The 144179-nt window shown below is 27.4% G+C and overlaps 1 protein-coding gene and 1 non-coding gene across 4 annotated transcripts; both read left to right on the top strand.

The window, feature by feature from the left end:
• The first annotated feature begins 28366 nt into the window (after positions 1 to 28366).
• Positions 28367 to 28439, top strand: Trnat-ugu (transfer RNA threonine (anticodon UGU)). The gene has a single exon. It is a non-coding gene; the product is annotated as a tRNA-Thr (tRNA).
• Positions 28440 to 29595: 1156 nt separating this feature from the next.
• LOC129984478 (uncharacterized) lies at positions 29596 to 119712 on the top strand. Of its 3 annotated transcripts, none has more exons than XM_056094364.1 (5): positions 29596 to 29742; positions 94026 to 94173; positions 102646 to 102921; positions 106834 to 107141; positions 119270 to 119712. In XM_056094364.1, exons 2-5 carry the CDS (start codon positions 94045 to 94047, stop codon positions 119454 to 119456), a joined length of 900 nt encoding a protein of 299 aa, XP_055950339.1. In that variant the 5' UTR covers positions 29596 to 29742; positions 94026 to 94044; the 3' UTR covers positions 119457 to 119712. The 3 variants fall into 3 exon arrangements, with proteins under 3 accessions (XP_055950339.1, XP_055950340.1, XP_055950341.1); XM_056094365.1 differs by lacking the exon at positions 29596 to 29742 and adding an exon at positions 65163 to 65244; XM_056094366.1 differs by lacking the exon at positions 29596 to 29742 and adding an exon at positions 83205 to 83229.
• Positions 119713 to 144179: the final 24467 nt, after the last annotated feature.

The following is a 144179-nucleotide window of genomic DNA, read 5'->3' as shown; positions in this document are numbered from 1 at the left end:
ATTTTGGACTGTGATTTTAGTACTAGTTACATGCACATTTACAAGGAATTTGAAATAGCAGGGAATTATTTTGACAGAAGAATTGTCCGGCAATATATTAATTACAAGTTGAATTTGTTGACCACCTGGCAGAAACATTTTAAGCATAATTTTACTTTCAAGGTTCCTTTATCAAAATACTTTTAAGCTTCAAATTAAAATTAAAATTAAAATTAGTTTAGTTCTCTTGCATCTTTTATTTCTTTGTCAGCATGAAAGTCTGTTAATGGAGTTAAATGGAGTTATTTTTGATTACCTAACATATAATTGCACACTATCTTTTGCGGTGTTACCACTTCACTTACTTATTTCTTATGGGCTGTAGAATTCAGCACTGAATTTATGCGGTGGAAATGAAATAATTATGCGAAAGTATACATTAGCGTTTTAGCTGGATTGAAACATATTGGTGAAAATTTAAAGACTATCCAATCCTTCAACGTACCTGTTTGATTTTCAAGTATACATATCTTAGTGGGCAGCATTTTATAGATTCTACAAAAATCGGAACAAAAATTATAAACAAAATTTAATAAAGATTAAAAAGAAAAAGACTAAAATATGAACTGCATATTCATGATTAGTTTATCGTATACAAAGTTGTATACATGAAGTATTGTCAGGTCAAACATATTTGGACGAATCACCAAGTTTCAGACCTTTCTCTATCCCCCCCCCCCGCACATACACCCTCAAAAGAAGAATTCTTTGGAATTATATTTGCATATCTGCTTGTGAACAAGATAACTCAAAAGATCTTTGAGCCAGACTGATGAAATTTGGTATATAGATTTAAGACCAAATTTGTAAATTTTTTTTATCAAAATTTGAACGAAATATATTCACAGGAAATCTGTTTATTTATATAAAATTTGGTGCACAAGTTTAGCATCTAAAATATAGATTCTAATTAAGTTTTTGAGCCATCTCTGTCAAATAGTTTACCATCTGTCGGTATATAATTTCGAATACATACAAACCGAAATGAGTTAAGGAAATTCGGTACGTTATCTTGTGTCTAGAATTGAGGTTTTGTGTCAAAATTTAGTAATTAAAAGTAATAAACATGACAAAAAATTTTAGTAACATAAAATTTTATATATTTTATAGATTGCGTGTGACATAATGACTCTTTATTTTCAAAGGTTAATAAACTCCTAAAATAAAAATTTTATTATGATTCTAAAATGAATTCATTCATTTAATATTTTGATCCCGCATGGCTTCTGTCTATGTCTGGGTAATGGTTGCAGTTAATTTTGATATACAAGGTGGCCATAAAATAACTTTCCCTGTGTGGCGGCTTCTATAGCTAAAACGAATGAACGAAATCAAACCACTTTACATATACAGACTGTATAAAACATGGGAAAATAAATTCACAGAAAAAAAATTAGTACCTAAAGTTGCCGATAGGGGAAATACTGGCGCTGTGAGTGTACAGTTATAAATGAATTCCTGAAACTCACAGAAAATAATTTTTATTCATTCATTCCTGGACGTCATGCAACATTTTCTATATTCTGACCTTTCCTATGTACATCATATTGCATACTGTGTGTAATGTTGTCCACTGCTGCATGTAAACTGTCAGTTTCGATGTTCCTAACAGCCCGTCTTATGTTCTGTTCAAGACAAGGCTTGCTTAAGAGGAGCTACGACATTACACTGTCTAGTGTAGAACAATCTTACCAGTGAAGCACGCAGAGATAAGGCAAGGCCCATATTAAGCAAAGATCAACAGTCAATCACTAACAACAATCAAGAACACATCAATAGTCAACGAACTACTAACAGGCCGTTTGCTCTTCACTTTTTACAAGGAACGCATGGTCACGCACTAGTGCTATTTTCACGCACACACTAGGGATTCTACATAATCCATATTGTAATGTCTTAATCTAGACTGATCAAATAACGAAGCAGTATTTCCAGACAATTATTCTTCATTTTACAGACCTATATATACAAAGAACAACTTGTTCTAATCTTGGTTAAATAAATAGTTATTTACACCTGTAGTAGGAGATACAACAGTCAAAATCGAAGGTTTTTCTTGAAACTCAGTTCTTCATCTCGTCAAAAAAACCATTCCAGGAGTAGTTTCTCAGACTCCGAACTCGTGGGCGTAGTTCAAAAGTTCCTGTAATTCATTTCTTCTCTTCCCTTTAAAAAAATCTCCGCGCTTTATTTCGGTGACAATCTCTGTCTCTTAATTTACATTGGTCATTTGAGCTCTCTTTCGGCCAATCGGGGTTCAGCCATATGCTCTCTCAGTGGCGCCAGTGGGTTGTGGGAAGGTCCTTTCACAAAGAGAAACATCTAGCATTCAGTCGTTTGGACACCCCTTTCTCGTTGAAGGTACTATCAATACCTCTGGGATGAGGAATTCCATATGTGGTTTTTCATTGTAGTCGCTAATGAACAGATGCGAGACCACCCAGGTGAAAAGATCTACCATCTGGCTATCTCGAGGAGTTTAGTAAGTAACAGCGACGACACAATGAATCAGAATAACACAATGTCTTATCAGTACTGGGAAACGGGGAATGTTACAATCTCGAAATGCAAATCTCCTCATTCATACGTGACAGCAGTGCCAATATTTCTCCCATCGAACAACTTTTAGTGCTATTTTTTTCTACGGAATTCATTTTCCCAAGTCTTTCACAGTCTGTATATGAAAAGTGGTTTTATTTCGTTCATTCTTTTTAGTAGTAGATGCTGCCAAATAGGAAAAATTATTTTATGGGCACCCTGTACATTTAATTTATAGATTCATTTCCATATTTTGGAAGTATTATTTACATAGAATTATTCACAGCTGCATTATGATATTGCATTGTATAAAGGTTTATGTAATTTTTATACTACCTAATGCTTTCTGAATCCTAAAATGAAAATCCGTGGAAAAATTGATATAATGAATTCTGTATTTAAGTCAGGAAATGTTTTTGTGCTAATGCATGCCGCAGTGATGAGGTTAAAATATTTCTTCTTTGTACATTTGCGAATATAACATACTTTTAGGAAGTAAAAATTCCATTATTTCAATAGATTTCTTAAATTTGAATAAAAATGTAATAAGTGAAAAAGTGAAATTCCAGTTCATCAGATTAACTAACGCTGTTATTAGACAAAGTGAAATAATTTATGCACATCCAAATGATATCGATTTCTAAATGACCTCCATAATGGAATTATGTCTGGTTAACTACGCTTAATCGAATTTAACTATGCTTAATCTAAAATTGTCTCCGTGGACAAAAATGACTCTTCTGCCAGGAAACACAAGAAGCAGACCTAAATTTGTATCCGATAGTATAAATTCTCCATTAACCCAAATAATCAGATCAGAGGTTAATTTCTTTGGTTAATAGATGTTTTGTCATAATAAGTTGAACTTCCAATGGATTTATTCCACATGATGCCATAGACACATTAGGGAAGAAATTTTTCTACTGGTATCATCAGCCTCATTTTGATTAATGTCTGTCCTTCCATAACTTTGTACAATTCTTAAGATTGTAGGTATTTGTCATATCTTAAGGTTAAACATAGTTTCAATGTAAGATATATTTTTCCTAATATTCGTTGAGACACCATGATTCCGCCAATTTATCTGGCATTAAAGCCATCTCATTTTAACTGTCTTGTTTAACTTTTGTTTATTGTGTAAATGAACCTTTCTAATGGAAATCAGTCCCATGCCATCATGGCACTATTACAAACGGAAATATGCCAGACCACTGTTTTATAAATTCCGTGATATTGTAAGTTCATTTTTTCATTTTTTTTATATATAATTTTCGTTAACTGCACAAGCATTATACAGAATTATTCTTAGCTTTTATCAATGGAAGAAAATCACGTGATTAAGTATTTTATGAAAGAATGAAAGCTGTTTGATCGTTTGGCCACCAATATAGTCTACTTTTGAATATATATATATATATATATATATATATATATATATATATATATATATATATATATATATATATATATATATATATTAAAAATTCCCACGATTATTAAATTGATATAATTAAAGAGGTAACTTTTGAAATTATGGACAATTCATTAATATTTGCTTAGTTTCACTTAATTTTTAATTAATTAAAATTTAAAAAAAACCGACCCGAGGTGAATATTATTTACCTCTAAGGAATATACAAATTTGGTAACTCTAGGTCAAACACACACACACACACACACACACACACACACACACACACACACACACACACACACACACGCACACACACACACACTGTTTCATGAAAATTTATGTTTTATAAATGGTACCAACAGCTGAAACCACATAAAACGATATGCTGTATCTAAAAAAATGTAAACTATCTTAATATCTTATATCTCTTGGTTTATTAATTAATTACAATTTTAAACATTAATTAAGAAAAAAATGCATTTTTGTGTTTAAACACATTTTTTATTCTGATAGGTAGAATTAAATTTAATAGATGTATTCAAAAATGCACGTGAAAGAGGATGAGCTCTTTATATCAAAAAAACTTTTAATGGACACTCCGCTATGTCTTTACTAACAAAATGTGATAAAGATAATGATAAGATTCGGATGCAGATTTGTAACGTCATTTTGATATTTAAATAAAGAATATTTATTCATGAAATTCATCGTTACACAGGAACTAAACAGGGATTACGTAATCATTGCATTGATTGGTAAAGCCGGAGATGAATTATAATTGTTCCTTGAAGCTCAAGATATGATTTAATTCAAAAATTAAGTCAATAATTTTGTTCAGCTGTTTTAAATTCCTTATCTCTTGCAATCATAATAACAATTACCTGATATCCAAAGGATTATTTGTCATTGAATTGGTAGCAGTAATTAAATTAAAATTCTAATAGATCAGGAATCTTATCTGTAGAAATTCAGCGACGTGAAGTGGATTCTCAAAAATAACGACTTTAATTGCTTTACTTTACATGAAACTTACTTTAAAACTAAACTTTAAACTTACTTAATTGGTCTTATAACTTTTTTAATTGTTTTACCTTAATTGCTTCTTAAGTAAGATAAATCTGATTCTGATTGCTGATTGTTTTGATTTTTTTCTTTTGATAAGTGTTTACAGAATAGTTTTGTGATATTAAGAAAAAAGACAATAATTTTAGAAATTCTTAAATCATTTCAATCAATCAATTTTTCTTAAATCAATGATTTAATTGTTGGCATTATTTTTTTTTTATAATAATGGCATTATTTTTTGTTGTTTATATCTGTAAAAAGAAATATTAACAGAGGTGAGGTTATCAGTAAACATTGCATTTTTCTATATAATTGTATAATATTTATTTTATTTCAGTATTATTAAGAATCCGTGATACAACATTAAGTTAATGCTATGGTGAAAAAGACAGCTTTATGGCGAGTCTTAATGGATGCCAGATCAATGACCCCAAATCATGGTGACCGTTTGGTGAGGAAAAGTTTCTGGAAAATACAATGAATTTGGTTTTTTCCCTCTATTTGGGACCGAGATCACAAAATTCTTCCGGGAAATTTCATCCCTTGTCGGGAGACTATAAAAGCGAAGTTCTCACCTGAAAGCTAATTTTCTTTTTGGAGCGTCGACAGCATTGTGAGTGAGTGACGAAGAACGTTATTGAATATGTTATGATTTCACCAGCGATTTATTGTTTGATCTCACGTTGTTAATTTATATAAGTTCTGCTCTTGGCGTGTACTTTGGCTTAATTTTTGTTACATAAATTTTATGTTTTTTGGGGAATAAAGCACTTTTCATATAATGTGTGGATTTTTTTTCACCTTATACCCATCGTAGGATTTCGGCAACTATATACCGTCTGTTAACAGTTAAGATAATTTCATTCTGTTTTTTTAAAGCGATATTTCCTTAAGTATTGTTAATCTGTGCAATATTATCAAAAGCACTTATAGAGACTTTATAATTTTTCTCATATTTAAAAATTGCTTATCTTCGAGATATCCTTGAATTTCCTTTCTTGCTTTACGGAATATAATCATATCATGATGCTATATAATTATCGGTAAAGTACTTATAATTTATAAAACATTATTATTGCTATGAAAATCTTCCGTTGGTTGTACAGTGAATGAAATTCGACATGTGCTGGAACGGCTAATGATGTTTTATTCCAGAAATCAGAAACATAAATTGCAAAACACGTTCGAAGTGTTGGCGAAAATTAACAGCACAATAGCAGACAGTAAGTCGCTATTCAAATAGCGAGCAGCTTTCGCGATGAACATTCCTAAAAAACAACCGGAGAGATCTGCGACCAACTCTTCAATGATATAATTATCTTGATTGATTCGCTCTAGCTCTTACTCTTTACTTAAATTTCAGTAGCAGAGTACAGAATTTTCTAGGAGAATCGGCGGATCTTCAGAGAGATACTGAAATAATTCTTGTATTTTCTAAAACTTTCAGCCTCATTCACAAATTTTTCAGTTTATTTCGAAAGCAAGGGATCATTGACCTGGCATCCATCACAGTGCTTGTAAAACTCTCTTACTTTCTATGATTCTTATTGGGAAGGAAAGCGGTATTTCATATTTGTAGCACTATATAAATTTCTTTACACCGAAAATTGGAAATTTTACTTAGTGGAAATAAATAAATGCGACATTGCATAAAAATTTTTATATTTTAATACTAATTTCAATTTCTACTTTGTCGCCATTAATAGAAATTCTACTTTTGTACTGTGGTTTGTGTGTACAAATGTGTTAAATATTTATAGGTCAGAAAAGAATTGCAGCTTTTTTTTATTTCTAATACAAATGTTTTAAAACAAATATTGTTAAAATTCGTACCGACCACTAAAGAAATTGTACTTTTTGAATGGCTATTGATAATTCTATAGTAATGTATTCTCTTTTACAAAAAAAATGGTTTAAATTTTTGATCGATGTGTTTATAAAAAAAAACTTATGTTCACTTACAGAATAATTAGCGTATATTCTGAATTAAAATCATGAGATTAATACTATCTATCAATCAAGTATTTAAACAGCGCTATTTTTAGCCTTCGCCCGTCTCGTTTTGTAAGGAAAACTATTCCATCTTTACTTTTTTTCCTAGCTATCTCGGAAAAGAAATTCCCTCAAGGGACATTTGATATCACATTGATACCAGCCCTTTATAATACACCACGCCAAACTGTAGATATTTTTACTTCCTCTTTCGGAAGGTAGGTGTAACAAGTTGTGTAATAGAATGTCTATCATTTTTTAGACGATGTAAAAGAGAAGACCTCGGAGACGGCAATATCCCTTAGAGCCTTCAAAACTCATGTCAGTATTTTTTGTAACATTTTTCAATATCTACTATTACTTATAGGATTAACGTATTTTTTTCGCTATACAACATTGACATTTTTTGACATTGACAACCAACATTCTTTTACATATTTTTATTTTTTATAGGTAAAAAAATTGTAAAAAAAAAAAAAAAAAATGTAGATTTTCTAAAATATTATTTGTTCCCATCAATAAATTTCTTTCTTCATTTCAAATAATAAACACACACACGCACGCACACACACTACATGACTTTCTCCTTTTTAAATAATATTTAGGATTAACTTGATATGTTGTGACAATTTTTGTAAATAATAATAAAATCGCTGTTATGCACGAATGAAATGTAGCAAAATATACAGTCATTTTTTGATACCAAATATATCGAAGGAAATAGCATACACTTTTAAGAAGCATAATCCATTTTTTTATTTCAGATATGGATAATCTTTTGTAAAAGTCTTTCATGTAAACCAAAAAGCGTTTTCATTTTTGCCAGTGGAAAACAAGAATTAAAAAAAAATCACAAAAAATTTAATTTAATAAAGTTATTAGGCCTTTATTGTTGTTTTAAATTAAGTTTGCCTTTTTTGATAAAATAATTGATCTTTTCCTTTTGTTATCGAGGACATAATCCATTAAAATTGATTTCTAACATTTTTTTTTCAGAACAAATTCAAATTTTTTAATTTTTTAACTGCCGATAAAAATTACGAAATTTTAAAAACATGAAACAACTAATTGCTTTCTTAATATGTTTTAAATGTAGTTTACGTCTTTTGATAAAATAACTTCTTTTCCTCTTTTGTCGGCGATGACCTAATCCATTACAACCGATTTTTATCATGTTTTTTTTTCAGATAAAAATGAAATTTATAGTAAAGAGTTTTCCGAGTTGCTCATTCTCATTTCAGTTCCTTTCTAGCAGTTTTTTTTATGGAATTTGAAAATGTGTTTACTACCATCATAGGAGTTCTGAACTGAATGGCGTTAAAATAAATTCACGGTATACTGGTTACATCGGGTAGTTCAGAGCACCTTAGAGAATATTCTATCTGTTATAAAATCATCAAATATTGGTGGGATATATTTCAGAAGAATAGGAAACGAAACAATGAAATAGTTATAAAAATGTATATTTAAAGAGAAAAATAAAATTACCAAGTTATATTATTAATATATTGCAAACGTAGTGTGTTATGATACAGTCAGTATCTTAATATTTAAGAATTAAGAATTTTTTAAAATTTAAGCATTTTTAAAAACATAATAGAGCAATTATTTTAAAATCATAAAATCTCAAATATCTTCTTAAGGAATGTATAGGAAGTGAAGGGTTGTATGGTAAATATGAATTTCTTAAAGAAAAAAAAGTTTTTAAAACAAACTTTGTTTCAGCTAGCGTAAAATATTTTATTTAATTATTTGCTATTTTTTAAAATCTAATTTATATTTCAATATTGCAAATTTTACCATATCCTAAAAGTAATAATTTTTCGAATCTATTCCATGTGGCACCGTTGACATAGAAACAAAATTTAATTAAATTGTTTGATTAATTAATAATTAAGCTAAAAATATAGAGATAATTTAATATAATCGAAAATACAGAAATTTCTATGATCAATAAAGATAAGGTAACAAGCATAAAATATTTCAAAATTCTTATACATCAGAATGCGTTAAAAATCAATTGCAAATTGCTTTACCTTCTTTTGCGATTTTTTTTTTCATAAAAGTTGCATGGAATATATAATTAATTGACCGGTAAGTGATTTTTTGGCATATTTATTTCGTGCAATTATCTTACATATACTAGCATGGCAATAATTGATCATTTTTCTTTTACGTATTTTAGATAGTATGTTAACATTTATTTTCGTTAAAATTACTTATTTTTCTGTGTCAAAATATTTTGTGAATAAATACTCTTTTTTATATCAGCAAAATGAATAAATATAGTGGCAGGAAATATGACATAAATTGGAATTGAAAGCGTGGGTAGGCGAAAGCATTTTAAAGAACTTCCTTTTCTCTGAAATGTTCCAGTTGACAGTTTTTATGGAATTATAGTCTTTTTTTCTGCATCAAATGTAGTAAGGAACGAATGCATTTGAAGATTTTGTTTTGTATTTAATTCGTTTTGTTCACTTCAAAATTCACTGAAGAAATTTTAATATTCGAAATGCTGTCTTATTTATGAAGTTAAATATCTTTCTTTTAGAGTGATTTATTCGACAAATGCTTTCTATACTAAAGGATTTTCGTTTTTAAAAGAAGAAGTTTTAAAGAAGGCAATAGTTTCTGAGAGAGGTTTTATTTTGCATCAATAAAAATGACATATTTTTGAGCATGCCGTTATTTGTTGATAAATATCATTTTATTTATAATGCTAAAAGTATTTTCGTTTGAAGTACATGCTTAATAATACATCTTTAAAAAATATTTCCCTTTTTTTACTTTGATAAAGTGCTTTTTAAACTTCCATCGCTGTTTCTAGCATGATAAGAAAACACTGCCATGTATGTTTATATGAATAAAAAATTCAACGTTGCATAATATGATAACAACAAGAATCTCCCAAATGTATGCGCATTTTCGGAAAAAAATATATATAAAAAAAGAGTATTTCAGCGGTTTGCGGAAATCGCATTGGAAATTCTGAATTCGCATTTGTTTTACTCGGAACACAGTGGAAATAATACTGTGACAAACTAAAACCCTCATGTATCATAGAGCGGAAAACAGAGTTGCAGTTTTTCGAAAACAAGTCTTACTGATAAAAAAAAATTGAAAAGAACACTGAATTTTCTTGGCAAAAACAATTCTTTTTCACTCGGATATTGATTTTGATTTACGTGTTAGAAAAATCTAAGAATTTCGATACCAAAAAATTCAAATTTTCTGAAACTGAGATATAGATAGCATTCAGAAATATATACTTTAATTAAAGCAAGTACTTTAATTTCTTTTGAAAAGATAAATTCCAAATTTTTCAAAAAAACCCTTGTTTGGAAATTTTAATATTGAAGAAGATTTATAAACAATTAGGTAGTTTATGTAATGAATCAGATAATGGAGGTAAAGCATGGGACATCAAAATGCAAGACAAGTAGTTAATTAGATTGCATGTTGCTTTATATTATATTTCGATGTAACGTGTTTCGTCTTCCTCCTAAACTGCCAGATTTAAATTCAGTTAGGTAATATAGATAATGAATCAGGTAATGCAAGTAAAGCATGGAACGTCAAGATGCATGACAAGTAGTTCATTTGGTTACATGCTATTTTATACTATACTTCGATGTAACGTGTTTTATATCCCTCTTAAACTTCCACATTTAAATTCAGTTAGGTAGTATAATTAATGAATCAGAAAATGCAGGTTTAGTGTGGGACGTCAAGATGCATGACAAGTAGTTCATTTGATTGCATGTTGCTTTATATTATATTTCGATGTAACGTGTTTTATCTCCCTCTTAAAATTCCAGATTCAGTTATGCAGTATAATTAATGAATCAGAAAATGCAGGTTTAGTGTGGGACGGCAAGATGCATGACAACTAGTTCATTTGATTGCATGTTGCTTTATATTATACTTCGATGTAACGTGTTTTATCTCCCTCCTAAACTTCCAGATTTAAATTCAGTTAGGTAGTATAATTAATGAATCAGAAAATGCAGGTTTAGTGTGGGACGTCACGATGCATGACAAGTAGTTCAATTGATTGCATGTTGCTTTATATTATATTTCGATGTAACGTGTTTTATCTCCATCTTAAAATTCCAGATTCAGTTATGTAGTATAATTAATGAATCAGAAAATGCAGGTTTAGTGTGGGACGTCAAGATGCATGACAAGTAGTTCATTTGATTGTATGTTGCTTTATATTATATTTCGATGTAACGTGTTTTATCTCCCTCCTAAACTTCCAGATTTAAATTCAGTTATGTAGTATAATTAATGAATCAGAAAATGCAGGTTTAGTGTGGGACGTCACGATGCATGACAAGTTGTTCATTTGATTGCATGTTGCTTTATATTATATTTCGATGTAACATGTTTTATCTCCCTCTTAAACTTCCAGATTTAAATTCAGTTAGGTAGTATAATTAATGAATCAGAAAATGCAGGTTTAGTGTGGGACGTCACGATGCATGACAAGTAGTTCATTTGATTGCATGTTGCTTTATATTATATTTCGATGTAACGTGTTTTATCTCCCTCTTAAACTTCCAGATTTAAATTCAGTTATGTAGTATAATTAATGAATCAGAAAATGCAGGTTTAGTGTGGGACGTCAAGATGCATGACAAGTAGTTCATTTGATTGTATGTTGCTTTATATTATATTTCGATGTAACGTGTTTTATCTCCCTCCTAAACTTCCAGATTTAAATTCAGTTATGTAGTATAATTAATGAATCTGAAAATGCAGGTTTAGTGTGGGACGTCACGATGCATGACAAGTAGTTCATTTGATTGCATGTTGCTTTATATTATACTTTGATGTAACGTGTTTTATCTCCCTCTTAAAATTCCAGATTCAGTTATGTAGTATAATTAATGAATCAGAAAATGCAGGTTTAGTGTGGGACGTCAAGATGCATGACAAGTAGTTCATTTGATTGCATGTTGCTTTATATTATACTTCGATGTAACGTGTTTTATCTCCCTCTTAAAATTCCAGATTTAAATTCAGTTAGGTAATATAAGTGTTGAATCAGATAATGCAAGAAAAGCATGGGACGTCATGATGTATGACAAGTAGTCATTTTGATTGCATGTTGCTTTATATCATATTTTGATGTAACGTGTTTTGTTTTCCTCCTAAACTGCCAGGATTTTTTATTTAAATTTTAAGAGTGATGGCGTACAGAACCACGAACATATGCAAACATGAAGGTAGCTGTTCTCAAACTGGAGAGCTTAATCCTTAAAGTGGTCTAGAATGTATGAAAAACAAGCTATTACTAAATTAAGTACGGGCCAAAATAGGTAGAACAAGATTAAAATAAAACGCATTTCTGAAATTAAGGAAGAAATTTAGATACCTCAAATATCCTTCGATGGCAGGAATTTGTAATTTCAAAAATTACCAAAAAGACAGTGGAAGCCAAAATTCAAATACCTTTTTTTAATACTGAACATGTTTAAAATGAATATGAAAATCTGGGTCTGTAGGTTAGAATATTAATGATTTATAAAAGATTAGATAAAAAGTAATCACTTCATTCCTAAGTGATTAGTTTGAGAGACTTTGCGTATTACATCTGAATTTGTTAACATCGTATTCATGAATTAAATTTATTTTTTCAGAAAAAAGAATGATTGTAATATTTAATACTAGCCGCCTTTGGCGACCAGCCGGTTCACCAATCTTAATGTTCGTTAAAATTTTAATAATTAAATATTTTATGCAATTTCTACTTTAATAGCTTCTTCGTCAAAATATTTTAAAACTTCAAATTTTGATTATCATATAATTCATTCATAATATTATAAAGGCCTTCAGTCATAACGTAATATGTATCTCTCTCATTTTCTGTTAGCACTCGTAGAATTTATGCTTTAAATTAAAGTGGAAAGAATTTATCTTCAATTAATATAATAATATTTTTTACTGAAACAAAGCATTTTTTTATAATCTGATTACTGAAAATAAAGTCACTCAGCGTTTGAACTTTATGGGCACTAAAGAATATCTTTTTAAATTTATGTAATATCTCAAGAGTAGGTCAACAAAATTTTTTTAGATTCATTATGAGCAGATCCATTCATTAACAATGTTTAAATTTAAATGCATCAAACACTAAGAAAATAAAACGAATCGTTTAAAATAAACGATTGAAAACGGTAGAATTTATGGTTTAAATTAAAGTGGAAAGAATTTATCTTCAATTAATATAATAATATTTTTTACTGAAACAAAGCATTTTTTTATAATCTGATTACTGAAAATAGAGTCACTCAGCGTTTGAACTTTATGGGCACTAAAGAATATCTTTTTAAATTTATGTAATATCTCAAGAGTTGGTCAACAAAATTTTCTTAGATTCATTATGAGCAGATCGATTAATTAACAATGTTTAAATTTAAATGCATCAAACATTAAGAAAATAAAACGAATCGTTTAAAATAAACGATTGAAAACGGTAGAATTTATGGTTTAAATTAAAGTGGAAAGAATTTATCTTCAATTAATATAATAATATTTTTTACTGAAACAAAGCATTTTTTTATAATCTGATTACTGAAAATAGAGTCACTCAGCGTTTGAACTTTATGGGCACTAAAGAATATCTTTTTAAATTTATGTAATATCTCAAGAGTTGGTCAACAAAATTTTCTTAGATTCATTATGAGCAGATCGATTAATTAACAATGTTTAAATTTAAATGCATCAAACATTAAGAAAATAAAACGAATCGTTTAAAATAAACGATTGAAAACGGTAGAATTTATGGTTTAAATTAAAGTGGAAAGAATTTATCTTCAATTAATATAATAATATTTTTTACTGAAACAAAGCATTTTTTTATAATCTGATTACTGAAAATAGAGTCACTCAGCGTTTGAACTTTATGGGCACTAAAGAATATCTTTTTAAATTTATGTAATATCTCAAGAGTTGGTCAACAAAATTTTTTTAGATTCATTATGAGCAGATCCATTCATTAACAATGTTTAAATTTAAATGCATCAAACACTAAGAAAATAAAACGAATGGTTTAAAATAAACGGTTGAAAACGGTAGAATTTATGCTTTAAATTAAAGTGGAAAGAATTTATCTTCAATTAATATAATAATATTTTTTACTGAAACAAAGCATTTTTTTATAATCTGATTACTGAAAATAGAGTCACTCAGCGTTTGAACTTTATGGGCACTAAAGAATATCTTTTTAAATTTATGTAATATCTCAAGAGTAGGTCAACAAAATTTTTTTAGATTCATTATGAGCAGATCCATTCATTAACAATGTTTAAATTTAAATGCATCAAACACTAAGAAAATAAAACGAATCGTTTAAAATAAACGGTTGAAAACGGTAGAATTTATTCTTTAAATTAAAGCGGAAAGAATTTATCTTCAATTAATATAATAATATTTTTTACTGAAACAAAGCATTTTTTTATAATCTGATTACTGAAAATAGAGTCACTCAGCGTTTGAACTTTATGGGCACTAAAGAATATCTTTTTAAATTTATGTAATATCTCAAGAGTTGGTCAACAAAATTTTTTTAGATTCATTATGAGCAGATCCATTCATTAACAATGTTTAAATTTAAATGCATCAAACACTAAGAAAATAAAACGAATCGTTTAAAATAAACGGTTGAAAACGGTAGAATTTATGCTTTAAATTAAAGTGGAAAGAATTTATCTTCAATTAATATAATAATATTTTTTACTGAAACAAAGCATTTTTTTATAATCTGATTACTGAAAATAGAGTCACTCAGCGTTTGAACTTTATGGGCACTAAAGAATATCTTTTTAAATTTATGTAATATCTCAAGAGTTGGTCAACAAAATTTTCTTAGATTCATTATGAGCAAATCGATTAATTAACAATGTTTAAATTTAAATGCATCAAACACTAAGAAAATAAAACGAATCGTTTAAAATAAACGGTTGAAAACAGGTTTTAAAAAAACTACTTAAAAAACGATGTACTTAAAACTATAAGCATATACAAAAAATATATAACTAACATAAATACAATTTACTTACAAAAGCATGCAACTAACCCAAAAATAATTTAAATCATCCATTGATAACGTTGTCATAGCAACAATCAGAACAGAATGCGCATGCGTGAATTTTCTTCGCCGGTTACGTAACGCAAATACGTGATTTTTTCTACGCCAGTTGGGGTAACGCTATGCGGATTAGAAATTTTTAATTTCCTTTATTCTCTTTTATTTTAATTTAAAAGTACTTCAGAATGAATCTGAAACATGGATTAATTAACAATGTTTAATTTTAAATCCATCAAACATTAAGAAAATAAACAGAATCGTTTGAAATAATCCGCCGTAAAATGTTAACCCTAGCCTTATTACTGTTGGGAGAAAAATAAAATAAAGCCTTTCTCGTTTGGCGCTGGGGATTATGGAAGATTTTTTTGGCGGAAAAGTTGGCGGTGGAGAAAATGGAAGATTTTTTTGGCGGGAAAGTTAGTTTTTAATTAATAATTAAAATTCTAATTAAAAATTCGAAAAAAGAAACCCCAGGTGCACATTCCCAACCTCCAAGGTATACATGTACCAAATTTGGTAGCTGCATGTCAAACGGTCTGGCCTGTAGAGCGCCAACACACACACACACACACACACACACACACACACACATTGAGCTTTATTATAAGTATAGATTTATGCTGATACCATACATATAAAAACACCATGTTTCAAATTACATTACTCAATTTTTCTTTGATTTGAAGCAATCTTTATTCACAATATACTTTAATAATACAAAAAAAAAAGCAAATTAAAAAATTGTCTGCGTTTAAAGAAATTTTTTTTCGTTATCTTTTTGATTCTGAGAAATGGTAAAACTTATTGAGTATTGTTTTTATTAAACCAATTAGTAACTCTTTCTTCTATAGCAATTAATTGGTTAAAATAATTAGATCTACTGTAAACAGAACAATTAAGCTGAAAAAATAATTTAGGAGTTAATGCGATTAGAGCCAATTAAGTCTTAAAAATGTAGATATTCGGCCATTATTTTTTTCGAAAATTAATTTTGAGAAAAACATTAGAGAACCATTTTAGTTTCATTAACAAAACAATTCAAAAATACCTTGAAGGTCACAGTTATTTTCATGAACAAAGAGATCTGCTGCTAAATTTATTTATTTTAAAAACACATTCTTGAAAGCTTAAGCTTGCAAATTTATAACTAATTGTATTTTAAAATCATTCAGCCGGCGTTAATCGGTTTAAAAGCAATGTATAATAAAAAAAAACAATAATTTATCTATTGTTTAAGTAAAACATCAGAATATTAATGACTTCAATTCACTTCTGAAGTTAAGAAAGGTACTGGTTTTTAAATCACCCAATATGGACTAATTAAAAATTTACTTAAATAATGTTCATGGACCATTTTTGTTTATTCTTAAAAGTGACTAATCTTATAGCATCGTCATTTATTTTGGAGCGCAGGGAATAGAGTAAAATCGTTTGGAAAGTCTTAAGGTAGTTTGGAAGGAAAATAATAAGTAAATAAAGAAAGCTTTAGAAATAAAGTTTTCGAAAAGAATTAATTGGAATCAGTAATTTAGAGGAAGTTACAGAAACTGGAGGGGGTATAAATGGGACTTTAATTATGCTGTGAATTAAAGTCCCATTTATGTAGTCATTTTTATTTATAATTAATTAAATTTTTATAATACTTGTAGATAGAAAAAAGTTTTCGATGGTAGTTTGTAGAATGAATACTAAGAATAAGAAATAATTTGTTAGGTATGGTTTAAAACCACCAATTATTTATGTTACATTAATATAAAAATTGATTTGTAACCACATGTCTAATATTGGTTTTTATAAAAAAAAATTTACTTTAGAAAACTTAACACAGATTCAGAAATGAGGCTTTATCTTACACTGCAATGAAGAAATTACACAGTTGCAATATTATTTTATTTATGTACTTTAATTATGACTGGATATTTCAAGTCCAAAATTCTTTATATAATAAAGAATATTATTTTATATTTGTTATTATTTTATATATTTTAAGAATATTATTTTTTGTTGAGTTCTTAGATGATGCATTGAATAATTTTTTTCTGAAATATTTAGTATATTATAAGTTACAGATTTTTAATTCCACTTGTCATAGAAGGTTATGCTTCTAAAAAAACGTTAATTGCTCATTATTTTTTTTGTTTCAGTTTTATTGATTTGTTTTTCATTTTGCGATAATTGCATGTATGCTTGATGCATAGAAATAAGTAATTGCTTCACGAATTATGGATGAGTAATTGCTTCACGATACTTATTTTATAGAATAAAATAATTCATGTTAAATGCTTAAATTTTATTTCATGTCAGCAGACAAAATTCTTATGTACATTTTTTTTCTATAAACGATTAATATAATTTCTAGGACAAAAATATATTTTACAAATAACTCCTTTTTTTTATCTACAAAAGTGTCTTCTCTTGTTTCATAAAATAGTTTAACATATCTGAATATATTAAATTTGAAAAATCTTCAAATATTCAGCAAGATATTTTTTCCACGTTTCTTCTACGATTTCCTAAAGTTTTTCTTATATGTTTTCATTTATGTAGTATAAATTTACTAAAAAAGTTTGGTATTAAAAAAATTCGTAAACCATACATGGTTTATCTTTGAAAATAACCATAACTGTCTACTCCGATTGGGCCGAAGGCACTAGGAAAAATCTCAATGACTTGACCACCGATACAGCAACACTGGCGGGAACTATGGTTGAGTCTTAAAGGCCATCACCGGCCACAGTACAACCCCTCCCGTGGGAAGTAAGTCCCTTCATTGATAGGAGGTAGCCCCACCCCTTCATTTTTATATCCACCATAGTGGCGAGTACCTAACCGGAAGTTTCAAACCTTCATTTATGAGAGGCCCTTAGGTCGATAGGAGGTAAACTACTCCCGCCATTTTTATATAAACCAGGATGACGCGAACCAACCCCAACAACCTTAGCTTCTCATCCTCATTTCTTAGGTGTCCACCAAGTAGGAGCTTTTGGAAAAAAAATTGGTAGATTTTTAAAAGTGAAATAATTAATATGTGTTTTGATCTTATATAAAACTTATGTATTGAATTTAAGCTTCACAATTTTGGGTCAATTTGGCTAGATATTTTTTTTGATATATTATTTCGGTCTTTAAAAAAAATGTTTAAAGTCCAGTTTTACTTTTTTGTTCCTAATCACAAAGTATTCGATCTATCTGGGATCGAAATAGAATAAATGAGATCAAAATTAGATGGAATAAAACTTTTCTCATATATACTTCTATTAATAAAATAATTAATTTAATAAACACTTCTGCTTCTCACAAAAGAAATCACACCATGTTCATGTTCTTTCAAGATCTTTGGACATACAAAATTGCAGAAAATGTTGCATTTTCACCGTTGCTAATAAAATTTTGAATGAATCTATATGAAACTGGAAGCCAACATTGTAAATGAATGAAAAGAATATTGATTGAAACTGATTAATTTGGAATTTTAACTTGACACTCTTATTCCGAAATATTTTAAATTGCACTTTTTTGATTTAACGCAAGATAAAAAAGAAATTAAAGTTTTTGTAATTGGGATTTCTGTACATTCATATTAAAATTGGCATTAAAACCTCCCCGTTCTTCATTTTCGAACTATAAAATTATTGCAAGAACTCATCTTTACACGAATGATATTCGTTGAGTAAAGAGACGTGATTACTTTCGATATTCATTCGTCAAACAAAAAAAAAATTCAAATTCAAATACTAGATATTTATTAACGGCTGGGTATGTAATATCATTTGATAACTATTATTCTTAAAGATACCGTTTACATTCATGAGATCAATTTTGTAATTTTACTTTACAAAATTTTTATGTTGCAAATTTTTATATGTATACATTCTGATTACTATCAGAAAATGCAATTTATTTTAGCTGCTCGAAAATAAATAAATAAATTTCATTCTTATACATAAACTTTAAATAACTAAATAAAAATAATATATCGATAAGTTAAAAAGGATCTTCAAAAAAATAACTGAAAGAAATAACATAAGAAATTTTAAACACAGGAAGAATATTTATGCATGATTTAATAAAATAAATAATGAATATTTTTTATATAATCACTTGTATTCATTTTTTTTATTTTATAAAAACATGAGACTGAACAAAGGATTTAAGAAATGTTAATATTAAAATTTTTTCAGACTAAAAAATAGTAAACCGACATTATGGATTTTCTAATGGAAAAAAAGTTTCTTAGCTTTCAAAGCAATTTCGGAAATGTTTTTCAGAATAAAATAATGATAAAGAAACAAAAAAAAATCTTCTGAGGTTTGAGAAAAATTGTAAGTAAATTAAAAAAATATTACAATGTTACATTGTAATATTTAATGTGTTTTTTTTTATCTTCTCAGAAAAATGGTCGAATACGAAGAAATAAATATTAGTATGTTAAACTGAACTTAGTAAACCCATTGAGAAAAAAGGTCAATTTTCTTAAGTTGACAAATAGAAGCCAACTATTATCGTTTGCAAGAAAAGTAATCAATTTTATAAACAATTTTAGAGCAGATGGCAATGATTTTAGCATAACAAGTAAAATCAGTTGCCAGCAATATTAGCTCAGAAACTCAACGAGTTTATGATACTTAATTTCTTTGTTGTAGTTAGAAATTTGCTTTTTATTATTAGGAAACTATTTTAATAATCTGGGCATTCTTAGGAATGTACTAAGTATTTAATTTGGTCTTTTGTTGCTGCTTTTTAAATAATTCGTTTCATTAGATTCTTTTTTAATAACTAGAGAAATAATAGCATTTTTTTTTTTTTTTTTTTTTTTTAAGTTGATTGGATTGCAACGTTGATAATGAGACTCAAACTTGGAAAGTCAATGGCATGAATCTGGAAATTTTGGGGCATAATAACTGAGTATATAATAAGTTTTTTTTTTTTCTTTTTTTCTCAAATCCGCTTACAATTTTTTTTTTCTTTTTTGGAAGAGAAAAAAAAAGGTGGAGTTACAAGGCAAAGCTTTTGCTAATATTTTTCAGCCGAATTCTAAAATGAGTTTTTTCTTGGTCTATTTTATGTTGAACATTCTTTCAAAAACATTACCCATAATCATATTTTTTGGGTTTTTTTATTTAATTGCGAGAATTTTATTGAGCTATTAGGAAGATGACTGTCAAAAAAAATGAAATTGTGTAAAGATTATCCGTTTGATTTTTTTTTTTTGTTAATAATAATGAGTTTTAAAACAGCAGATTTTCTTACATTTTTTTACAGATAGAAACACTGAGCTAAAACCAGTTTTTGTTAAGCTGAAAGTCTTATGTGAAATGTTTTTTAGAATATTATCTTTCTGTTCTTTAGAATATTATCGTAGAGCTTGCTATTGTGACTCTAATCTGCTTCGTTTTTTTGCATCCTTTTTAATCGCTATTGCTTGTATGTTTCTTGTTTCAATGAATAACTTTGTTAGAAGAGAAACAGAGTATATATGCTATTCATTAAAAATGATATCGATGGCATAGAAACTACACAATGAATGTTGTAATCGAGTTCGGTTTTAGATATTTGGACTTTTAAACATTCGATGAATATTATTTATTTATTTTTATAATTATATTATTTTTATAATAATTATTTTTCTGTCTTACATTATGAAACATATATATTCAAGTAGCAATTAAACAGTCAGGTTTATTATATTAAGATTATTTTGCATCTATTCATTCGCTCATTTATAATCAGCTGTTTATGCTCATTTTATGATGATATATTTTATTTATTATTAATGATTCTGCTTAGTATGTTCTGAACTCTATTCTTTGATGTCTATATTTTTTTTATCATTAATTTTTTTAAAATCTATTTTGAATAGGATTATTATATAAGATTATTTCAATTATAATTCACTAAATTTTATTTATTATATTAAATGCATTTCTTTGTTTTCAAAGTGTCATTTAAGCAGTTAGTAAATATTTTCCACGGAATTTTCAAGTAAATATATGTTTAAGGTATCATTTTAATAACAAATTGAATACAAATTCGAAACATACTGGGATTTTTTTAAACAATAAAATAAAAAAAAATATTTAATTTTTAAAATATATGTTTCTAAAATTAAATTGCAAGGAGTTATTTAAATCGACTTATGATTGCAGTTTATATCTATAATGAAAAAGATTTTGAATGAAATGCCATGCTCAACTACTTTTTTTGAACAAAACTAAAAAGGAACATTAATAAATTATTTTTATTAATTTCGAGGTCTTCCATTGAATAAGTTCGAAAACAATTTATTTGATTTAATTTGATTAAAAATCTACTTTACTTAAAGCCTAAAAAGAAAATAACTTTTCTGATGGAAAACTTTTACAAAACTTAACTTAAAAGATTTTGTTAATAATATTTATTTCCGAAAGCTTTATCATTCCCATTATATTCAAGTTTGAGCTGAGACATATTTTCACTAGATTATTTAAAGTGAAATCTCATTCTCGCCTAGGCATATGATAACATGTACTTTTTGATAATCGGCTTTCATATGGGAAAATTTCTGACGGTAAATTCAAATTAGATAATAAAGTGCGAAGATTGGTTTATTAGAATTAGTTTAGGAGTTAGGAATTAGTGAACATGGAAGAATACTTAAATAAATTTATCTAAAATTCATTCCTCAACGTTTTTATTGAGATTATTTCGAGCTTGCATATGCGTTGATTTATAGTTAGTAAGTTTTAATGCTCAAATGAGCTAAGTCGCGTCTCACGCTTCCTTTACTCAACCTGACGAATTACAGTGACGTATAGATTAACGTTTCATAGTGACGTAGGAAGATTCTTGAACTTTAAAATTTTTTCTATATTTTAAGGTATCCTGCTGGGTTCTTAGAAAATTTTTCAAGAAAAAAAAGTTTTTTTTTCTGTTAATATAAGTATAAAATGATGAATAAAAATGAAAGTATTTAAATATATATATATGTAGCTTTTGAAAAAAATAAATACTTTGATGTAAAAGTTAGCATTTATTTACAAAAGTTAGGATTGTTCTAGAGAAAAAAAAAATGTTGCAATTTCTCATTTTTCTTTGTAACATTATATGAGTGACATATCTGAGAGTGTAACTAGCTATTATTTAAGAATGATATTTGAAAATAAAATTTTTGCGTATAATATGTGAAATTATCTATGAAATTTTGAAATTTTTTCAACAATATTTACATTATAATAATCATAAATCCACTTCTAGAGCATTCAACATCGAATCCATAGTTCATCACATTCAGCATAACATAACGAGCACTAATTATAAATTCCATTAAGCTATCTGAATAATTTTTTTGTGATTTGACAATATTCGTACAGTAAAATTTTTTTTAAAAAATGTCGTTCTTCAGAAAATAACTTAAATGCTTATAAATATGAATCCCTTATATGTAAATAGTTTTCTGTAACTTGAATTCTAATTGACACAAGGACAAAATAAGGATATCACTTGAAACAGAAGCGTACTTATTTTTTGAAATTGCAAACAAAAAAATAAAAATGCGAGATTTAATCAAAATTCATGTTTTCAACTGGTCGGGTACTTTAATAGTAATTTTTCAGATAATTTTCATAAATTCTTTTGATAGTCATGGCATATTACTATTATATTGAACATTCTGATTAGAACCTTGAAGAAAGTATAAAATATATTTTATTTTATCTGACAAAAATAATTCAAATTAGCATTTTTGTGTTATTGCTTGTGCGGGAAGCTAGTTGGGGAATAAGATGCCTCGTTGTTACTCACGTTTTCTGACAACGACTCAATATTACGAAATTCATACCAAAATAGATCCTGCCTCGCTACTACTTTAATACATTGTATTAACTGAACTCAGTTCGAGTCCAGCTATAACATAGCATAAGAGTGTTTTCATTCAAATTTAACGTATTGTATGAAATGGCGAAATATATCGACAAATTAACTGTCACCATATTACATTTATATGCAAAATTTTGGAACTAAATAAAGCATTATTTCACTAAAGGTATAAAAATATTGTAGAGACTTTAAAAGCTAAATTCTTTTTAAAATTTAGTTTTTGTTCAAAAGTTTACACGTTCAAGTCAGCAAGCATGAATTTATAAATTAAACATAGAAGCTTAATTAATAGAACCAGAATAGAAATATAATACCCAGAAATAAAAATAAATTGAAGAAATATAATAATTTTAATTAAAACCTTTTGGAAAGTTAATATTTTGCTCTGAATGAAAAAAATTTTTTACTACTGTGTTTCTAATATATATGCAAATTTGAACGAATGCTTCAATAACTTATACGTAATTAAACTGATTACAATGTATTATTAGAAAACTCATAATAGACCTTTCTGCCATAAATATTCCCATTTTTTTGCATTCAGGCTAGCAAGCACTATTAAAGTATTCGATATAATTAATACTTTAATAGAGCTTGAGTTAAGACAAATTTTACAGTTTATTAAAATCGAAACAATTTTCTTAATGAAAATCATGACAAAAGATAATGCATAATTACCATTAATACATATTAGTAACGGAAGAATAAAAAGAAGGTAATTGAATATAATGAGAACTAATCTGCAATCTATTAATTATCTTTGCATTCCAAATTATTAAGTATTCGATTAAAAAAAACTGAACGCAAACACATTACAAAATTTTAATTCACTTAGACAAATGAGAAATCGTTTGCTAAAAATATAGTAAACATTTCTCTTTTATTCTAAAGTAATGATTATAGAAAGATATTACCGTTGCTGCATCTAGAATTCTTGAGATAAATCTGATGATTTTCTGGCGTGGACAATGTTTTAAAATGGAAAAATTATTTATTGTACGCTTTTGTAGTTACTGAGTCAGAGAAAATATTCTGTTATTTCAAGAGCCTAAATTAAAATGAAAATGAAAAAGCCATCCTTGAGTTGAACGTAAATTATAAATTTGCAACAAATTTATTACAATAAATTATCTTATTAGACTTTTCCAATACTAATATTAGTTTTCTGTGAAAATATTCTAATTAGTGATAATTTGAGGGAATTTTAGCGTGGATATTAATTGTAATTAATTTAAAGAATATGTTTTTGCGAAAGATATCATTTCAGATATATATTTCCAATATTCATATAATTAGATTATTTTAAATTCAGTTATTTAAAGATTTGATTTATGATACTAATAAACCGAGACTCATTTTGCTAAGAAAGAAAGTGAAATGTATAAAATCGATAGAATGTATTGTTTTCAGTGAGATCTTGAGTGTTATAACTATTCGAAAAAAGAACAAATTCGTAATTACAAAGCTTTGATCAAATATTCCTTGAAAATATATTGTGTTGCAATACGCTTAAAATGATCTGAAACAAATATTTCAAAGATTCCTTAATAAATCGAATATATATATATATATTTGAATTCGCATCTGATTCGATATAAGGAGAAAATCATCGAAAAAGAATCTCCAATTTTTTAAAAACAAAACTCAGAAGGCACATGACATCTTACGGTCTTCATTTTTTTATTTTTAATTGATTGAATTTCAACTTTAATAATTGGTTTCAATCTTCTTCTAGAAATCTATTAGAATTTTATTTTTCTTCCAATACGTTTTTTATTGTAACACAATACATTTTCGTCAATTGTTAGAGTATACAGTTCAACTACAAGTTTCAAAATAACGAAAGAATGAAACTACGCATTCAACGAATTTTCAAATTTTGCAATGCAAAAATATTTTGATTCAAATTTAGTAATTGTCTTATTTTTCTAACATTATTTTATCTGATTGTAATAGTTAGATAATATGAATTTTTAAAATAATCAACTGTTTTGGAGAAAATGTATTTGAAAGTAGATAATGTTTTTGTCGTGTTGCATTTAACACGCCAAAAACATTATCTACAACTTTCCTGGTTGTTTTCTGGTGACATGATCAATACTATTATTTAGCAAGAGAAGATCATTTGAAGTATTTATACTACTTGATGGTGATATAGTTATATGTTTTCAGGATTTATATGCAATTTAGAGAAAGCCTTTTAATTTTTTAAAGATAAGTTTAAGTGTCAGTGTCAATTTTTTATATCTATACTTATAATAAAGCTCAATGTGTGTGTGTGTGTTGGCGCTCTACAGGCCAGACCGTTCGGCCTACAGCTATCAAATTTGGTACGTGTATACCTTAGAGGTCGGGAATGTGCACCTGGGGTCTCTTTTTTTGAAATTTTAATTAGAATTTTAATTATTAATTAAAAACTAACTTTCCCGCCAAAAAAATCTTCCATTTTCTCCACCGCCAACTTTTCCGCCAAAAAAATCTTCCATTTTCCCCACCGCCAAATGAGTAAGGCTTCAATTTTTTTTCTCCGAACAGTAATGAGGCTAGGGTTAACATTTTTCGGCGGATTATTTCAAACGATTCTGTTTATTTTCTTAATGTTTGATGCATTTAAAATGGAACATTGTTAATTAATCTATGTTTCAGATTCATTCTGAAGTACTTTTGAATTAAAATAACACAGAATAAAGGAAATTAAAAATGTATAATCTGCATAGCGTTACCCCAACTGGCGTAGAAAAATTCACGCATTTGCGTTACCGGAGCTGGTGAAGAAAATTCACGCATGCGCATTCTGATTGTTGCCATGACAACCGTTATCAACGGATGATTTAAATTATTTTTAGGTTAGTTGCATGCTTTTGTAATTAAATTGTATTTATGTTAGTTATATATTTTTTTTGTATATGCTTATAGTTTTAAGTACATCGTTTTTTTAAGTAGTTTTTTAAACCTGTTTTCGACCGATTATTTTAAACGATTCATTTTATTTTCTTAAAGTTTGATGCATTTAAAATTAAACATTGTTAATGAATCGATCTGTTCATGATGAATCTGAGAAAATTTTGTTGACAAATTCTTGAGATATTACATAACTTAAGAAAGATATTCTTTAGTGCCCATAAAGTTTAAACGCTCAGTGACTCTATTATCAGTAATCATATTATTAAAAAAAATTCTTTGTTTCAGTAAAAAATATTATTATATTAATTGCAGTTTAGTCATTTCCATTTTAATGTTAAGCATAAATTCTACCGGAACTAACAGAAAATTAGAGAGATACATATTATGTTATGGCTGAAGGACTTTATATTATTATGAGTGAATTACATGACTATCAAAATTTGAAGCTTTAAAATATTTGATGAAGAAGCTATTAAAGTAGGAATTACATAAAATATTTAATTATTAAAATTTTAACGAGCATTAAGATTGGCGAACCGGCTGGTCGCCAAAGGCGGCTAGTATTTAATATTTACCTATTATTTCCCCTCTTTAATTGAAACCTCTACAGGCATTTTGAGTTGTGAATTGTCAATATAATAGAATGATCTCATAGATGTTCCCTTTTTACTTTCTCGTATACATAGTAAGTATAAAGAAAGTAGAGTAATCGTCAAAAAATTCAAACAATATTTTGTCGAATCTCCTCGTTTTAGATCTTCCCGAGTTCGAAAAACGTATTTTTGGAAAATGTCTATCTGCCTGTCTGTCTGAGACAAAGTTAACTCAAAAACTCTTTGAGCTAGATGGTTGAAATTTGGTATATGATCTTTATACCAAATCTGTAGATTTCTATCAAATTTTGAGTAAAATTCGCTCTAAAGAAATCTGTCTGTCAGGCTGTTGGATTATAATTTAACGCGATAACTACAGAACTAAGAGAGCTAGATAGATAAAACAGAATTAATATCAATAGTCTAGACACTATGGTGAATAGCATATAAGCTAGTTAACAACTAGGCTACACGATCATATGCTGTTGTATCCTGGTCATGTTACTGGCCTGCGAACCACAAGGTCCCAGGTTCTATCCTCGCGCATCTCGATCCGCTAAATTGGTGACCTCGGACGATGAACCTTCAACCTCCGTACAGCTGTTGTGGTGCCATTTACTCGCAACCAAAGTCGTCAGACTCGCTTGATGCAGCAATTACACACGTTCGCCATAATGCTTGGCGCTACTCAAATGGGTACAGGCGCATTAGAATCAACAGCTAATATCACTCAACAGTCACATCGTTCGTCTCATGTCCAACTCACTGGAGGGAGAGTCTGTGGTGAATAGCATATAAGCTAGTTAACAACTACGCTACACGAGCATATGCTTTTGTATCCTAGTCATGTTACTGGACTATGAACACATGGTCCCAGGTTCTATCCTCGCGCAACTCAGACCCTAAAACACCAATCAAATTTTGAGCCATATCCAACAAGGGATTGACCGTCTGTCTATCTGTACCTTTGAAACTTGTAAACGTGATGACACAAGGATGCAATGACTTAAATACATATAATTTGGTATGGGATTTTCTGACTACGTTTGTAATTCTAATTTTTGTTTGATTCAGTTGGAACGCTTTTAAAATTCGATTTTCGGATAGTATTAATCGAATGTCAGGGATTCATCACCAAATAACTCAACACGGGAGACATTATAGATAAAATAAAAATGCTATATTCAAAGCAAAGGTTAATAGTTCGTGACTATTGCTCGTCAAAGTCATACAAAGCCTTTTGTGGGATAACACTTTCATTACAGAGTATGCGAGAAAGTTTGGGGAAGACCAATCTCTCTGATTTCTCCTCTAATTTGTTTTATATTCTCACTAGAAATAAATTTTAATAAACAAACATTATACCATAACAGTATAATTTAAAACATAATAAGGTAAATTTTGATTAAAAAATTATTGACTTTTTATTTATGTATTAATAACTAATAATCAAATATAAGAATGTTGTAAATATCCTTGTATTATTGCAATATAATACAAAAAATAGAGATGGATATATTTAAAATTCTAGAAAATGATTTCATTTAAACAACTTGCTCTGTTAAATTACAGTATCTTTTTCCATTCATTAAAAAAAATTTAACTACCAGAACAATAATATTTATAAGATTAAATATTGGAAAAGTCGAGAACGAAATATATTAAATTTTCCCCTATTCTTATCTGTAGGATGTCATAAAAGCCAGATGACAGCAAGTATTTATAAAGATTACTTCAGAATCAAAGATCTAGCAATAAAATTTTACGAGTATCGCCTGAGCAAAGAAAGATGCAGTTGTAAAAGTTCCAGATTTACTGTCATAACGTTTTTTTATGTTACAACAGGTTATAAAAGAAGCCGCGTCGTTGTGAGCCACCATAGCTCAGTGGTTAGAGCACTGGTCTTGTAAACCAGGGGTCGTGAGTTCAATCCTCACTGGTGGCTGCGTTTCATTTTTGCTAAGAAAAAATAATGAATTATGTTACGGATGAATAGATTAGGAACAAATATCCGCAAAGCTTAATTTCTTTGCCTTTTTTCCACTGCACGTTTTTCAGTTGAAAATGTTAAGCAAATTTCATTCTCTCTTCAAATATTTTGTTACAATATTTAAAAAAAAACTTTGAAAGAATAATTAATGTAATAAAATAAAATAATTATTTAGAAAAATTCAATAGCGTGTTTTAAAATAAAAACATAAATCCTCTAATTTTTAATTTAAAATAAAATATAACTTAAATGGGATAATTCCTCTGCTTACAAATATTGATGGGCATGAAAAAAAGTATTTTCCAAGATTTCACGATTTTAAAATTTTCTCTGTTATTACATTTGGTTTTTTGTATTCAAATCTTAAGAAATCCTGAAAATAAAAAAAACTAAGTACATACTAAGCTGATCGTAAAAAAAAAAAATGCTTTTGATTGAAATTAAGAAAAGCAGTGCATTTTGATTGTGATAATTGTAAGTTTGCACACAGACTATTGTAACTATAAGAAATTTCCTGAAACAGTTTATAAATAGGACGAATGTGTGAGAAAATTTAACTAAACAGATAGAAAAAGCTATTAAGGCAACCTAACTTATCTGTTTAGAAATATAAATTTTAATATTCTTTATGTCTCCGAAAAATAAATAAAATACTTAACACCATATATTATTATAATTTAAAAATTTCGCACCTAAATTTATCAACGCTATGGGAAAGAACCTTTCAACATAGAAATAAATAGAATTTGTCTAAAACTTCTGATGATAAATGAAATTATTTATAATGATAGGTGAATAAAACACAATCGATGACTTCAATTGCATTTTTATCATAGCCGATAAAAAAATTAGAGATATGTATTGAGAAATATTAAGAGAGATTAAAAGATTGGAAAAATTGAGGTATCATTTTTTGAAATAACTGAATGATTTAAAATAACTGACAAATGAACGACTGGCAAATGAAATAAAATGACAACAGAAAGTTTTCTGATTATACAAACAATAAAAAAAAAAAATTCTCACAAATGCTGATTTTTCTTGTTATCAGATTACTTTGCAATCCGGTTTTATTTATCTATTTCTATTTCCTTATGCTGGTGATGGATAGGGAAGTGGAAGGGCATGAAATGATCGCCAAGTAATTGCAAATTTAACAGAACGAAGCAATATTACATTACTTCAGTATTTCAATATAGCTTAACGATCCTGGCTGCAAACTTCAGCAATTTTCAAGTGGCCAGAAAATGCTGCGACGGTAATGATATTTCTGAACATCTTATATTAAATTTTAATATTATTATGTGAGAACATGATGTTGTTTTGGCTTGAGGTTTTTGAAGCCTCAAAATGTGAAGGCAACAAATGGTTGAAGCTTCAAAATGCGTGGGCAACAAATTGGCTATTTATCCCTTTTTTATTTTGGAGTCGGCTTTCACAGTATAGCTTTTGAAATATCTATCGTCTGCTAATGTAGTTTTATTTTGGAGTCGGCTTTCACAGTATAGTTTTTCCATTATTTATCGTCTGCTAATGCAGTTTTTTAAAACTGTTTTCTTCCAATAATTTTATGTTTAGCAAATGAATAATTTTATGTTTTATGTATGGCAGATGAATATCTACTTGCTTAAAAATTTAGTAAGTAAATATTTATTTGGAATAGCTTTTAAAAATAACTCATAAAATATTTTTTCAAAAGAAATAAATAATATATACACGATACTATATAAAAAGATCAAAGTGTTTTTTTATAAGAATATTTGCTAGCTGTGGTAGATGTTTTCTTCCATTCAACTTTTCTTTATTTTTTTTTTTGCCAAATGAATAATATAGTTATTGATTGTAGAGACACTATTTTTAAATCAGTTGATTAGAAAAACTACAAAGGAAAGAAAATGCAGTAAAATTTTACTTCACTTGTAAATGTCTTTGAAATACGAAAAGAGTTCTATTAATGCTTCGAATTCTAAAGTTTGATTAACAGTTCTTTGAAAAGAGTTACAACAATAATTAAAGTTATGCTTTTGTAGTAACCTCTGGTAAAATAAAATTCTTCTTTAATGTATTTTTCATTGCGTCTACTCCCTGGGAGGTTAAAAATATTTCTTTATAGATCCCAAATTCTACTATTATTTTGGCATTTCAACTCCATTATATTGACAATTTCTTTAAAAATTGTGGCCTGTCTGAACAATTGAAACTCATACTTTGTTTTCTCATTCATCAAATGTTTTCTATCGTCCAATTCATTTATAAAATGTATACTCTAGTACTGAATATTATTGTTAGAAATAATTCTTTTCTAAAAAAGGAAAATATGAACATTGAAAGATATTATTCTTTTACTTTATTTCAAAAATTAAAAATTTATAACTAAATATTGGCTAAGCTTAGAATATGAAAAGTGAAGGGATGAACTATATATAAGAGAACATTACTTTATTCATAGACAATAAATTGAGTTTCTCTTAGAAACAGTGTTAAAGGATTAAAGGAATAAAAAAGTAATTGAAAACATCTTATCCAATTATTTAAAAAAACCTAAAACCAAATAATATTTAGAGAAAATAGCCTGTTTCTAAAAGATGCTTTTAATGTTTAAAAAAATCCTTGATAAACGATCTACATTAATCTTTTTCTGACGCTTTTCGTTTTTTCTGCTTTTTTATGAGAAAATCCTCCTTATAATGCCTTTATTAACTCTCCTTAATTACTTGAAAAATAAAAAATAAAAACAATAATTATTTAATCTGTTATATAATGTTCAAGTATCATTTTATAAAATAACTTTCATCATAAAAATTGCTCGAAAAAATTAAAGATTAGAAATAAATAAAAAAGATCTAATTTGATTTGAAAAAAAATTTAAATATATTAAAAAAATGAGAGAGAGGCTAAAAATGTCCAACAAAAATAACTTCATAAACAGAAAATTTAATACCGCATATATTCCTTATTATTGCAACATATTCCTTACAGAAAATTTAATAATCCTTCCTTATTTTGAAATCATCGCTTGTATACACTTTTGTTTTTAATAGAATATTAGAAAGAAAAGCAACATAGTAACACGTTTAATTGAAATATCGAGGTCATTTTATAACATGCCGATTTTTTAAATATCTGGTGTTTTAGCGTGAGCCATTAAAAATGAATAATTGAAGTAATTACAAATTTTTTTTGATATTTAATAATAAGCCAATAATGTTTGCATGTTGAGGAGGAGGTGCTTTTTTTTATAAATTTAGAAAGAAAAATCTGTCGGAAGTAAAATTATTTCCTAAATTTTCAACTCTTGATTTTCTTGTTGATTGAAGTCATTACCATCTGTTTGTGAAAGTGCCAGTACAGTTTATTATTTTTTCGTAAAAGAAGAATCTTTTTTTAAAAAAACTTTTTCTTATGTATGTTTAAAAAAAAGTTTGTATTAGCATACTGGGAAATTGTTTTTCCTTTGAATTTTATTTCTTTCTTTATTTTTTTTTTTGGAAAGTAAAAGTTTCAAATAATGATTTAGCTTCATGACACTTTTCGTCTCTAAGAAGATGTGCACAAAGAAAGAGAGGAAGAAAGAAAGAAAAAGAATAGAAAGAAAAAAAAAGTTTCAATGATATTTCAACTTTTTTTTTCTGTAGAGTATATCTATACTTATAATAAAGCTCAATGTGTGTGTCTGTGTGTATGTATTGGCGCTCTACAGGCCAGACCGTTTGACTTGCAGTTACCAAATTTGGTACATGCGCACCTTGGAGAGCGGGAATGTGCATTTGGGGTCCCTTTTTTGAATTTTGAATTATGATTTTAATTATTAATTAAAAACTAACGTTCCCGCCAAAAAAAATCTTAATTTCCCCACTGCCAAATGTGTAAGGTTTCAGTTTTCTCCCCATGCTAATGAGGTTAGGCTTAACATGTTTTCGACCGATTATTTCAAACGTTTCTGTTTATTTTCTTAATGTTTGATGCATTTAAAAACATTGTTGATTAATCGATCTTTCAAATTCATTCTGAAGTACTTTTGAATTAAAATAAAATAGAATAAAGGAAATTAAAAATTTTTAATCTGCATAGCGTTACCCCAACTCGCGTAGAAAAATTCACGCATTTGCGTTACCAGAACTGGCTTTGAAAATTCACACATGTGCATTTTGTTCTGATTGTTGACAACTATTTTCAACGGATTCGGACTTGATTTAAATTATTTTTAAATTAGTTGTGTGCTTTTGTAATTAAATTGTATTTATGTTAGTTATATATTCTTTGTATATACTCATAGTTTTAACTACATCGTTTTTTAACTAGTTTTTTTAACCTGTTTTCGATCGATTATTTTAAACGATTCTCTTTATTTTCTTAGTATTTGGTGCATTTAAAATTAAACATTTTTAATTAATCGATCTTCTTATGATGATTCTGAGGAAATTTTGTTGAAAAACTCTTGAGATATTGCATAAATTAAGAAAGATATTCTTTAGTGCCAATAAAGTTTAAATGCTCAGTGATTCTGTTTTCAGTAATCATATTATAAAAAAAATGCTTTGTTTCAGTAAAAAATAGTATTATATTAATTGTAGTTTAATCATTCCCACTTTAATTTAAAGCATAAATTCTACAGGAGCTAACAGAAAATTAGAGATATACATATACGGCTGAAGGCCTTTATAATATTATGAGTAAATTATATGACTATCAAAAGATAGAAAATATTTTGATGACGAAGTTATTAAAATAGGAGTTACATAAAATAATTCATTATTAAAACTTTAACTGACATTAAGATTGGCGAACCTGCTGGTCGTCAAATGCGGCTATCTCATTTCTTAAAATCTTTGCAAGAGCTGTATAAAATTTGCAAATTTATATGAAGAAGATAATCCGCCTTTGGAAATTATTTTTAATTCTTTATCTGTCATTGCTTATTTTCTTTTCATTCATAATTTTTAAATTATGATTTGATGATTTGCTTTAAATTTATTTCTATCCTTTACTTTTATTTTTTACATATCTTTATGTCGGTGGAATTTTGACGTTCTTGATTTTTCCAAATTTTAATTTATTAATAAATTTACAATCGAAAAGATAGAAAATATATAAAATAAATATGTTATTTTAAAAAAAATATATAATTTTAAAATACGATGTATAAATAAAATATTAATTATTAAATTACCATATAATTACAGTACTCTGATTCCCATCAAATCATATTTATGTATTGAAAATTAAAGAAAAATTATGTTTTCAATTTCAAGCAACAACTTTGATTTATAATGTTACACAACTCATGACATCGAATTGATATGCTTTTCTTTAAATCATGGCTTTTCTTCAAAGCCACTATAATTCATTTATTTCGAGCCAAAAACAGGTCAACAACTTTAATTTGTGCTGCATAAATATTGCAAGGTCAAGAATTTTAAAGTCAGAAAAAAATTTCCACAAGTGTTATTGATTATGGAATCGCCACTAAGGAAAAATTTTAGATATAGTTTTTAAATAAATTTAACAAAGCACAAACGTGACACATATAATCTCTTCTTATCAGACATGTCGAATGACTTCTAAGATTTTGAAGAAAGACAATAAAGGCACGCGTGGAATTCAGAGGCTAAATCTAGACTGATATCGAGTATGCATTGCTCAACAATGATTTACTGTATTGGACTTTAGCATTTAAAACGTGGTAGAAAAAAATGAAGTATTAAACGTGGTTTAATCGTCTAAAAACGTAGTAGAGTCAAATGAAATTTGTGAAGTAAAGAATTGAAAATAAATTCAGTTTTGAAACTAGCGTTCAAGTTTCTGAAAATAAAAAATTATTCATAAAGAAAATAAAAACCATATTATAATTCAAGTACATGAAAGAGCACATCTATCACAACATTTCAGGCTATCAATCAATATATAAATTTGCATAGGTAAAAAGGATGAACAACGTAATAAAATTACATAGATGACAACATCAAAAAATTAAAGAAAGAGAGAGAGAGATATAAAGAAGGAGAAAATATGGGAGGGGGGCATCTAGTCTTTTTAGATTCATTTCATTTTCGTGGAAAAAAAAACAATTTTTAACAACTGCCATATTTTTGTAACCAAACTTGAAACTTCCTTATATGGAAGATTTGATGACTAAAATGTGTTAAATGTTTTAAATATAGCTGCATTATGAGAAGAACAATCAAAAGCGTTGGCAGCGAGAAAATATATACACCGAAATTGTTTTACAATGATAATATTTAATTCAAATACAAATAGAATTCTCAAACAAGTTATGCCATTCAGTAATGATCGCCACGAGCTTTCCACTTTGGAATTAAATCAAAATCGAAAGGGTTTGAATGTAAGTAAACCAACTCCCATTTCCAAAGAAGAAACAAATCAGATACGATAGTTATCCACTGTTACAAAGATTTCTAAAGCGATTAGAGTACTCCAGGCGATTGATCAACAGAACTGATACTAATTCAAATATTCATCGATTTTCACAGCTTTTAAAACAGTTAATACATTTTATTTTTGATTGTGATAGGGGACTAAAATGTCTCAAGTTGGTGTTGAATCAATTGTAATTATTTAGTTGTTTGTATTTAGTTTTCAATCCATAGAATTATATGAGCAAAAATTTTTTAAATAAATTCGAATTCCTCTTTAAAATATATTGGGGGAAAAGTTATAAAATAGTTCTGGGAAATAGTTCTTCTTTGGTTTTTCGAAAACTAATTTAAATATGAAATAAAAAAAAATTACCAATGGTATAAGCATTTATAAGTTAAAAAATATATTATGAAAATGTTTTATATTCACTTCAAACTCTCTCTCCTTAAAAGAAAAATGAAATAACATAGCAAAGGAGAATTCATATAAAAATATGGTATAGAAAACTGAAAATTCTCCGAAGAATTGAACAAACTTATTATCAAAGAAAACTATCCTAAGCCCCTTTTGTTAAAAATTAATTGGTTTCTCATTTCTTCATGCTATCTTCCCCCCCCCCTTGCCAGTACTTTGATTTATGGAATACTCAATCAATAAAGAGTTATACTCGCTTTTATTCCCATTTCTGTTTTCGTGACTGGTTTTACAGTTGCAACGCAGCAAATAAAATTCTGAGGACTTAAGCATTTCCGTATTCTTCTTCTGAATTATTTCCATTTCAATAATTCAAAAGTGACATATTTTATAAGGCTTCCACTTTGTAAAAAGAATATGAATTCATTAAAGTTTTATTACATATTTGAATTCCTTTTTTGCACTCGAAGAGAATTCCAATAAGCAAGTACTTAATTACTTTTAAAATTTGAATAGAAGTTTTTCTAAACATTGATAGTAAAGATCCTTTATATTATGCATTTCAAACGAACAAAATTTGTTTAGTAATAATTTATGAATTTATGTATGTATATTAAATATTTTTTATTCTAGAATTTTAAAGGCAGTTATCACCATTTTTTATTCATTTATATTTGCTTTGAAAATAAATTAATCTTATACAACTCATAGTCACTTTGAAAATATGGAAATTATCTATAATTTACGAATAGGTGATGATTATCCATTGGAATGATTTGTTTTACATTTCAAGAATGGTATAGAATTTCTATTGGGCATTATAAGCTAAACCTATTGTCTTCACCGCTTTTGCCGGATATTTGATTCGTATTATAATTATATTTGATTCGTTTGAGTAATTTTTGTGATAAGAGTATTTGCCAAATTTCATTCAGCTAGCTTGCTGTGTCTTTAAATGATTACCGTGTTATTTCAATACCTAGGCGATTTAAAACTCAGAAATGCACCAAAATCTCATGCACAAATTATAAGAAAAAAATCCACGTTCTTTGACTTATTTGCGACTAGGGAACAATGGAAAGGGATATTTTGTTTTTGGTCATTCGATATACACTATCATAAATAATTATCAACCATAGAATTCATAAATCTTAATTAGATTACGATCTTCAAGCTTAATTATAGATGCTGTAATTAATATTTAAAAAATAATTTACAAAAATAATAATCGATGGATCTCCTAAAACAAATCCTATCCATCATATTTTTGATAATAACAGATAATACAAAAAATTTCATCTGAGATGACATTATCCATATTAATCATTATCCACATACAGAATTACGTAGCTACAAACATTCCTTCATATAAAAAAAAATATGAATTCTTCTTTTAAATCAAATTTTTCTGTGACGAATTTAGAAGTATTTGAACAGTGGTTCTATCACATTAATTAAACAAGATGTCTCTGCGCCCTCTGCTTTTTATTATGTTAAAAGCATTGAGTCCTTACCTAGATAAAGCTTAAAAGAAGAATTGCTTTCAGTACATTTATTTTATAATGAAAGTTTTCTAATCTGAAAGATATACTTTGTTTAATATTTATAAAATGTACGAAATTATAAGAGCATTTTGGAAACTAATCTTAACTAAAAACTTTTGTTGCATTAGGAAAATAACATAGATCGTACTATTGTTTAATTTTTTTGTGGGTGAAAAGCTATTACATAATTCATTTTCTTAGAAAATGTATACACAATATCTTAATTACCGTCTAAGCGTTATTCTATTTAAAGTCATTTTGTCAGTGCATATTTTTAAAAATACTGAATTAATAGAGAATTCCCGCTTAATCTACATTGTAAAATTAATTGTATATTTATAATCTTTGTTATCTGAAATTTAGAAAGACAATTTCTTTAATGCCTTAAATTTCTTTTACTTCAACGGTAATTTCATTAATAACGACTCAATAGTTGCCAGTGAATGAATATTGTACACTTTATTTTTAGATATAACTAATATTTTACTATTTTTTCTGAAAGCAAGATATGGAAAAAAGTTTAAAGCTTTTGTGAATTTTAAAGAAAACAATTTATGACTAAAGTTTTAAATTAAACTCAGAATGAATTAAGTAGCGTTAAGTATTTTAATGGATACAGCGTATCAAAAATGAAAATTCATTGATGTTGCTTTACTGTTATTTTAAGTGAAACAAATCTATGTTTAACAATTTTAATTATGCCCTGCAGAATATAAAGTTTGAATTATTATTTTTGCCATGTGATTGTCATGGACGTGGACGATATTTTTAAACTTGCGAATATTGCAATATATCTTGCAAGAATATCTTGATTCCTTTTTTTTATATAAATTTCGCATCAAGAATACAACCTCATATCAAGTATATATCTTTTTAGTATTAGATAATTATTGTTTTATTCGCATGTAACATTATTTCGCATTTATTCACATTCGAATATCTTAAATACAATAGCTAAAGTATTACAGCTTGAAGCTGACGCACGTAAATTAAACCAATTATATAAATAAAAGTAAAAATATTATTAAAAAATGCCTCCAGGGAAAATTATTTAAACTATTATCAACATTTTTACCTTTATTGCTCTAAAATGACTGTCTTTTCGAACAAAAATGTTATTATTCATTAGAGATTACTTTTTCTAGGCAATTAAAAGACATTAGAAACTTCCAATGAAGTAATTCAGTGAAATAAGTTTTCTACATAATATTGCAATATATGATGGATTTTATGTTTTCCTTTTTAATCTTATATTCTGTGACAAAAAATTTACATCATATAAATTAAAAAAGAACTTACCAGTGAATATTTCAGCCATACAATATTAAAAATATTTCAGGAAGAAAAATATTTTCATGTCGGGAATTCTAAACACTTTCAACTCAATAATTTTTAATTATAACAGTAGAATTAAAAAAATCTTTTTATTACTTTTTGCAGACGATTTCTCGTTTCCCAACAAAATTACATTTTTTTCAATAAGTGAGAATCCAATGTTTTATGAAATGAATAGTAGAAAAGAAATTCAAAATTAATTTTTAAATTAAATTATAGTTTTCATAACATATAACTACAAACCTTTATTTTTTTCCTCACATATTTAATTAAAAAAGATAATTCCTCTTTAGTAAGCTAAGCAGAATTTATTAAAACAACTCAAACAGTTTTCAAGCATGTTTTAATTTATTGTGGGAGTAGTGCTTCAAAGTAAAGAGGTAAAAACAAAATGAACAACTCAGGAAAAAAAAAGTATTTTCAATTACCTTACGTAATAAAACTAATTCCGTATAAGCTTCTAAATTGTAAATTTAATTTTAATACTTGGTGTTATAGAAATAATTGGATTTTTTCTTATTACATATTATATAAAGTAATATAAATTATTTCGTTATTGACTTTCCTAATTATGGAATTATTTTAAGCTAATTAAAAAGTTTTATAATTATTAAGATTTGTTATTATATTTATAAAAGTAAGCTCTTGAATTAATAGTTTTATTTCTAAAAGCGAGGATCTCCCTTTTTTAAAAAATGTATTTATACACATAATTAGCATATAGAATGTGTTTATACACATAATTAGTATATAGAATTATTATTATTTCCATATTTTAAATTTTATTACTTGAGTACATTTTACACTTGTTAATTGCTAGATATACTTTTTCATTTATTATAAATGTCTGAATTATAATTTTAAAAAATCTTGTTCAAAAATTCTTAAAACTTTCATAATTATAAAACTTTTATGACTTTTTTTAGTAGGAATAAAATTGTTCTTTTTAGAGAGTATTTTAGGTAAATGAAGATAAAAAGAATCATAGGAACATATTTTTCGTTGTGATGGAAATTACTTTACAAAACAATAAAATCGCATCCGTAAAGCAATAAAATTTTAAGAATTTGAAGATTCAAAATTGCATTGTTGAATAATTCAGTTTTATATTCATAAAAGCCTTGATATGATTTTGATAGTATGGATATGCTATTATTTGTAAGTAATAGGTTCATTTTACAAATCAAGTGGAAAAATTCTCCCTTCGACTTTTTCATATATGTACGCATAATTCCCAATGTAACGAATTTCACAATATAATGAATAGAAATAATTTATTTTTTGGATTCTTTACATTTGATTGATCGAGAAAATATTGAAAATACAGGGTTGTTAAAATCGTCAATTCAGAATATTATATTACCGATTCTATTGTTAATATCTTACTATAAGCCGGAACCAAAAAAATCCTGGGTAACCCTTCAAAAAAGGAAACGATTATCAAAAAATAATTATCCAATAAGATGAAATGTAAAAAAAATAATCGCACAATAATCGATGAAAAGTAAAAAATATAATCGCACTTGGAAAAATTATGAATTATAATTTCAAAAGCATGTCTTCTATGAAAACCGGAATTAAAAATAGTTCAATAATTTTGTCAATAGATGGTGTTGCGCCAATATCTAATGCTATTTTTGATAACTGATTGCAATATCCTGATTTTTTTATTATTGAAGCAAAATTAAGCAGAGCATGTGAATGTTTAGTTGCACTAAAAGCACTATAGAAGATACTTCATTTTTTTCAAGTAATTGACAAACAAACGTAGCCTAAAATTTTCATAACCATAACTTCTAAACCCTTAAAAGCTTCATGTCATTTTAAAGGCGTCTCATTTGACACTGGACAAGTTTATGTTGCAGCAAGGCTCTAAACATTGTGAAAAATGTCAACTTTAAAATAAAACGCTCTTCTCGTAAAATTATTTTTATCGAAATAATAGCAACGCAGTTGCAGCAATTCGTAAAGTCCGGGGATAGAAAAATGTTTGACGTGGCACAAAATTTGATCATGGACGTAGACAAAATTATTAAAAGATTTGAGCCAACGGGAAGACTCTAAACTCATTTTAGCAGAGGACGAAAACATGCAAACGATTTTAGCGTTGAAAATGTTGCTATCGTTGTAATAAATTTATGTAGGTAATCGAAATATGAAAGTACAAGTAAGTCACTGTTGCAAATGGAATCGACATGCCGATTTTCATGATGTGGAAAGTGAAGCGTGACATATTGAACATCTATCCATACAAGATTCAAAAGTGCAACAATTGCTACCGAGTGATACAGAAATTCCATTAATATTTGCACTTCAATTTATCACTTGAATAAATGTTTATAGTTCTTGTTTTTTTCTGGAATAGTCTGTGGAGTGACGGAACACATTATTATTTAAATAGATATAAGAAACTATCGGATTTAAGCCAAAATTGATATTAAGTTGTTGTTCAACAAATTTATTTGCTTGAAAAAAACTGACTATTTTTGTCGTTTTTTTTTTTTTTTTTTTTTTTTTTTTTTTTAAATCTTAGAGTTGCATTAATGGCACCTACAGAATACAGTTTTTATGCAAGATCGTGCACCGATTCGCATTATTTGCACAATTCAAATGATTTTAAAACGACATTCCATACATGACGGTGTAATAAGGCGTTATTTTCAAACAATATGACCTCCACGATTGACTGATCTCACTTCATGCGATTTTTGTCTGCAGGTTATTTTGGAAGATAAAGACAGATGTCAGACAATCTCCTGTCTGGGGAACAGTAGTCAGCGCAATCGTCTAAGTACTTTATGCTATATAGTAGAAAAAGGGAAATATAAGGGAAATTGTGATTGAAAGTAATGGTAGGTTTACTGAGCATGCATGATGTAATTTTTGTTTGTTTGACATTTTGAATATCGTAATTTGACATTTAGAACATTGAAAAATCTAGGTGACATGTCGTATATCTTGTAATAACGAGGAACTGCCTTTAAAATTACCAACACCATTTGAGAGCAAAAGATAAATTTATTTCCAAATGCAAAGTGAATTTTATTATCATATCACAATTTTCATATTCAACCAACCTTTTTAATAGCGACGTGGTAGAACAGTTGCACTGCTTTTATCAACAATATTTGGAAAAATTCATCCCAATGAACAAATTTTCGAATCAAACGGGTATACATATTGACAAAATTTTATTTTTTGAGATGTTATTTTAAATTAAAAACATTATTGTAGCAATAAACTTTCATAGAATGAATTTTTATCTAAAAGTCCCTGATGATCATAGTAATATAATAACGATATTTTTCTCTGTATATATAATATATGAAAAGTGCTTCAAATTAACGCAAGATTTGAATTAAATAAAAAACACAGTTTCTTCTTTAAACAGTTATATTTTCATTGAATCGTAAAACACACAGGGTAGGATTATGTATGGAATAACACATAGAGCAAATGGCCTTCATGGCTTTGCTGCCACATACGCAAATTTTCCATGGCCATTTCACATAAATGGGGCTGAATTTCATTGATGCAGTGTTACATTTCCTGCTTCAATGCACGTATGCTTGTTTCTTGTTGGCATAGACCTTTGATTTAAGATAACCCCATAAAAAGAAATCCAATAGTATTAATACACACGATCTAGGTGGCCAATTCTCAAATTTTTTATCTGTGGCCTCCAGAATTTTTTAAATATTGTTCAACAATGAAAACACGTTGTTCTATCATATAGTGCTACATTTTTACCAACCATAAGCTATCAATTGTGAAATGTTTTTTAATAGGGTTGCCAGCACTTAACTACATGAATAGTGGCAAATTCAAATCTTGAGTTAATTTTGATTAATTTTCGGAGATCCTTTATTTTTTCACAGTTTTGCTGATGGAAAGTACTTTTGTTAAATATCAATAGGGTAATTTCTTTTGCATATATTCTTTCCACATTTTCTTGTGTGTGTGTTTTCGCATTTCCTTTTAATGTTTTACACAAACAGAAAATAAATCCTAACAAAAAAAGTAGTTTCCTTCCAAATTTCTATAATTAATCAATTAGTTATACTCAATTAGTTACACGCAAAAGTAGTTGGTAAAATTTTCCGAATGGATTCTATAAAGGATTTGCTTTACAGACTTGAAGTTGATACCATGTCGAAGCGAAAATAACAATATCACTTATTTAATGCTATAAAGATCTCACATTTTTTAACAACAAAAAAAAATGGTATTTTTTTTTCATTAAATAAAATGAATTTGATAAAGTATATTTTTATTACTTTGGTGACAATGACTACTTTAATTATAATAATCACGACCTTTCAAATGTATCAAAATAATTTTTCATTATCTTTCACATTATGGTCTTTTTTATAATAATATCGATTATATTTTGTTCTACTGACAACCACTTGCACGTGTGTGTGCATCTGCTTGACTTAGAAATCCTCCTACACACTAATTTACGATAATGAGTTTCCGAAATGTAAAACATGATTAGGTTCCGTTAAAATTTAATAATGGTCAAATCACGGGTGTATTCCATGGAAGGCATTCAGCTCTAACTACCCTCGCTTGATAACCACGACTGCAAGAGATTATTAACTAATTCCTTGCCGTCCATCCGCTAACCTTGAGATTTAGAGTAAATCTAACTTCACACCTTATTAACTAGCTTGCATTCATCACTAGATAATAACGTGTTCGTTGAGGCTGATTAGCAACCCGCACTAATTACTCAATGTTAAGTTAATACTGAAACTCTACCCTCACAAATTTAGAGGGAATTGTGTTTTAAATTAATGTATAGTAAAATGTTAGAACTTTGCTAATGGATACAAAGTGAAATTTTGTTTAGGAAAAAAGAAGCTTCAAGTTGCATTAGAAATCTTTTCTCGTGTCTTTCATATGTTACATGCACTTTTCGTAGTATGTTATTTATGAAGGATGGAAGGAAGAATATGATGAAGGAAGGATTGAACATGCCGGCGTCCTGACATAGGGGAAATGCATTTTCCCGTAATCTGAGAGTCCTGGCTTCGAGTCGCGGTTTGGCCATGGTTGTTCTACAACTGTTCTATCTGTGAGGTGGGTGCATGCACCCTTCTGTAAAAAGGGGTTGTGCAATCGAATATGGCGCACGAGTAACTAAGATTTACTCTTGGCCCTAGATGGGTCTACTGAAAATAAGAGATGCTCTCCCGACTTAAAATCTATGACAAGTGCCATAAGAAACAACAACAGCAGAAAATTTTCTGATTATACAAACGTTAAAAAGCCCCTTAACAATTGCTATAAAATAATAAAGTGTTTTGCTATATGGAGTGAAATTTCAAGTCAGAACAAAAGTTTTTTTTTTTTGTTAAGTCTATGACCTGAAACTTCTTCTTCATACAATAGAGAAAAAAACTATTAAGATATGCTTGTTATTTTAATTATATATATGTTCTTGTAATAGAAATTTTTCGTTATTTTTCTGTAACTATAATGAATTTCCTGAAAAGACTTATAAAAAGGAGGTATGTGTGAGAAAATTTAATTTATCAGAAAGAAAAAACTTGGATAAAGCTATTAAGGCAAGATATATTTTCAGTTTAGAAATAGAAATTTTAATATTCTTTATGTCTGCAAAAAATAACAAAATTACTTAAAACCATATATCATTATAATTTAAAAATTTTCGCATCTAAATTTATCTGTACATATAAATGTGAGAAAGAACCTTTCAGCATAGAACGATGTGTTGGAGTTTTTCTAAAAGTTCTGATGATATAGGAAAATTATTTAGAATGACAGACGAATAAAAAACAATCGATGACTTCAATTTTCTTTTATCATAATAGATGAGAGGAAAACAAAAAATGGAAAGAAAGATATATCTATTGGGGTATGTTAAAGGAGATAAAAAGGTTAGAAAAATAGAGGCATCATTTTAAAAGTTAAATATGGCTGATAAATAAACACTTACAAATGAAATAAAACGATTCTAGAAAATTTTCTGCCATCCTCCTGTCATAGGGGTAAAGCGTCTTCCCTATGATCTGGCTACGCGTCTGGCTATGAGTCTCGGCTACGCGTCCCGGTTCGGGCATGGTAGTTCTTTATCTGTGTTCTATCTGTGAGGTGGGTGAATGTGTCCCCCTGTAAAAAGGGGCTGTGCAAGCGAATATGATGCGTGAGTAGCAAAATCGTACTCTTGGCCGTGCTAAAACGAGAGACGCACTCTCTCGGCTTAAAATCGCTGACTTCGTCCAGCGGGTTTGTCCACGGTAAGTGTCATTAGAAACAACAACAGAATTTAATATGGAATTCAGCAGCATATATCTACTTAATATTACAAAATGATTAAATTTGTCATTTTGAAGACAATTGATCTTAAATTTTTCGTGGTGAATTATTAAAAAAATAATCATATTTACAATTATTTTTTAAATTTTCTATGGCTTTCAGAGTAGATGAAAGTAAGATATTAGTTTTAAAAACACGAACCTCCTGTATTTTGTTCAATGTAGCTGTTATTTGAAGTAATAAGTAAGTTCTTCTGTTACATCTAATGGTAACAGTTAACGAATGAATTCGCGGTGAGTGTATATCATATAAAGCTCAATGTGTGTGTGTGTGTGTGTTGGCGCTCTACAGAAAAGACTATTTGACCTACATCTAACAAATTTGGTACCTGTATATCTTAGAGGTCGGGAATGTGCACCTGGGGTCCCTTTTTTTGAATCTTTAATTAGAATTTTAATTATTAATTAAAAACTAACTTTCCCACCAAAAAATCTTTTCATTTTCCCCAACGAAAAAATGAGTAAGGCTTCAGTTTTTTTTCCCAACAGCAATGAGGCTAGGGTTAACATTTTTCGGCCGATTATTTCAAACGATTCTGTTTATTTTCTTAATATTTGATGCATTTAAAATTAAACATTGTTAATTAATAGATCTTTCAGATTCATTCTGAAGTACTTTTGAATTAAATAAAACAGTATAAAGGAAATTAAAAATTTCTAATCCGCATAGCGTTACCAGAACTGGCGTTGAAAAGTCACGTATGCGCATTGTGTTCTGATTTTTGACAATATTATCAACGGATGATTCTTGATTTAAATTATTTTTAGGTTTGTTGCATGCTTTTGTAATTAAATTGTTAGTTATATATATTTTTGTATATGCTTATAGTTTTAAGTACATCGTTTTTTAAGTAGTTTTTTTAAAACCTGTTTTCGACCGATTATTTTAAACGATTCATTTTATTTTCTTAGTGTTTGATGCATTTAAAATTAAACATTGTTAATGAATCGATCTGTTCATGATGAATCTGAGAAATTTTTGTTGACAAATTCTTGAGATATTACATAAATTAAGAAAGATATTCTTTAGTGCCCATAAAGTTTAAACGCTCAGTGACTCTTTTATCAGTAATCATATTATAAAGAAAATGCTTTGTTTCAGTAAAAAATATTATTATATTAATTGCAGATTAATTCTTTCCACTTTAATTTAAAGCACAAATTCTACGGGAGCTAACAGATAATTAGAGAGATACATATTACGTTATGATGATTGAAGGCCTTTATAATAATATGAGTGAATTATATGATTATCAAAATTTCAAGACTTAAAATATTTTGATGAAGAAGCTATTAAAGTAGGAGTTGCATAAAATATTTAATTATTAAAATTTTAACGAACATTAAGATTGGCGAACCGGCTGGTCGCCAAAGGCGGCTAGTTGGAAATAAATCTCAAAACTCATATTTTGAGATATAGTTGTTATTGCAAAACAGTATTAAAGAATTTTAAATATTGCACAAAATATCAAAAATTAATTATTTTATTTAATAGACAGTTCTTCAATGGTCTAGTCATTTAAAAGTACAAAAACAAGATAGACACTCTTTATAATAATGATATTTAGATAAAATTGCAATATCATTATATAGGTAAAGTTCGCAATGGTTAATTCGAAATATTGTTGTCTATTCCTGATTAAATAATTTTATGCAGAGCTTACAGAAAAATTAAATTCTTCTATTATGAGAATAAATATGAGGAATGAAAACGCGATGCTTCAATGCAATTTTAGTTTATACTTTCTAAATTTTTAAAACCTGCATTAATCTTCTTTTTCTTTTTTTTTGAATATGATTTCAACTAATCAACAAAGGTCTGTTGAGCCCATACGGGCTAGAATTTCCATTTGGCGTCCTAAATATTTGCTAGTATCATAGCGGCAGATTCAGAAACAAAATTAGAACGTTATAGGTAAAAATTAAGCACATAATTGCTCTTAATTGTATTGTTCTATTTCTGCTCATATGGCGGTAACCTTGATGAAACGGCATTACATTTGTTCATTACAATGAGTGACACTGCACCCGCAACAACCCGCAATGGAAAGTGAAGCGTGACATATTGAACATCTATCCATACAAGATTCAAAAGTGCAACAATTGCTACCGAGTGATACAGAAATTCCATTAATATTTGCACTTCAATTTATCACTTGAATAAATGTTTATAGTTCTTGTTTTTTTCTGGAATAGTCTGTGGAGTGACGGAACACATTATTATTTAAATAGATATAAGAAACTATCGGATTTAAGCCAAAATTGATATTAAGTTGTTGTTCAACAAATTTATTTGCTTGAAAAAAACTGACTATTTTTGTCGTTTTTTTTTTTTTTTTTTTTTTTTTTTTTTTTTTTTAAATCTTAGAGTTGCATTAATGGCACCTACAGAATACAGTTTTTATGCAAGATCGTGCACCGATTCGCATTATTTGCACAATTCAAATGATTTTAAAACGACATTCCATACATGACGGTGTAATAAGGCGTTATTTTCAAACAATATGACCTCCACGATTGACTGATCTCACTTCATGCGATTTTTGTCTGCAGGTTATTTTGGAAGATAAAGACAGATGTCAGACAATCTCCTGTCTGGGGAACAGTAGTCAGCGCAATCGTCTAAGTACTTTATGCTATATAGTAGAAAAAGGGAAATATAAGGGAAATTGTGATTGAAAGTAATGGTAGGTTTACTGAGCATGCATGATGTAATTTTTGTTTGTTTGACATTTTGAATATCGTAATTTGACATTTAGAACATTGAAAAATCTAGGTGACATGTCGTATATCTTGTAATAACGAGGAACTGCCTTTAAAATTACCAACACCATTTGAGAGCAAAAGATAAATTTATTTCCAAATGCAAAGTGAATTTTATTATCATATCACAATTTTCATATTCAACCAACCTTTTTAATAGCGACGTGGTAGAACAGTTGCACTGCTTTTATCAACAATATTTGGAAAAATTCATCCCAATGAACAAATTTTCGAATCAAACGGGTATACATATTGACAAAATTTTATTTTTTGAGATGTTATTTTAAATTAAAAACATTATTGTAGCAATAAACTTTCATAGAATGAATTTTTATCTAAAAGTCCCTGATGATCATAGTAATATAATAACGATATTTTTCTCTGTATATATAATATATGAAAAGTGCTTCAAATTAACGCAAGATTTGAATTAAATAAAAAACACAGTTTCTTCTTTAAACAGTTATATTTTCATTGAATCGTAAAACACACAGGGTAGGATTATGTATGGAATAACACATAGAGCAAATGGCCTTCATGGCTTTGCTGCCACATACGCAAATTTTCCATGGCCATTTCACATAAATGGGGCTGAATTTCATTGATGCAGTGTTACATTTCCTGCTTCAATGCACGTATGCTTGTTTCTTGTTGGCATAGACCTTTGATTTAAGATAACCCCATAAAAAGAAATCCAATAGTATTAATACACACGATCTAGGTGGCCAATTCTCAAATTTTTTATCTGTGGCCTCCAGAATTTTTTAAATATTGTTCAACAATGAAAACACGTTGTTCTATCATATAGTGCTACATTTTTACCAACCATAAGCTATCAATTGTGAAATGTTTTTTAATAGGGTTGCCAGCACTTAACTACATGAATAGTGGCAAATTCAAATCTTGAGTTAATTTTGATTAATTTTCGGAGATCCTTTATTTTTTCACAGTTTTGCTGATGGAAAGTACTTTTGTTAAATATCAATAGGGTAATTTCTTTTGCATATATTCTTTCCACATTTTCTTGTGTGTGTGTTTTCGCATTTCCTTTTAATGTTTTACACAAACAGAAAATAAATCCTAACAAAAAAAGTAGTTTCCTTCCAAATTTCTATAATTAATCAATTAGTTATACTCAATTAGTTACACGCAAAAGTAGTTGGTAAAATTTTCCGAATGGATTCTATAAAGGATTTGCTTTACAGACTTGAAGTTGATACCATGTCGAAGCGAAAATAACAATATCACTTATTTAATGCTATAAAGATCTCACATTTTTTAACAACAAAAAAAAATGGTATTTTTTTTTCATTAAATAAAATGAATTTGATAAAGTATATTTTTATTACTTTGGTGACAATGACTACTTTAATTATAATAATCACGACCTTTCAAATGTATCAAAATAATTTTTCATTATCTTTCACATTATGGTCTTTTTTATAATAATATCGATTATATTTTGTTCTACTGACAACCACTTGCACGTGTGTGTGCATCTGCTTGACTTAGAAATCCTCCTACACACTAATTTACGATAATGAGTTTCCGAAATGTAAAACATGATTAGGTTCCGTTAAAATTTAATAATGGTCAAATCACGGGTGTATTCCATGGAAGGCATTCAGCTCTAACTACCCTCGCTTGATAACCACGACTGCAAGAGATTATTAACTAATTCCTTGCCGTCCATCCGCTAACCTTGAGATTTAGAGTAAATCTAACTTCACACCTTATTAACTAGCTTGCATTCATCACTAGATAATAACGTGTTCGTTGAGGCTGATTAGCAACCCGCACTAATTACTCAATGTTAAGTTAATACTGAAACTCTACCCTCACAAATTTAGAGGGAATTGTGTTTTAAATTAATGTATAGTAAAATGTTAGAACTTTGCTAATGGATACAAAGTGAAATTTTGTTTAGGAAAAAAGAAGCTTCAAGTTGCATTAGAAATCTTTTCTCGTGTCTTTCATATGTTACATGCACTTTTCGTAGTATGTTATTTATGAAGGATGGAAGGAAGAATATGATGAAGGAAGGATTGAACATGCCGGCGTCCTGACATAGGGGAAATGCATTTTCCCGTAATCTGAGAGTCCTGGCTTCGAGTCGCGGTTTGGCCATGGTTGTTCTACAACTGTTCTATCTGTGAGGTGGGTGCATGCACCCTTCTGTAAAAAGGGGTTGTGCAATCGAATATGGCGCACGAGTAACTAAGATTTACTCTTGGCCCTAGATGGGTCTACTGAAAATAAGAGATGCTCTCCCGACTTAAAATCTATGACAAGTGCCATAAGAAACAACAACAGCAGAAAATTTTCTGATTATACAAACGTTAAAAAGCCCCTTAACAATTGCTATAAAATAATAAAGTGTTTTGCTATATGGAGTGAAATTTCAAGTCAGAACAAAAGTTTTTTTTTTTTGTTAAGTCTATGACCTGAAACTTCTTCTTCATACAATAGAGAAAAAAACTATTAAGATATGCTTGTTATTTTAATTATATATATGTTCTTGTAATAGAAATTTTTCGTGATTTTTCTGTAACTATAATGAATTTCCTGAAAAGACTTATAAAAAGGAGGTATGTGTGAGAAAATTTAATTTATCAGAAAGAAAAAACTTGGATAAAGCTATTAAGGCAAGATATATTTTCAGTTTAGAAATAGAAATTTTAATATTCTTTATGTCTGCAAAAAATAACAAAATTACTTAAAACCATATATCATTATAATTTAAAAATTTTCGCATCTAAATTTATCTGTACATATAAATGTGAGAAAGAACCTTTCAGCATAGAACGATGTGTTGGAGTTTTTCTAAAAGTTCTGATGATATAGGAAAATTATTTAGAATGACAGACGAATAAAAAACAATCGATGACTTCAATTTTCTTTTATCATAATAGATGAGAGGAAAACAAAAAATGGAAAGAAAGATATATCTATTGGGGTATGTTAAAGGAGATAAAAAGGTTAGAAAAATAGAGGCATCATTTTAAAAGTTAAATATGGCTGATAAATAAACACTTACAAATGAAATAAAACGATTCTAGAAAATTTTCTGCCATCCTCCTGTCATAGGGGTAAAGCGTCTTCCCTATGATCTGGCTACGCGTCTGGCTATGAGTCTCGGCTACGCGTCCCGGTTCGGGCATGGTAGTTCTTTATCTGTGTTCTATCTGTGAGGTGGGTGAATGTGTCCCCCTGTAAAAAGGGGCTGTGCAAGCGAATATGATGCGTGAGTAGCAAAATCGTACTCTTGGCCGTGCTAAAACGAGAGACGCACTCTCTCGGCTTAAAATCGCTGACTTCGTCCAGCGGGTTTGTCCACGGTAAGTGTCATTAGAAACAACAACAGAATTTAATATGGAATTCAGCAGCATATATCTACTTAATATTACAAAATGATTAAATTTGTCATTTTGAAGACAATTGATCTTAAATTTTTCGTGGTGAATTATTAAAAAAATAATCATATTTACAATTATTTTTTAAATTTTCTATGGCTTTCAGAGTAGATGAAAGTAAGATATTAGTTTTAAAAACACGAACCTCCTGTATTTTGTTCAATGTAGCTGTTATTTGAAGTAATAAGTAAGTTCTTCTGTTACATCTAATGGTAACAGTTAACGAATGAATTCGCGGTGAGTGTATATCATATAAAGCTCAATGTGTGTGTGTGTGTGTGTTGGCGCTCTACAGAAAAGACTATTTGACCTACATCTAACAAATTTGGTACCTGTATATCTTAGAGGTCGGGAATGTGCACCTGGGGTCCCTTTTTTTGAATCTTTAATTAGAATTTTAATTATTAATTAAAAACTAACTTTCCCACCAAAAAATCTTTTCATTTTCCCCAACGAAAAAATGAGTAAGGCTTCAGTTTTTTTTCCCAACAGCAATGAGGCTAGGGTTAACATTTTTCGGCCGATTATTTCAAACGATTCTGTTTATTTTCTTAATATTTGATGCATTTAAAATTAAACATTGTTAATTAATAGATCTTTCAGATTCATTCTGAAGTACTTTTGAATTAAATAAAACAGTATAAAGGAAATTAAAAATTTCTAATCCGCATAGCGTTACCAGAACTGGCGTTGAAAAGTCACGTATGCGCATTGTGTTCTGATTTTTGACAATATTATCAACGGATGATTCTTGATTTAAATTATTTTTAGGTTTGTTGCATGCTTTTGTAATTAAATTGTTAGTTATATATATTTTTGTATATGCTTATAGTTTTAAGTACATCGTTTTTTAAGTAGTTTTTTTAAAACCTGTTTTCGACCGATTATTTTAAACGATTCATTTTATTTTCTTAGTGTTTGATGCATTTAAAATTAAACATTGTTAATGAATCGATCTGTTCATGATGAATCTGAGAAATTTTTGTTGACAAATTCTTGAGATATTACATAAATTAAGAAAGATATTCTTTAGTGCCCATAAAGTTTAAACGCTCAGTGACTCTTTTATCAGTAATCATATTATAAAGAAAATGCTTTGTTTCAGTAAAAAATATTATTATATTAATTGCAGATTAATTCTTTCCACTTTAATTTAAAGCACAAATTCTACGGGAGCTAACAGATAATTAGAGAGATACATATTACGTTATGATGATTGAAGGCCTTTATAATAATATGAGTGAATTATATGATTATCAAAATTTCAAGACTTAAAATATTTTGATGAAGAAGCTATTAAAGTAGGAGTTGCATAAAATATTTAATTATTAAAATTTTAACGAACATTAAGATTGGCGAACCGGCTGGTCGCCAAAGGCGGCTAGTTGGAAATAAATCTCAAAACTCATATTTTGAGATATAGTTGTTATTGCAAAACAGTATTAAAGAATTTTAAATATTGCACAAAATATCAAAAATTAATTATTTTATTTAATAGACAGTTCTTCAATGGTCTAGTCATTTAAAAGTACAAAAACAAAATAGACACTCTTTATAATAATGATATTTAGATAAAATTGCAATATCATTATATAGGTAAAGTTCGCAATGGTTAATTCGAAATATTGTTGTCTATTCCTGATTAAATAATTTTATGCAGAGCTTACAGAAAAATTAAATTCTTCTATTATGAGAATAAATATGAGGAATGAAAACGCGATGCTTCAATGCAATTTTAGTTTATACTTTCTAAATTTTTAAAACCTGCATTAATCTTCTTTTTCTTTTTTTTTGAATATGATTTCAACTAATCAACAAAGGTCTGTTGAGCCCATACGGGCTAGAATTTCCATTTGGCGTCCTAAATATTTGCTAGTATCATAGCGGCAGATTCAGAAACAAAATTAGAACGTTATAGGTAAAAATTAAGCACATAATTGCTCTTAATTGTATTGTTCTATTTCTGCTCATATGGCGGTAACCTTGATGAAACGGCATTACATTTGTTCATTACAATGAGTGACACTGCACCCGCAACAACCCGCAATGGAAAGTGAAGCGTGACATATTGAACATCTATCCATACAAGATTCAAAAGTGCAACAATTGCTACCGAGTGATACAGAAATTCCATTAATATTTGCACTTCAATTTATCACTTGAATAAATGTTTATAGTTCTTGTTTTTTTCTGGAATAGTCTGTGGAGTGACGGAACACATTATTATTTAAATAGATATAAGAAACTATCGGATTTAAGCCAAAATTGATATTAAGTTGTTGTTCAACAAATTTATTTGCTTGAAAAAAACTGACTATTTTTGTCGTTTTTTTTTTTTTTTTTTTTTTTTTTTTTTTTTTTTTTTTAAATCTTAGAGTTGCATTAATGGCACCTACAGAATACAGTTTTTATGCAAGATCGTGCACCGATTCGCATTATTTGCACAATTCAAATGATTTTAAAACGACATTCCATACATGACGGTGTAATAAGGCGTTATTTTCAAACAATATGACCTCCACGATTGACTGATCTCACTTCATGCGATTTTTGTCTGCAGGTTATTTTGGAAGATAAAGACAGATGTCAGACAATCTCCTGTCTGGGGAACAGTAGTCAGCGCAATCGTCTAAGTACTTTATGCTATATAGTAGAAAAAGGGAAATATAAGGGAAATTGTGATTGAAAGTAATGGTAGGTTTACTGAGCATGCATGATGTAATTTTTGTTTGTTTGACATTTTGAATATCGTAATTTGACATTTAGAACATTGAAAAATCTAGGTGACATGTCGTATATCTTGTAATAACGAGGAACTGCCTTTAAAATTACCAACACCATTTGAGAGCAAAAGATAAATTTATTTCCAAATGCAAAGTGAATTTTATTATCATATCACAATTTTCATATTCAACCAACCTTTTTAATAGCGACGTGGTAGAACAGTTGCACTGCTTTTATCAACAATATTTGGAAAAATTCATCCCAATGAACAAATTTTCGAATCAAACGGGTATACATATTGACAAAATTTTATTTTTTGAGATGTTATTTTAAATTAAAAACATTATTGTAGCAATAAACTTTCATAGAATGAATTTTTATCTAAAAGTCCCTGATGATCATAGTAATATAATAACGATATTTTTCTCTGTATATATAATATATGAAAAGTGCTTCAAATTAACGCAAGATTTGAATTAAATAAAAAACACAGTTTCTTCTTTAAACAGTTATATTTTCATTGAATCGTAAAACACACAGGGTAGGATTATGTATGGAATAACACATAGAGCAAATGGCCTTCATGGCTTTGCTGCCACATACGCAAATTTTCCATGGCCATTTCACATAAATGGGGCTGAATTTCATTGATGCAGTGTTACATTTCCTGCTTCAATGCACGTATGCTTGTTTCTTGTTGGCATAGACCTTTGATTTAAGATAACCCCATAAAAAGAAATCCAATAGTATTAATACACACGATCTAGGTGGCCAATTCTCAAATTTTTTATCTGTGGCCTCCAGAATTTTTTAAATATTGTTCAACAATGAAAACACGTTGTTCTATCATATAGTGCTACATTTTTACCAACCATAAGCTATCAATTGTGAAATGTTTTTTAATAGGGTTGCCAGCACTTAACTACATGAATAGTGGCAAATTCAAATCTTGAGTTAATTTTGATTAATTTTCGGAGATCCTTTATTTTTTCACAGTTTTGCTGATGGAAAGTACTTTTGTTAAATATCAATAGGGTAATTTCTTTTGCATATATTCTTTCCACATTTTCTTGTGTGTGTGTTTTCGCATTTCCTTTTAATGTTTTACACAAACAGAAAATAAATCCTAACAAAAAAAGTAGTTTCCTTCCAAATTTCTATAATTAATCAATTAGTTATACTCAATTAGTTACACGCAAAAGTAGTTGGTAAAATTTTCCGAATGGATTCTATAAAGGATTTGCTTTACAGACTTGAAGTTGATACCATGTCGAAGCGAAAATAACAATATCACTTATTTAATGCTATAAAGATCTCACATTTTTTAACAACAAAAAAAAATGGTATTTTTTTTTCATTAAATAAAATGAATTTGATAAAGTATATTTTTATTACTTTGGTGACAATGACTACTTTAATTATAATAATCACGACCTTTCAAATGTATCAAAATAATTTTTCATTATCTTTCACATTATGGTCTTTTTTATAATAATATCGATTATATTTTGTTCTACTGACAACCACTTGCACGTGTGTGTGCATCTGCTTGACTTAGAAATCCTCCTACACACTAATTTACGATAATGAGTTTCCGAAATGTAAAACATGATTAGGTTCCGTTAAAATTTAATAATGGTCAAATCACGGGTGTATTCCATGGAAGGCATTCAGCTCTAACTACCCTCGCTTGATAACCACGACTGCAAGAGATTATTAACTAATTCCTTGCCGTCCATCCGCTAACCTTGAGATTTAGAGTAAATCTAACTTCACACCTTATTAACTAGCTTGCATTCATCACTAGATAATAACGTGTTCGTTGAGGCTGATTAGCAACCCGCACTAATTACTCAATGTTAAGTTAATACTGAAACTCTACCCTCACAAATTTAGAGGGAATTGTGTTTTAAATTAATGTATAGTAAAATGTTAGAACTTTGCTAATGGATACAAAGTGAAATTTTGTTTAGGAAAAAAGAAGCTTCAAGTTGCATTAGAAATCTTTTCTCGTGTCTTTCATATGTTACATGCACTTTTCGTAGTATGTTATTTATGAAGGATGGAAGGAAGAATATGATGAAGGAAGGATTGAACATGCCGGCGTCCTGACATAGGGGAAATGCATTTTCCCGTAATCTGAGAGTCCTGGCTTCGAGTCGCGGTTTGGCCATGGTTGTTCTACAACTGTTCTATCTGTGAGGTGGGTGCATGCACCCTTCTGTAAAAAGGGGTTGTGCAATCGAATATGGCGCACGAGTAACTAAGATTTACTCTTGGCCCTAGATGGGTCTACTGAAAATAAGAGATGCTCTCCCGACTTAAAATCTATGACAAGTGCCATAAGAAACAACAACAGCAGAAAATTTTCTGATTATACAAACGTTAAAAAGCCCCTTAACAATTGCTATAAAATAATAAAGTGTTTTGCTATATGGAGTGAAATTTCAAGTCAGAACAAAAGTTTTTTTTTTTTGTTAAGTCTATGACCTGAAACTTCTTCTTCATACAATAGAGAAAAAAACTATTAAGATATGCTTGTTATTTTAATTATATATATGTTCTTGTAATAGAAATTTTTCGTTATTTTTCTGTAACTATAATGAATTTCCTGAAAAGACTTATAAAAAGGAGGTATGTGTGAGAAAATTTAATTTATCAGAAAGAAAAAACTTGGATAAAGCTATTAAGGCAAGATATATTTTCAGTTTAGAAATAGAAATTTTAATATTCTTTATGTCTGCAAAAAATAACAAAATTACTTAAAACCATATATCATTATAATTTAAAAATTTTCGCATCTAAATTTATCTGTACATATAAATGTGAGAAAGAACCTTTCAGCATAGAACGATGTGTTGGAGTTTTTCTAAAAGTTCTGATGATATAGGAAAATTATTTAGAATGACAGACGAATAAAAAACAATCGATGACTTCAATTTTCTTTTATCATAATAGATGAGAGGAAAACAAAAAATGGAAAGAAAGATATATCTATTGGGGTATGTTAAAGGAGATAAAAAGGTTAGAAAAATAGAGGCATCATTTTAAAAGTTAAATATGGCTGATAAATAAACACTTACAAATGAAATAAAACGATTCTAGAAAATTTTCTGCCAGCCTCCTGTCATAGGGGTAAAGCGTCTTCCCTATGATCTGGCTACGCGTCTGGCTATGAGTCTCGGCTACGCGTCCCGGTTCGGGCATGGTAGTTCTTTATCTGTGTTCTATCTGTGAGGTGGGTGAATGTGTCCCCCTGTAAAAAGGGGCTGTGCAAGCGAATATGATGCGTGAGTAGCAAAATCGTACTCTTGGCCGTGCTAAAACGAGAGACGCACTCTCTCGGCTTAAAATCGCTGACTTCGTCCAGCGGGTTTGTCCACGGTAAGTGTCATTAGAAACAACAACAGAATTTAATATGGAATTCAGCAGCATATATCTACTTAATATTACAAAATGATTAAATTTGTCATTTTGAAGACAATTGATCTTAAATTTTTCGTGGTGAATTATTAAAAAAATAATCATATTTACAATTATTTTTTAAATTTTCTATGGCTTTCAGAGTAGATGAAAGTAAGATATTAGTTTTAAAAACACGAACCTCCTGTATTTTGTTCAATGTAGCTGTTATTTGAAGTAATAAGTAAGTTCTTCTGTTACATCTAATGGTAACAGTTAACGAATGAATTCGCGGTGAGTGTATATCATATAAAGCTCAATGTGTGTGTGTGTGTGTGTTGGCGCTCTACAGAAAAGACTATTTGACCTACATCTAACAAATTTGGTACCTGTATATCTTAGAGGTCGGGAATGTGCACCTGGGGTCCCTTTTTTTGAATCTTTAATTAGAATTTTAATTATTAATTAAAAACTAACTTTCCCACCAAAAAATCTTTTCATTTTCCCCAACGAAAAAATGAGTAAGGCTTCAGTTTTTTTTCCCAACAGCAATGAGGCTAGGGTTAACATTTTTCGGCCGATTATTTCAAACGATTCTGTTTATTTTCTTAATATTTGATGCATTTAAAATTAAACATTGTTAATTAATAGATCTTTCAGATTCATTCTGAAGTACTTTTGAATTAAATAAAACAGTATAAAGGAAATTAAAAATTTCTAATCCGCATAGCGTTACCAGAACTGGCGTTGAAAAGTCACGTATGCGCATTGTGTTCTGATTTTTGACAATATTATCAACGGATGATTCTTGATTTAAATTATTTTTAGGTTTGTTGCATGCTTTTGTAATTAAATTGTTAGTTATATATATTTTTGTATATGCTTATAGTTTTAAGTACATCGTTTTTTAAGTAGTTTTTTTAAAACCTGTTTTCGACCGATTATTTTAAACGATTCATTTTATTTTCTTAGTGTTTGATGCATTTAAAATTAAACATTGTTAATGAATCGATCTGTTCATGATGAATCTGAGAAATTTTTGTTGACAAATTCTTGAGATATTACATAAATTAAGAAAGATATTCTTTAGTGCCCATAAAGTTTAAACGCTCAGTGACTCTTTTATCAGTAATCATATTATAAAGAAAATGCTTTGTTTCAGTAAAAAATATTATTATATTAATTGCAGATTAATTCTTTCCACTTTAATTTAAAGCACAAATTCTACGGGAGCTAACAGATAATTAGAGAGATACATATTACGTTATGATGATTGAAGGCCTTTATAATAATATGAGTGAATTATATGATTATCAAAATTTCAAGACTTAAAATATTTTGATGAAGAAGCTATTAAAGTAGGAGTTGCATAAAATATTTAATTATTAAAATTTTAACGAACATTAAGATTGGCGAACCGGCTGGTCGCCAAAGGCGGCTAGTTGGAAATAAATCTCAAAACTCATATTTTGAGATATAGTTGTTATTGCAAAACAGTATTAAAGAATTTTAAATATTGCACAAAATATCAAAAATTAATTATTTTATTTAATAGACAGTTCTTCAATGGTCTAGTCATTTAAAAGTACAAAAACAAAATAGACACTCTTTATAATAATGATATTTAGATAAAATTGCAATATCATTATATAGGTAAAGTTCGCAATGGTTAATTCGAAATATTGTTGTCTATTCCTGATTAAATAATTTTATGCAGAGCTTACAGAAAAATTAAATTCTTCTATTATGAGAATAAATATGAGGAATGAAAACGCGATGCTTCAATGCAATTTTAGTTTATACTTTCTAAATTTTTAAAACCTGCATTAATCTTCTTTTTCTTTTTTTTTGAATATGATTTCAACTAATCAACAAAGGTCTGTTGAGCCCATACGGGCTAGAATTTCCATTTGGCGTCCTAAATATTTGCTAGTATCATAGCGGCAGATTCAGAAACAAAATTAGAACGTTATAGGTAAAAATTAAGCACATAATTGCTCTTAATTGTATTGTTCTATTTCTGCTCATATGGCGGTAACCTTGATGAAACGGCATTACATTTGTTCATTACAATGAGTGACACTGCACCCGCAACAACCCGCAATGGAAAGTGAAGCGTGACATATTGAACATCTATCCATACAAGATTCAAAAGTGCAACAATTGCTACCGAGTGATACAGAAATTCCATTAATATTTGCACTTCAATTTATCACTTGAATAAATGTTTATAGTTCTTGTTTTTTTCTGGAATAGTCTGTGGAGTGACGGAACACATTATTATTTAAATAGATATAAGAAACTATCGGATTTAAGCCAAAATTGATATTAAGTTGTTGTTCAACAAATTTATTTGCTTGAAAAAAACTGACTATTTTTGTCGTTTTTTTTTTTTTTTTTTTTTTTTTTTTTAAATCTTAGAGTTGCATTAATGGCACCTACAGAATACAGTTTTTATGCAAGATCGTGCACCGATTCGCATTATTTGCACAATTCAAATGATTTTAAAACGACATTCCATACATGACGGTGTAATAAGGCGTTATTTTCAAACAATATGACCTCCACGATTGACTGATCTCACTTCATGCGATTTTTGTCTGCAGGTTATTTTGGAAGATAAAGACAGATGTCAGACAATCTCCTGTCTGGGGAACAGTAGTCAGCGCAATCGTCTAAGTACTTTATGCTATATAGTAGAAAAAGGGAAATATAAGGGAAATTGTGATTGAAAGTAATGGTAGGTTTACTGAGCATGCATGATGTAATTTTTGTTTGTTTGACATTTTGAATATCGTAATTTGACATTTAGAACATTGAAAAATCTAGGTGACATGTCGTATATCTTGTAATAACGAGGAACTGCCTTTAAAATTACCAACACCATTTGAGAGCAAAAGATAAATTTATTTCCAAATGCAAAGTGAATTTTATTATCATATCACAATTTTCATATTCAACCAACCTTTTTAATAGCGACGTGGTAGAACAGTTGCACTGCTTTTATCAACAATATTTGGAAAAATTCATCCCAATGAACAAATTTTCGAATCAAACGGGTATACATATTGACAAAATTTTATTTTTTGAGATGTTATTTTAAATTAAAAACATTATTGTAGCAATAAACTTTCATAGAATGAATTTTTATCTAAAAGTCCCTGATGATCATAGTAATATAATAACGATATTTTTCTCTGTATATATAATATATGAAAAGTGCTTCAAATTAACGCAAGATTTGAATTAAATAAAAAACACAGTTTCTTCTTTAAACAGTTATATTTTCATTGAATCGTAAAACACACAGGGTAGGATTATGTATGGAATAACACATAGAGCAAATGGCCTTCATGGCTTTGCTGCCACATACGCAAATTTTCCATGGCCATTTCACATAAATGGGGCTGAATTTCATTGATGCAGTGTTACATTTCCTGCTTCAATGCACGTATGCTTGTTTCTTGTTGGCATAGACCTTTGATTTAAGATAACCCCATAAAAAGAAATCCAATAGTATTAATACACACGATCTAGGTGGCCAATTCTCAAATTTTTTATCTGTGGCCTCCAGAATTTTTTAAATATTGTTCAACAATGAAAACACGTTGTTCTATCATATAGTGCTACATTTTTACCAACCATAAGCTATCAATTGTGAAATGTTTTTTAATAGGGTTGCCAGCACTTAACTACATGAATAGTGGCAAATTCAAATCTTGAGTTAATTTTGATTAATTTTCGGAGATCCTTTATTTTTTCACAGTTTTGCTGATGGAAAGTACTTTTGTTAAATATCAATAGGGTAATTTCTTTTGCATATATTCTTTCCACATTTTCTTGTGTGTGTGTTTTCGCATTTCCTTTTAATGTTTTACACAAACAGAAAATAAATCCTAACAAAAAAAGTAGTTTCCTTCCAAATTTCTATAATTAATCAATTAGTTATACTCAATTAGTTACACGCAAAAGTAGTTGGTAAAATTTTCCGAATGGATTCTATAAAGGATTTGCTTTACAGACTTGAAGTTGATACCATGTCGAAGCGAAAATAACAATATCACTTATTTAATGCTATAAAGATCTCACATTTTTTAACAACAAAAAAAAATGGTATTTTTTTTTTCATTAAATAAAATGAATTTGATAAAGTATATTTTTATTACTTTGGTGACAATGACTACTTTAATTATAATAATCACGACCTTTCAAATGTATCAAAATAATTTTTCATTATCTTTCACATTATGGTCTTTTTTATAATAATATCGATTATATTTTGTTCTACTGACAACCACTTGCACGTGTGTGTGCATCTGCTTGACTTAGAAATCCTCCTACACACTAATTTACGATAATGAGTTTCCGAAATGTAAAACATGATTAGGTTCCGTTAAAATTTAATAATGGTCAAATCACGGGTGTATTCCATGGAAGGCATTCAGCTCTAACTACCCTCGCTTGATAACCACGACTGCAAGAGATTATTAACTAATTCCTTGCCGTCCATCCGCTAACCTTGAGATTTAGAGTAAATCTAACTTCACACCTTATTAACTAGCTTGCATTCATCACTAGATAATAACGTGTTCGTTGAGGCTGATTAGCAACCCGCACTAATTACTCAATGTTAAGTTAATACTGAAACTCTACCCTCACAAATTTAGAGGGAATTGTGTTTTAAATTAATGTATAGTAAAATGTTAGAACTTTGCTAATGGATACAAAGTGAAATTTTGTTTAGGAAAAAAGAAGCTTCAAGTTGCATTAGAAATCTTTTCTCGTGTCTTTCATATGTTACATGCACTTTTCGTAGTATGTTATTTATGAAGGATGGAAGGAAGAATATGATGAAGGAAGGATTGAACATGCCGGCGTCCTGACATAGGGGAAATGCATTTTCCCGTAATCTGAGAGTCCTGGCTTCGAGTCGCGGTTTGGCCATGGTTGTTCTACAACTGTTCTATCTGTGAGGTGGGTGCATGCACCCTTCTGTAAAAAGGGGTTGTGCAATCGAATATGGCGCACGAGTAACTAAGATTTACTCTTGGCCCTAGATGGGTCTACTGAAAATAAGAGATGCTCTCCCGACTTAAAATCTATGACAAGTGCCATAAGAAACAACAACAGCAGAAAATTTTCTGATTATACAAACGTTAAAAAGCCCCTTAACAATTGCTATAAAATAATAAAGTGTTTTGCTATATGGAGTGAAATTTCAAGTCAGAACAAAAGTTTTTTTTTTTTGTTAAGTCTATGACCTGAAACTTCTTCTTCATACAATAGAGAAAAAAACTATTAAGATATGCTTGTTATTTTAATTATATATATGTTCTTGTAATAGAAATTTTTCGTTATTTTTCTGTAACTATAATGAATTTCCTGAAAAGACTTATAAAAAGGAGGTATGTGTGAGAAAATTTAATTTATCAGAAAGAAAAAACTTGGATAAAGCTATTAAGGCAAGATATATTTTCAGTTTAGAAATAGAAATTTTAATATTCTTTATGTCTGCAAAAAATAACAAAATTACTTAAAACCATATATCATTATAATTTAAAAATTTTCGCATCTAAATTTATCTGTACATATAAATGTGAGAAAGAACCTTTCAGCATAGAACGATGTGTTGGAGTTTTTCTAAAAGTTCTGATGATATAGGAAAATTATTTAGAATGACAGACGAATAAAAAACAATCGATGACTTCAATTTTCTTTTATCATAATAGATGAGAGGAAAACAAAAAATGGAAAGAAAGATATATCTATTGGGGTATGTTAAAGGAGATAAAAAGGTTAGAAAAATAGAGGCATCATTTTAAAAGTTAAATATGGCTGATAAATAAACACTTACAAATGAAATAAAACGATTCTAGAAAATTTTCTGCCATCCTCCTGTCATAGGGGTAAAGCGTCTTCCCTATGATCTGGCTACGCGTCTGGCTATGAGTCTCGGCTACGCGTCCCGGTTCGGGCATGGTAGTTCTTTATCTGTGTTCTATCTGTGAGGTGGGTGAATGTGTCCCCCTGTAAAAAGGGGCTGTGCAAGCGAATATGATGCGTGAGTAGCAAAATCGTACTCTTGGCCGTGCTAAAACGAGAGACGCACTCTCTCGGCTTAAAATCGCTGACTTCGTCCAGCGGGTTTGTCCACGGTAAGTGTCATTAGAAACAACAACAGAATTTAATATGGAATTCAGCAGCATATATCTACTTAATATTACAAAATGATTAAATTTGTCATTTTGAAGACAATTGATCTTAAATTTTTCGTGGTGAATTATTAAAAAAATAATCATATTTACAATTATTTTTTAAATTTTCTATGGCTTTCAGAGTAGATGAAAGTAAGATATTAGTTTTAAAAACACGAACCTCCTGTATTTTGTTCAATGTAGCTGTTATTTGAAGTAATAAGTAAGTTCTTCTGTTACATCTAATGGTAACAGTTAACGAATGAATTCGCGGTGAGTGTATATCATATAAAGCTCAATGTGTGTGTGTGTGTGTGTTGGCGCTCTACAGAAAAGACTATTTGACCTACATCTAACAAATTTGGTACCTGTATATCTTAGAGGTCGGGAATGTGCACCTGGGGTCCCTTTTTTTGAATCTTTAATTAGAATTTTAATTATTAATTAAAAACTAACTTTCCCACCAAAAAATCTTTTCATTTTCCCCAACGAAAAAATGAGTAAGGCTTCAGTTTTTTTTCCCAACAGCAATGAGGCTAGGGTTAACATTTTTCGGCCGATTATTTCAAACGATTCTGTTTATTTTCTTAATATTTGATGCATTTAAAATTAAACATTGTTAATTAATAGATCTTTCAGATTCATTCTGAAGTACTTTTGAATTAAATAAAACAGTATAAAGGAAATTAAAAATTTCTAATCCGCATAGCGTTACCAGAACTGGCGTTGAAAAGTCACGTATGCGCATTGTGTTCTGATTTTTGACAATATTATCAACGGATGATTCTTGATTTAAATTATTTTTAGGTTTGTTGCATGCTTTTGTAATTAAATTGTTAGTTATATATATTTTTGTATATGCTTATAGTTTTAAGTACATCGTTTTTTAAGTAGTTTTTTTAAAACCTGTTTTCGACCGATTATTTTAAACGATTCATTTTATTTTCTTAGTGTTTGATGCATTTAAAATTAAACATTGTTAATGAATCGATCTGTTCATGATGAATCTGAGAAATTTTTGTTGACAAATTCTTGAGATATTACATAAATTAAGAAAGATATTCTTTAGTGCCCATAAAGTTTAAACGCTCAGTGACTCTTTTATCAGTAATCATATTATAAAGAAAATGCTTTGTTTCAGTAAAAAATATTATTATATTAATTGCAGATTAATTCTTTCCACTTTAATTTAAAGCACAAATTCTACGGGAGCTAACAGATAATTAGAGAGATACATATTACGTTATGATGATTGAAGGCCTTTATAATAATATGAGTGAATTATATGATTATCAAAATTTCAAGACTTAAAATATTTTGATGAAGAAGCTATTAAAGTAGGAGTTGCATAAAATATTTAATTATTAAAATTTTAACGAACATTAAGATTGGCGAACCGGCTGGTCGCCAAAGGCGGCTAGTTGGAAATAAATCTCAAAACTCATATTTTGAGATATAGTTGTTATTGCAAAACAGTATTAAAGAATTTTAAATATTGCACAAAATATCAAAAATTAATTATTTTATTTAATAGACAGTTCTTCAATGGTCTAGTCATTTAAAAGTACAAAAACAAAATAGACACTCTTTATAATAATGATATTTAGATAAAATTGCAATATCATTATATAGGTAAAGTTCGCAATGGTTAATTCGAAATATTGTTGTCTATTCCTGATTAAATAATTTTATGCAGAGCTTACAGAAAAATTAAATTCTTCTATTATGAGAATAAATATGAGGAATGAAAACGCGATGCTTCAATGCAATTTTAGTTTATACTTTCTAAATTTTTAAAACCTGCATTAATCTTCTTTTTCTTTTTTTTTGAATATGATTTCAACTAATCAACAAAGGTCTGTTGAGCCCATACGGGCTAGAATTTCCATTTGGCGTCCTAAATATTTGCTAGTATCATAGCGGCAGATTCAGAAACAAAATTAGAACGTTATAGGTAAAAATTAAGCACATAATTGCTCTTAATTGTATTGTTCTATTTCTGCTCATATGGCGGTAACCTTGATGAAACGGCATTACATTTGTTCATTACAATGAGTGACACTGCACCCGCAACAATTAGAAAAGCAGATGTTTCACCAAATGTTTTTACGGTGTTGTAATACATAAAGATACCTAGAAAAATCTTCCTGTGTATCCATTGTTGAATAAATTCTTTGTCGAAGGCTGATTATTGTCAGTTTTGACAAGTTTTGGTTCACAGAAGTGCATTTCGGAAGAATTCATTTGCGGTAAGTTTGTTCGTCTGAATTTTGTTCGAGGTAACAGAAATTAAACATCTTGCCAAAGGAAAGACTTCATTTCTTTTACCATTGTTAAAAGTTTCACTCATTTCTTCAGTGTTTTTATGTCTTTTAATTCTGATACTTTCTTATTTTTGTTATTTCGTCTTTAAATCAAGTTATTAAAATTATTAATCATTTCTTATCGTAGGAAATATACTTGTCATCAAATTAATCATATTTTAAGTGCTTATCTTGTTATCTTTCACTACCTCTGATTATTATCGCTCCCTTTTTCTATAAATTCTTAAACCTACAAAATATTAACCAATCATCCCATTCAATTATTCTTTTTAATTATTCTGAGATGGCCGTCTACTGCTATCTAACTGTGATAAGAAAATTGAAAAAAATTTCTCCAAATCTTTCGATAAAGGAAAATAAATAAATGTTTTAGTCCCTTATATAAAATTATAAAGAAGTGCCTTATTTTGTTAATTAGTTATTAATTGTCCATATTAATTGACTAATTATACTAATTTTATTTTTAAAGTTAAAAGATTTTTAAAAATCAATTTATTCTCAAAAATATTTTAATATACTATTACTAGAAGAAAAAGCGTTTTTGAAAGTTCAACAAAAACTTTTTAAAACTTTCAATAAATATTAATAATTAAATATATGTATATATTTCTAAAGTTTCAAAAATACTTTTAATAAAAAGAACTCACTCTGCAAATCTTTTATCTTATTGAATATTTATATGCCTATTTCATATTTGAGTATTCGGAAGTATTTTTTATTTAACGTATCAAATTGTGTCATCCAGAAAATACTAAAAGATATTTTAACGATAGAAAAGATATTATAACGAATTAAATCAAAAGGTTTTCTTGAATTGCAACAATATATACTTTGTCTTGCCGGAGATAAATGTAAACTGTGCAGAAAATTATATTTTAAAAATATTTTTTTCTTTCCAAAAATACAAATTTTAATTCAAGTTTCAATATTTTCAAATCAATTTTTTTGGAGAATCTTCTGAATGAAATTATTGGAATAAAACGTCTGAATTTGGATACGTAAATTAGTTTCAAAGGAAAAAAACTGTTTGTACAAAAATGTGTGGGATTTCTTTTTCACAAAATTGACTAATTGATAGTTTTTAACAAAATTCACTAATTGATCCAAAAAATCAATTTTTTCAATCAGATAAATTTTTTTTCACTTTCCTAATTTTTAAAATAATTTTTTCTATTCAATATTTAAAAAAAAATCTTGTGTATTAAATTAAGTCGATATTTCTGAGTTTAAAGGAAAATTTCAAGCATTTCTTTAAAATTTTAATGTGGACTTTTAGCATTTGATAATAGACAATGATCTCGGTGGGAAAAGTAAATTGAGAAAAAAGAGTTTAAGAATTCAAACACAAAAATATTATAATGACATCATTTTATATTAAAAACTGTTTTTTTTCCATGAAAGTGGTCAATTTTATGTAAAAAATAACAATTTAAAAATATTTTTCTTTTATAATTAATAATAGTTTTAATTTAAATTAGCTGTAATTTAAAAATTGAAAATAAAAAAAACCATTTTTTTTTTATTTTTTTAATGTTTTAAAAATTAATACATTTAGGAAATCATTTTCAGTTTCCTCACCTCAGAAGTTTATTAATGTATAATAATAAGCATAAATAACTGAAAAATTTATTTGAAATAAGTTCATAAAAAACGAGTTGAATTAAAATGTGTATAAAAATACATAAGCAAGCTTTTTAATCATTATTTTTTATATAAAACTAAACTATATTGTAAAATGTCGCTATGAATTTTTTGAAATTAAAATGCTCTAGTAAACATTCACAGCAAGATTTATTTTGATTTTACTAATAAATAGCAACCGAATTTAATCTTTTTTTTTTAAATTTTATTTGGGAAATTTTATTTAGATGATCTATACTTCTTATCATCGAAAATAAAATATTGTGTATTTTAGTTAACTCGAAACGTTTCCAAATCTATCAGAATTAAAAGAAGCAATAAATTGTGTTGCAATTTTGACAAATCTGATTTTCTTTTGAGAAAGGGACCAGACTTAATGGACAACAATAAGGTTTTCGAAAAACTGTGTCATTTTATTTCAAAGTAAAAAAAAAAAAAAAATGGTGGCTGGCCAGTAAAACCCCAAAATAAAACAGTAGAAGAGGTCGGGGCTCTTGATTATGACTTTGTATCTCGCAAAATATTTGTCCGATCTTCTTGAAATTTTCAAGGAATTCAGAAACAGGTCCACTGATAATTTTAAAAGCAAAATTCAGAAATTTCCGATTTTATCGTTTTTTTAAATTATCAAGTAGGGCTAATGTTTCTTTAATTTAATAAAATGTGAGAAAACAAAAACAAAATAGTCAAACTATGAGACTGCCGTAAATTGAGATTTCAGTCACATTTACTATATATTTTTAATTTTTAATGAATACGCATGTATTTTAGGCTTTCTATTCATTATAAAGTAATTTCTTTTTAACATTGTGATGAGTTTCTCAAGCTCATACAGTTATTTTTGATTTACCAGATTTCGATAATTAAAAAAAAATTAGGGTACAAAATAAAATTATTTCTTTGAAACTTATTTTGTTTATTTTATTTCTTTGGTCAATAATATATTTTGTAAATCTTAATTTAAAAAAATTATAGAATCCTTTTACCCTATTTCTTTTCAAATTTATTATTAGAAGGTGTCTTTCATCGGAAAAGTTTCATTTAACTTCACTCTGTTATTTTATTTATGTAAATATTAAAATAATGTGTAGTTATTTGGAACACACAACTATACTAATTGGGAAATTTTCGCTATTGATAAGCAGGCAAAAAATAAGCTGCAAAATTCCGCATAAACAAATATGAAATTTACTAACATTTTAAAATCCAAGCTAAAAAGTGTGTAAAATCTATAATGAAATAAACAAAAAAGAGTTTTTTTAATATTTGTCTAAGAAATTTGATTCTGAACATCATTTTTGTATTTATAAAATAAAAAAAAACTTACGAACAACTAATGCATCTATATAAGAATAAAAAAAAAATGTTTAGTTTGATATTAATAATATTTTTAAAACAGCTTAAATTCTCCATTTTAAAGAAATTTCCTAGAAACTAAAATGAACAGTTCAAGAGAAAAAAATGAAGAGTGAATTGAAATTCAAAGAAATACTCACAAAAACCTTTTGAAGAAATTACTTTTCTTTCCGGAGAAAAAACATGATAATCGATTTTTGGGATTCTCACATTTCCATTCTATGCATTTTTTTTCATTTCCTTTAGAACTCAACATCTGGCATTAGTTTACAGCTTTCTCTTAAAACTATATTTTTTACATCCAATTTTCAATTCCAAACGTGTTTCACGTGGACGGTTCTAAACGTGAAACATGTTTTTGCAATGTTTTCATATACGGTTGAAGAAAAACCCTAAGAAAAAAAATAGTAAAACAGATTTAAAGTTGTTTTTTAATTCAAGCAAAATAAATATAAGACAAATTGTGATATTCATTCTACAAGTTCTATTCATATGAGAGTGATTGGAAATTTTTTTTTGACGCAGATTACTTGGTTATATATTGTATAGAATTGTTAATATTCAATTTAGTCTTTTGTTATTCTTGAACATATTGATAAGAATGACTTTCCAGCAAATTTCAGAAAAGAAAGATGCTTTATAATTATCAAAAATACTTACAAAGTAAGCTCAGTTGTCAAATTAAAAGAACACAAAATGAACTCAATATATAATTGTTTATAAAATCACAATTTGAAAATAAATTTCAGAAAGAAGCCAAATAATATTTTGCCTATTTAGTATTTTCTTCTCTCTGATAAATTCTTTGAAATCTTGACAATATTTTTAAATAATAACTATAAAAGTAAAATAAAAACATTAATTTTTTATGTATTAAGCTTGCGTGGGAGGAAAACTTGAAAGGAGACTCTTGAAAACACGATAGTATAATTATTATATGCAAAACTAAAATAAGTTAAGCTATTTTTTTAAAACATAAACCGTTCCTTAAATGCATGTTTACTATTAAAAATTAGATTTTTTAAAAATTTATATTATTATCTTCTTATTTTCATTATTCTAATTTGTGTGGAAACTTTGCATTTGTTATAAATGTAAAATCTGATGGAACCATTTACAAAGAATTCATATTTAATTAAATTTATTCATTAGCCGCAACGGAATATATATATATATATTTTAAAATATGATCATAAATCCCAACACTGCAGAGTTTTTTAAGACACAGAGAATTCAAAATATTTTTAGAAATTTATTAAATGAGAAGAACTAAGAATTCTTTAATATTTACGTATTGCAAAGTTAATATTCTTAAATTTCGGTTTCCCCTTTTCTTAATGAAATTCTTAAATAGTCTTTCAAAATTTTCGATGTCCATATATAATATGTATATTTCAAAAAAAAAAAAAAAACTAAATTACTGAATTATTTCAATAAAATAATTCGAAAGATTTCATTTAATTATTTTGATAATTAATCGAATTACACATTTTGAATTTTCTAAATTTTAAGTCTCTATTTTAACCTAAACCACTAAACTTTTAATTAATGATCCAAAATAAGTTTTATAATTAAATTTATCTTAGTAGAAATACTCTTGTTTTAATTTATTCTTCTGCAGTAATTCCTAATTTTTTTATTCCAGTAATTTGTCTATACAATTTTAAAGGTTCTTATTAATTTTATTAACCAATTTTTTCTTAAAACAAATTTTTTTGCCTAAACGAAAATTTTAGTTTTTTTTATATCTAAACAAATATTTGATATTAAAATGAATTTTTTTTTGTCTTCAAAATAAGTATTCGTTTTGGTGTGCTTATTATTAAGAAAAATTATACTTACACAATTAAAAACATGAACATACGTAGAAATGCGAAGTATTCATTTTTATGCATTTTTCTGGATTTAATTGCATAGAACTTTAAATTAAAGATTATAAAACGTGAAGACATTAAATTAAAAGCTTAATGCCAACAATGAATTTTCATTATGTAGATCTCAATCAAATGTAATTACTTTTTCGGTGATTGAATTTTTTATGAATAAGGAAATAATTTAACTTTAATTAAAATGATTAGATGGAAACATAAATAAAATATTCTATTAATTCAAAAGACATCTAATTAATATTTTCGCAAAATATTAATCGTTTTATTAAATTCTTGTCTGAAATTATTCTTGGTATCTATTCTAGTCCAATGGAGTAGAGAGCCTTTCCAGCAAAATGAACAATATTATCAACTCTAAAAACTAATTAAATGTCAATTATTTCTATCTTACTGAATTAGAATTTGTAACGTGTTTTGCTTTATCAAGTTTTCAGCTGTGTTTTAATGTGTGGCATTTTGCTTCTGTTAAATGACACAAAGATATACTCTATTTATCATATTTGATAAATTCAAACGATATTTGTACTTTTAAAGCAAAAGTAATAATTGTTGTTTTTACAATTAATGACACTTTTTTCTGCTATATTATTTAATAAAATAATATCTATATGCTGGCATATTATCTAAAAATTATGACATTCATAATGAAATATACTGTCAAGATCCTGTAACTGTAGTTTAAAATTATTTTAAATGTTTTTATTATGTATTTCTTTATGCATTTTATTTTTTATTTAATAGTTTTACACTTTTAACTTAACACATTTAATAATGCTGTAGCTTTGTATCTTTATGTTATTTCTGAGTAACAAATATATCTCTGCCTGTTTCACAAGCTTTCCTTTTTTGCGACTGACAACTTACTACTTCCGTTTTTTTTTTGTTTTTAAATTGGTCAAAACTGAGATCTTTTTTCATTCGGTTGTTTTTCTTTGGTAATATATCATAGTTACTTTACTAAAATAATGAGCATTTATTTATAATTTATTTAAATAAATTACAATAGTAATTAATTAGTATTGTAATTTATTTATGATTAATTCTTGCCTGAAGAATTTTGCAGGCTTTTTATTTTTCATTTGATATACAAACCTTTAAAAATATCGGTAGTATATAGTAAAGATTCGTTAGAAATTATATCTAAATTTCTGCTTATTTTTAGATTAAATAACAAACATAAAAAAAATCAGTATTCTCTCATATAAATTTACTATTTAATTGAGTTTTTTTAAAAAAAACGAGGTCAAGACAAAGTTAGAAAAGTGTGAAGCGATGATAAAATGTAATAAGTAAAACTGCATTTTAATTATATTTTAATGCATTTCAAATTTGTAATGCATATTTAGGAAGAATCCTTAAACTTAATGTATTTTAATCTTTTCTATTTTGCAGTTCATAACCATAAATCCTGTAAAATATTGCGATTAATTTTCTCAAGTTTATAATCAGATAGTGCTTCCATAGAAAATAAAAAAATAATATATAATTAATTAATTAATATCTGAATTCCAAAATAATGAAAATATTGAATTTACTTGGGGAGCAAAATTTCAGAAAGATGTTACATTATAAAAGTGAAAGAAAAATCTATTAAAAACGTTGAATGCATGTATTACAAATTTTACGATTTCGAAATATATGAAGTGAAACCATAAAATAAACTGCCCTACTCTACAGAATATGCACGAGATCGTTTAAAAATGAAATATGAAAGATTTCGGGGATCTTAACGGTCAAACAATGTCCAGAAAATCTTGTAACGCATAGAACTATCTTAATAAATTTACTATATGGATATAATATGAGCTGTCAGGAAATGATTAAACAACTGTGTAAACGTCTTCCTCTTTAAAAATGTCCCGACATTACAGTAAACAACAACAACAAAAAAAACAATGAAAAATGAATCCCCGGAGAAAAAAATATCGTCCAGTTAGCGCCATGAATCTACTTCAAAGACAAACGTTCAACAATGTAAGAGAAGGAATTTCGAAAGCATTATATATTTTAAATGATAATTGAGAACAAAATAATCAACTGGAGAGTGCACTATTGCCAACTAGGTAAATCGTGACATCAAGTTATGGTGTCCAGAAAAGGAGAATCGTGGAGGAATGCTTCATTATTTTAGTAAAGCTTGACAAAGTAAAAATTCATTCATCCCGGATGAAACCTGTTGATACAAATTTTACATTTGTCAGAACTATTTCAATCTTATTAATATTATTTTCGTTTTTTCAGTGTCATAAATGACTTCTCTGTCTATGATAATGCGGTGTAAGCTATACTATTCTAGCTCTTGGAACCATATAGGTTTGCTTATATTCCAATAGCTGGTAGAAATGTCTTCTGGCATTTCTTCTGCCATTTCAGAATTTATACAAAAGAACTAAATCAGTAAGAATCGAATTTAATCTGATTTCAGTGTTGCTTATGTTGAATATTAATATATGTAAACATATTTTTATATTTTATTCTTTCTCAAATATTAACATCACCAAAAATGGTAAACTGGACTTGATTTGAACACACAACTTTCCTATTAGTGCTACCAAAAGGATATAAAAATGATTGAAACTGGACGTAAGAAATCCTATAAGCTGAACTATAAGTTGAAAGAAACCTTACCAATAACAAAACGAGCAGAAAACACAATAATTTAACATATAGTGTCTCAATATTGCAGCTACGCGTTTATTCAAGAAATACAAGTAATTCCCACAGTGAAATTTCGACAAATGAACAAACTGAGGTATCTTCTTATTTATATACTTCACAGAAATGTTTAGAAGTTTATTTCAGATATTCAAAGAATTAATTTCAAAATTTTTTTCCAAGGATGTAGTGCACATTTTTTAATATTATTTACTGTAATTGAGTAAAAAAAAATAGATAAAACGATTGACAGAAAAGCATTGGGTGCATTTAAATTTCAAATATAATCTCTGATCGAATTGACAGATGCGTGATCTTTGAGCCCGATCATATGCAAAGGTTTAGCTCAACTTATGAAAACAGGAAAACAGAAATGAGATCGAATATGTGTTGTGAAGACTGTAAGCTATCGGCGAGTCCACTTCAAAGATATTTATCTAAATAGGATAGTATTTTGGAAATAGTTTTGAAAAGTAAAAAGCTGAATACAAAGTTTACTCAATAAAAAATATCTACAAATATATAAGTATCTATGAACATGCAAAATGAAAATAGAATTTCGCTATAAATTTTGTCAGATATTTACATGCTTTTAATAAATTTCGTACTAATATATTCTATGAAAATCATCTGCGGCAGTGACATATCAACCCAGAGTAGAGTAACATAAATTTTTTCAAATATAAATAATTTATACAAATAAATAAAAATATAATAAGTATAAATATAATAATATAACAGGTATAAATATAATAATATAAAAAATAAATAAAAATTAAAGAAAACAACAACACTTTTTCTCTGAATAGCCCAGCAATTTTTGATTGAAATTATCTAAATTGTTTTATAAGAGAATTATCGATGCATCTTTTTTCGATCAGCAACTTTTAACAAAAAAAAAGTATTAAACAGATAAAATTCGCTCAAAGAAATATGAAAGAAGTACTAAAGTTTTAAAATAATAATAAAGATGAACGAATAATTAAAAATACAATAGAACGAATCTAGCTTTGGATATAAATGGAACAATTGGCTAGGAACAAATCCGGAGCTGCAGACATGTTTGCTACACCTCCACAAAATTCGAGGAAGAAAAACTATTTTGTATTTTCCGATCTGTCACTTAGCGATGAGAAGTGAGGGGATTTTGATACTTTCAAAGCAAATTGTTGTTCAGATCTAGACTTATGCGTCATCTACTGATTCATTGATTCATTTTCAGGATTTCTTTGCTTGATTTTCCCCCCTCATTTTCATTGCTCATCGAATTTTCACTGCGAAAAAAAAATAGCTAAATAAGATTAAAATGAAAAAGCAAGTTTTTGAAATAATAGCTGTGGAAGAGACATTAGCTCTTCCAATCTTTTGAACGAAGTATCGCTAGATATCATTTTTTTAAATGCTTTTCTATTTTAATGTAATAAACATGCCATATGTATATAAAATCACCAAATGTAAGTAATAAAGTCACTATCTTGAATAATAATATCTCTGTCATGGCATGCAATAAAGTATGCACATAGTGATTTGTTTAAATTATATTGGGCCTGTCTTTCACATGAAAAATAAGACTGTTTGCTTTTTCTGTTATACTATTACAAGTATAGAAAAGAGGCGTCCAATATTTTGAAAGATGGTCATTAAATATCAGTTTCTGCCTCACTTCATTGTAATATGCAATCATGTATTTGATCTGGTCTGGTTGTTTTATTGATTACTAGCCGCCTTTGGCGACCAGCCGGTTCGCCAATCTTAATGTTCGTTAAAATTTTAATAATTAAATATTTTATGCAATTTCTACTTTAATAGCTTCTTCATCAAAATATTTTAAAACTTCAAATTTTGATTATCATATAATTCATTCATAATATTATAAAGGCCTTCAGTCATAACGTAATATGTATCTCTCTCATTTTCTGTTAGCACCCGTAGAATTTATGCTTTAAATTAAAGTGGAAAGAATTTATCTTCAATTAATATAATAATATTTTTTACTGAAACAAAGCATTTTTTTATAATCTGATTACTGAAAATAGAGTCACTCAGCGTATAAACTTTATGGGCACTAAAGAATATCTTTTTAAATTTATGTAATATCTCAAGAGTTGGTCAACAAAATTTTCTTAGATTCATTATAAGCAGATCGATTAATTAACAATGTTTAAATTTAAATGCATCAAACACTAAGAAAATAAAACGAATCGTTTAAAATAAACGGTTAAAAACAGGTTTTAAAAAAACTACTTAAAAAACGATGTACTTAAAACTATAAGCATATACAAAAAATATATAACTAACATAAATACAATTTACTTACAAAAGCATGCAACTAACCCCAAAATAATTTAAATCATCAATTGATAACGTTGTCATGGCAACAATCAAAACAGAATGCGCATGCGTGAATTTTCTTCGCCGGTTACGTAACGCAAATACGTGATTTTTTTCTACGCCAGTTGGAGTAACGCTATGCGGATTAGAAATTTTTAATTTCCTTTATTCTGTTTTATTTTAATTCAAAAGTACTTCAGAATGAATCTGAAACATGGATTAATTAACAATGTTTAATTTTAAATGCATCAAACATTAAGAAAATAAACAGAACCGATTGAAATAATCCGCCGAAAAATGTTAACCCTAGCCTCATTACTGTTGGGAGAAAAAAAAACTGAAGCCTTTCTCGTTTGGCGCTGGGGATAATGGAAGATTTTTTTGGCGGAAAAGTTGGCGGTGGGGAAAATGAAAATTTTTTTTGGCGGGAAAGTTAGTTTTTAATTAATAATTAAAATTCTAATTAAAAATTCGAAAAAAGAAACCCCAGGTGTACATTCCCAACCTCCAAGGTATACATGTACCAAATTTGGTAGCTGTATGTCAAACGGTCTGGCCTGTAGAGCGCCAACACACACACACACACACACACATTGAGCTTTATTATAAGTATAGATAATTGTATAGTTATATGTCTTTTTTTCATTTATATTTGCTTGTCTGGGCAAGTAATATAGTTTTTCTTTGGTGAAAGGAAACTGATTTATTGCAAAATATTAATCCGACAAATGTTTTGTTACAACGTTTTGACAGATTTTACATTATCGTTCTTTTTTTAAACATATAATAGCAAAAGTTAAATTTAGAATTGAGTGAAATATTTTTTAATCAAAATGTCAGACAATCAAAAATAAACGAAGCAAAAATGATAGTGAATTTTATAATCGTTTGGCAGAATCAAATAATATTTTTTTATTTAATTCACTAACGCTGAGGCTGTTTAACATTTAAACCGAATTACCTCTATAAGCATTTTTGAATACCGTTTGGCAACAGGAGAGAAGGAAATGGATATTTTGTTTTTATAAACTTTTAAATAATTATTTTCTCTTCTATAAACAGCCTTTTTTTTACGAATGATGTAACAATATGAAATGCATTTTCTATGTCTAATTTTTTTCTTCATTTAATAAAATGAAGAAAAAGAAACCTAGACATAGAAATAGAAATCTAGAACTAATAAGTTCTAGATGAAAACGGAAAAAATATGAACAGAATAGAGCACCCATAATAAGAAAGATTTGCAATATCGAATAAAATATTTTTCAGTCATTAAATATGTATCAGTTAATAAACGCAATAAGTAAACAAAATAAAAATAATAATATCATGTAATAACAATAATACTAAAAGCAAATTATTACTAATTTAGATGAATGTCTTATAAAAGTTACTTAATTAAGACTAATTTTAACTAATAACTAACCATTCCAAATTATATTTTAAAATTTTTTAAAACTTTAAAATTGAAGATCAATATTCCTTTTATTTTAAACAGAAATTTCAAGGAAAAAAAATCCTTTAACGTTAATAAAAATTACAAGAGAACATGTCTAACAGCTCATTATTAATTGTTATTTTGTACCTGAGATCTTCTTAATTTCTTTAAAAGCCTTTAACTAATTAAAGGAAAATGAGGAATACATAAAAATTTATTTTATATTTTCGTTGTACACAGCTAAGCTTTTAACTGATTAAATGAAAGCAATCAAGACGATGATCATGCCGTCAAGGTTAATAAATCTCTTCAATCGTTGTATTTCAGTAAACAACATTAAGGCTTCGTTGATAGATAATAAAATAATAAAAGTAGTAGCTTGCCTTTTTAAAAAGAGGGTTAATTGCAGTTATTAAGATAATTAAAAGTATTTATTTCTTTCCTTTATAATTTATAGTTTACTTTTTTATTTTATTATAAAATACAGTAGCCATAATTCAAAATAGGCAATAAATATATGAATATACAGTATATACAGTAAAATAATGCCGAAAACAATAATTCAAATTGGAAAAAGAAACATTTTTCTTGAAATTGGGAAGGCTCGCACTTTTATTAAATAAATTGAGTGTTAATTGTATATATTAAACAAGAGTTTAGTTTAAAAACTTTAATTGTCGTTTGATGTGTTGTTTATTTGTAAATATAAAGAGCAGCATTAAAAAAATTAAGTTCATCGAATGCATTTACACTAGTATTACGACAAAAAGCAAAAGCAACCTCCGAAATCTTTTCATAGAATCCATTGTAGCCATAAAGAAAGGTGAATTTTAGTTTAATTTAATTTAATTACATTAACGTCCCGTTTTTTAAAGCAACACTAGGACTATTTTTGGGATGGATCTCGTAACGTTCAGCTGCGGTCCGATGACGAGGGCGATACCTGAGCTGTCAGCACCACTCCAAGCTTCCGTAGTACACCAGCGGAAGGACGATTGGCCCCGACAGGTTTATCGTACACCAGACAACACAACGGTTCTTTGATAGAATCGGGTCTCGAACCTGAAAATTAAGATGTTACCACCAGGCCACCGCGTCCCCTGAAGGAAGGTGGAATAGCTTTGCATTCTACTTCATCATTTGCTTGAATCAGCCTTAGGCAACGTGTTTTATAGTAACTCATGAATTATGACTTATTCCTAAGTCATTATATTATTAATAAAGTATACAATTATCTGTTTATAGATGCTGAGAAAATTTAACATATAACAGAAGCTTTGCTCGGTTAAGATACTATTTAATTTGTCATTAGGTTAAAAATTTTAAATTGATTCTAACTGAGATAAATAATATTTTATTGTATTTGCATAGTATAAGAACTTTTAAAATACATGGTAATGATTTTCATTATATAGGATATTATGAGGGGTCATTTATGTTCTTTTAAATGAATCTTTTCTAACAGAGCATGTAAAAAAAAAAAACTAGAGTGATTTTTCGGGAGGTTTCTCGCTTACTCTCTAATAAAAAATAAAGAATAGATTACTATCGAACAATAGTTTTGAAAAAGGCTATCGGACTGTGATTTTCGGCGATTAGTTTGTGGTAAGAAGTAAAAATACAAGTATGAGAAAACTGAATATGTATTTTGGACATCTTTTTTCCCAAACGATTGGAAAAAAAAATTTAACTAGAACTATAACTATAATCACACAGTCAAAAAATTGTGTCACAAAAAAAAATTACATTTTGTGACAGTACAGACCGATTGACAGTAATTTGGATTTGGTAGCAAATTTAATATATAACTAAGCCTTAGATTTTAAATTTGTATAACACACTTTATCTATTGAATTCTAGTTGTTTTGATAGTTACTGTGTTAACTTATATTTAAATATTGGACAAATAAATTTTCTCTAAAAAAATGTGCTCAAAATTTGTGGGAAATCCAAAAGTATGGTGTGAGGATCACATACCAAATTTCATGCTTATTATCATGTTTGCCAATAGACATAATTCCAATAATATTTTTTAAACATGCGGCGAAGGAAATAAAGCGGGAAAACAAAATCCCAGCTACATTAATGATGAAATGGGAAGAATTAATTTCAAATTGTATTGCTAAGTCTAGTTAAAAAATAGGAATGTCCCGTTGTTCTGTTTATTTTGTTTAAATTATGTTTAAGCATTGCGCCTAAAACTTATAAAATGAAATATTAAAATATAAATTGTTTCACTTTAGTATAAATATAGCTTTATTTCAGTTAACATTTTTGGAATTGCACAGTAGAAAATATGAAAACCAAAAAATAATAGAATGTTTAGAATATGAACAGAAACTGAGTAAGATAAAATCTTATTTATTATAATGCCTTTTATTTTATAGTTAAAATACAAAGAAATATATTAGGAAAAAACTTTATTTGTTTCAGTATCCGTAATAATAATAAACTAATGTGATTTAAAAATTGTTAACTCAACATACTGAGGAAATTATTAAAGAGTAATTCTTTGAAACACCTCAGTAAAATATTATAAGAATTTCCCGAAAATTATGCTGTGGAAATAAAAATTCCTAATTATAAATCTTAATAAAAATAAATTTAAAAAACTAATTAGTTTTTAATTAAGATAATTTGAAAAACTAATTAAAATCTGAGATTGAAATCTAAATAGTATATCACTGTAAACATGATTAACAAAATTTATATTTGTTATCAAAAATAAATTAAATTTATAATTTTTGAAAGAAAAATGGTTAATTTGTTTAGTAAAATTATCTTTTGTAATTAATTTCTCTATCTGATAATAAACGTGAAGAAAGATATTAAAATAGTGAAATAAAGGCCCAAAAAGAATTTTAGATTTTGAAATATGAAAAGAAAAACAAACAAACATTGTTTTTTATTTGTGTTTATTATGTTTAGTTAATTTATGATTTCACTCTAACATGATATTCATTTCCTGTGGATCCTATCTCATGTGGACCTACTTGGTAACTAAATAGCAGATAGGCTTACAAAGAAAGAAGCAGCTTAGCGACTTCATCTTCTGCTAAGCTCACATACTTAGAACTCCTCTTAGACGGAATTCCTAAATAAGAAGAATTGGATGGTACCCCCTACTCATGATTGGCATAGGCCAATAAGCCGGGCCAGTCCTTAATTCTTCCTTGTGATAGAAAAACAAGCACTTGCCTGTTCGCTTTGCCAATGGCCACCTTAAATGTCTTTTCTTTTCTCAGGGTGAAAAATCTTACCTTCCTTGCCCGAACATCAAGCCTCTGCCGAACATATTCTAGACTGTTTAGGACTTCTTTGGGGAGAAGTTTATACTTTTCCCTTCCTCGTTTTTGACTTTCTTCTTGTCAACGGATTTTTGGATTTCAGGGCATGGAGTCAGGACATGGAGATTAGCAACAGCAACAACAATTAATTTATATTTCATTAGAAATCAAATCTCGACTTCGGACCATTTACTTTAGAAATTAAAGTGTTATTATTAGAAATTAGATTATTTAGAAATTAAAATTCAAGCATTATTTAAACGTTGCAATTTTTTGACATTTTCATGGTAAATTTTTTACGCAATTAATGAACATTTAAATTGTAATATATTGCAACTTGTTGTTATTTATAATGTTACTATAATGTTACTAATGTTCTATTTTTAAAATTCAAAATATTTATGAAATAAATATTTTTTTAAATTTCATTACGTATTGTTCCTTGGATCGAAACACATGACGATATAAGCTTTTTAGCAAATCATTTTTAAAAATAGTAGAAACAAATAGTGATAAAAATAGTGATAGTTTCCTAACTTCATTTTTCTAAAGATTAAATTCGCTTATTAAATTTGAAGAAAGTACAAATTATGTATATTGGTCATACTATATATATTATGTATATTTAGAAAAGTAAGAAAGTATTTTGCATCAATTAATTTCAAAAGTTCGATGAAGAATAAATTTCTAAAATTCTATTACCGCTGAAAGCGTCAAAAAAGAAAGTTAAATAAATTCATTTTATTTTCATTGTTTGGAACTTTGATTGGAAATTGGAATTGAAGTTAATGACAGTTAAACTGCCAAAAGTAACTCATTGAATATATACCAGTCATTGAATTTAAAGGATTAGTTCTCATTAAAGTTTTGGAAATCATATTTCCTGAAAGGAGATCAAAATCTAACTCGTTTTCAGCGTATTGGATCAAATTCTGAATATATTTTTGTCGATTATTTAAAACCTTTGCAAAAAATTTCTTTAAGTGAAATTCAATATTTCAATAATTGATACTCATATATTTTAATAAAAGTACGAGCCTTCCCAATTTCCTCTATATTTAAATTATTGTTTTCGGCATTATTTTACTCTCTATATACACTGTATATTCATATTTTTATTGCATATTATGCTTTATGGCGACAGTATTTTACCATAAAATAAAAAGATAAGCTGTAAATTCAAAAGAAAAGAAATAAATACTTTTAATCGTCTTAACCCTTAACTGGGGACGTGCGGTCTGTGAGACCGCTAGCGATGGATTTTCTATCACCCCTATTTTATTTTTAGCTCAATTGAATGGATTGACACTGTAGTTTTCTGTTTTGTGACCTTCAATACACTTGCACTTTTTCAACCGATTTCAGCAGATGCTTTTAAAAATAATTCAGTTATTTCTTCGAGCGCGGTCTCTAAGACCGCATCTCCCTGTTAGTGTCCCACTGATAAACAAGGCTTAGCAGATGGCGCTAAAAGTTGGGGCCCAAAATATCATCCAGTTTACTGATCCTATTATGAAGCAGTGCTCCAGACACTTTTAAATGAAGCAGAAAGTGATTTTAGTGATAAGGATAATTGTACAGAAGAGTTTTTCGATGAAAGTTCGCATTGAACTGATTTTGATATGTATGTTCAAACATAATCAATTTTTTCTAGTGATAATGCATTTTCAAAACTTTATAAAATATATTAATATACCAAGAGATATATATACATAATTTATAGATTAATTTTTATACTAGTTCTTCACCTGTATGTATAAAATGCCTTAGAAAACCGTGCTATGAAAGTCGCAAAAGCCGATAAAAAAAGGGCCAATTTTACCCATTGTCCTTTTTTTTATTTTTCATATAATTATTGAATTTTACATTATATTGTCTTCTATATACCTTCATATACTGTAAAAATAAATACGATTTAAAAAGCAAAAAGTAATATGCTTTTTCATGAATATTATTTATTGTAACATGTAATTTGAGAAGAAAATGTATGTTCCAACGCATTTACTTTTTTCAATGACAATATATTTTGAAAAATTTCTAAAAAAAAATATCTATATATCAAGAAAAATATATTGGCAGTTTTTCATACTAATACATTCATTAGAAAATTCAATTTGAGTCTAAATGAAATGCGGTCTCGTAGACCGCACCTCCCCAGTAAGTCATAAAATTTCACCTCCACATTTAAGGGTTAATATTGTAATTAACCAAAGGAAGGATTTCAGTTTAGCTTAATTTGATGACAACCGCGGTTTGAGGTTACGGAAGGGTAAAGGCATAGTAATTTCGAACGAAGATCCGATGAGGAGGATGAAACTAGAACCAGCACTCCACTTTCCAAATTTTCATGACAGAAAAATGAACACATTTGACTAACAGTAGAAAATTTGATATCGTTATATCCACATACGTAGCGAGTTTTTGGTCTCGAACATAATATTCTTGAATCCAAGACTCAGAAATCAAAATTTTAACATGTTCCCTCCCCAAAGAGCAAGATATAGAACGACAGGTGCATAGTAATATAAATAATAAGTAAAAAAAAATGCTATTAGTATACTGATTACTGTAATGAAATAAGAACAATACATATTTTTAATATACAACTAAAATGTCATACTTAACGTAAAATGGTCTGTATCCTTGGTATTATAGATATTTTGATTCTGAAAATGCCCTGCAAACGGGAGCCGGTTAAAATTGATATGAAAAAAAAATATTGACATCAAATGCAACCATATATGAGAACCATTGCCTTGAAAGAAGATATTTTTAATTTGGAACCTTCCCCTTAAAAACAGATAGATACATTTAATGCATCGAATTAAAATCAGGTTCCTTTCAGTTCAGCTGTCTCCTATCACATAAAAAAGAGCACTCCTCTTGTAAAGTAAGTCGTCAATCTAACTTTCAACATAATTCTTTCAAAACGCTTTGTTCTATTCGAGCTTTAAGGGCATTGAGCCCTATTAAGAGCCTCTTAATGAAGATCATAGCTTATACGGAATCATTAATACTTATCCTTTTCTACTTAAGAAGAAGTTCACAGGTTTATTTTCCTTTTTTAATGAAGTTAACTGGCATTTACAGTTGAAAAATGAAAAAGTAATTTTGTTCAAATGTCCCCCAGGGAAGTTTCTATTGCTAATCCGTTCATTAACGACTTTTTTTGCAAGGTCTTTGGTTGACTGGAATGTTTTCTTTTTTTATTTTATAATAGTGACGTCATTATTTTGTGAGCAAACGATTTTCGTTAGTGTATTTTTAGCGCATTAGTTGGCAAGAGCTTGTTTTGATATTCGGTGGAAAAAAAGTAAGTTCCTTGTTAACTAGCTTTAATTAGTATTTGTTTTTCCAGTTATAAATTGTTCTACTTGGCCGGTGAGAGAGCAAAAGTGAATTTAGAATTATTTCTATCAAAGTGTGAGTTGTTTTTAAGGTTACTGATGTGTGATTAGAAATTTATTCTCAAAAACGATAAAAAGATTAAATTAAAAAAAATGCACGCATTTTAAAATAAATGAATGATATATTTTATATTCTAATAAGAATTAAATGTCATTATTAAAAGAAATGACATAGGTTTGTGTGTGGTTAAATTTGTAAATATATTATGAAATTTGCTTTCTATTTTTTTTTCTTTTACACTCAGCAATAGTGCTAAAAATAGAGAATTTAACTTTTCCAATACTAAATTACAATCTCGTTGTGTAGTAGCTGTAAAATCATATTTAAGCTGTTTCTTTTTGTTAATTTATATTTCATATGTATTTCTAAAATTTATATATATGCTAGAATGAACTTTGATATTTAACTTAGAATATTGCACACACACACACACACACACACACACACACACACACACACACACACACACACACACACACACACACACACACACACACACACACACACACACACACACACACACAAACGAATTTAAGAGTGCTTTCTGTAAATGTTAAAATATTCTTAAAATTAGTTTCTGCTTTTTATTAAATAGCAGACAGAAATCCAATTCCTTGAGTTTCATCTAAAATGACAACGAAAAGTGCACCTATTTGTTTCAAACGTCATTAATTAATGTCTTATTTGTCTTAATTTTTGATAATTATTTTCTGTTTAATAATAAAAAATAATAAAAAGACACTTTTTATTATTTTTTCAAGTGGAACTAAATCATTGTCATTAAAACTAATGAGTAGTTCATGGAACATTTTATAAAAAAGTGTCTTAATTTGTTTTTATCTTAATTAAAGTAATAATTGAAATAAAACTATAGCTTATATAAAGGTATGTAATAACATTGGAAATGGAATTTCTTGAAAAATGTAATTAAGTATTTATATTTTCAATTCTTTTGCATGACATATATATTGAAAAATATCTATATAAAAACAGGTATAAATCAAAAGGAAAATCTTTGTAGCCAAAGTAAGATCTTTGTAGTTTAGAAATTTATCGAATAATTTGTTCAAAATCTTTGAAACTGTTAAAGAAATATGTTACAGTTCTTAAATTCAAGAATGAGATGTATTTCTATTCCTTCTTTAATTATTGGGTATCAAAATAAATAAGATAAAATTTTCATTTTTTTTTTCGCCTTGCGAAGCCATACCCCACGTATAAAACTTTTCTAAAAAAACAGATTACTTATGCTGTAGTTCCGAAACTGCGAAATGTATTGAAAAATTATTACAATAAATTTGGATAAAAAAATGGGAATTAGATTTTAATTAACAAAGTTTTTCATATAAAGATTTTACCAAAAAAAAATATTAACATGCATTAAAATGTAAATTTAGCAAATATAAAAAATCAATATAAATCCCCCAAAAGCTGAACTTAATACAAAAAAAAAATCAAAAGGTTTTTTTTATAAAGAAAAATACTCAGTAAGTAAAAATAGTAAATTAAGAAAAAAAAATTTGATATTTTCGTCAAAAACTCGACTTTTTAAAGTAGTCAATTAGCTAATGAATCAAAGATCATAAAATCCAGGTCACTGAGCATTTAAATACAAGGAGAAAAAGCCAATTAGGAAATGACGTAATGCATCATAATTTGTTTCCCGCATAATGTGCTCAAGGCCAATTGGGTCGATTTGGGCATTATTTTTGTCATTCGAAGGAACTTCTGAATATATTAAAAAACAAACGTGTTGATAAATCCTAATAAGGTATTTGAGGTATAAATTAGGAAACGGAACTATATTTTGCTGCAGGGAATTGTCAAGCAAAAAGGAATGCTTCCTTATAACATTTGGTTTTTAAGAAGGAATAAGAAAAATATCTTGATTGTCATGGTTTTATTTAGGGTTTTCTTTTATCATCATCTGTTCTAAAAATGTTTTCTGCAGATTTGTCTCATGAATTGGCAGCATTTAATGATGTATTATGGTGGATAAAGGAAAATTATACTGTATTTTCTTTTACTTCAAAAAAAAAAAGAAGAAAAGCAGTTAGAAATGAAAAAAGTTACGCTATTTTTTAAAAAAAAGTATTTTAAAAGCCTTGAGTATCTCTTCAACAAATGGAAAGAAAAAAAGATGTTTTGGTAAAAACTGGCTTCCCTGTCCAAGTTTTTCATAAAAATAAATCGGTTACCATTAACAGCGGTAAAAGTAAATTTCAAAATTTCTGAATCGCTAATTATATTTGAAAGATTTGTTGTCAGAAAATGCAAATCCATCCACGTATGCGCAGCTAACGTATAGATATTCTGCAAAAATTGCGTAGAGGAAATTTTTAAATTATTTAACTATTAATAGCATTTGGCATTTTAGGGCATAGGAAATACATTTAGCTTTCAAACAAGACATTTGATTGATTGTATAAACTACCCCACAGATTTAAATTGTACTATTTGAATAAAAAATATCCTTATTTTTTAATCTTTTAAATCAAGATCAATGATTACCGGGATCAAAATCCACCACATAACTAACGGAAGATACATATATTTAAAAAATCTGCATGATTCCCCATTGTTTAGAAAAACTATGTATTTTAAAAATTATAGCTGTTTCTTTTAAAATTTCTGTAATATTATTTATAACTAACTGGTACCCGGTGCGTTACTGCCGCAGACGAAATAATTTTGGAAATATCGTTTGAAATTTAAAATAGCTGTTTTGTTTAATTTGGAATCACAGAAAAAACGATATTTATTTTCTTATCAGCAATTAATACTTTAATTGAAATTGAATGGTATTTAGGAGAAGTACAGATAATATTTATTCTCTTTTTTTTTACTTTTTTATTCAAGTGCTTTAGGGTAGAAGATATTTTTTTTTTGTCTTCAGCAAAAACAAACAAATTTCTTGGCTGTCCAACTCATTAGCATCCAATGTACAATTTACCATGTGAAAAAACATGAATTTTCTAGATTCAATCCGCACACGTGAAGTGATTGACCTTACGCCTTATTGATGGTCATCGAGAATGGGAAATCGAATTGGGAACTGCAGTCGTTCGAAATCAAAATGCATGTCTCGGTGGGAATAAGAACAATGCGTGGAATAAGCACATCTTTTCCAGTCGACCTTCCCTTTAAGAATAGTTACCTCGCTTCTTGCTGCATGTCGGTCTTTTGATTATGATGCGTGTGATCAGGTAGCATATAAAAGTTGTCTTTCTATTCTTGTCTCATGTTGGATCTTGAGAATCTGAAGTACGTGAATTTGCAACTCGTAAGCGATCTGCAATTGCTCGCTTGTCCTTCCTCGTTTGTTTGAGAAACTCGAACTGGCTTATTTCTATGTGCTGCGCTGGTAGATCTATTAAGTGACGAACGTTTGGAGACATATTTTTTTGCCGAAGCAATCAACACGACATACGCTTATATAAACGAAATATTATTTGTCGATTCTCTGAATAAATAGAAAAATTTGCTATTTACTCTGGAAAATTTCCCTTATTTATAACTTACTTTGATCGGTATCGATAATAATAATTCTGTTTTGTATGTGTGAGATAAACTCTGAATAATATGTGCGGTTTGTCGCAGACAAAATATTGTGCACGCTGAATGACAACATTCTGTGCTGATGTTTATTTATTAATGAGAAGAAAAAAATTAACGCTCTTGCACTAAATATTATTGATTTCGTTTCACCCTCATTGATTGGCATCAATCACAATCATTTTATTTTGTTAGATATATGTGCGATTGACTCCGAATGACATGTGCCGCTTACCGTTATCTATTTGTCTTTTGTCGTTTTAAAAATATAACCTCACAAGGGCAATCGGTTGAACAGTAAGACATCGCATAAGGTACGAACTAACAAAAATTCATTTTTATATATTAGATGAAAACTAGTCGATTCATGCAGCAAGCAGGTCATCTGAAACATTGATTACATTCGATTTCAGATACATCGCTTGGATAAAAACTTCATGTTCATGATTCTACCAAATTGATATTAAAAGCTGTATAATTTTAATTTTCTGTTCATTGTGTGCAGGAACGCTTCGAATGTAGATAGACCCATTTTGATATCAATAATATTAAAATGTAAATATCTGGTTCATCTATTTTCTAAATTCGGCGATATTAATACAACACTTTTTTTTTCTTGTAAACTACAAAGCTATTTTAAACAGAATCCTCCTTCTTTAGCTTTCAGCGATGAAATAAAATCATTCAATTAAATATTTGATGAAGCAAGCGAAACAGTTTTAATTGCTGGATAAAAATGTAATATAGTAACAGAAAAAAAAGTGTTTTTAAAAAATTGCCAAAATTTAGGAAAAAATTTATACTTCTGTTGAATTGGTATCATGAGAAAATATTTTTTAAATTTGAATATTTTATATAACAGTGTAAATTCTATTTTTGTGGAATTATATTTACGGAAGTTATTGCAAAAATGCGCAGAATTTCAGATTAACTTTAAATTAATCACAATTCGAATTAAAACTAAAAAATCGCTCCGAAATGCACATTACTATTCTCCTAGTTATAAATGTGGCAAATTTTTATATATGCAATTTTTGTGTAAGTGCAATTTAATATATATATATATCCATTATACATTTTTTCGAAATTTTAGTTAATAAATATTAAATGAAATTTTGACGTTTTTCCATGATAGCATGAGAAAAATATTACAATCCTAAAATAATTTTTACATCATTTTAAAATTCAAAAAAAAATTATATTTGTAATGCTACTAAGTTTTTAACATATAAATTATAGTTTCTATTTTCAATCAATTTTTAAAAAAAAAATATTGTAAACATATTTTTTAACAATTTATTTCACACACACACACAAAAAAAAATTAACCTACATTTGTACGTTAGGAATGCATGGGAAATATTAACTTTTATCAATGTGTTCCCAAAATATTGACAGAAGCTCAAATTAAAAAATTAAGTTAACTGTAACTGAAAACTAAACTTTGAAAAATATAATTTTCAACACGTGTCTGTAAGAAATGAAATAAACATGAAACGCGATATTTTCTAGAAAGATAAGTGGAAAAAGTGTCTGAATTTTTAAAAAGTATATATATATTATTTATTTAAGTATTCTTTAATATTTAAGGCAAAATGATTTATATGTGTAAAATGTCCATTCTAAGCGGGTCCCAACACCTATTTCTTAAACAGTTTTAGGCATTGCTTTTATAGGAATAATAACTATCAAAACTTGAAGCTATATTTTGCTGAAGAAGCTATTAAGAGATCAATTTGCATAAAATATTTAATTGAGAATTGAAGCGAGCATTACTCGGCGAACGAACTAATCGACAAAAGTGGCTAATAAAATAATAAATCGAGAGACCGTTAAAGTTTATATAATAAAGAAAACATAATAATAAAATGACAAATGAAATTAGTGTTAAAGGGTTATTTCAGACTGCACAATTAAACTCGAAAAATATGGTACAAAAAATAATAATATATTTGCGGATACATTACTCGTATTTACACGTGTTTAATTATATATATTTTCCAACATATATATTGTGTCTATATATATCAATATCTATATTGATATATTTAGACACAAGTCTATTAGAGCCAACATTCGATGCTGATCTATAATTAAGATGTCTAGACTATATTAAATTTTCCCCAATTGATTCATCTCATTTTTCATGAAGCTATTAACAAAAATTGTGGAGCTGTAGATTTCAGAATAAAAGGAATTGTTCTCTAATAAATTATTCTAACAGAAGAAATTGCTCTTTTTAGCTGAAATATATGCATGTTTTAATATTTTAGCTATCAGGGTTAAAATGATGTTTAAAAATAGTTTTTTTTATTTTGTTTAAGATTTATTAAGCTATTAATAACATTAATAATAAAATCTGTGCAGTTGTAGGATTTCAGAATAGGAGGAATTGTTCCCGAATAAAGTATTCGCACAGAAGAAATTGCTCATTTTAACTGCAGTAATCGCATGTCTTAAAATTTTAACTAACAGCTTTAAAACAGTGTTTGAATATTTTTTTAAAATTTTGTTTAATGTTCAAGAAATTAGTAATAACATTAATAATAAAAACTGTCTAGCTGTAAGTTTCAGAATGAAAGGAATGGTCCTCTAATAAAGTATTCGAACTGTCGAATTTGCTCATTTTAATTGCAATATATGCAGGTCTTAATAATTTAACTAACAGGTATGTTATTAGCAGAAATAAAAATTCTAATAGTACTGGTCTTTCAAAATTTCTGATTTTTTTTTCAATTGCTTAAATTAAAAAAAATCTTGAAAAATATTTTTAAAAGGTAATCTTTTATTCTTTAATCTTTCGTAAAAATGTATATTAAAAGCATTTTTCTTACATATTTATATTCAATAATAATTTATTTTAATCTCATATTTAACATTGCAATTGGCTATTAAGAATTTACAATTTTCCTCCTCAGAACTCAGCTCATTAAAAAATTATGCTATGCTTATTTACTTCTTCCTGTTTAAAAATTTAAAAAAAAATTATAGAATAGTTTACATTTTTTAAAGGAAAAAAAAAGATTACGCATAAATGATGTAAAAAAAAATAGAATTTTACAACAAATAAACTCGTTAAAAATAAAAGGAATGAAAATTAGATATGAAATGTACATTTCCTAATTTATAAATTCCGCATTCCTTTATATTTATAAATAAAAACGAATATATATTCTTCTTTTTTTATTATAATTTTTTATTATGGTTTTATTATCTTCACCATCCTTTTGTTATCGTAATTATTTATAGTTTAACCTTTTTGTTTTTCTTGGTTGTTTCTGGAGTTCCTGCATTTCTTTATTCTGCAAACTCAATTTATTTTTTACATTAAAACGAAACGAATACATACAGTTTTTATAAATTATTCATACGTTAGCTTTTTATACTTCAGCATAATTATTTTATTTTCTTTTAAATAAAAGAATGTGAAAGACAATTTTTTATAAACTAATCATGACATTTGTTTGAATTCTTTCGTATAGTGATTTCATTTATTTATTTGAACAGTATGGAAGCTAATTCAAAGTAAGTAAATATTAAAACTTGATTTACTTTCATAATTTATGATTTTTATAACTAAAAAATATAGTATGCACATTTTTTAAAAAAATTATATAAAAGTCAAATGTCACATTTTCTGAAGTACTCGTGCATAATATAGTGATTCATATACTTGTATTTAATGCTTCAGTTATTTATTGATGCATGATTTATTAATTTTTTGATCCAAACTGAAAAATTATTTTAATCAATAAATTTTAATGAAATGCTTTATATTTGGTTCAAATTAAACATTTATTGAAAATTTTCAATTATTTATTTATTTCAGTTAAATTCTTCATGTTTGCGTGCATAGAATTGCCCAACTTCTATTGAAAACAACACTTTACGGGAAAGGGATAGTTGCGACTAATAGAATTGTTTTACTAATAGAAAGCTAGTAGTTAATAAAATTGCTTTGCTTAAGAATATTGAAGCTCAGGCACTTTATTAGTAAACAGCTAATGACAGCTTATAAAAATGTATACTGTACTTCAGAAATGTTGATTAACTTAAAAAAAGGAAATGTAATTACTTAATTAAACTTACTTAAATGTTCATAATGAAAGTTAAATTAAATGTACTTTTAATTTAAGTTGAAATAAATATAGTTTTAACTTTGATATAATTTCCTACATTGCTTTGGCATATAATATATTGGTTACTATGGATATGCAAAAAACTAAAAAGACGAACGAGTTTCATAAACTTTATATGAAGATTTAATTTAGAATCAAATAAATACAGAAGGAGAATAATATAGTGTTTGATAATTAATTAAAAATAATAAAGTAAGCAATTAACAGACGTTAATTTAAATGCATAAATTTCCCAGCTAAAATTAACATTTTTACATCAAAATCATTATAAATAATCTTTGCATATTTTTAAAACCTGTGAAATAATTATGGAACAATTTGTTAATAAAATAATACATAGTAAAATAAACAAATTTTGCTTGTTTCATGCAAGTGTTTTTTTTAATTATTTTTTTATTTTTACAAAGTTATTGATTTCTCACACTTTAAATATTTTAATATGGATTTTTGTTTGATTTTAGAGACATAGAAAGATCTTAATTTTAGGAATAAAATAATGGCTCTTTCTAAAAATTGTAATAATAAATTTAAAGCTGATTTAAATGAAAAATTGCCAGATGTCATTTCAATAAGTGTATGATTAGCAAACAAAAAGAAATTTTACGTTAATGAAATTAATTTTTATTTAATCTTATTTGCTAGAAAAATAATTAATGAGTTCATTTATTTTAGTAAATGAAATACTGTAATTCACAAAATACATTGTGGCAACTCAGATAATAATAGACATTCATAAGTTTAAATAATTTGAATATATATTGTATTTCAATATGTAAAAAATGAAATTATAGAATAGTTGAGGAAGTCTCGGTCAAGACTTTGAAATATTATTGAAAACATTTATTTGATGCAATTCAGATAATACTGCATTCCATATTTGCAGATTTCATTTTAAAATAATCTGCTTTGTTTGATTATATCTAACAATAATTTGAAAGAGTACATAAATTTCTACCACTTTTTTATAAATAGTGTAGAAATTGAAATTGAAAATAAAATTAATACTTTTCCTTGTTCAAATAAAGTAGAAATTGAAATGTAAAATAAAATTAATATTTTCTTATTTCAAATAATGTAGAAATCGAAATGTAAAATAAATTAATATTTTTCTTGTTTCAAATAAAGTATAAATTGAAATTTAAAATAAAATTAATACTTTGCATTAACAAAATGTCTTCAACTAAGGATACCTGTGAATTAAATCATAAATTAACAGACTTCTAATTGAAACATAAATCTCTCTAAACGTGCAGCTTTTCGTTCGTTGCTTCACATGAAACTGATACGAAGTAAGTAGCTTATGATTGTGATTTCTAACTAAAAGAAATGAATTTATCAACTTATTTACCAAGAATTTAATTTATAAAAAAAATTGACTCATACAGAACTAAATAACCAGCTTTTATTCAAATGGGCAAAGTATAAAGGGATACATTAAGAAGTGTGCAACAGGAGCAATTGCAATAGCTAAAGTTCTTAAAAGGAATCCAGCTAAAAAAGTTCGGGATCTGGAACTGCTGCATTTAATATGAAGCATATAATGGCTAACCGAACGGAAGATTAAAGTGACAAATTCTTTTCTTATAATTGTACTTCATTTTCACTCTTTGAATATTCTTTTGAGGTCTTATATAAAAGACCATGGTGAAAGAGATAGCACTTTCTATGTATGAACTATAACGGTACAATAAAAAAATTTAATCTATGGCAGGAGAATAATGATGCCTTTCATGAGTCGTTTAACTCTTTTCTTTCCTCGCCAGTTCAAAAACTTTGTTAAATAAGGTTAAATACTTTTAAAGTCTTTTGAATACACCAGACATATTGTCTACGCTTTTTTATATTTTTTAATCAACACTGAAGGTAGGAAATGTTAGAAAGGGAATAGAAACTTACAGGAAACTTTGAAGAATGCGATTCTGCACCTTTATAGAATACTTTTGCTATTAAGTCAAAGTTCTTTCGAAACTTAGTGAATATATTATTTTGATTAATTATCTTCTTTTGTTAGAAGCCTTTCATTCTTAAAATTGTATTCAACTATATATTTTAAACTTTAAATTTTGGTGGACATTTACATCGTGTCACTTTAAAAGGCTTGCACCAATTCTTCATATCATTGTGCTGATGCGCTTTTTTGATCAGGGTTTATGGTTTCATTTAAAGTTTGATTATAATTATACAGATAAATTGTTGATTATAATTCAACAAATTCCATTTCATGCATGATGAATTTAAATGTTTCCTTTAAAAAATTAAAAAATAAGAATTATAAAATGTTCTCTTATTTCCTGATCCAATTCCACTTTTTTTATTTCATTAATTCAACACGACTTCTAAAATTGCTGAAGTCGATAAGTTCCCACATTCCGAGTGAAGGGATAAAAAATTGTCCAGCTAAGCGAATTCTTTTTAAATGATATCTAGATTCCCCTACCTAAATCGACACATGTGAAGAAACTCCTATCAAAATCCCACAATATATAATCACGGGGATATATATTCATTAGTTTTTCCTCTTTTCGCTCTTGTTTCGTTCCGTGTGATATGTCTCGTAAGCTTGTACATAAATTATGCCTTCCGAGATAGAATAAAGTAAATTTAAAATTCGAAAATGTCTTCTCTCTCCCTTTCAGCACACACACACACACACACACACACACACACACACACACACACACACACACACACACACACACACACACACACACACACACACACACACACACACATTCAAAAACTGGCAATGTTGTCTCCTGTACATTTTTTTGTTTCATTAGCATTTATTCAATGAATTTAACACACAAACACAAAAAAAATTGAAACTGAAAATATTTTCCAACCAAATTTATTCCAAATATAGATACACACTTTAACTATGTTTATAAAAGTTATCTTTTCTTCTTTGTTAAAATACATTTTCTTTTAGTGAATTATAATGATAGAGTAGAATTTTTTTATTAACCTTTCCTTACAATATATTGACCATTTATTTTTTTTCTTTCAGAATCCTAAAGTAGAAAATCATGCTCATCAGTTTCATCTTTTTAAGTGCATTAGCAGCTACTTCATGCAATGCTGAATATGACGATAATTCTACATTTCTGGAAGAAAGACAAATCCCTAACGACAATCCATGTAATTGCTATTTTAAGGTACATAATTTTTTGTGAATTTAAATTTCAGACATTTAAAATGTTTGTATAGGGTGACATCAAATATTTATTTAACTTTTTTTGCTAATTAAATATTCTAAAAAGTTCTTGAAATTAAAAAGAATCAGAAAAATTTATATAGCTTTAAGTGCATGGTTTAGAAATAATCTATATAAAAGACATCTAAGTACTCATTTTAAACAGTTTTATATTTTTTTTTCTCAGAATAAGATGAGAAATAAAATTTCTTGTGCATTATGCAACAAAATTTTAAATTTTAATTTTAATTTTTGCTTCACTGCTTTATTGCTCAGAAGAAAGGAAACAAGGAAAAAAAAAAGATAAAGAAAACTCAGAATAAAAATAAACATGCAGTTATTTCGAAGAAAATTTTTGTCAGAATACTTTTTCAAAATTAGTCAATGTCATATTTTTTTGAAGAAATCTCTTTTAATTTGATTCAAAAGTATTTATATTTAAACAATCCATAAGTTTCAAATGATTCAAATGACCTATTATTCAATTTAAAAACGGGCACATATAGTCTTATAGAAACCCTTAAACAGCTAAATAAAATATACGTGTTTTAAGTAAAAAAAAATAGAATCTAAGTAATATTAACGATTATTAAACAGCGTTGAAGAGGCACTGTGGAACTGATGACAAGTTCTTGGCTTCGGTATTGGAGGATTCCAAATTCGAATCCTAATTCCACTTAACATTTGCCTGAAGATCTTGGTTTAAGATCTGAAACAAGATTTTGTTTAAGATTTGCTGTTAGATCTTGGCTTAAAATCTGAAACTTGATCCAAGTAAGACTGGCGCATTTTAAATATCCTTTTGTAAATAAAATATTCAAACGCTTGGTGTGATATTAAAGTTTGGATCGAAATGTTTTGATTCATATTTTAGAATTTTCTTTTAATTTCAAATTACAATGAAGAGGCCCACCTAAATGTAAACCTTTTGTTTTTTTAATGTCTTAACTGAATTAATTTCAACTGTACGTTAACTGCATTAGTTACATATTTAAACAGTGTTCACAAATTCAAAACAGAGAATGCGAGGTTTACAAGAGATATCATTACGTTTCTTTTCATCTATACTTATGAAACTAAAATTTTATTCATATTATACAAAATTATTTTTTGTCGACAATTTTATTTATAAAATAATTTTTAGAGTAGCATATAGTGCAGAAAAGAAAAGATATTATTGAATTATTTTTAAATTCTGATTGAAGGGTTTAAATAGACCTTGGGACACCTGGGTAGAATCTGAGATAGAAATCTGACGTAGTCATAAAGCATATGGTAAAAATGCCTTTGAGAAGATCTTTTAGGGGAAATTGGTCTATAGTTGTTTCTGTTTGAATGAAAACATCCAATTGCTTAATGTCATCATCGAGATAAATTTTTGCTAAACCATCCATTATAAATTTGAAATTTTCTACTACCAATTCATCTTCCTCGGCCATGCATACCTTATTTTTCAAGGCAATAATAGTCATTGACATCTACGGTTGGCTTCGTCCATTATTTGAGCCCAAACAAACTTAAAAAAGTCATATGTTAATTGTTTGCTACCAAGACGCCCATTGGAGAAACATATAACTTTCTCTCATATTCCTTAACCATATCTAACTTAACGTGTTAGCTAGCGATGAACATTCATGGCTGCAGATGTTTTCGCTCATCACTGTTTGAGATTAAATAAATCTAATATTCATGCTTTAATTTCTGGTGTTTAAATGCCCATTTGAAGAATAAAGCATTCTTATACCAATTCATATTCCTCAGCTATGAGTAATATGAATTTACTAGTCAATAGTGAACATTTATAGCTGGAGATGGCTTTGTCCATTAATTGTCTGAAATCAAACAGAATTAAATATTCACATTTCACATAGAACGCAAAGCAGGCTTTAAAAAAATGAAATATTTGTTTACTACTTTATTTCGTGTTCGTACGGATGCATTTCAAAATTTTGTATTTTTTTATCGATTGAATTTTTTCTTGTAATTAACGATTTTCCTTTAGAAATATTTCAGTCAGTACACCCATTTTATACATGCTTTCGTTTGGAATTTTATTTTTCCATGCAGAAATAATTGTTGATAATTTCCCCCTTTCCGATTAATTTCATTTAGAAATTTTTAAACCATGTATTTCATAATGTTTTTCAATTATAGCATGAAATATCTTTCTTCGGAAAGTAAAAAAAAAATATATACGTTTATCGACGTCTTGTTAGCATGCGACATTATGGAAAAAAATTAAAAGTAGCAGACGATTTTTTCATTTCAAATGACAAGCTGTTGCCAAAACGTTTTATTCCAATATATTCACTTTTTAAAAATTCTTTATCAAATTCATTCGTAAAATATGCAAATACTCTTTGTATGCATTAAAAAATGGAACCATTTCTTACAGCTTAAAAAATTAATAAATAAATTTCTCTGAGCAATGTGCAAAGAAAAAATATGTTTACTTAATAGTTGGTATAAGAAATAGGATTGAAAAAATAATAATAAACATTTTACAAGCGACGTAAAATATGTGTGTTTTCGATTTCTGCTATTCGTCCGATTTCGTATTATTCTCCAGGGAGAATGATGACTGACGGAATGTATGCAGATAATGTAAACAGTTCATAATGTTCTATTTTCTTTTTCTAAAAGAAAAATACATTTTGCAACAAAGATCGATGCTTTATTTATTTGTTTGTTTCTTACTGTAGTATGAGAACGTACAGTTACGAAATCTCCTAAAAAATTGTAAACAGTCGCTGTTGGAAACAAGCAAATTAAAATGAAATATTTTGTGTACTTGAAACTATTGAATATGAGTATTATGTTTACTATCGCAAATAAAAATCTCTATTTCTAATTGTAGCTTCGAAGAAAGTATTTTTGGGTTCTCGAGCTTTACAAATTTTTGTTCGATTTGTCTTTGCTTACAAATTTGATTTTTTTTTTCATAATTTATTCTAAATTCTTGATTTATAGATTGCATGCCTTGAGTAATACGCAGACTTAGTAAAATCACAAAAGAATAAAAAATTATTATTTGAATCTTTTAACTATTATTATATGTTTTAATGATTGGATCTAAAACTAGAATTATGCTATAAAGAGAAACAATGCATGAACACTGAACTTTAACACGCACTCTTACCAAGCACCATAGAGCTCTGAATTTTCTAAAACATAATAATAAAAGTTGATTTTTCGAATTTTGTTAAATTTTTACTTTAATAACAAATTTGGCAGGGACATTGTTCTGTAATTATAGCGAAAGTAATATAATATAAATAATAAACCAGGAGGATTTAAAAGAAGGAAATAATCTCAAAAAGTCAAAATCATCAAAATACAGATTTTGGTGGAAACCCTTAAATTTTTAGAATTTTGTAATAAAGTTACGCAATGAATATAATTAAAAAAATATGATGATATCTTTAATCTTTTAAAATACATTCAATTAAATGGAAGTTAAAGTATAAGTCAATCATTTTTAAAATGATTCTTTTCCGATTACGAAGAAATTCAAATTTTTCAGTTTCAATGAGGCAGAAGTCAGTGCTAAAGAGATCTGAAAACAGCTCTGTAAAACACAAACGAACGTCACAGGAAGTGATTATGATTGGAAATTTTAATAATACTATGCCATATGGCATGACTATGACCTTTTGCTCCAGAATTTGCTATAATGTTTCAGAATGTAATAATTTTGATAGATAATAATATAATAAAATGCTACACTTCTAATGCCTATTGTACTTGCCTAATGTGAAATCAGATATAAATTGGGATAATAGGAAACAATGACATTAAGCATAGTCCAGAGATCATATATTGTTTCAAATTTGATTAACACAGACATAGATTTCATGCTCATAGTGGTTTATGAAATTTCCGGCAGCTTTAATTATTAATTGTCTCTCAATTTATAAGTACATAATTCATGAATTGTTTTTTTTTGCATAAAAATTACTATAACTGTTGGCAAAATAAAAGGAAAATTATTATACAAGTAAAAATTATATATGAGAAAAAATCAAAATTAAAAAAAATATATATCTTCGAAGTTTTTGATTATATCTTATCTGCAAAAAATTTTAGTTTTACAAATTAAATGATGCAATTACAGTTTTAGTTTAGAAATAGTAATGATTAGGTTCAATGAATAAGATGGACAAATTAATAGTATTTTCATATTAATTGTGTTATTTGAAATAATTTTTAATAATAGAATCCAAATAGTGAGAAAATCAATAATATATAAAAATCTTGGAAGATAAAATTAAAATAATCTTGATGAAGTTTAAATTTAAAATATCGCAATATTTCCCTCTTTTACGAAAGCAATGTTGAAAGGAATTCTTACCTCGCAATGCAAATGAATTTAGTCTCTAAAATACAGAATGAGAACATTAATTCTTTAAATTTTCACAAGAGTACTTTCACTGATTAGAACAAAAAATAAGATAGTTGTAAGAACTCGCGCAACGATGTTGTATTCTTAGAATATGTAAGTTTCTTAGAATAAAGCTTAAATAGTTCTAATTTTCTAAGAATCATTATATATTAACTATTATATACTCTCTATTAGTCGTTTCATATATTTCTCGCAAAAGTTTAGATTTATTCTTATAAAGAAAGCATTGAATTATCTATATTTTTGTGGTATAAGCCTCATTTTTTTATTAAAATGTTTATAAGAATATTAATATTTACACATAAATTAACTTTAAGAATTTTTTATAATTTTTTGTGAGTTAATTATACAGAAAAAGGAAAATTAGATCAAGTCTTACAAATTCAGTTTTATAATGAGTTCTCTGAAGTTATGTCGTTAATATCTTTTGAGGTAATTATATTTATTCGAGAAAAAAAAACTTAAAATTGAAAGCAATTCGGATGAAGAACCCTTTAACTTATGAGGGTTAAGACTAAAAAAAAATATGACTGGTATTTTTGATTTGAGGAATAATTTCACATCCAAATTATTATGTATTTCATATATGGTTTTGCATTTTTGAAAAAATTTTCTAGAATAATTTGACACTCAAATGATTTAATGTCAAGGAAAATCTGAATATCAAACAATTGATTTCTTATATGATTAATTACAAGAAATCATTCTTCAAAAATAATGTAGTACTTGTTAAGAACTAAAATAATAAAAAAAAGAAACTTTCCTCTAATAACCCTAAATAACCCTTTCCTAATAATCTAATTTCTTCTTACTGTAAAACTTTCCTCTATTTTTTTAAAAAATGTTGCTCCCATCTTTTTTTAAGGAAAACGACATTCAACATAGGTCGTCATGTACCATCATTAACTTTACAGAACTTATAAAAGGAAAGATAACACCCACATATTAAAAAAATAATTAAAGTCTATTCATTTGTTCTTTTACTTAGCAGTTAACTTTATTTTTTATTTCAATAAATCGTTACAAAATAGCATTGCACTATTGTTTTCCTATTTTATCTTTATTATTTAAAATAATTATTTTATTATGTAATTCTAGACTTTAAAAATTTTATTTATTCATTTTTGCATTATCATATTTTTTTACATTTTTATCACATTTAATTCTTTTTATATATTAATAACTTTTATATATTAATAATTTTTATATATTAATAACTTTTATATATTAATAATTTTTATATAATTAACTTTTGGATTTTTTTTGTTAGGAGAAGTAAATCCAAGTGTGACTGTTGCACCAATAAGCACTAAACTAAACTAAATTTTAAAAAAAAAGGGAGAGATGAAAACAACGAATTTTGCAATTTCTAATATATATAATTTTGCTCAATGCGGGAACTCATAGTAAAAATTGACTCCAGAATTTTAGAAGGCCCTCAGTAATTAAATGTTATGGAAAGGTCCTTTTTATTCCTTCATCGAAATATCTTGATAATTAGATAATAATGCTCTGAACATTAAGTTACATTTCTAAAACCAAAACGAATCATGAATTTATTTTAATAAAACGGTCTAAAAAAGTTTAAATTTCCAGAATTACAAAAAATATACTTTCGTTAACAAATTTTTTTTCCTAAAATTGCACTCTACTTACTATTTTCAAATCAAATGACATTGTATTATTTTCTTTATGTCAAAACAAAAAAAAAAAATTTCAAAAACAAATGCAATGTTTAGAAGTCATATGAAAACTATTTTGGAAAGCACCGCATAATTATGAATATGAGCATGACTAAGACAATCCTTGAATCTGTTTTGCATTTTCAAAGCATCCATGGCAACCGAATTCGAAAATACGTGATCCAGTTGGAGTTTTAAGAAGCTTATTTGTTGAATTTTATTAAGACCCTCGGATCCTCCAACCCCTGAGATCTTGTGATGAATTAATTCCCTGAATAATAGGTGCATAGTCATTTTACAGAATAAAAGAAATTCAGAAATATATTTTAAATTTATAAATATTTCAAAATTATCAAATATTTTTTCTGCGTAAAGTTGTGTGTAGATTTTTGTGGTATCGATTTTATAAAGAAATAAATTTACAAGAAAGGAAATGTGTAAGAGAGAATGTGTTTCTAATCCTTTTTATGAAACATAATTTTTTTGAAAGATGATCTTTGGGAAAATGTACTTTTATATGACTCTTATAATCTGTAATAAAGGTCAGAATAGTTACGGAGTTATCTTTCCTATTATCTTAATGTCTTTAGTCACGTTACCTGTTTTTATACTATATATATATATTTTTGTTGAGATGAAAATATGGAAAAGATATTAAAGAGTATAGTTTCTGTTTTACAATTACAAGAGCTAACACAATTAAATTTCAAATTAATCTCGGATATGTTTTTTAAAATCTAGTAAACAAAGTTTGCATTTATCTTAATGGAAATGTTCATAATACAACATTTTTTTTTTTTTTTTTTTGCAAATTTAACATCATTTTCTAGAAGGTTGGATTGAGGCTAGACAATATTTGAAGTCACTATATTAGAAATTTTACTAACAATTTACATACTTAGACTAAAATCTAGCTCGTTTTAACCCTAAGTTTACCGATACCAGTTGAAAATTTTCCCTTTCTGATTGTTTTATAAGTAACCTGCTACTTTTGGCTATCGTTTTGGGGAGATATTGGTTACATTTAATTTCAGTTAAATCTCTTAGGCATAACTTCATGTCCATGATTCCGTCAACAAATAGTTTTTAAGCAACTAATTGTCTTAGGCAATAGAGTCGGACCATTTAATTAGTCTTGTATATGTTTCCTTCATTCCGAATATGAACCTTTCTAATAAAAACTATTCACATGATATCAAAGCGCTATAACAATATTAATTGTCTATTTTATTTGTCTTCTGAATTTTACGATAAGCGTAATTTAATTTTTTTAAAATTCGTCCTGTAAACTACATTGATATCAAACAGAATCATTTTTCAACAGCTGAAGAAAACCATGCAATGAAATGTTTGATAAAGCAATGAAAACAGTTCAGGTTTCTGGTTAATAATGAAATGCTACTATACAAAACAAATTTTTAAATAGCGGAAACTTTGAAAAAATCCGTGCCACTTTTGCATTGCAATCATTAAAAAGAAATTTATTTTTAAAATTTTCAAATGGGGAAATATTTATTAGTATGCAATAGTATTTTCAGAGGTTATTATATTCGGAAAAAATAACAAATTTTAGCTTAATTTCTAACTAATTAATTTTTAAAAAAATCGCTTCAAGGTGTAAATTTTCACACTCCAAACTACACATTGTGTAACTGTACGTCAAACAGGTTGGTCTGTAGAGCACCGGTATACACACACATTAATTCGCTCTCTCCCTCACACGCACGCATGCACGCACACACACACACACACACACACACACACACACACACACACACACACACACACACACACACACACACACACATTATATCTTTATTATTAATAGAGGTAGATATGAGAAAGAGACTTCTAGAAGAAACTTTTTTGATGTTTATTTCAAATTAATCTTTATTTTAGAAATATTTAGAAAGCAGTTAGACTTTTTTGTGTAAGGCTTTCACTAAAAGAAAGAATAAAGGCGCGATCTTTATTGTTATATGAGAATAACAATATATATATATTTTGTCTTTTATGTTATTAACATCTGCCTAAGATGAATGATCTTACAAAGTTCATATTTTATGCAATATATGCTATCAGTGTATAGTAAATAAGTCGAAGTACGGGCAAAATATAATTAAGAAATATTGGTTTTATACATATAAATAAGAACAAATTTAAAAGGGTCGATCATTTAAAGCTTTTCATACTTGTAGGAATTCAGACCAAAATTATATACAAATCATTATTATTTCTAAAATATCTTCTGGCTATTTTACTTTAAAGTCTGTGTTTTCAATGCCTTCAAGTATGAGAAGAAACAACACTACAACTATTTATATTCTATAACTATCTACTCCTTTTTCAGGATTCTTGTGGTTGCATCTGCTCCAGACCCATCTCCTGGGCCCAGTTCCAGATTCTTCCCCAAAATTTTCAACCTTGCAGAAGCTTTACTCTGGCTCTGAGAGGTGGACAATTTCACTCCTTCCCGGCGGATTACTTTTACAGAGTTGGACATGTCAAGGACTTTGTTCTGGATGTGAGCAGAGTTAACTTCCAATACCTAAACGACCCTGATGGAGAATCGTCTCCTTACAATGGCGTTACTTTTGATGTCAGCGCATATTTAAGGATGCATGAGGTAATTTCTAAAATATGCTCTTAAAATTTTTTTAAATAAAAAAAATGAATATTAGAAATAAATTAAAATGAACATGAAAATGCTTTTCGAATAAAAAGGTATTAATGTCATGAAAATATTTAATCAAAAGTTGGCCTTCGTGAGTAACTTGACTTAATCAGAATTTATATGGATGAATTAGGAAAAATCACAAAAAGGAGCTACGAATATAATTATCACTTAATAGTACAACTTCTCTTCTGTTTAAACAGCAATAAAATAATGATAATATTGCAATAGAAAACTATTCTATGACAATTGACTTGGAATATCAATACAAACATATATTTTTCACATAATCGTCCAATTTACTGCTTGATACATTTTTCAAACTGTTGGATTCATTTGTTCATCTTGGCGTAGTAAAAATCTTGTACCTATGCACTCAATTTTGGCAACTGTTTTGATTTCATTATATATATAGAAACTCTTTCCTAGAAAACGCCCTTTCAGTTAGTGAAAATGGGAGTAATCACTAGGAAATAGATCGGGACTATATAGGAGGTGGCATCATATTTTTAATTTGAAATTTTGCTTCAAATTTTGATTGCATTGGGTAAGGCGAGGCTAGGTATTTTCATGTAGGAAATTAACACTTCGCTTCTTTGATTTTTTGTTTATATTTTCAGAGTTTCCTATGCATTTTGGTGATTTAATTTCAGTAAATTTCTCAGACAGAAATATCTATTGTTCATAAAAAGCATATTACACATCATGGTTAAACAAGAAACTAATTTACTATGAATTTAGGGAATTCAGATGGTTGCTATAAGCATTCTGGATTTAAAAGAATTTTGATAACATCTATCAGGGCGACAATTAACGCTTCCGTTGCCCATATTAGAAGAAAAAGACCTTTAGGTTTTCTTATATTTTCAAGTTACTGGAAGATGAGATATATTTTTTCCCCTTGAACGCTCGTGGCTTTCTTATCCGTATATTTTCATTTTGTTATTCAACTTAATCACCATGTATGGGATAATTAAATGGGACATGGTTCTGTCGTGACTATTATATTGATTTGAGCAGAATAATGATTTGAACAAAGATGTAAATGAAATCTCAATCTGTAATTAGTGTAACAAAGTAACAGCTTTGTACTCCAGTCGAATAAAGTTTTTTCCACGAAAAAATACATAACAGTAATTTTATTGATTTGTTGTATGAATTATTCAAAACAGATCTGTAAATTTGAACCTAAATATATTACCGGATAAGAAAGGGGGGGGGGGATTTTAATACTTCTTCCGCATCCAAAAGAAATTAATGATTTCTAAGGAAAAGTATCAATTTCTCATAAAATGTCTATACGATAAGATATAAAGCGCAATAATGAAATATATTTTTAATTATTGCGCTATTAAAAAAGTAAGGAAAAATATTTTTTATTTCTGTTAATATGAGTCAAATTTTTAGATGAATAAACGGAAAGAAAAAAATTTAGATCAATATCTTTACTTTTTAAATCGATTTTGTTGATTAAAACAGAATAATCGGACAGGTCTATAAATATATTCTTATCAATCAGTAATGAAGGAGTGAAAAAAATTTTTATTCAAAAATTTTGCTTTACATTTTCAAATGGTATCCTTTTCGAACACTGTGTTGAAAATTAAATTTGTGGTGATTGATATTCAAAATAATTAATTAAATAAATAAAAATCATAAATAATAAAATAAAATAAATAGAAAAACCGAACACGTGGGTGTAATAGTCATCAGAATAGGAATTCAGGTTTGATAAGTGGGACAAAATATTAACTTCAAATTCATTTTTCACAAATTTTTATTAAAAAATTAAAAAGGATTATCAAAATCCGTATTTAAAAAAAATTACTCGTGATCTAATTAAAGTATTACTTTTCAAAATTCTTTGCTAAGGCATGCTTAATAACTACATCTTTTTAATTTAAACTTTTCATCTGGGACGAGTAGCTACTCACTTAAACGCGAGGAAGGTGCACACTTAGATGCATGATCAGATATTTAGCCCAAAAGTATATATATATAAAAAAATAAAACTAACGTTAAGTGTTTTATCACTTTTGGATACATTTCATGACAATTAGATTGATCTATTAATGAAAGATAAAAACTCTTTTCTTACAATATCAGCATTACATATAAGTCAATTGAAGTTTTAGTTACAGTTATTGACAACTTGCTTTTGATGTACTTGAAGTTCAAGATATGAACGAATCAATCTTTTTTGTTCTAAAAGAAATATAATCTTCGGCTTTTTAATTTTTCATTTTAATAATGACAAATTGTTTCAAATTTTAAAATCTATAATATTATTCAAAAACAATAATCGTTATTAGTTTCTGCACCCACATTCATCTAAAACTAACAGAAAGATACAAACGATTTAGGAGTGTGGATTGGATATATGGCAATATTTCACCCTGGTTGAAGTAATATATTTACCACTCTATTGGAGGTATCATCAAAGAACAAATAGCGCCTTTCATATTTCATAAAGGGTATAAAATATATTCATTATCAATCACAAAAGGTTTAATGATTTCTTCTCAATTCTCCTAATATTAAAGAAAAACTTTTATTTCTTTATATAGACTACCTAAAATGGGCATATTCTCACTTTTTTATTTTGTAGAATAAGAAGTTTTCTCCATATATAATGAATATTTTGACTGCAGTTGTTATTAAAAATTACTAAAATACATATTGATAACTATTATCAGATGCTTATGTTCATCACATTCTATTTTATATTCAGATAAAAGTGAATTCGTATCATATATCGAAAATATATGTGTTTTTTTTTAAAGATTCCAATTGATATTTATTAATCCATCAGTAAATTCAATGGCTCTAAAAAGTAAAACAACTATATTTGAGCTAAAAGGAAACCAGAGAATTTCATCAACGCTCATCGGTTGTTTATGCTTTTGATGAGAATTGTTTAAAAATTATGAAACGGATAAGAAAAATAATAAATAGCTTTATGATTTTTAATTTATATTACTGATTCTGAAATGAATGATATTGTAAATTTAATTTATATTACTGATTCTGAAATTAACGATATTGTAAATTTAATTTATATTACTGATTCTGAAATGAATGATATTGTAAATTTAATTTATATTACTGATTCTGAAATTAATGATATTGTAAATTTAATTTATATTACTGATTCTGAAATGAATGATATTGTAAATTTAATTTATATTACTGATTCTGAAATTAATGATATTGTAAATTTAATTTTTATTACTGATTCTGAAATTAATGATATTGTAAATTTAATTTATATTACTGATTCTGAAATTAATGATATTGTAAATTTAATTTATATTACTGATTCTGAAATTAATGATATTGTGAATTTAATTTATATTACTGATTCTGAAATAAATGGTATTGTAAATTTAATTTATATTACTGATTCTGAAATGAATGATATTGTGAATTTAATTAATATTACTGATTCTGAAATGAATGGTATTATGTATTTAATTAATATTGCTGATTCTAAAAAAAATGATGTAAAGAAAGTTACAATATAAACTATTTGAAACGAATATCAAAATAATTTCAATGAAAAATTGAGTAACCTAGTTATGCTTTAGCATAATCATAGTCAATGTTGTAGACTATGCTTCTTAAAGAAATTAAAATTCTGATTTATTTAGAAATCCAAATGGATGATATTTTGATCTATTAATAGTTAATATCATTTAAAATATAATTTTAATATTGTTATCAGAGTGAAAAGAAATAACACTTTTTGAAAGAATATAAGTAACCAAATATGTAAATAAAATGAATTAAATTTATAAAACTAATAATTTTTTTCTCCTAAAATTAATAATTTTTGTTGCAATAATATTTTACAATGTTCCGTAGGTAAGCGTAAGCCGCGGATGGAACTGGGGCGCATTCTATTGGCTCGCACCTACTACTCGCAGTGCCTACTGCGAAATACAAGTCGTTCAAAGTACAGTTCCTGTTTTAACCTCCGACTTTGGACGCATTTGCCAAGGGGTGGTCACTGTGGCCAACATAATTTCTTCCGGGTTGTACGCCATAGAAGATCGCTCCTTTGCACCTTTCACAAAACTGACGGAACTGGACTTGTCCGGCAACAGGATTCAGGAAATGCGAAGGTCTTTCTTTTCATACCCAGCAAGAGAATTGCAAATAATCAATCTTTCGTAAGTCAAGATGATTTTTATTTTATTTTAAACAGCATAAATTTTTTTTATGATGCCAACTAATAACAGAAATTAAAATTATTCTTTTAATATAGACTAACTTTTTCTCAATTTGTGAAATAATTCAAAATTTAAACTTTGTTACATACCAATGCAAAGTAAACTAAGATACTAAATAACGGAATATAAAAATATTTTAATGCAGAATGAAAATTTAACTAGAGAATAAATTAAATGTGTCATGATCTTAATTCCTTAAATTAATGTTTAAAGTAAAAGGCGTCCCAATTAGCGCAATAATTGAATTTGCTAATGTTCGTGCAGTAAAGTGTTGGCAATCCTATTACAAAAGCCATATGACAGTTGATAGTTTAGGATTAGTAAAATTGGAATATTACACTATAGAACAACGTGTTAATGCAAGATTTAAATTAAATTTAAAAAAAATATAGTTTTTTTAACCGTAAAGTACATGGGATAGGGTCATGTATGGAAAAAAAATATAGGCCAAATGGCTTCCACGGCTTTTCTGGTACATGCACCCTTCGTCGAAATTTTCCATGACTATTTTGCATAAATGTGGCCGAATTTCGTTGATTAAGGGTTGGATTTCCTCTTTGCAATGCACGTGTTCTTGTGGGCTGGTTAACATAAACCTTTGACTTCAATTAACCTCGTAAAAAGAAATCCAATGGTGTTAAATCACACGATCTGGGAGGCCAATTCTCACATTTTTGAACTGTGGCTGCCAGACTTTCATTATTTTTGAAATATGGTTCAACAATGAAAACACGTTGTTCTATCGTGTAACGCTCCATTTTTACTAATCCTAAACTATCAGCTGTCAAATGTTTTTTTTAATAGGGTTGCCAACACTTTACTGCACAAATGTTGGCAAATATAGGTCTTGCATTAATTTTGGGACACCTTTTATTATTCAATTTTAAATGATAGTAATACTAAGAATAAGATTATACTCCATAAAATTTAATTTAGAATAATTTTAGCACCCAAATTCATCAAATTATAACAGTGTAATATTGTATTTTTAATATAGAAATAATTTCGTGTCTTTTAGAACAATTTTTTAAATTAAAAAAAAATTGGAATGCTTTGATAAAACCGGACAGCACACTTATTGAAATTCTTCCAAAAAAATTTCAAAAAAATAACACATTTATTTTTGAAAAATATATTTTTGAGCATCTTGTATTCGGATAATCGCATAATCGGATTAAAGAAGTTTGATCCAACAGTGAATCATAAAAAGTTCTTTCCTACTTTATGCTATAAAAACTTTTCCCTACTTTATGGGACCCTATCATTTTACATTGATGTTTTTAGATTTTAAGGGAACTTAAAATCTTAAATATTTTTTTAATCTGGATTTTAAAATTGAAAAAAAAAAGTGTTTTACCCTTTCCCATTTCATTTCGTAAAATGTATCTTTGGCGATCGCCACTGGCGATAATTATTCTCATCTCCCTCCCCTCCATTTAAAATGAACTAACCCATCACAAACGTGATTATGCAGTTGATAAGAGAAAACCCATTGTTTATAGAATTACTAGGGAACAGAGACATTCGAACACATCGATTTCTCTCAATGAATGAAATCTGAATATTTAGGGAGATAACAATCATGCTTACTCATCTGGGATATTCAACGAGATTAGCAACATTGTCCCTGATGAATTAGATACAATATTGAAAATAAATTTCATAAATTGTTTAATTACAATAACTCATTTTGCAACTTAAGTTTCAAACATTTGTTTCATTCAGTTATCATAATAAGTTCAAATAATTAGAATATTTGTCATTCTCAAAGTAGAAACTTTTTAAGAAAAATCATGGATTGATTTTACGTTGAAATTAGGTTTTCGTTTCTGTTAGTATAGTCAAGAATTTAAAACCACTAGGAGAAGAAATGACCGATGAGATAAAATGTAATTAAATAGCCCCCAAAAGTATTTTATATTACAACTTTTATAAATGTTACTGTTATGTGGCTTCCAAAAAACCGAGCTTAAGCGAAATGATTAGAAAAAATTTACAACAGTTGACAGATTAAGCGATTTCCTTTTTTTCCAATTTGTAAAATTTACCAGCTGCAGATATCTCTAATAATAACTATCATATGAAGATATCCTTCTCCTCTACACCTTCATAAAACTGTTACTCTTTAACAGGATCGCAAATACTAGGAGTGCTCAGATTTTTATTTTCATAGTCCCACAATATAATAAAGAAAATCTATGCTTGACTATCAATAACATGGCAATGGTGGAGAATAGCAATGAAATAACGATGTTAGGCTTGAATCTAACATTGTTAGTGAATCTAAAACACAATCTTCAGTGATTTTTTTTTTTTGGCTATTAACAACTGGCATGTGGTTAATTCAAAAATACCCTATTATCTACCATCATATGAAAGTTTTTGTTTTACTGATTTTCGCTGATTTTTATTCGCTAAGTACTTTTATTATTAATGAGATTCATTCCAGGTTTTCATTCAATTTATTCCTTAACAATTCTAAATAATCTATTATCCATTTCAAAATTCGAATCGCTTCTTAGCTGATTGATAAGAATGCTTGGTGAATAGAAATGCGATCTTCTTAGTGTATTAATATTAAGTCCTTTATCACGATTAGTCTAATTTTATTAAATACTTTTCTCGTGATTTTCTTACATTAAGGAGATGTGTTTGCCTATGCTTATTAATATAAAAAATATATTTTCAAATATTCATGACTCACATTTTTATATCAGAAACAATGTTTGCGTCTAGAAGGGAAATAATTTTAGAGGCAATTGAGGTTGGAAGATTACTGAATATATAGAAATATTAAACCGAATATATAGCTATAACTAAATGAATGTATATTAGTGATTGAATCTATATATCATATAGGCAATTGAGGTTGGAAGATAACTGAATATATAGAAGCATTAAACTGAATATATAGCTGTAAATAAATGAATGTATATTAGTGATTGAATCTATATATCATAGAGACAATGGAGGTTGGAAGATAACTGAATATATAGAAGCATTAAACTGAATATATAGCTGTAAATAAATGAATGTATATTAGTGATTGAATCTATATATCATAGAGGCAATTGCGGTTGGAAGATAACTGAATATATAGAAATATTAAACCGAATCTATAGCTATAACTAAATGAATGTATATTAGTGACTGAATCTATATATCATATAACTTAATACATAGATTTATTAAATGGATGAAAAAAAAAATCAGATCTTAAAATTTTCATTTTTAAGTTCTTGGGAATAAGAATTTCAAAAATAATTTTTTTTTGTTAAGTACAAATATTTTTTTCTGCAATACTATCTGTGAATTATGTTAATGGATAAAAAAAACAAATCAATTAAAATCAACGATAATTGTTTGCTTTCGCTATAACTGTGACAGGAAACACAACGTCCTTTTTTTAACGATCGAAGCTAGCAGAGTTTATGTATCAATTCTGGAAGAATTGCTTTGCAATCCTACTGAGAATTGGCGAGGGTTAGACAGCATAGACAAAGCCCTCTAAGCTATTGTAAATGACTTATTTCCCAAGAGGAATAAACGGTGCTTAGGAAATAATTTCCTTTTCTTATATAGATCATTTGTAAGAGATTCGAAGCATGTATAAAATGATTGAAATGTTCGAAAAAGCTTCTGGAATAGACGCAATAAAAACTGTCTTGATATTGCCTAAATGAATCACGGGAAAAATTCAGACTGTAGATTGTCATTATTTAATTATGTAGAAATAAGCACGAATCAACAATTTTTTATTCAAAAAAGGCAATATACATTTAAAAAAATATTGGATAGCCAATACTTATAAAATTAGAATCTTTTAATCAAATTTTCATTCATTTTCTTATTAGCTGGAGTTTAAAAAATTTTCTACAAATTCATCTTGTGGATGGCCCTGGATTTTTTTAATTGTTTTGGAGTTTAATCATTAATCATTGATTAATTTAATCATATTTTTATTTCATGAGTGTGGCTCCATCTAGCGGTTAATAACTGAGTTCAAGATTTTATGATCTTGATTATAATAAAGGATCCATAAAATTATTCCTTAATAGAATCTTAATTATATTAAGAGATTTAAATTAAAGGCTGGAAAGTAATCGAAAAAAATAATTTATATTTTTAAAAATAGTTATAAAAGTGTGTTTTTTAAAATTATTTTAATAGGCTAAACACTTTTTCTTGATAAATTGGCGGTTCAAAGCACAGATGATAATATTTTTTCTCCTTTTATAATTAGTTAAATGAGGAAATAAGTTTATCATGTGCATTATTTGCAAAAGAAATTTATTGAATCATTCTCTTGATTCTGTTAAAATTTTAAAAAATTCTCTTTCTGTTTAAATTTTAAATTCAAAATATATATTCCTATCTCAAAAAGTATACGGAATGGATTTTGAATATTTGATAGTATGCCATCATATAATGCAATTATAAAAATTGTATATAATTTTATTCGAGTTGTATTAAACAGAGGATTCAATTTTAAATTTAATCAGCTCGAAATTAAATATTACATATTCTATTGCAAATTCTGAAATAATATGAATGTGAAGCGGGTAGTATTATTGTTAGATTAAATTTTAAATATCTTCGCTTGCTTTAAACGAAAAAAGATTTGAGAACTTTATAAAAAATTTAACTAAATCTTTTGGAAATATCGTTAATATTTTTGAAAGATGTTTTATATTATTAAGTACTTCCATAAGAAGTCAGTATAATGATTTAAAATCATGCTATCATTCTTAATTCTCTTTTAAAAAATAGAATGGTTGAAAGATTTATAATATGAAGAATTTTATTAATAATAGATAATTATTCTTGAACAATGTGAGACTTTTACGAATAAATTAGCAAACGAGGAAGAAATTATTAAAGAGCTTGATATGCATCTGCATACAAACCATGTAAATAATGTGTAATAAAGTTTATCCTGTGTGCTAGATATGCCAATCTTCGAAAAAAAATTGGGAAACAGAATTTTATATTAATTTAGCTTGACATTAATTCTATATGAATGCCGTTGCGTTAAAATTCGGAGATACTATTTATCTGTTCAGAGGTTAGTTTGAAAATCAGTCTGTCTATCTGTGAACACAATAATTCAAAAACTCTTGGAGCTAGATAGATGAAATTTAGTATATAGACTTACAACCAAATTTGTAGATTTTAATTCAGAAGAACATTTGTTCAGTACTTTGCTACCAACGCGCCAAGTTGGCAAGCGCCCATTCTAGGATTGCTCCTTTTTTGTAACTGAGCGGGTCATGACACTCCAGAACTGTTTAGAACTCAGAACGCGATGCTTACCTTTGGTAGCGGGGTGACTCCATGCCCCTTCTCATAGAAATAAACCGCAATTTATAGAAACATCGTTTTCATCCTTATAGCTACACCGCAATTCCTTAATTAATTTTAATTAGTTACGCCGCATTATTTAGTTCTCAATCTCAATTATGGAGCCATCATAGACCTTCACAACAACAGGTTTAGCCTCTAAAATATTGATTGTGATCAAATTTTGAAACAAATCTATCAAAGACTTGAGTATATGCCGATTTGCACTTTCGGAAGCATGAAAACGCAATAACACGTCAATAGAACGAGCTAAATGAATGAAATTTAGAATGTTATCTTGCGACTTTCTTGCCAAATTTTGGTTTCAGCCGATCAGAAAATAGGAGTTCAAATTCGCTAAAATCAAAAGGGGTATTTACTAGATAGATTCCAGTTATAGAGCCATATTTAGTAACTGTTATTGGCTAATATGGCATGCAAGCCATTGTCGGCCTTACTCAAAGTCCATAATTTTATGCGGGTTAGAGGGAGGAAGATAGGACTTAAAATTGGAGAGTTGCGTGAAAGATTCGGGGAGACAACTTCCACTGACTTTATATATATATATATATATATATATATATATAATTTTTTAATATGGGCTTAAAATGATATCGGCATCATCATAAAAATATGGATAAATTTAAATATTTGTGTACTTTTAACGAGTTATCTTAGTACGTAATTCCCTTTGAAATGTATTCTTGATTCTTGCCACTGTTATATTGAATATTTGTTTATCTTGAGATAACGAAAACTTTAGGTTAGAACACCGAAAAAAAACGCTGTTAATGATTTTCATTTCCTGATATATTCACAGTTAAAAATGTGAAATACATGAGAAACAACCTTTTTAAAATCATTCATAATCTTATTATAAAAACGCTTTCTTTTTCGATTGAAAGTCTTCGCTACAATTTACGCCTACCACCTGTCAGTATATCGTACGGGATAAATGACAGAAACTTGTTTGAGGATACCATTCAAGTCAAACCGAAGCCCAAACACGGAAGAGTGGCCAAAGGAAAATACTCAATAAAAATCGATTTGAGAGAGATAAAAAAAAAAGGCTATAATTTAAGTGAAAACTTAGCCAAAGAACAGTGTTCTTTTTTCGAGACATCTTCTATACATTGATTACACTTCCTACTTTCGGATATAGAACCGATATTTTTTTTATAAAATGAACCGCTTCAGTATTTCTGCAGAAGCTGATAAAGTGGTTTCGATGCAGTAGTAACTTTATTTAGAAATAAGAAGCAGTCAATATTTTTGAAATAATTGGGCTAAAAAATAAAGGGCTTTTTATATTTTTGAAGAAAATGCAGTAAAAGTTCGGTTGAGTTTTTACTTGTATATTAAATAAATAAATTACATAGGTGAAATTTTATATAAAGAATTTTGGTCTTACCATAAGTATTTCCTTCTGATTTTGCTAATATTGTTTTATAATTTATTCAAATATCTCAAAAAATTAAAAAATTATTAAACTATGTGAATACTTTAATTTCTGGAAACAAGAAAAAGTAGCTAATTGCAAAACTATATGATAGCAAATTTATTTATGTGTATATATATACTAGTAAATATATTTATAACTACATTCACTTTTATGCCAGTAAATGTATTTACAAAATAATAAAAATAATAATATATTTTTTAAAATCAATGTTAAAATATTTGTATAAAAATATCATAAATACTAACATTCAACTTTGAATACTTATCTGAATTCTCCAGGTAATATTAGATCAAATACTTATAATATTTCATAATTTTGTGTAAAATGCTAAAGAATTCTAAGCAAATGAAAATTTGTACCCCGAATATTAAATTAGAATTATCAATTTTTTCAGTATATTTCCAAATATAGAGAATCTTTGATAATTATACTTAATATCCTTTGAAATCAATAATAAATAAAAGAATATGCATTTTTAAAAATAATAAAATTATATCTTATATTCTTAATGAATTTTTAAATTTACAAGTTAAATTTCTCATGAAGATAGAATCTCATGAAGATTTTGTATCCACTCGAAGGAGAAAAATTCAAATCATCTCTTCTCCAAATTTCATCTAATTGCCACAAATAGTTTTAAAACATTCAACATTTATACATTTATCGAAAGATTTCGGATCAATATGATCTTCGCATTTTTCAAGGGCAACTGAACTCATATATATATATATATATATATATATATAGTAAAAAGTGACAATGTATAAGAAATTCTTAAAAGTAATTTAAAGCATTAATTCGTAGAAACTTGAAAATACAAATCGGCAGTATAATGTTAATTATGTTTCAATTATAAAGAAAAGTTTTAGAAAATAAGCATTTTACTTTTATTTTTTTAATTTATCCAAAAACTTTAATTTAAGATTGATTGTTCTATTAATACAAATTGTTGAACTTAAAAAATAATTTTGATTAATTTAAATAATATGCCTTGAAAATATTGTTTATTTATTATCTATATTCAATTGAATTTATAATGAAAGCATGAATTGCGAATTTTTAGTTAATCTTGATTCATTTCTTACAAAAAATAAAAAAACTAATTTTTTTTAGATTAATTAGGTTTAGTTGACGATTAGAATAGAAACCTGAATAAACGAAAGAATTAATAGAATGACCTATATGCTTTATTTGTTTATACTGAAACAGCCCCTAATTCTCTTTTTAGCTTATCGTAGTTTATTCTGAACCAATTTGTCTAAAGTTTTAATTCTGATCATTTTTCATGATAAAAAATAAGTTAAAAGGCAAAAAAATTAAAGATTGCATTTGGAAAACTCGAAGATTATGCAAATGTAAATATGTAGATGGCAATTTACATATTTTTGAAGAGAATATTCTTCCATATCGAATGACGTTTAAGAAAAATTAGCTTTCATAGATTTCGATCAATGTTTGAATACTCTTTTGACGGACAATACAGACAGTTCTGGAGGAAGTCTCTTAATATTGAAGCGCATACTAATAAATCTTCAAAAAGTATTTTGGCAACCAGCATATTTTGAAAACGAAATTGGGATATTTGAAGTTTAGTACTTGTCGTTATAACTTTGACGACTCCAGATTTTTCATTTCGGAGCAGTTTTACTGCTGAAAAAAAAAGAAGAGAAAAAAATTCTGAAATATCTAAGAAGTGTTCAGTGTTTCCTAGCCTGAAGAAGAGAACTTTGTTGTTCGATCTAAATTTATGAGATTTCTGAGATTCTGGAGTTAGAATTTTCCTTTATTTTTGGCAACTCAATAATTGGACAAAAATTTTTTTAAAATATCGAAAATCAATTATACTTAGAAAGAAAAAAATTAAAAGTTTCCTGTAAGGTAAATTTCAGATAAAACAGGTTCAAAAAAATAAAAGGAAAAATGGGATTGATCTTAGTTATAAATATAATTTTTGATTTTGATGTCGTTTTGAAATTTCAAAAATAAGATTTCTTCTTTAATTTGACATGAGGAATACTATTTTGAAGAATAGAATTTTTTACTGAATAATAAGGAAAAATCATTTATTATTGAATGTCATCGATGAGTGGTTTCCTAAAGTATTCTAAAACTCAATTCAAAACAAAATCTTGAAATTATATTAATCGAATTATATATTTAAAGGAATATAAAGTAACAACAACATTCATTTTCGTATAATATTAATCATTTCTCAATGGAAATGATTACAACTTAAAAATACCATTTGATATTATATACCACCTAACTTTTTTAAAAAAAATTTCCAACTCTTTTGAAATAGTTTTTACTTGTTTCAAAAATTACCACCTAAAATCAAATTATAAAATAAAATACATAAACGTAAAATGTAAAAAAATTGAAAAATATAAAGTACCCACATCTACAATTAAAGATAAATAATTTGAAATCAAAATTTAAATTCGTTTTGGAGACAAATAAATAAATTTAGGTATTGTATAAAATAAAATATTGTTTTATGGTCTTTGTGGATATTTGTATATAGATCGGTCACAATAATTTCTCCCAAAAAGTAAAAAAATAGCGACGAGAAATTTATATATGTCATTTAAGCTCCATTTCTTGATCAGCTGGATTTTTTTTATATTCAAAATCAATTATTTCTTTAAATATTTCATTAAATAACAAAAATTAAATCACACTTTTTGTTTATTGCGTAATTTTGGTCCATCTTTTCTGAAATAATTATTGAACGAAAATGATTTATATATATGTCTGAAGAAAAAACAATTAGTTTTGCGTTTAACATGATCTAAGCAAGTACTATGAATTTTACAACTTTACATTGTGAACATTTACAAAGTTTTAAATACTTCTCATCAGTGATTTAATTCTGTTGTTGTTGTTATTGTTGTTTCTTATGGCGCTTGCCACTTACAAGACCGCTGTATTGAAGACAGCGATTAAGCCGGAGGGGGAGTGTTTCTTGTTTTTATAGAATTGCCAACTAGGGCCAAGAGTACGACTTTGCTACTCACGCATTACTCATTCGCTTGCACAACCCCTTTTTACAGGAGGACACATTCACACATCTCACAGATAGAACAACGGAAGAACAACCATGCCCAAACCAGGAGATTTAATTCTATTCAAGGTTATTGTTTTCAATTTTAATCCAAGGAAGAGAAGCATAGGTAGACAGAAAAGGAACACGATGTGATTTCTTTCCTAAGCAGCAGGAAAAAAAAACCCGCCAAAAAATGATGAATATTGTATTTACAATTCCCGGCAATGAAAAACTATTATATGAAAGTGTTTTTTTGCCAAGGAAATGATTTGGAGGATAAAATGGACTCTCTAAGTTTCTACTTATACCGGTTGGGAAAAGATGAAGAGAAGAGTTTAGCTGTTTGTGGGAAGGAATTGCCCTTTTTTATTTCCAGAAATAAGGTTTTGAAATCCGATTCACATAAAATATTTATTTGTAATCATCAAGATATAATAATCATGTGAGAAGGAATTGCCATCAGTATATTTTTAGTATTATTATATTAGTTCTTTTCAGCTTCATAATTTAATTTCTGAACAGTGGTTTAATTTTAGAATTTTGTTTGATATCTAAGAATTTGTATTTCTTTATCCAAATTAAGTTGAGTTTAAATAGAATTGATTAACAAAATATAGTTTATTATGAGGCATTATTCTAAATAGAACAGCACACCAAACTATCCTCACCAAGGATTTTAGATTTATTGCTATGATTTCAATGTAAAATTGAATAACATTTGAGGTGGTGAAAGATGATACGTAAACATATTTATTACAAAAAAAATTAGGATAAAATTTAGGGAATATTTCTTTTATATTTTAACATATTTGTTTTAAAAATATGTGTGTTAAATTCTGATTTATCAATACTGCTAATACCTATAATGAAAGCATCTGAATATTTTGTTTGAAAATTCAGTTTATATGGCGAAACAATTGGGAGTATTATTAAAAAATTTATTTTACATGATATAAATACTTTCTGCATTCTTGTGTTTGAATTTAAATGTGTTGTAAGTAAAAAAACGCAGCGAAAAATTATTTTACTAAGATCAAAGATAAAATTACATCTATTAGGAATAATTCTCTTTTTTTTTGCTATATTTTGGTATAAATACATTTTTAAATTAGAAGTATTATAATGGAAAGTATTTTTATCTCCGGAAACGCAACTAGATTTAAAGTTAGTAATATATATATATATATATATATATATATATATAAATTATGTTTCAATTTCATTGGGGATAGTGTAAAAAATATGTTTTATATAGAAATTAAATTTTTGGATCATATTAAACTCTATGGGTTTAGTAAAAGAGGAATGAAAAGTAAAGGTTTATACTTCTTCATTCTATGAATAATTTTTTTGAAAAAAATCAATTAGTTTTTTTTTTTTTGCTGGGAAAGACATACAAATATCACAAATCATATTTTTGTTTCTTCATTCTTGACCATCAATTTAGTAAATTGATTTTACTGATCCAATTCCTGTGCGTATAATGCATTGCGCTAAGATTCAGTGTTAATATTACATAAATTTACTTTTCGTTATCATGCAATCACGATACAGCTCACAAAAACAAATGTTGTATTCTGAAGAATATTATCCTCACTGGATATAGGAAAATGATGATTCCATCTGTACATATTTATGTACATATACATCTGATGACTGTACATATCTGTACATATATATCTGATGACTGTACATATATGTACATATACATCTGATGACTGTACATATCTGTACATATATATCTGATGACTGTACATATCTGTACATATATATCTGTTTTGTATCTATATATCTGATGACTGTACATATCTGTACATATATATCTGATGACTGTACATATCTGTACATATATATCTGATGACTGTACATATCTGTACATATATATCTGATGACTATACATATCTGTACATATATATCTGATGACTGTACATATCTGTACATATATATCTGTTTTGTATCTATATATCTGATGACTGTACATATCTGTACATATATATCTGATTTGTATCTATATATCTGATGACTGTACATATCTGTACATATATATCTGATGACTGTACATATCTGTACATATATATCTGATGACTGTACATATCTGTACATATATATATGATCTGTATCTATATATCTGATAACTGTACATATTTATATGTATGTACAGCCGTTAATTTTGAAACACCACACATTTTTCTCTTCTATAATTCTTTCTTTTTGTTCCAGGTATAATAATATTCGCAACCTTCCACCAGACATGTTCACAGAGATGCCGTCTCTGCAAAGCATCAACCTGAGGGGCAATCCGATCAGCAACGTGGACGAGAGGACGTTCAGACCCATCTTCAGAACGGTTGAAATCATCGGACTCGAAAGTGAGTCGCCGTTGCCTTTCAATACCACTGACCAATGAGGGTGTCCAGCATGCACCGGTTGAGGTCTCAAAAGCATACTAATCCCTTGGGTACAGATCTGTGACTGTTCAATTAATTTTGTAAATTTAACTTGATGTTTGACTAATATTATATTTATTAATACTAATATAGAAAGTGAATGCGACTGTATTGCATTCATTTACAGCGGTCTACAAAATATGTCTAGATGATTATGTTGTCAATCATGCTATGAGAAACTGTTCAATAAAGGAAAAAAGAACATATCTTATGTCATTTATTCGCTTCACAAATTGGCTTGAATATTATATTACATAAGAATGAAAAATGCCTAATTTTTTAAAAATCTGTTTTGAATTTGTGCCATTTAAAATCTCATTTTTTGGCATTGGTTATAAAAATACATTCAAAAGTATTGTCCGTCTGTAATGTTGAAGGCAAATAATAAACTGAACCTTTTGATTAATTTGTAAATTATATGATATACATAGCATCCCTCAAAACAAAAAACAAAAAATTAATATATATATTTTTTTATTACAAAATTAATTATTTGATTAATTATTGTCAAACCTGTGCTAAAATTTTCCTATTGATTCATTATTTGTGAGAATAAATCTCAAGTATGTAAAATTTAATAAAGATTATATTTTTTACTTATTATATAAAATGTTAAGAAGTACACAATATAAACTTCGTAAATGAGAAAATTGTACTAAAAGTTAGCACTGGAGGAAATGCAATTACGTATTCGAACAACAACATTAAAAATATATATGAGAGTTGTATCCGTATATACTTTTTGAATAACAGTATTAAGAATATATACTAAATGTATATGAGATAATAAAAATAGTTTGAGATATTGTAATATGCAAATTCATCTTATTATCGGCAAATTTAATTTTTGTCAAAACGAAAATATGAATTGCACCAAACAAATTTTAAAACTAACAGAAGTTTTTGGAAAATTACTTACTGTAAAAGAAATATATAACACATTTCCATTTAAGAAACAGAAATTTTATTTCTGAATTCCCATTTTGAAGTTACAATTTTTCTTTTCTCCTGTTATACCTTAATTTTTAAAAAATGGACTCAAGGAAACCAACAAACCAAAATCATGGCATCCAGCATTTTTATAAGTTCAAATCTCTTAATTTCCAGATAACACCATCTAATGACAGATATATCCAATGCACTAAATTGTTTAGAGATACAACAGGGTATTTAAAAAAATGTTTAAATCTTAATATTTATAGAAACTATTCTAGAACAACCAATCTTCTATATTTTATTTAATTGAATTTCAGAAATCTAAATGTTATGATTATAAATGATTCCATCTTGACTATATTTTGACGGAAAAAGTTTGATAAGAGTATAAAGACATTAAAAACATAAGACTCTTTTTAATAAAATTTTTATATGAACTGTTCTATATAAAAATGAATTGTAAATACACTAATTAAATACAAATCTTCAATAAATGGATTATAAAGAATTTGGAATATTATAGAAATGAAATCATTTTTGGGGTCTTCAATTTTTGTCAATAAAATTGCATATTCAGTTTATCAAAATGATGCATGCTTCGAAGATTACACAAGTCTTCCGGACGCATGCCTATATACCCATTGAAAATTGAATACATATACAGGGTATCCCACAACGTATGCAACATCTAATATTTACAGATTCAGATAGAACAGATCAAGACGAATATTTTGATATATAACATGTGGTGTCCCCGAATATAGCGTTATAATCTAATTACACGAAGAACGTTAATTAGGAATCTGACAATTTGAATTCCAAATTATGACGCATACGGCAATTGCACAACATGGAAGATTCTCTAGATTATTATTGCTACCACAACATAAACGGCGGCACGACGATCAAAAGTACGTATGAAAGACAAACAATTATGGGTTTATGCAAGATGTTGCTAGAGAACACGGCACTCAACAAAACTTCGATCTCTTAGCCGAAAATTTTCACCATAGACTGATCAGGCTGGGTTCCATCACGAAAACAGACAATGTTATCGAGGGGCTACCTTACTCCCGGATCTTAGTCCATGCGACTTTTTTATGGGAACGTTTGAAAGGCACAGTGTATTTCACATAGGCCTCAACATTGGACGACTTGAGAGGAGCAATTGGAACCTGGTTCAAGGAAATTGGATACACATGTTTTGCAGAAAACAATTGCGAATTTCGATTCCAGACTTCTCCATACCATTTGTTCGAACGGTCGACATTTCGAAAATCTGTTATATTGAAAATTCTCAATAAACATTGATTTTTACTGGATTTTTTTCTTCATTTCTTTAAATTTTCATAACACAAGCTTCACACATTAATTAGACTATGACGCTATATTCGGGGACCCTACATGTTATATATCAAAATACTTGCCATGACGTGTTCTATCTGAATCTGTAAATATTTGACAATGTACACCTTGTAGACAAAAGTATGTATTCAGTTTTCAACAGAGATTTCAAAAACAATTCATTTATAATTCTATACATGAAAGCAAAAACATTTTTTGAAGTTTTTATACTAGTTATGCTTGCATAAATAAAATTTTCTGCAATATATATATATATATATATATATATATATATATATATATATATTTGAAAGAATTAATATTCACTTGCTTTGAAAAAAATAATTTGAATCACAAAAATATTATTAATTACAGAATAAGCGCATGAATACATATTGGCAAAATGTATACGTATGTAATGTAATCTTCATGAAAATAAAGTGAACAGTTTTGAAAAGAATTCTTTGGTATAACCAGAAAGTAAACTGAAGAAGGTTATTAAATAAAATTAAACCGTAAAAATTCAGCACAAAATATAACTTTTTTAATTAACTTATATTTAAATTCTGCTATTTTTAATTTATCTAGAAATGTATCAATGAAGAAAACCATTTTAGGTTGTTTGAATTATTAATTTTTCCTCCAGAAAATACATTACGCATTAAAGATTTAAAAAACATTATTGTATTATATAAAATCTTTTGATGTAAAAATAATTGTTTACTCCAATTTTAAACAAATAATGGAGAGAAAGTAAATTAAGAAATTTATAGAAAAATAAGAATGTTGCTATCTTTTTTCTGTTAATGATTTGTTAGAATTCTTTGTTAAGAATTTATTTAAAAATTTTAATTAAAAGTATTTTTTTTAATAAGTTATCTATTTTTGCCTGAATAGCGATCCATGCATATACACAAACATACATACATATATATATATTTTCCTTTTTATTATGAACAGAGATGTTACTACTATACTTATTTATAAAAATAATATATTAAAGATAAGATGCGAAGTATGTATATTTATTTAACTATAACTCGATCTTTTTTTGTTAAATAACATTGGTTGACTGCTCGATTTTTTTTATCTGTGAATACAATTGGTTTAGATAAATTATTATTTACCACAAATATAATACATTTATTATTGTAATACATCTATTATGTTAAAATTTCCCGGGAAAAATATATTTTAAAAAAGCTTTTCTATATAAATATGAAATCTGTGGCAATTCTAAAGGGTTGGAAGAAAAACCAGAAAAAATATGTACTTCATTTGCAACCATAATACTACAAAGAGTTATGCAAAAATGGTTGTTTCAAATCTAGATAAGTCTTTTTATTACGTTATTAATTGTTTCTTTTCTTTTTGAAAATTAATATGGTGATCCAAAGCTTGATATCTTGTAATGATTTATAGCGTTTTTATATATTTTAGTCTATGATTTCAAAAACTCTCATGCCTTTTCCTTTTTAAAACTTTTGTTGCATTGAATAATGTTAAAAATCATTTATTTTTATCTAGCCCTCAGTTAAAAATAATTCTGTGCCTTTAATAAAATATTAAATTTCTAAAGACATATAAAATTATCTAATTATCTATATCTTTAAAATTAACTACTAAATACAAATTTCTCATAAGAATTTCTTTTACATTTTGTATGTTTTGGACTATAAAAATATAATTTTAATATCAAAGAAAACACTTTGATAAATCTAAATATTATCTTTAATGTATTACTACAAAATACAGTAGTTGTGAAAATAGATAACGAATACTTAAAAAATGCAATTTTTGCAATCGACTGCCATTATACTTTAATTTTTCACGGTATTTTCAAGGCTGCAATAGAAATCACATTAAAAAAAACATGAACACAGAAAAAATAGCTTGGAATTGAAAATAAAGGGTGATCAAGAAATAGCAGGAGGTGTTCAGAGTCCTGCAGAGTGTTATGTACTGGATGAGATATAACAAAATTTGGCCACCATACACATTAAAGTATGCGGTTTCGATTTATAAAGAAAAAAAAACTTTAATACCAAAACACACTGATAGGGGAAATCCTAGCTCTGCGATCGAAAACTGTATTATGTAATTTGCTTATACAGGTATTTTGTGACATGACATGAAGAATTCGCCCGTCGATTGCGTTGTCACTACGTGAACGCTCCTTAGTCAAGCTGTTTTATCAGCGGGATGAAAATGCCAATGCTACTCTTCGTGAATACTGGCTGTTAAAATAGTTACATAGAAGACCGATGACCATAACTAACTTACGAAGAATGGTTGAAAGATTTGAAACAACAGGAATTCTTGGTGTGCAACCAGGCCGAGGGCGTAAAAGTATCAAGTAGGAACAAGTTACAATTGCCATTAGGAATCAGGCGAAAGTAACAAGCAGGTTATCAGCAGTGCATGTTCAATATCATGTCAAACAGATATCCCATTCCCGATGGTGCAGAAGATATAGCGAAAGATCCTGAAATTTTACCCGTATAAGATAACACCCATTAACTGATGACACTGATCAGAATCTTGTCAATTTCTGGTTGTGGGCTCTTCTGGTTCACTTGAAAGGAGTTGTGTATCAAGGGAATGTTCCAGACATTCCTAATTTAACAGATCATATAATGTTGCATGCAAGACAAATAAATGCCGATATATGCTGCGATCCACCGTCGAAAGCCTCGTGTACAGCATACATTAGTGGGACATCAAGTTGGTGATCACCTTGAGCCAAATTTGTAAGTTGCTATGATAAACGTTTTTCATTGGTATTTAATGTATTTCCATTTACTGTTTTCATTGGCAGTTATGTATTCTTGTTCCACATATTATGCCTCTCTCGGCGTTTTTTGGTACTATTTTTTTTTTTTTTGATAAATCGAAATTCCATACTTTAATGTATATGATGGCCAAATTTTGTTATATTTTGTCTTGTACATAACACGCTACAGGGCTCCGAATATCGCCTGTTATTTCTTGATCACCTGTAGAACTGAAGGAAAAGTAAAATTCTTGACTAAATGGTTGCATTTTCTTTGGGTAATATTTTACGGCCCTAAAACAAAATCAGGAATTTATGACGAATGGATATCGAAAATCGTAAATTTTAACAATTTTAGATTTTTATGCTTTAAAAGAGCACCCAATTGTTATAACATAAATGCAGAATTATTTTTACGTGCTAAAAATGACATTTGTATTTGGAAATATCTGACAATGTAAAGGAGGGGGGGGGGGTAAAAACCTAAAAATTTTGAATTTGAATTAAGTATTTTTTTCAAAACGGTGTTATAAATATTGTTTTCTTGAAATATTTTCTCTAAAATTAATTCTTTAAATATAATATATATATATTTTAATTCTCTAAATAATATTTTCTAAACATAATAAAAACAATTGTTGAAAACAAAAAGTAGTATCACGAAGTAGAATCTACATACTTGCCTTTCGTTTTCCAATATTTTCTGTAGTCGCAATTGCACCAATCACAGCAATGAAAACTTTTTACAAATAAAAAGAACCTGAAGAAAATCGAGTAATTTGTAGAAAATCTTTCACGGTATTCAATTTTTTCTAAGCGCACAATTCATTTTCTGAATAACAATTTCGAAAATAATATTATATGCTTATAATAGATTCGTTTATTACTCAACGTTTTTCTTCTGGAGTTCTAGAAAACACTGTTATTTTAAGTGCAATAATAGAACGTTACGAAAATTTAAATATATACTCACAAAATTTTGGGAAGGCGAAAAAAAAAAAAAAAAAAACAGATTCTTTGAAAATGTTATGTCTTCTCGACTTAATTTTATTTAAATCCTAATTTTATTAATCCCGTAATCTTATTTAAATCCTAAATAATTTCCTGATTTTTATCTTAATTTAGCCAATATTAATTTCATCCTAAAATATTATCTTATTCCCTGATCCAATTTCACTTTTTTTTTAATTAATTCGACATGCTCTCTATAAAAATGCTAACTTCGGCATTTTCTTACGCTCGGAGTGAAAAGATAAAGCTCCTTATGCTTGCCACATTCTTTTAAAAATACTTAAATTATCCTTTCATAAGGCTACACGTGTCAAAGAAATCCCTATCAATAGCAAAATTAATGAAGGGAAACAGTTTTTTCTCTTTTCCTCTTGCATCGCGATGTAAACGGACGTCAGTTTTAACTTCATCTTATTCCTAACTATGCTTACCGTCTGGCTTTCTGACATATTTTCTAATTCTTTGTACGTAAATTATATCACTAGTGGAGAAATAAATTCTAAATCTTAAAATGTGAAAAATAAAACCTTTCCCCATTATATAAAGGCATTTGAAAATTTTTGTAATGATATTTGAGAACGGTATTTGGTAAATATTCAAAAATATATGATTCTTAAATTCCATTCCAATGATTTATGAAATTCACATGAAAAGCAATCTCCGTAAAAATTACTTTTTTGTTTTGTTACATATCAATATGCGCAATGGCTTTGAAATTAATTCTGTAAAAACTGAAAAAGAAATCACAAATTTGTCATTGAAATGACATTTCCTATAGCTTAAGAGGAACAAGAGTTTATAAAAGTATTGATCCGCGCATAAATTTACTTTGCAGCTTTCTTCTCACTTTTTCTGCTTAAAATGAGAAAACTCTTTTAAAAGCTCAGAAATAGCTGATTCTAAATATAGACAACAGAATCATTAAAAAAAAATTATTTCAGTATAAAAATACGAGTGATAGCAACAGGATTTTGTTAAAATGTAATCTGTTTCGACAGTTAATAGTTTCGTTTTCAAAAAAATAAAATAATTACAGATTCAAGTTCTTTCCTTAAAAATACGTTTTCCTTTATTCTAAAAACAAAACGTTTCTTAATTAGTTGATTGCTTATTTAAATTTCAAAATACTTATTATTTCTAAAATACATGAATAGTTTCAAGAAAGTTTCCTTTTTAATCCTCGTTTATTGTTTATAATAAGAATAACCAACTTGATTTTTATATTTCCAAAAATATTCAATAGAATAATTATATATATATATATATATATATATATATATATATATATATATATATATATATATATATATATATATATATATATATATATATATATATATATTAAAAATAGCAATTTATCTACAAGCTCAATATAAGTGAAAGTCATTGTAGTTATGTATCTTTATAAATTACACATTCCTGAACCACTGGGACGAATGTGAACAAATTTTGTACAAATATACTATATAAGGCATGAAAAATAATAAGATAATAAAATTAATTACATATTCAATTAGTTAAAAATGTTTTAAATTTTCAGATTTTGAATTGCTCTACCTTACTTTTTAATTTCTCTTTTATTTTAAAGCGTCTTTTGACAATGATTTTATTAGACTTAAAATAACTGATTTAAACATACTTAAATTGATGATTAATTCGATCGCTCAAACGAAGAAAACCCTTCTTATAATTCATCATTTATGAACAAAATTTGCTTGACCAATATAACGAATATTAATTACTTAAGGAAAAAAATTAACCGTTTTTAGCTTTTAAAAATTGTGTAGTTCATTTGATATTCTATTTTTAAGTAAAAGCAGAACATGAAAGATTTATTCAATTAAAATATTTTGCTTATTATATTTTTTTATAAAAATTATTTTTACTTCAAAAATATTATACTTGAAAGGCTTTTACTCCCTAACAACGTTGGGTATGTCAATTAGTAGAATTTATAAATCAATAATTGCAATTTATGAACATTTACTACATTAATCAAAATAACGTTTCAAATAATGTTTCAAAAAAGATTTGTAAATTTAAGACCAACGTATTCATCTTTTGACAAAACCTTATACAAACATTTATTGCAATAAGTAATAAATTATTTTTAAGTGTAATACATTTGCCTTCAGTATAAAGTGATATAAAAATTGAGATCGGTGGATGTGAAAGGATAAATAATTCAAAGCTTGTTGATACCCAACTAAACATCTTTTTCTTCCTTTTCGTAATATTTCGTATATTCGAAGGCAGCAAAAATTTCGTTTCAGTTGATATATGACGTTATGAAAAATAGATTTGAACATAAATATTCGAGTTTTTAAGAGTAAAAGGAGTTTCACAAAAGATCGATTCAGCTGCGATTTTTAACTCGCTTATGAGTATGAAATAAACGGCAAAGATAAAGATTTTCTTCTCACAAGATCTGGGATAGATATTTAAATGTGAAAGTTTCGTTTAAAGTCAATAATGAGTTTAAATTTCGCTCAAAGCTGGGCTCATTTATTTTATTACATTCATTTCAAATCAGTAGAAATATATAATATTATAGTCTTCTCAGATTAGTATTACTATTAGTTTATCCACAAGAATTTTGAAAGAGAGCATCTAGAAAATAGATAAACGTAAAATAAATGGTAAAGATTCCTAAAATATTTTTAATTACCAAATAATCTAAATATATTCATCTCAAGGGAGACAAATAAAAAAATAAATAGTTTAGCCATAAATTATTTAAAAATTAATTATATGATATAGTTAAAAATTATCAAATAAATGTACGATGATCACCAGTATTATATTTAATTAATTATTAAATATATACATTTTTATAAATCGGCCATTTTTTATATCATGCTCTCGACATCAGATTTGAAATGAAAATAGTTAATTAATTATGTTTTCTATTTATTTTGAATCCCTTCCTTATTTTCACTAAATATTATAATCATAATAATTTTAAATGATCATGAAAAACAAGAAAAATTATAAGCAAGTATTTGGAATACAAGATATAAAGAGAGAAAACTACTTATATGCAAATGCTACATCGTTGCTATAATTCATACTAGAAAAACATTAAATGTTTCCAGTTAGACGAAAAATTTATTACATTGTTTATATATAAATAACCTCATTTTTATAATTCGCTATAAAAAATATTAAAAGTTACCGATCATATGAAAAACCGATTACATTGTTTATATTCATATAGCATCGTCGTTATAATTCCTTCCAGAAAAACATTAAATATCACTGATTACATGAAAAACTGATTACATTGTTTATATTCATATAGCATCGTCGTTATAATTCCTTCCAGAAAAACATTAAATATCACTGATTACATGAAAAACCGATTACATTGTTTATATTCATATAGCATCGTCGTTATAATTCCTTCCAGAAAAACATTAAATATCACTGATTACATGAAAAACCGATTACATTGTTTATATTCATATAGCATCGTCGTTATAATTCCTTCCAGAAAAACATTAAATATCACTGATTACATGAAAAACCGATTACATTGTTTATATTCATATAGCACCGTCGTTATAATTCCTTCCAGAAAAACATTAAATATCACTGATTACATGAAAAACTGATTACATTGCTTATATTCATATAGCATCGTCGTTATAATTCCTTCCAGAAAAACATTAAATATCACTGATTACATGAAAAACTGATTACATTCTTTGTATGCAAATAACATCCTCATTATAATTCCTTCCAGAAAAACATTAAATATCACTGATTACATGAAAAACTGATTACATTCTTTGTATGCAAATAACATCCTCATTATAATTTCTTCTAGAGAAATATTATAAGTTACTTGTTAGATGCAGAAATGATTAAATTGTTTTTCGTTATCAAGAAAGATGGTCAATGTTATTAAAAAGTCTTTTTTATATATCTTTTCTATAAGTTTATAAATAATTTGTAAGCATTTCCTGGAAGACGATTGCGTATTTAAGAAATATTGGAAGTAAGATCTAATGGGCTATTAAAAATTCAAAATTGATATAAACACTTTTTTTTGCAAATTTAGATAATTATTTTGAATTATATTTGAGCATAAACTCCGTTCTACATGAGACACCTATAGTAACTAGGTACTTCATATATTTAAATATATTGTATCCTTATATTAAAGAACGATTTTATTGTCAGGGTGGCATTGCCATCCTGTAATTTCTTTTTTGAAAGACCTTCTTCTGGGGACATAGCATCTGCATACCCATTATAAATTATATTATGCCAAAATTGATCCTAGTTTCTGGTTTGTTTTCTACTATATCTTGTTTATATTATCTTGTTTCAACAATAACACTCCCAAACCAACCAACTAACCAAGCAACCAATAATCTATTAGTAGAAACGAAAACATTTAATGACAAAATTATAAAAACATAAGTGGAGGTTTAATTCTCTAATTGATATAAAACAATATTTCTCACTCTAAGTCTGGATAGTTAGTTACATTGCACCAGTTGTCAGCGATGCATTATTCTGTATCGTATCTACGAAACAGTATAATTATATCATATACACTATGGCATTCCTATGTAATGATGGTTTGGACATATAGGGTAGATATATATATCTAAATGATAGTTTGAATTAATAGGGGAGGTATCTGATCCATTTTATGTTTAGAGCCTTGGTTATAGAAACGGAATCAACTTCTATGTATGTACTATGTATATAAATATTATAGTTTTGCAGAATTCAGAGTAAACTATAGAAATGATTTACTCTCACTATAGTATCCTGACATATCTATATGAGATGAACAGAGTCAGTCTGGAGAAAAAGAAATTCTCATCATTTTTATTAATAACCTAATGTAACGTTATTAACAGGCCGAAAAAAGTAAAGAGACCAAACATAACGTTTATGGCATTCGCATTCCATTTTTATAAGTCGAGTGGCATGCGCTTTTACTTACGTAAACTGGCCGTGCCATCTCATGAAATGAAATACGGTTAAAGTTATTATAAATAATATTCGGCTAAAGTGATTAAAAATGTATTGCAGTTACCGGTTGTTTTTAATACTAAAAAATTTAGTATCAATTATAATAAATCAGATACTTACATAGTAACATATATATCAGAAATACAGACCACTATTTCCTTACAGACCATCTTTATATGATTTATTTCTCATAAAACTAAAGAAACACAGTCTACATTCTATAACATACATCTATACCTATAATGTATGTTATCGAATGTAGACACATTCACATAATCTATGTCTATATGTTACAACAGAAGAATTTGATAAAGTAGTCTACTCTCATGCTTGACATTCTTATACTAACAGCACCTCATAAGATATATAAAATATTTTATATGAGATAACAGCATCTCATATAAAACTATAGCTAAGAAATGATGGAGAAATTTAAAATATTTTTATGTATTGAATTTTTCTAAAGAAGTATATAAATAAGCTTAAATATAACATGCAAATAATTTTTTAATAAATATATTATTCTAATACTCACAGCAAAATCCAGTATGAAATTTGATTTGAAATAATTAAGAATGTTTAAAAATAAATGAAGGGATGAAAGCAGATATTTCCAAGAATTACAACAAAAGCAGATGAATTGGTGGCTGAAAAGATGATTTATAACATAAAAGTATACTATATATGAAAGAATTATACTAGAATGAAGTAAAATTAAATTATCACCAATACATGAAAGCACACCTGCCTTCGATGTTTCTTTTGATATGTGGGATATAGATAATCAATTTAGATCGGATGATTGCTGCTGCTTTTTTCAGTTTAAAGATGAGTTAAAAAATTTTTATTTTTCCTTATCTATACATAGTTCAAAATGAAGTCTCCTGAAAGCGTCTGTATGTTGAAACCCTAAAAACTCGAGAAATACTTAACTCATTTTGGAGATATTTGTACCATTTTATAGGCCATTTATTGGGGAAGGTATTAGTATATTGAAGTCATATCAAAATAAAAAAAAGGAGTTTTATAACTGCGATTTTAATTATTTTCTTACTAAGATTCGCGCATGCGTAAAGCAGCAGCATTATCTGTGCTTTGCACTTACCCGCGCGTGAGCGGAAATCTCAAACTTCGCATGTGCAAATAGCAAGAGTTGTGGTATTCATATGCGATACATTTCTTTGTCTACGTCTGATTTTAAACAGCGATTCAAATCTCGTTATTCCCAAAAGAAGGAAATTCAACCTTGGCTAGAGCACATTAAATGCCAAAATGCTTCGTTTGTTGCGCGATAATGAAAATGTAGAGGAAAGAAACGTTAAGTTAGTGAATATCAGAGAAAGAATATCCACACTTTCTTCAAAGGAGAGTTCTTCTGCTGAGCGAAGTAATCGCCTCTCTTTAAATCGCACTGTAATTGAATTGCAGACAGAATGTATCTTACCTGTTTGCTGACAGAGAAAGACAATTAAATTTGAGACACAGCAGAAGAAGTGAATGAACAAACGTTCCTGATATTTGGTCCGAAAAGGAGTACACCGATCTGAATTTCGTTCCATGTGTGGATTACAGAAATGATGTCTCGGTTTCAATAGGAACATTGTCTATAGTCTGCCCATTTTGTTCAGCTTAAGGAAGAACTTTGATATACAGTCATTTTCACCCAAAATGTTCATCCTCAAATTTTAGCGAAACGGCTGAATGTGGCGCGAACGGCAGCAATTGTGTTTCCAATCTAAAGATTCCGAGGAACGCTGCAGCAAATTAACGGAAATATAGAAAAAAAAAGTCAATAAATGCAGTAAAATGAAATGCATGCAAAAAAAGTTAGTCGAAAATAATGACAGTAAGTAGAAGAAGTATGTGCAGCAGGAAAAAATCAAGGGAAATGTGCAGGAAAAATCGAAAATCAGTAGCATACAGTAACATAAAAAAATGACGGCCATGTAACCCCAAACAAAGCGCCACTGAAAAATTGCCTACCTCGCAAGGCGCCAAATGACTGTTTATCAAAGCTTAGCCCTAAATATTTCTGAATATGTGATATAATAAAATTGTTTTGCAGTTATTTTCAATGATTTCTAAATATCTTTTAGATCCCGCATGACATTCCCATGTCATATCGGGTGGAGGCTAGACTTAAGTTTAAAGCTAATTTTACTCTTAGATGTTATGCCACGGGCAACGCTGTGCCGGTACTGCTAGTTTGATTGATTGTGTATATATATATATATATATATATATATATATATATATATATATATATATATATATATATATATATATATATATATATATATATATATATGTTATGAATTTCGAATTCTGTCGGCTAAATAATATGTAACAATATTTTTGGTTGAAGTAGAAAGCAGGCTTGACTCAGTGAAGAGACTTTGTATATTTAATTTTGTTTTATTCTATTCCGTGTGGCAGACATGATTTTATACAAGACGCAGCGAGGCACAAAGCAGAAGCAAAGAAGAGCAGAAAAGGACAAAAAGGGACGAAACAAATGATCACTGGTCTTATATAACATTGGATTTCTGGCCATGCTCCAATTCAATACACGTGTTGACCTTTGGCACCTTGGCAAAGGCACAGAAGATATCACTTTCATTTGATACGTATCACTGATGGCGCATTAGTTTTACAGAGGAATTAATGATACCGAAAGTGGAAGTGGATCACGAAATAAGAGAATATTTTAGAATGAAGTTACGATGGGTAAATTAAGATAAAGTTTCGGAAATTAATTTGGATTAAATTAAGAGTTTAATATATATATATATATACCAGCATGATAAAATATAGAATAATTATTATAATAGTTTATTTGGAATTGATCGCAGAAATATGGAATAGCAAAAGGACATTATTTTACTTCGAAAAATTGAAAAAAACTAAAAATTGGAAACATAGGCGTAATGTGAAAGAGGGCGATATTTGTTCACAAATTTCTTTAAAATTTTGTTCCGCTTCATTAAACTTATACTACTATTCTTTAGGTTGATATCTAAGAAGTAAAGTTGATAGATATACGCTTTGATGATTTTATGTTTAAAAGTATCCTATAATTATTGTCCATGACTTTGAAACGAAGCAACAGTACTGTTAAGCAAGTGATATATTAAATCACTTAAAATGTTCACTTTTATTTGGAAACAGAATAAATTAAAAATTAAGAATACAGATCTTTATATTATTTAATGTAAAAAGAATAAATTTTTCTCATTTTTTACTATACTAAAGAGCAGATTTTTGTATTATCAAAATATATAACAAATACTCTTAAAATCCTTTTCTTTTCTATCAACAAACTTAAAATTCAGCACCTGTTTATTTAATTTTCTGACATTGAAATATTAAAACAGGTCACGTTCTTTTCCAGCTTTTCCTCTTTTCTGTGATTGCAAGGTCCGTTGGTTGAAGGAACCATCTCAGCTGTGTGGAACGAACGTGTTTGGACTTGCAGAGACGATCTGCGACGGTCCGATACGTTTCAAAGGCTACAGCTTCTTCAACGAAACCTCGGTCAAAGACTTAGTGTGCTGAAACTCTAAAAGGGAATCTTTTTGCCATTTTTCAGTTCCTTTGTGTTGGAAAATAAAATGTAATTGGATCAAAGGGCTGAACTTTTAAAGTATTATATAAAAATTTAGATTTTGTTTTTATTTTGAATCTCTTTTAAAGATCATTACAAAATAACAAACTGTTGAAAAATTTTACTAAAAGTGTTTTTGATTATTCTTTTTAATCAAAGCAACTTCTATTTATCGAACATGAGGATTATTGAATATATATATATGAGGGTTAAATTTAGAGCTTTCTTTTAAAATTATGAAATATTTTTATACATATTTGTAGAAACAGCCAAATGTACTAATGTACTTTTTAAAAAATGTACAAATATGAGAGTGATTAACAGAGTGCCAGACAATGATCTTTAGATTGTTGTCACCCTTTTGAAGCTTAATTTGTAATCAAGCAGTACTACTAACGCCCCCGGAAGCATGTTTAAACATCTAATAACATCAACTGTGACATTAATTATACTTCTTAAATCATTTGAAATTCTAATAAAATGGGTTTTTTTTCAGGATGATTCTCAGTTATGTTCAATAAATGCTTGCATATTTTTATTTAAAAAAAACGAATGACCTTATTGAAATATGATATTTTTAAACGGAACTAAAAATTATTTTATTATAAAATTGCTGTTTTCAGCGAAGATTGTATTCACATGGCGTCATTAGTTATATTTAACTAATGTTTAATACATATCTTCATAATAATAGTATTTTTTTTTTTTTAAAAGTGGTTTTAAGCATTAAGTTGTGATTGAAAGTTGAGAAGTATCGTTTTATCAACTTTATAAGCTTTTATACACATTTATCACTTAATTTGTGGGTTTTGTTTTGATCAGTATGATCTTTTGACTGTTTCAAATTCTAATATAGGTCAGATAATATTTTAAAGCTCTGAACTTTGGAAAATATGTCCTTTTAAAGAAAACTCGTAAAGGGTAAAAAGAGCATTTAATGCAAAAAAAAAAGGTACAAAACACGCTGTTAATAAGAAACAAAAATTTACTTATTGATACGCATGACACGAATTGAAACTTCCTCGGAAAGTATGGATGACTCCTGCTTTTTGTGAAATCTATTTTGCAATCCTAACAGAAAACTGAGATAGAATATTAAAAAATCTACACATAATCGCACAAAGGATGCTCAAACTTGGACAGGAAATTTGTGTTCAATTCTTGATAGTAAAATAATTAAGGACTTTAGTTATACTAATTTATTCTTAAATAAATTCTTAAACACAATAACCTTTACATTGTAAACTATTCAGAAAAATATTTAATAGCGTTTATTTAATCATTGCACTACATTACATCTTTTAAGAATAAAATTATATTCAACATTTATCAAGATTGTCGTCTTACACAGAAGTAAAAATCATTTTACGACAATACAGGCGCAAAATGGCATTTTTGAATTATTTTGTAAATTGCAAAATTATCAATTAAATTAAGATAAAAATTTATCCAACTAGAAAAGGTTATTATATTAATAAATACAAAAACAATTTACCTTAAATACATAATTTAATAAAAACTTTCAATTTTTAACACCGACATCTTGGTCGGATCTTCCCAACTTGAAACCAATGCCTTCGATTTCCTCCTATTCTGACACAGTACGGAGCATTTATGTTTTAGTAAAAGAGTCAAGGATCATCTTGTTAAAACTATATACATAAAATAGTTAATATGTCTTGTAACAGTTATGTTGCCTTTTGTATATTTCTTTAACAGTTTAAATATAGCATTCAAAACATGCAAATAGGCAGTCGTAAGCATTGAACAGAACCTGTAAAGATTGAAATATTGAGAAATATTGCACACTTAATACAACTTTATCAAAAATCTTTCAGAAAGTTTATGTGTATTTCAGATATTATTTTTCACATACTCAGAGTACTATGAAATTCAAGCCTCGTGCTCGGTGGAATGTTGTGAATTGTGGCTGAGGGAATGAAAATTCAGTAAAAAGTATATTACTAAATAAAAATCAATTGTTCCTTTCTTCTGCGGTTCGTCAAGCCACAATTTTGAAATTCACGAACACATAAACGGCGTTTCATGACATTCTTTTTACAATTAATACGTACAAGGTATTTCATTTGATTATAACTTTGCAATTTTTTATATTTTTTCGTATTTTTTATGCTTCTAATCCTTTTGTCTACTCATACTCGCTTAATAAATAATTTTTCAAACATAAGAATATATATATAAAAAATGAACTTTAATTTTGAATATGTAATCAAAACCTTTACTAATTCGAAGTCAAATGCTATTTATAAATAAGATTCGGAAGATAAAATGAAGAAATGAACCAATCAGGTAGAAGTAGACAAAATTAAGTGACATATCACCATTCAAATCATATTGTTACCTTTGTATAAGAAATTGGAAAATCACTATAATTTATAAATTATATTTTTTTGAATGCTAATTTATTCATAAACGAAACTTCCAGCAATGTAATTGAATGAAATATTTTAAAAAGTGATTGCAAATTTTGTAATTAGAATATAAAATGATTCCAGTATTAGATCAATCGGAAAACATAATATTTTCCCCGTTACATTTCAGTATTTATAGAGAAGAATTTTTAATAAAATTCTTTTACAGAAAAATATTTTACAAAAATTTGATAGTCCATTATTTTCGGAATTATTTTAGCTCTAAAATTATTTTGAGTAATATCTTCATTTTTATTTCTTAAAATTGTGTATTCAATTTTAAAAGTTGCTAAAAAATCTAATAATTTTATTCGGAATTTCAGTGTATTTATTCACATATTCTAAATATGCAATGTAATTTCATTTTCATTCATGTTTTATACAGTTTTAACATGCTGATAAAGAAGGCTAGTAAATTATGCTCACAATTTCGGTTCATTTGCAGAAATCTTTTAAATCAGCAACGGCATTTCGTTCCTAATTGTCCATCTACAATAAATCTTTGCTTTAGATCAAAATTTGAAATGCCATGTACTAAATTTTGTACTTTTCTGAAAAACGAAAAATTCTGTCTTAGTTGGAAAATTATTAAATGTTATTGCACACATAAAAATTGTAGTAAGTGCTAAAACAAAACAAATTTAAAAGTCCTTTTTTTCATTATGAAACGAAGCATAGAAATTTGGATTGAATCTTAGGTATCATTAAGCAATTTTAAAAAAGAATATTATAATTGCATATTCCTCGTTAAGTATTAAAAAATAAATGTATGTATAGCTATATTATATGTATGTATTATAAAAAATGACTATATGTATATTATACGTATATATTAAAAGTGTATATATTATAAAAAATAAATCTACGAAATTTCATAGCAAATCTTTTGAAAAAATCGTCCAAATCTCTTTAATTAAAATTCTAATCCAAATTTTAAAAAAAATTGCAATAAGCTGGGCTATTCTGTAGAATGCCACCACAAACGAATGCATTCTCTTTTCTTAGTAGCAAAAATGGAAAAAAAAACTTTTGCTTAATTTTTGAATATTTAGAAATTTTTTTTATGAAACCACACACATTTTTCTTTAAAAAGGAAGCAAAACTTCGTTAATCCAGAAGACATCCGGTCCGTTCTTGGGATTCCAACCATTGAATTCTCTGTCTAGCAAAAGTTGAAAAAGTAGAGATTCCTGAGAATCTTGAAATCCAATTTTTTATTACAAGGTCACTCTATATTTGGGCATAAAAGATAAAAAAAAATCACACTAATTATTTTTAGTCTGTATTTTAATCAATCGTATTATGTAACAATTCAGCATTTATTCACATCAGAAATGAATTTCGAAAACATATTCAACTAAACCAATAAAACTGAAATAAAAACAATTTATTTTGAACAATAAACAAACTTAGCAATCAAGAAATGAAGTCAATTTTAAAAGATTCCGAGATTCAATGTATTTTTTTTAACTTATGGCATAAAAAAGGCGATGCTACATCGCAAGGCTGAAAAAATTATTATCAAATTATTAAAAAGTATAAATAAATTTTAGTTAATATTTTTAATTATAGTTTACTGTTCTACAAAAATGACTGTAGTTGTTATTCCCTAAAAATGAATGCAATATGTCTGCAATGGCTGGGGCGGCAGATCAGCCATTCTTTTCAGATAAGCTAATGCTTTTTTTATTATAGTATATGATTTCCTTAAGAATTCTATTTTTATAGCAATTCTATTGTTATTTTGAAACCATTTTCATGGGAATTAAGATGTTTAAATAATTTATTGTGACGAAAGAATAAATAATTCAGTATAATAAGTCTTCCATTATCTTTTCCCCCCCTGAAATCTTAATATTCTCAAACAATACCTTATTATTTCTCTTCCTGACATTTTGGTACAAAGGAAGATTAATTCAATCTAATGCATAATGAATTTCAGAAGAATCAACAAGCATTTGATTAAGATTTTATTCAATAACAGTTCTAACAGTTCAGAACTGATTTACTCACTTTTATTATTTCTACTTATTTTATTATTATTAAATATTTGTTATCATTATTTTGACTATTTATTTGAATATTTATTGTTGTTTATTTGTATTTATTGTTATAAATAGAACATAATTGCCTTGTATATGACTTTTTCTTTGGTATCAGTAAATTGCCATTCTGAGATTTTATTTTGTTACGGACTTGAATACAAAATAAGCTTTGTAATTAAAAGCATCAAGCCAAAATATTTACGAATTATTTAAATCTGTCAGTACTTAAAATAAAGAATTAGAAAATATTCATCTTAAAAAAATTTGCTTATATTATTAGATTTGAAGTATGTTTAAAATTTCTTACAGGAATTACGAAACTTCCTTTATCTACAGACATACATTTATATACAAAGTTTGTGAAGTGAAATATTTATAAGTTCATTGATTAAATTCCTTAATTGGTACTTTGACAATTTGATTTTCGGATAATAAATGAAAACCTTAGTTATTCTTCCAAGTATTATTTGGCGTTTTAAAAACATATTTTAATTTCGTATCTTTCTTCAAAATTAGAACTCTACAAAATGTTATATTATCTCGTTTATATTTTTCTTAATATTATTTTCTCAAATAAACTTGTTTTTCTTGGGATAAAAATTTTGGAATAATTGATTTTTTTTACTGAAAAATGAAATAGAGCAAAGAATGCTCCCTAAACATTTTTTCGAAACGCAGTTTTCCTACAAAAATATATGAAATGTTGTTAGTAATGAAAATAAGTATGTGTGGGCTTTGGAAAGAGTTCCTAGAAGATAGAGAATTCATCTTATATGAATCATTCTCTTGCTGACCATTGACCTTATTTAAACATCGAGATATCACTCTAAGGAAGGAACTAAAGTTTAGTGATTTTCATTTACTAATTGGAGAAATTTTGAAATTGCTAGGATATAAAAAAATGATCTGATTTCAAGATAATACAACGTAATGTATTCTTTCACAAAACCATTGTTACTAACAATTATTTGGTAAACGATTTAATAAATACTTCACCATAAGCTTTACATTTACCAGATATGGCACCATGTAACTTAAAGAATGTCATGATAAAGAATGTCTTGTAAATCGGAAAAAGTTTAACAGAAGTGATTGGCCAAAATGTCAGTCGATGGTGAATAATTTGAAGAAGATATTAATATTGACAAATAAGGTGGTAATTTTTGTTTTACTTCAAATTTCTCGACATTTTCTGGTCATAATAATGCATTAAAATAAGTGAATAAATTGATTTCTTTATTGATAGTTTGATCCAAAATTATCTGCTTATTCCCAAATGTTCTTGCACAAATTTTAAAATTTCGGCTGCTTTGCTTACTTATTGATATCCAACTTTAAAGACCAATTTTTTTAATCAGAATTATCGGTTGCAGGACATTTTATTCAAATATTTTATTACTTTTGTTTTAAATGATTTTCCAACAAAACCTCTTTTAAATTTCAAATTTTAATAGACATTTATTTTTGTTAGTGTACAACAAGAAGCCTAATATCTTTTTTGTTCATTGGTATACATAGCTCTTTAATTCCTAGTATTATTACTTAATATTTGAGATTTATCCCCCAGTGAGAAATAGTTCTACTTCAAATAATCATCTAATTTTTTTGCTGAATTCAAATATTTAAATTTACAATTTGTATAACATATTAGTGAATGTTTTTTTTTATTAATTCAATGCATTACAAGAAGAAAGTAAAGTTTTAAGCAAAAAAAAAATATATATATACAAAATAGAAAAGAACAGCAAAATTTGAAAATTGATGGGGTATAATAAATTTTTCATGATAACTTGCTTCTTTAGAAATTTAACTATTACAGAAAAATGCTTTTAAAAATTCAAAAATTTATTATAAAATATGTTATGTTTTAAAAAGGACGACTTTATTAAGTAAAAAAAAAGAAGAAAGAAGCATATACTGTTTTCTTTATTTTTATTAATTAGACTTGTCATGGTTTTTAATTTTTGCTTTTGATATTTTCAAATAAAATATTGCGTTAAAATTTCAGAAATATCGTGTCATAATACCATGACTTTTCGACAAATATAGTCTGCCTTTTATTTTGAATTAAATATATATATATATATATATATATATATTTGAATTATTTTAATTATTAGGAAATACTTCAAATAGATAACTTCAAGCAGATTTATGAAATATCTTTTTAAATTTGGAAAAAGAAAAATGAGAAAAAAAAAAAAAAAAACTTGAAATGTTTCTTTATTTCCTTGCCAAACCTCTGATATTATTACGAATCAAAGAATATGCTAAATAAATAAATAATAACATTTCTTTCATTTGTTTGTATATTCTTCGTTTGTTAACTATTTATTTCTTGCAATCTTCGCTTTTAATATTTTTAACTTCTTAAAATTAATTAAAATTTATTTTGAAACAGCTTTGATTTCTTGAACATTCTCTGGGTTTTTGCGAAAATGTAGGAGAAGGATTTTAAATAAATAATGTACTCATAATTAAATATGTATTGAAACGGATGAAATAAGGTTTATTTTGACTCTAAAGAGGACTACAAAGGTAAATAATGTTTTGAGAGATAAAAAATGCGTTATATCACGCAATCGCTTCAATTGAAACATCACATTTATTATTTAATTCAAATTTTTAACAAACCTGTTTGTTTGATAGTAGTTATACGATTCTAAATACGTTTCTACAAAAAAAATACAAGTTTGAATTAAATATTTATTTTAATTAAATATTTATTTATTTAAAGCAAATAAACTGCTATTGTCAAAACGTATAATTTTTTTTAAATGTCATCAAATTTGAATTAGCGAACAATATTTTAAATCATTTTATTTAATTTTCAGTAATACAAATTAATAATAAACCCAAAAAAGTGTGATATTAACTCTTATATGCTAAATGTTTCCTTTATACAATATACACATCTTTTAAAATATCATGAGATGAAACTGAAGCTCTAATGCTGATTTTTGCCAATGGGATCTCACTGAAGTTGATATTAAGTCAATTTGCAGCATGCGTTTGGCATTGCTAACGAAATAAATATATAAATTTTCGGTAAATTTTTAATTAATTAAATTAAATATAAAATTTCGCCCTGAGGGGACCATTTCCACTCTTCAAAGTACATATGTGCTAAATTTGGCGACTCTAGGACGAATCATTTGGCCTGTTGAGAGCCAACAGACATACACTCTCATTTATAATTAGCAGAATAATTATGACTAGAAAATTCATTGTGAGATTAGATACTGATATAATTCTAGCAACCAAAAATTATTCAAATTACAAAATATAATCATAAAAATCAAGAATTGAAAAAGTGATTCAAAAATTCAAATAAATAAGGAAAAATCTCTGCTTTATAATGGAAGAATAATGGAAGAATTACATATGTTAGTAGCTATCATAATTTCTGTTGCTCATGACTTTGGCAATCAATGCATGAATAATGTAGATAACGGTTGCATTTGTAAACAACTTTTAAAATAAATTTCGTCATTCTCTTACTAGTGTCATCACCATTTCTTGATATAAAGAATCAGGTCTCGCATTTCCCATTTTGATAGAAATCATTCTCCTTAAAAGTAATAAAAGAATGTCAATTTTACTCTGTTGATAAAATTATAAAACAAAATACTTTAGGAGAATTTTTAGAAAAGAAATTTCATATGCTTTGTTTAAACTTAAAAAAATATTGTAAAATGATAAGATAGGATTAAATTGTTTCCAATTTAGTATTCCAGAGGTTAAAAATAAAACAGTTTTTGAAAATAGACTTTCATTAGTGTATTACAATTTTTTTTTAACTTTTTAATTTTTTATTAATTATTATAAATTTGCACTCAATTTTTAAACAAATTTTAATAAAATTCAAAATTCTATTTCACGCAAATGTTAAGGTAAAATAAATTACTTGGTTAACTGATAATTGAAAACTGGAAATATTATTACATGTATTTGTCTCCAAGAGCTCTTAAAAGTACAAAATTATAAATCTCTAAGTTAATGTGAGAGAAAATGATTGAATTTTCTCTTACATTAAATCTCATGTTGATTGGAATGATTGGAATTGGATGAGTGATTGTAAAAAAAAAGTAAATAAATAAAAAAACAACCTTTCTTTGAATTTAAGCCAAGATAATTAACATACAAAAAAACAAACAATACAAAACAAAACAGAGTGCTTTTTTTCCCCATTCCAACTAAGGAAGTCCACTTTTCTTATGATGGAAATTTTAAACTTATATATATTATTAAATTAACTTTTCCAAGTTTATATCAATTTGATTTCATTTAGTTGGTTAGTATAAAATATTGTACGATATCTCCATTACGTTTTTCTATATTCTAAATACCGGTTAATATCGTCATGATATCGTAACAACGTTATTAATGTCACAACGTTATTAATGTAATGAGTTACCAATGTCATTTTAAATTTGTATTTAATATGCTTATCAACTGCTATTGCATTATTAAATGCATACACCAGGACTTATAATTTTTTATCATTTATTTTTTTAAGATTTTTTTTTGTTATTTGTTTTCATCATATTTTAGAAAAAAGCTTTTCATTGAGGATTGACAATTTTTGAAACTCATAATTTTTTTCTCGATGATTTTCTGAACAAGGAGGCTTTACATCCAACTGTATGTATTTCCATGAAATGAAAATAATAAATTTATTTTAAGAGGAATCTAATAGTATTTTTTGAGAAAAAACTAATTCGTTAGTTTTTGTTTTGATTCACATTTTAAAGGTTTCCGTGGACTTGGAATGCAAACACTTGAATGTGTCAAGCTTCTAAGTAGTGCAAACGAACTGAGTAGTCCTTTACGACATAAATATTCTACTTTAAACCTATCGAAAACAAAGAGTTTTAATGGGCTGCTTTCATTAATAATACCGGAAAAATTCTATTTAAAAAATTTGACTGAAATTGCATTTCAAAACAGTTTTGATGGAATTTAATTCTTGTTTCATTAAGTATCTTTTCTGTCTCTTGTTTCATTTCAAACTTAAGCTGATATTTTCCAAACATGCGCTATTTTAATGATTTTTCATTCCCTAAAAGCCCTTATTCTTTATGAAATGCCCTTACTTATGAAATAACCTTACTTATGAAATAGTAAAGTAAATTGCAGCTATAAATCACTTCAGAAACACAATCTGCTGAAATGAAGGTTTGTTAAAAATAATCGAAAATGTAATTTCTAAGCGTTTAATTCTGTATTATAATTTAATTTCATTATTTAATATTTTATGATATAGAAAAAGAAAAGATCTTATTTAATATTACAAAATATTGCCCAATTTATACAATATTATACGATAATGAAAATACTGTACATCGCCATTCACAAATACTGTACAAGTAACATAGTGTAATATTTTTATTTAATGAAAAATGATGCCATTGCAGATGAAAATTTAATAATATACAGTTTTTCCTTATCCAACTTTTGTTGGACTGAAAGAGATATTTTATTTGAAAAGCGAAACGTATTTCGATCTTAGTTAATCCAACTGGAAAGAATTATAACAGAAATGC

The sequence above is a fragment of the Argiope bruennichi genome, chromosome 9 (assembly GCF_947563725.1).
Source record: "Argiope bruennichi chromosome 9, qqArgBrue1.1, whole genome shotgun sequence".
Lineage (NCBI taxonomy): Eukaryota > Metazoa > Arthropoda > Arachnida > Araneae > Araneidae > Argiope > Argiope bruennichi.
The sequence above is the reverse complement of the archived record's forward strand: the minus strand, read 5'-3'. Positions and strand labels throughout refer to the sequence as shown.

Excerpts from the sequence above, each read along its gene's own strand:
- LOC129984478 (XM_056094364.1), top strand. The coding sequence starts at position 94,045 with ATGCTCATCAGTTTCATCTTTTTAAGTGCATTAGCAGCTACTTCATGC. Across the intron at positions 94,174-102,645 it reads CATGTAATTGCTATTTTAAG|GATTCTTGTGGTTGCATCTG; the intron begins GTACATAATTTT and ends CTCCTTTTTCAG. Across the intron at positions 102,922-106,833 it reads CATATTTAAGGATGCATGAG|GTAAGCGTAAGCCGCGGATG; the intron begins GTAATTTCTAAA and ends AATGTTCCGTAG.